Source organism: Arvicanthis niloticus, chromosome 13, assembly GCF_011762505.2.
Source record: "Arvicanthis niloticus isolate mArvNil1 chromosome 13, mArvNil1.pat.X, whole genome shotgun sequence".
Taxonomy (NCBI): Eukaryota; Metazoa; Chordata; class Mammalia; order Rodentia; family Muridae; genus Arvicanthis; species Arvicanthis niloticus.
In genome coordinates, this window is record NC_047670.1 from 44,056,050 (window position 1) to 44,200,228 (window position 144,179).

The window sequence follows — 144,179 nt, forward strand, 5'->3', positions numbered from 1 at the left end:
GGGCCATTTTGAGTTCTCCAGAGGTCCCAGTAGACATTTATTATTTTGGATAATGGGCACATTTGTAAGGCTGTCATGAAAAGTAAAGAAAGTGTAAAACGCAGAAACACAATACATCATAAATCAATCTATTAGCTATCCAATTATCTATTTACATTACAAATGTTAGGATGGATGGATCTTGCTTGTATAATTAGCCTGAGTTGCCCTAACTATGTCAAAGAATGAGTAGCTTAAAGAATAGCATGCTTTTTTCTCAAGGACCATGATCAAGTGCAGCAGATTTGGCAACTGATGAAGGGAGGATCTGAAGCTTGCAGATGCCTATCTTCTTGTTTTGTGCTTGCATGGAGCAGGGACAAGAAAAGAGGGAGAAAGAGTAGACAAATGAGCAAAGACAACCTTTCTGGTGTCTTCTTCATATGTCATCATGACCTTGTCTGACCCTAACTACCTCTGTTAATCCAAAAGATGCAAGGAGAAAGATCCCAAATGATGATGGCCGAATTAATTAAAGCAAGCAATTAATTAAAGGAAGCCTATTTTATTCGTGTGTACACAGGCTGGCTCCATGCTAAAACAGGGTTCAAGAGGTCGGCAGTGGAATGTGGAAGATAAGGTTTTTATATACCTCAGGGGTACAGGGTTTCCAAATCGGAGTTTGACAGGCAAATAGGTGGGGTTACAAAAGCAGAATATATCAAGGTAGTCATAGCAATGGGTGGTCATAATAATTTTTGAAACAAAGGTATTGTTCAAGATGGTGGGAATGATCTCCTGAAACAAAGGCACCATTGCAAGTTGATCATAACAACTTTTTGAAACAAAGACATGGTTACTGCTTCCTGGAACAGGCAGTCCAGAACCATTTGTAGTTAAGGTTACAGGTGGTTATAGGCCAATCTTTGAGACACCGAGATTTAATCATAAACAGAAAAGAATATAGTTTGTCTTTATTATAAGTTGGCTTTCAAACCCAAGATGGAGGCAGACTGGTTCAGAATAGTAGCAACTTCATGTTTAAGGAAGGCATTCTACATTTGGAAAACATTAACTATATTTAACTAGAGTGGTTACTGAAAAAGTGGGAAGTTGAGAAGTGATGAGAACTTAGAAAGGAGAGACAGTCAAAGCATCATGGGATGGCCCTGTATTTGCCAGTGAAAACATGAACATTATCTCACAAATGATGAAGATGGTGTGGAAACAAGATTGCTGATATACTACCACAGGGAGCTACCAAGATGCTCATTTTAGTGATCTTATTTGTGAGAATTCATGTTAAGAAAATGATCCTAATAGTCAGGAGAGGTATGTGTATATGAATATTGTCTATGTTATGATAATCATAGTGTCTGTATATTATTTATTATATTTAGTAGTTATTTAATATAATTATAAATGTATTTTTTACCATACCTGGAAGTAATTCAGAGAGGACTAGGCAAATTGTTGTTAAATAAGGTTTGTTAGATGTACCGATACATACTTTTATCATTTATAAAGCAATTAGACAGTAAGGAAAGGGCTGGAGTGATGGCTCAGTAGTTAAGAGTGTGTACTGGGCTGGCAGAAGATCCAAGTTTAGTTCCCAGTGCCCATGTTGAATGGCTCTCATGTAACTCCAGCTCTATGGGTTTTGTTACCCTCTTCTGGACTCCATGGGTTCCTGTACTTAGGTGTGTATACCCCCAACACACATATACAAATAATTTTTAAAAATAAGAAAGAATAATCTAAACTGTGCATGGCAGAGATAACAGAAAAATCTTTGAACAGTCAAAACGTAAAGCTATAGCTACACAGCCTTACAACTATATAAAGACAATGCCAAAGTTACATAGTAACTGTTACACAGCAGCAGAGGTCAGTAAGGATGAAAGGTATCAAAGACTATTTGTCAGGGTAATGAAATGATACGCCATCATGTATTATATTTGAAAGGCACTGGCATTTAAAACAAAAATCCACACCAATAAAAGGTGATCTAGCTACAGTCACAGCTTCACAACATAGCCTTTGTCTGCTGTTGGCCTGAATAAACACTTGGTTTTCAGTGACACAAGTAAACTGACAAAAATATTTGGGTCAGTATAGTGGAGAGAAGTGTTTGTTTCATAATGAAGCAGGGAACAGTGAGGACTGAGAGAAGCAGGGGAAGGAGGAAGTAGACTTGAGCTATTAAATGCACCAAATGCTCTAGCCAAAGGGTCCTCATTAGAGTGGGAGAGGCAGTGTAAAGGAACAACCAAAAGGGACCCTCAGTGGAGAGAGGACATCATTCACATCCCGCTCCTTCTCAGTTGCAGCAGATGCAGAAAAGCAGGAGAACCAGACGCTGATGGCAGTTTTGATGGTGTGGTGATCTGCTCTGATAGATCTTGTTTAGTAGTATGTCTGCTGACACTTCAGAAAGAGAAGAGGCAACCAAGGTTAAAGGGTGACAGTTTCCAGGCCAAAAACATGTACTCACTATTTGGTGTAATAAAGTAGCAGTCTTGAGAGTCATACTGATGCAATGTCAAACAAACAAAATTGCATCTCCATTGTGCACAGAGTTTGTGTTCTGAGCAAGTCTCTCAGTCTTGCTCTGTACCAGCAATCTCACTTCTAACTTCTGTGGTAGGTCCCTGAAGAGTTGCCTGTGTTACTGCTGCCCAGGGTCGGTCCCTTGGCCTTTCCTCCTAATATCAGCCTCAGAGAACTATTTCCCTTTAACCCCCAGACCACACTCCGGGACACAAGCCTTGTTTCAGAGTCGAGCTTCCATTCTGGTCAACACAGGTAGATTGAGAGCAAGGCTAGAGTCATGGGAGAGAATGAATGGATTATTGAGATCTATAACTTTAACTTTTTCAAAACCTATTTTTAACGATGGTTCTTAAATGCTTTAACCTCCCTTGCAGCCCACAACCCATTAGAGGCAGTGGAACAGAAAGGGCTGTGTGAGGGGATTAGACCTGTTTAGAAAAGTTCTATGGAGCAACTCCCATCTGTGTTGTCTGAAAATTGGCAGTTCAGTTCACAGGTCAGCAGACAGTGGCAGCTCGATCCACTCACAAACACTTCACGGAAATACCAGCAGTCCAGTTTGGTAGAGTCAGGATAGCAAGCATGAATCATCAATGGTGGCACTACCTAGCAGAGACAGCCAGACCTCAGCCTCACCGTGAGTCAGCAGGAGGGACCTGAAAGGACACCAGGAGATATTCTCAGCTGTGCCTCTCTCAGCAAACAGAAGATCAGCAAAGACAAGACCAACAAGCACTGCACAGCTAGCTCTATCAGCAAGCCAAGCTCAGCTTCCGTCACTGTCATCGAGTCCTTTTAATACTCTCTCCAAACATCAAACATCACATGTCCTTCATGGGTCTTGCCTCAGCGCATGCGTGTGTCTGTCTCAGCTGACATCACTCTGCCAATCAGCCCACATCCAAAGAAGCAGCAAGAAACTGCAGCACATCTCTAGGAGTTTTTTAGTGTGTTTCTCGATATGGAGTCCAGGCAAATGGAGCTCAACTACACAATGTTAAGATCAATACATGGGTGTCATTAGCAAAGAATCTTTCATCACTCGTCCTTTTACATGCTTGCTTCAGCAGAACATTCTCTCTCCTGTGTCTGCTTTAGTGAAATGTTCCTTCATGAGTCTGCCTTAGTCTTTCACCTGTGACCACCTCAGCTAAACATTCCTTCACATGTTTGCCCCAGCAAAACACCATCCAACCAACTTTCCAAAGAACCCTTAACTTTCTACTTCACAGTTCTTAAGAGCTGTGGTAGGAGTCAATGAAGGAGTGTCTGTCAATGGTCACCCAGTCAATAGATTCTGTTGCTTATTATTAGAAACACCACACTCTTATGGACACCAAATATGGGTTCCGTGTTGGATTTTTCTGGAAAAAAGTTAGATAAATGTCCCATCTATTAGATAATAGGTATACAGCTTCAAAGTGGATCACTCACTCAGTACAGCCCTGCCCTCCAGAGGAAACCAGTGATCTATAACTGGTGAGCATCATCATGCCTAAATACTCCTTTGAAATAAAGCATATTGTTTCACATGAACTTGAGTGTATAACACTGTGCTCTAAGTCTGACTCTGCTTTTACTTTGCTCTTCACTCTGCTTACCAGTCCTTGGTCCAGGGTTCATGCCATTTGCTGCTTCAAATGCTGTATTCATGGCAGTGCCTGACCCCTCTTGTCCTTACCTGTCCATCACTGATACTTTAGCAGGGGAGAGGTGGGACTCCATATGCACTGCCAATTGGAAGGCAGATTGGTAAGGCCATCCTGGAGAAGAATCAGAAAGGACACTTGATCATATTCCAGTCTTGTATTCTGTGGTGTTTGTATCATATAGTATTTAAGAAATCCAAGACCTGGAGATATGCAGCAGTATGTGGGAACTAGTTATAAAGCTCCAGGGAGCCAAAGTAAATTTGCATGAATTTCTTGAGCAAGATTATATATACTTCCATTAAAAACCTCAAATTAAGGCTAGAGAGATGACTCAAAGGTTAAGGGCACTGACTGCTCTTCCAGAGGTCCTGAGTTCAATTCCCAGCAACCACATGGTGGTCCACAACCATCTGTAATGGGATTCAATGTACTCCTCTTATGTATGTCTGAAGACAGCTATAGTGTACTCATATAAATAAAAGTAAATAAAATCTTTTTTAAAAAACACCTCAAATTATATCAACCTAAATAACTGTACTAGACTTACAGCACTATGACAAAATGAAATAAACAATTTGCAAAGAGAAAATAATTAATGTGGCTCATTATATCAGATGTTTCAGCCCATGGTTTCTTGGCCTATGTTTGGGCAAAGCAACATAGTATAGAAAAGTCATGAAATCTGGGGAAGGGGTATATCTGGAAAACACATACATTCTTCAAGGAGCCTCCAAGAATAACCTACTTCCTCTACTAAGCCTCACCTCCAGAATTTCTGCCACCACTCAATAGCTCATCAGGCTATGAATTGATCAATCGGTTAATCCACTGATGATATCAGAGCCCTAATGATCCAGTCAACCCCCTGAACACTACTGTGGTGACAATGCAGCCTTCAGTGCATGAGCTTTTAAGGGGCCGCTTTACATGCAAACCATATCAGTGCATCTGGAGAGCAGATACAATAATCATTATGCACTGCTTCCTAGACTTAACATGTCTCCTGGGCTGACTAAGGCTTAGTGCATCTCATGGGTAGAAGTGTTATGCTCCTGTCATTCACTGCTTCACAGCTCTGTGTTCAGGGACATCCCATTGGTAGCTTGAAAGAAGCCACAATGGGAATTATACTGCAGAAATCAGCAAACCCTATAAATGAGTGTTTCCTTGCTCACCGACAACTCATTGTTAAACATTTACCAGTTCACCAGACACCAGCATTTACTGCATTGCAAATGGAAAAACAAAGCTCCAGCAGCTTAGCCACCTGCCCAAGGTCAGACAATTTGAAACTAGAAGAAATTGGACTCAGTCCCGGGGCTACCACCATCTTTATGCTTTACTTCGATGAAAATGAGTTAAAATGTTAAAACTATAGAATTCTCTATTCCTTATCACCACCATTGACTGTATTTGGGTTATTTTATTTTATTTTAAAAATCTGTTGGTTGCTAGCACTCAAGTCCAGTGTGAAATCAAGAGAATGTCAGTTTTGAGAAACTTCTGATCCCTTACTAGACTTCGTTGATTCCTCATGGGTGTGCTTTGTTCTGAAAGATGGGTGCTGTTGCTAACAGGATGCATGAAGAAAATAAGTACAGCTCTTAGATAAGCCCTACTAAGTTACACAAAGTAACCACTGCACATGACAGCCAAGGTATTTTAGGTATTGTTTAATTCAGAGAGATCTCCTAATACATGCATCTACTTGCAGACTAGAAGCCCTGACTATGTCTATTTGTGTTACAACTCTGGTATTTGTTTAGAACAGTGATTTTCAACCTTCCTAATGCTGTGACCCTTTAAAACAGTTCCTCATGTTGTGGTGATCTCCAACCATAAAATTATTTCATTGCCACTTCATAATTGGAATTTTGCTACTGTTATGAATTGTAATGTAAACATTTGTGTTTTCCTATGGTCTTAGGTGACCCCTGTGAAACAGTTGTTTGACCCCTATCCTCAAAAGGGCTCATAGTCCAGAGGTTGAGACCTACTGGTTTATAAAGAAGTCACTTTGTAATTTAGACACAGTGATATTGATAAAAATTAGTTCTAATGTGACTTTGTTCAAATATTTTAGAATCAAATAATTTCTACTGTAGGAATATGAGTCAAACATAATTTTATATTCTTATCAGTTCTTAGTGTCCTAACCCACTAAAGTGATCAAATACAAGGATAGACTGAATAAAAGTAGACAGCTATGAATGTATTGGATTTCCTGGGCCAACAGTTTTTAAAAAGTGATGTCTAAAATGAGAAGATTGAAAGGGATGTAAAGGGAACCAAGCTCCTCCTGTCGTCACCTCATGGCTCATCATGATTTACCACAGCTCCATGCCTATTCCTAGGGAATTCCATTTATTTAGCTTTTTATATACTAAACCCAGTTCTGTGCATCTTCTCTATTCTCCAAAAGCAAGTAGACATTCAGGTGTTATATAGATGTTTGATGCTACTTGTAACAACTCAGCCTGGTCTACAGAGTGAGTTCCAGGACAGCCAGGGCTACACAGAGAAACCCTGTCTTGGAAAAAAAAAAGAAAAGAAAAGAAAAAAGAAGAAATCTAATATTTAAAAAATATAAATCTAAAGAAGACCGTAACTTTTTTTGTTTTTTTTTTTTTTTGTTTTTTTTTGTTTGTTTGTTTGTTTTTTGTTTTTTGAGACATGGTTTCTCTGTATAGCCCTGGCTGTCCTGGAACTCACTCTGTAGACCAGGCTGGCCTCGAACTCAGAAACCCGCCTGCTTCTGCCTCCCAAGTGCTGGGATTAAAGGTGTGTGCCACCACTGCCCGGTCAAGACCATAACTTTACCATACACTTTAGTTCCCTTGGTAATGCTAACACAGTCAGTCAGACAGGTACTGTTAACTGAATTTACAGAGGAAAAAGCTAAAACATAAAAAGGTCCTATTTCCTGGGCTCCTCAAACACAAGTGACAATAATACCTCAATTTGTTGACTCTTGCCCCTGAGTTTCGTTGTTGAAAAATTGGATCTTCCTTTCTTTGGTACAGAAAAAAAAAACAAAAAAACAAACAAACAAACAAAAAAAAAAAAACAATCATATAAAAACATCCCCTCCCCAAGCAAAGGCATCCAACACAAGGAGGGTAACTACACCTAAGAAAGCACAAGAAATCTCACAGAAAAACCGAAAGAAGAGAATCACATATACACAGTACCACCATCACCATCAAAATAAGAAGAACAAACTGGTCATTAACATCTCTCAATATCAATGGACTCAATTTACCAATAAAATGACACAGGCTAATAGATTAGATATGTAAATAGAATCCATCATTCTGTTGCATACAAGAAACATACCTCAGTGACGAAAAATATCGCATCAGAGTAAAAGGCTAGTAAAAGGTTTTCCAAGTAAATGGACCCAAGAAACAAGCTGGAGTAGCCATTCTAATATCTAATAAATAGGCTTTTAATCAAAAGTAACCAAAAGAGATGGGAAAGGACGCTTCATACTCATCAAAGAAAAAATTCACCAAGATGACATCTCAATTCTGAACATCTGTCTCCCATAGGCAAAGGCACCCACACTTGTAAAAAGCAAAACAAAACAAAAAACAAAACAAAAAAAAAACAAAAAAGAGATTTTACAAAAGCTAAAATCACACATTTAACCTCACACAATAATGGTGGAGAACTTCAACATTCCACTCTCACCAACGGACAGTTCATCAAAACAGAAACTAAACAGAGAAACAATAAAACTAACAGATGTTATGAACCAATTGTATATAGCAGATATCTACAGAACCCTTCTCCCCAAAACAAAAGAATATACCTTCTTCTCCGCACCTCACAGAATTGTCTCTAAAATCGGCCATATAATAGGGAACAAAGTAAGCCTCAATAGATACAACAAGAGTGAAATAACCACTTGCATCTCATCAGACCACCATGGATTAAAGCTGGACTCCAACTACAGAAACAACAGAAAGCCCACATACTCATGAAAACTGAACAACTCTTGATAAACACTTGGGCGGTGAAGAGATAAAGAAAGAAATTAAAGAATTTCTAGAATTCAATGAAAATGAAGACACAACATACTCAAACTTATGGGACACAATTAAAGCAATACTAAGTGGAAAATTGATAGTAATAAGTGCCTTCATGAAGAAATTGCAGAATTTTCATACTAGCAACTTAACAGAGACAGTATCCAAATTAACAAAATCAAAAATGACATAACAACAGAAACTGATAAAATTCAAAATATCATTTGGTCTTGCCTCAAAAGCCTGTACTCCACAAAACTGGAAAATCTTAACAAAATGGATAATTTTCTAGACAAATACTACTTATCATATCAGGCACCAAGATCAGGTAAACTATTTAAACCCTATAATCCCTAAGGAAATAGAAGCAGTCATTAAAAGTCTCCCCACACCCAAAAAAAAAAAAAAAAAAAAACAACACCCCTCCCCCAAAAAAACAGGACTAGATGGCTTTAGTGCAGAATTCTATCAGACTTTCAAAGAAGAGCTAATACCAATACTCCTCAAACTATTCCACAAAATAGAAACAGAAAGAAGATTGCCAAACTCATTCTGTGAATCACAATCACCCTGATACCTAAACTACGTAAAGACTCAACAAAGCAATAAAATTTCAGACCAATTTTGCAAATGAACATTGACACAAAAATCTTTAATAAAAGTCTGGCAAACTGAATCCAAGAACACATCAAAAACATCACCCACCATGATCAAATAGGCTTTATCCCCAAAATCCATTGATGTAATCCACTATATAAACAAACTGAAGGAAAAAAACCACATGATCATCTCAGATTCGGAAAAAGCCTTTGATAAAATCTAACACTCCTTGACATTAAAAGTCTTGGAACGATCAGGGATTCAATGCACCTATCTAAACAGAGAATTCTCAACAGAGGATTCTCGAATGGTCAAGAAGCACTTAAAGAAATGTTCAACATCCTTAATCATCAGGGAAATGCAAATCAAAATGATCCACCTTATACCAATCAGAATAGCTAAGATCAAAAATTTATGTGACAGCACATGTTGGCGAGGATGTGGAGAAAGAGGAATACTTCTCCATTGCTGGTGGGATTGCAAACAAACTGGTACAACTCTGAAAATCAATCTGGAGGTTCCTCAGAAAATTGGAAATAGATCTACCTGAAGACCCACCTATACTGCTCTTGGTCATGTACCCAAAATATGCCCCACCATACCACATGGGCATATGCTCCACTATTCTCATAGTAGCTTCATATGTGATATCCAGAAGCTGGAAACAACCCAGATGTCCCACAACTGAAGAATGGATACAGAAAATAGTATTCCATGTACACAATGGAATACTCTTCAGCGATTTAGAGCAAGAACATCATGAATTTTACAAAAAAATGGATAGAACTAGAAAATATTCTGAGTGAGGTAACTCAGACTTAAAAGGACATATATGGTATGTACTCACTAATAAGTGGATATTAGCCAAAAAGTACAGAATACCCAGGATACAACCCACAGATAGTAAGAAGTTTAACAAGAAGGAAGGCCCAAGTGAGAATGCTTCAGTCTTATTTAAAATGGGGAACAAAATAATCATGGGGGAGGGCAGAAGAAAGAAGGGACCTTGGTGGGAAAGGGGAGGAGGGTAGGAGACAGGATCAGATATGGGGGTTGGGGGGGGGAGACAGGAAGAAGCTCAGAGGGCCAGGAGAATAAATGGAAACATGCAGCTGTGGGAAGTGGGGAGTGGGGACGGGACAACCTCTAGAAAATCCCAGAGACCTGGAATGTGAGGGGCTCCAAGAACTTAATGGGAATGACCTTAGCAGAAATGCCCAACAGTGGGGAGACGGAACTAGAAGAGCCCACCTCCAGTAGACAGACAGGGCCCCCAGTGGAGGGATGGGGTCACCAACCTACCTGCAAATTTTTTGATCCAGAATTGATCCTGTCTAAAAGAAATGCAGAGACAAAAATGGAGCAGGGATTGAAGGAAAGGCCATCCAGTGACCAGCTCAATTTAGGATCCATCTAATGTGCGGGCAGCAAACCCTGACACTATTACTCATGCCATATAGGGCTTGCAAACAGCATAGTTGTCCACTGAGAGACTCTACCAGCAGCAGACAGACACAAATACTTACACCCAACCACTGGACTGAGGTTGGGGACCTCTATGAAAGGGTTAGAGTTAGGACTGAAGGAAACGAAGGGGATGGCATTCACATAGGAAGACCAACAGTATCAACTAACCCAAACCCCTCAGAGCTCCCAGAGACTAAGCCACCATTCAAATAGTATACATGGGCTGGTCTGTGGCCCCCAGCACATATATAGCAAAGGACTGCCTTGTCTGGCCTTAGTGGGAGAGAATGTCCTTAAGAGACTTGTAGACTTGATGTAGAGACATCAAGTAGATGTAGAGACTTGATGCCCCACAGAAGGGTGATAGCAGGGTGAGGTGGGGAGGAACACTCTCTCAGAGGCAAAGGGGATGAGAGTGGGGTGAAGAACTCTTGGTGGGGGAATGGCAAGGGGACAACATTTGGATATAAATAAAGAATTAAAAATATATAATTATTTTTTTAAAAGAAGTGACAGCTTTCTTTAACTTTGCAAATACTACCAAGACAGAAGAGGCACCAGCAAGTGTGGGCTTATCCTCCTCGGTTTGCACCTTTCATTAGATCTCACAGAGCATTTCCCATCCTTTTTTTTTTTTTTTCATAACAGTTATTAAGTTGGTTTTTCCCCCTCTAAATGAGATTGATCCAAATGATGATGTATTTCAGTTCTTAAAAAAAATTCTGTGACTATTTTCTCCAGTGTCTATAAATGTGAAAAAATAATTAGATTAAGGAATGATTCTTTACCTTCAGAAAGATCCTGCACATCAAGTATGCATGTTCATATTAAAGGCAACGTAGAGATGGGAATCAATATTCTGGGAGAAAGATAGTGGATGCTAGGTTTTAAGATTCAACTGCTTCTGCCATCTCCAGCACCACTTGAAATAGCAAAAGCTGCAACACTGAAAGCCATATGCTTAAATGTATTTTCAAGAGTGGCAATGTCAAGTAAGTTTCAGCAAGCCTTCTCTTTGTTGCTGATAACTCACATTTCAGAAGTCCTTACTCGAAATCAAGTTCCTCTGCCCTTGTATCCTGTCTTAAATCACTGAACAGGGTTCTGTGGTTCTACAATGCCGGATTTAGATTAAAAACGAAACTCAACCATATAGACAGTCTGATCCCAGCTTGTGCAACCCAAATCAGATGTTCTTCCTACTTCGACATTTCATCTGGTGAGTATGGGCAAATCATCTGAAAGTCACTTTTCTTCCTTGTGCTTGAATTGCTTAAAGTAAAATAAGACACACACACACACACACACACACACACACACACACACACACACATACACTTTTTCCCCTTCCTACTCTGGGATCGTCTAGAAAACAGCTGAGTCTAGGTAGCTGATGAACCTACACTGCTTAAGAGATCTCGGTGAAGGCTGGCAGCCTGCACACCCATCAGCGCCGGATTTCTAATCTGCTTTTCTGTACTGTGCCGAGGCGGACCTTGTGTAATTGAGAATAAATAATGATGCTCTAACCACTTTCTTATAACCCCAGTGCTCATTTGTGGAACAGTTCAAGATGCAGATTGATTACCAGATGATATGGAGAGGACTCTGAAGACCTAATACATTTTATGCCTTAGAGAGATGAGCTTTTCTCAAGAGAAAAAGCAGCACATTAAAGAGTGAAATCCTTCCCCATTCTTAGCAAACAAAGCACATATTCTTACTTGTGGATGTACTGGGAACAGTATGTGTGACCAGCAAATTCTAGATTTAGTTGAAAGCCCTTTCCTATTAATTAGCTATGTGACTTTGGGTAAGTCACTAACCTAAATGGATTTTAATTTTAGTCAAATAGAGAAGATATATAATGTTACAAATTCTTTGTGAAGTCTGAAATTCTTATCCCAATGGAAATAATCTTATTTAACTGACATAAATCTGGGCATTGAATCCAATGATGGAGGGATAGTAAGGGAAACAGGTTTCTTTACTTGCTCCAAAGGAGAATGAACAAGAAAGCTAGAGAGGAAACTAACATCTTAGAGTGTTTCTCTTCACATCTTGTTATATACTTAACTCTGTCAGCAAGATTTCTCACAATATGGTTTTGAAACACAGTAATATTATTGAAAGAATGGAGGCTTAAAGTCACATGTACCTGGAATGATCCTTAGCTGTGCCACATGTTGTGTGGGTGAGAAGATCGCTTACTCTCCCAAGACTATATCTATCTCTATAAAATGGGAATTATAAAGACTTCCTAAGGCACGTCATGAAAATGCAAATAATGGTGCTTTGGCTATAGTAGGTATTCAATAAATACATGTTCTTTTTTTCTCTCAAGTAGAGGAATTGCTACGGCTTTGAATTTTGTGTTCCTACCTTTTTTGAGGTGATTCACTAAGACCCATCAATGGAATTACCTAAAGAAAGGAAAATGTGCAGACCCAGCAGCTCTTTTGACATTGGTCTGTAATCAGTATCTGGGAACAATAATGTGCTAACAAGAGAAAATAGAGAGTAAACATTGTTTAAGAGTGATTTCGAAAAGTGTGTTATGCAATAAACAACGTGGTAACCTCTTAGTTGACTCTTACATCGTGTAGCTCTCAAATGAATAGCACTCTCTTTCCAAGCTTATAGTGAGCTATTTAAAAGAGAAACAGTGGACAAGGGAAGTGAGGTTGTCCTCACACCATCCACAGTGGATCCCCAAACAACCCAAAAGGCTTTATCTTCCACTCAAAACTTTAACTTAAGTGTTTCTAAAACTTCATAGCTGAGCTGTCATTTGTAAGTTTTTAAAAAATTAATTATTAAAGCCTTTTCCATTAGTCTTTTGTTTGGCCTTCATAAAACCATTTATTTTTGCTGCTTAACAAATAAAAAAAAAACAACAACCCACTGCTTTAGCTATAAATATATGGCTCCAGATATGGGGAGGCTATGTGTCATGCTAGACCACTCCTTAAGGGCAGCTCTGTTATGATTGCATTCTGGGAAGTGTGCTGGATCTAAGCTTCACACATAGGCAAATTCAAAACAAGCAGACAATATGAAAAGGACTTTCTTATCAGGAACTGACTCTCTTGTTCACTTAGTGAATTTCTTATTCACTTAGATCAAGGTACTGTGTCATTCACTTGGCCAAGATATCTATCCATCCATTCTCCATCCATCCATCCATCCATCCACCCACACACCCACACACCTACCCATCCACCCTTCCCTATTACTAATCACATGCTTGGCCATTGACATAGAATATCAATTAAAATGTATTCTAAACATAACACAATTAGTAGCACGGAGTTACTCTGAGACACATAGTTCAGTGAACCATGCAAGCTGGCAAGACTAGTGAGAAAGTGGGGCATTCACTGTGGGAAGATAGCAAACATGGAAACAGAGGATTACAAGCAAGATGCTTTGGAAGAATTAAATATTGAGTTTATTTCAGAGATAAAGATACCAGAAGGTGGGCTCCTGCAGTGGTCATCTAGTGTTTTTCAGATGCTGCAAGGGAGACTAAGGGAAACAGTTAGTTGATGTATTTACATTTATGTGCCCTATTTATTGGGCTTTGTCAAAAGGGTGCTTTTATAAACTGTTAAATTTAGATTTCGTGGTAGGGCTAAAGGAATCTAACTGAGGGGTTCATGAATGCATTGTGGCCACACACTCCATTGATATGATATAATCCTAGCACTGAAAACTTTAAAGAACAGATGCCATTACAAAACATTTGGAAACAATTGACCAAGTAATTGTGTGCAATACACGAGGAGTCTGAACCTATTCCTGAAAAGAACACTCAACAGACCATGTGAAAAAGTCTTGACTCATTTACCACAGGAGAGAGTCTCTGCAGGAGTAGTGGGTATAGCTGTAGAAATGCTCAAGTCTGAGTTTAAAATGTTGCAAAACTGCCAAGCAGGTAATAGCAGTATGGACCACACACTCATGTGGACTTAGTCCCCTTCCTGACTCTGGTAATTATAGGAGGCTACACCCATGGTGGATAGTCACAATACCTAACTTTTATAAAAGTATCATTAAAAACAAGAAAATTGAACTTACAATTAATTGCCTTATTTTTATTTTTGAAATAGGGTCTCAATATGGAACCTTGGCTGGTCTGAAACTCATAGAGATCCACTTGCCTCTACCACCAGAGAGCTGGGATTAGAGGCTTCTGGCCTCACTCCTAGTACAACAGTCTTATTTTCAAAATGAGGCTTCTGTTACTGAATTTGCTTCTTCTTATTTGGGAAATTTAGCCAAAGATGTGATTTATTTCTCTTTAAAGATCACCAACCAAAGAAGAAATTTACAAATATAAATAATATAACTAGAAAAAGTCTTTAAGGCCACATCAGAGGATCGACAAACAAGCAAACAAAACCTTCATGAGTTACTTGAAAATAAAACCTGTCCTGTACAGCAAACAAAACAAAACAAAAGTTTCTAAAAGCATTTTAATATATGTTAAATCTGTACCCACAACCTAAAATAGTGTGGGGACTGGATGTAACACTCACATTAAATTATACAATCAGGAACCACACCAAAAGGAACAAAGTCTGAGTCCAGTGAATTCCATCCCAGTGTTTCAAACCCCAGCTTCCTGCTACCTCATGCTTCCTCATAGAATAAAAAGGGTTTAAAAGGATCAGTTGCTATCTATAGAATGTGCCATTTTCCTGTGTGGCATATTTATAAAATTAAGGATATTATGTAATGAACATTATGCTAACCTTCAAGTAGGTTCTCGAATAATCTTCAGTCATTTGTAAGTATCTTCACTCTTATAGTTTCTGTGTCAGTAATTTCTCCAATCAACAACTCCTATTCCTAGTCCTGGGATCAAATGTTGCCAGAGCCAGCACATTTATAAAGGTAAAATTTTGTTTAATATTGGGATGCTGTCTCCCATTTGGTTTCCTTACTAACTCCCAGAATTATTAAGCTTTGTATTCTAGAAAGCTGAGCTAATTATAATTTACAAAGTATTTTCTTGATTACTTAAGACACCTATAATAAAAATTTAGTGCCCTTAAAAGTCTTTCAATTATAAGTATACACTAAACCTGGGTTTCTCTGTTAACACACACACACACACACACACACACACACAATGCTAAAGAAAATACAAATCAGGATATTTCTTATCTTGTAAATTTGGGGTGAATGTAATGACCTGCTGTCAAAATAAAGGGAGTTACATTCTTTACTACTTATAGAAAAATTGTAAGATTTGTAAAAGTAAATTTTCTTTTTCTCTATTTAGGTAGTGTCTCCACATCTCTTGAATCTATAGCTTAATGATTCTATCCTTATTTTTCCCTTTTATTGAAAATAAATCCCCAGTTCCTCCTCCCCCCTTCTGTCCCATCCTATTTAGATCCTCTCCTTCTACCTCACTAGAAAACCAACTTTTAAGAGTTAATATAACAAAATAAAATGAGACAAAGTAAAAACTACCACACTGGAGTTGAACAGGCAAACAGAAAACAGCCCAAGAAAAGGCAGGAGACTCGCAGACCTACTTGTTTGCACACTGAGGAATCCCATAACACTAAACTGGCATTCAGACTATATAGTTAGAGGACTGGTATAGACCTGTGCAAGCCCTGTGCATTCTGCTCCAGTCTCTCTGAATCCATATTAGTATTGCTCAGTTGATTTAGAGGGCCTTGTTTTCTTGGTGTCCTCCAACCCTCTGGCTCTTACACTCTTTCCACCTCTTCTGCAGGGATCCCTGAGTACTGAGGGGAGGGTTTTGATAAACATGCCATTTAGTGCTTGGGTTCCAAAGTTTCATTCTCGGAAGTCTTTGGCTGTGGGTCTGTGTTTGTTTCCATCTGCTGCAGGAGGACACTTCCCTGATGATGGTTAGTATGCGTATAGCAGATGGTTATTAGGAGTCATTTATTCCTATTTTTGTTTTTTGGGCCAATAGTATTTCGTTGTAATCTAGGTCCCCGGGCTATCGAGTCTCTGGTTCTTGGCCATCCAGCACTATCAGGTATAGTTCATGTTGTGGAGTGGGCCACAAATCAAATCAGATACTTGGTTATTCCCACAAGCTTTATGCCACCACTACCCTAGCATAATCATACAAGCAGGACACTATTGTAGATTAAAGGGTTTGTTACTTGCTTGGTGTTTTCATTTCTCTTTTGGTAGTATGCAGAGTACCTTCTTGTACCAAAGATACTAGACTTAGGGGTGAATGCTCAGTGTAAACTTTAGCTTGACTTCTCCAGGTTCAATGAATTATGTAGTGTTATCTTCAGCAATGGGGCCTTGCTGTCAAGTTTGCAGAAAACAACCTGTTGTCTTGGCAATAGCCCAGGTTGTTTAGGGAGTCCCATGGGATCCCATTAGTTAACAACTCAACTAGATATAACCCAATCCTGGTACTGGAAACTTCATTTGGTGATAAGAGATGGTTAGTTGGGACTCTGTCTCTGCCTTTATTTGGCCATTTCATTTAGATCACCTTCACATATGTACATAATTCAGGAAGCTTCTACTGTTTTGTTTCCATAACCCTCATCCAGATTCTCTTTGTCAACCTCTTCTCTCCCTCTCCCCCTTGATCCTCCCATTCCAGGTCCCCATCCATCCATAATTACCTGTTCTATTTTCTTTTCCTAATGGTCTATCTGTAGCCTGTAGTCCCTTATTCTATACCTACCCTCTGTGGTTCTATGCTGTCCTCATTTCTTTCCATTCCAAAGATCAGCTTCTAAGTCTCTGTGGGTCAAGTAACTAAGCTATTAGTACTAAAGTACTTCTGGTAGGAAGGTGTCTTCAATAAAGATAATAATTACATATGACCTTGGGCAAGTCACTTATTAAGACCTGTTTTTAGCCTTAAAACTACAGTTTTGAGAAGCTCAGGGTTTTAGCACAATCATTATAACTTCTAAACTAAGATGACTTAAACACATTTAAATACTAACCTTTTTGTTTCAAGGTCTGATCTCATTTCTTTTACCTCTGGATTTATTTTCAAGTCTGTGTTTGTGTGCATATGTGAATGATGTGGACCATCAAGATTGCAAGACACCTCTGTGGCATTGGTTCTCTCCTTCTACCTTTATGTGTGTTTGGAGGATAGGACTCATGTCCTCAGGGCTAACCAGTTTAACCCATTAAACAGCCCTGATACTTCCTGATTTTAGAGAAAAAGAAAACTTTCTTTTCTTGTTGCTGTGAAAAACTACCTGAACAAAACAACTTAAGGTCTTATTTGGCTCAAAGATAGAGAGTACAGTACATCATGGTAGGGAAGTCATGGCAGGAGCTTGAGACAGCTGTAACATCTTTAGGCCACTCTTAGTGACCCACTTCTTCCAGCATAGTTCTACTTCCTCCTAAAGATTTCATAACCTAGGTTGAGGATCTAGCAATACAATAGATGGAAATAGTCAAGGATTTATTGTATTGCTAGTTCCTCAACCTAGAATTGACCTTAATACTTGCATGTAATTATAATGGTATAAAAGCAAAAAGGAGGAGGGGGGAATGACATAGGATGTTTCGGGAGGTGGGGAAAGGCAATGACATCTGAAATGTAAATAAAATATCAAATAAAAAATTGCTAAAATCATAACCTTCCTAAACCACCAGCTAGAGACCAAGTGTAATTCCTACAAACCCCAGATATTTTAAGCTCTGCAGGCCATATATGATCTCTATTGCTCATCAAGTAAGTAGTTCTATCAGTTTTCTCAACATCCAGGTTAATGGGTCACAGAAATTGGACATATGGTTACACTGCCAGTTGTAATTTATTACTACAGCAAGATACCTTAAGCTAGCAAAGGGTACTGCAAAGAACCTAGGAAAGACCAGGTGCTACATTTAACATTTGTTCAATTAAGTATCATGAATATAATTAATCATCTCAAATGATGTGGCACATTACAGAGCCCTGTTTATCTGAGAGCTGTGACTTGATGTTCCCCAAGTTTTAAAGTTCTCTTGGACTGTGTTTAACTCTACTCATTCTCTTTGTGGGGCTGTATCTTCCATGACCTTAGCTTGGTCAATCCATTTTCCTTGCATTATACCACACCCTAGCTCTTGTGCTTAAACTCTCAGAGCCCATTGGCAAGACTCATAGCTGCAGATTATCATACTCCAGGGTCAGTACTGCAGTATACTTTTATTTTTTTAACCTCTGGAAGGAATTTCCCTTTCCTTCTTTGTAAAGGGTTGTGTATCTACTTGCCTAACATCTGGATCTGGAACTATGAAATTGCCCTGGAAGGAAAATCTGTTCATTTAGTTGGCCACACCACTATTCCTGAACACCAGCCACATAGTGCTAGTGCTTTGGTCATTATTATCATGATCTCTCATCAAGATAGAAGAGCCACAAAGCTAGCTTAGCAACTCAACGTCAGAGTTTAAAGAATAAATCTGCCCTGTTCAAGCTACTGTTTGGGGATTTGGTTGCCTAATCAATGGCTAACTGTTAACTGGGAAGAGATCAGAATGAAAACACAATACAAGGCTGGAAGAAAATGTTTATTTAATGAAAGGATGTGAAGTGTGTAGGAATCACATGTATAGAGAATTTTGAGAAGTTGCTTGAAAACTGTATATAAGAGGCCCTTTGAACAAATTGCCTGTAATAAATGTGTATGTTTCACAACCACAAATTAAAAGGCATTTAATGGTTGATTTTGAGCCAGGAGTCATTGTTTCTCCACATCTCATAAAGAAAATGAAATCACAGAAGTCTCTGATGGCTTTCCAAGGTTTTCCGAGCATTTCTCATGTTTTCAGTGACTCAACTGCAGAAGCATCAAGAGAGCACTGCTGTCTTGTGGGATTACCTAAATTTAAGTTTCAGATACACCATTTATGCACAATCGATGTCTATTTTTTCTTTACACCAAGAACATGATGGACTTAGTGAACAGCTTGTATTTTAGGTGTCTTTCAAGATATACACATGAATATCAAATAATTTTTAAGTTTCAGATACACCATTTATGCACAATCAATGTCTATTTTTTCCTTATACCAAGAACATGATGGACTTAGTGAACAGCTTGTATTTTAGGTGTCTTTCAAGATATACACATGAATACCAAATAATTTAATGGCTTCTTGTGGCAGCAAGTGGTGTTATGTGGTAAAAACAAACTTTTCTCAGTTTAATGCATTAAATTAAACAAGATCCATACAAGAAATATTTGAACATCTTCTATTCTTCAGGCACCGAGTTAATATTATATGAATACTATCTTATGTGAATCATTCCTATCAAATGATATACTTTGTAAGATCAAAGAGGTAACATGGCTTGACTTCAATATGGCCACAAAACAGCAGGCCATACTATGAACTTATAGCCTTTTTAAATAGCTTTTAATCCCAACGTTGACATTTTTATCGTCTCATTATGCTGCTTTCATAGTTTCAGATAAGAGCATGTTTATTCATATGTAGTAGACAGTTTTCTTTATTTAGCACTTTTTTATTATTATATTAAAAAAGTATGATGTAGGGCAGTGGTGGTAAATTGATCAAGAACATGCTTTTTTTTTTTTCTTTTTTAAAGAAAATTTCTTGTCACCCTTTTTTTCTGGATTATCTTTTATCAAGAAAGAGAACAGGGAGCTGGAGAGATGGCTTAGTGCTTAAGAGCACTAGGTGCTCTTCCAGAGCACTGAGATACAATTCCTTGAACTCAATGTGGCTCACAACCATCTATAACTCTAGTTAAAGGGGGTACCCTCTTTTCAGGTGTTCCTGAACATCAGACAGTAGTATGGCACAGACATACATGCAGGCAAAATACCAATACACATAGAAAGGAAGAAAAGAAAGAAGGGAGTGAGGGAGGGAAGAAGAGGAGAAGGAAAGAGAGCGCCTCAATGTTGGCCATTAGTAGATAGACATATTAACAGTAAATTAGTATTGGTGAATACTCATGGTACAGACACACTCATGGTAAAAAAGATTAACTTTACCTAGGGAGTCCAAATCAAAGACTCAAGATATAAGCTGAATTTTGAATGGAGCCTTCCCTAAGTGTTTGTAAAGAGATTGTAAAGAGACAAGTAACTCCTCTTTAAGAGCCCAAGCATTTAACCACAAACTTGCCCTGCTGAATAATATGCTTACTGACACTCATAAATACACATAAAGTAACTGAACAGTTACAGGGTGTGGGGGGAGAAAAACAATACTTTCATTTACATACTAGGAACACAAGGTCAGATATGCTTAGTTTTGTAAAGGTCACACACAGTGCAGACAAGAGATTTAATTTAGTCTACTCAAATCTTGTCTGTTGAATGATTGCTTTGTCCTAAAACTGTTACTCTCTTCTTGTTTTTGTCTTTAACTCTGTTAAACCCATTAGTACTAAAACTAAAAGCTATTTTGAATCACATTCTAGTTTACAGTCATTGAATGGTGAAGTACAGGTATACACAATTTAACATAACTAGCTAATATTTAAAGTAAGATATTTACTACAAGTGTGGTTTACAGAGTGTTCTGGAATAATTTAACTGGTAAAATAAGTAGGCCAACCTCTATAAATACTGTGCCTTTAAACAAAACTTGTTATACATGAAAATAAACACAAGGGATTAATTCATATCCCAGGACACCCAACATGACTTAAAACTTTCTCTAACATAACCAACTTTGGTCTCTCCATAGTACCTCTAACCTTCCTATCCGCTGTTCCAAAATCCCAGTATAACCTGGTCCACATTGTGGTATCTGGGTACTCTGGTAAGTTGGATGTCAGTCTTTGAGATTGCTTTGAGCTATCTAATATGCTCACAATCATATTTTATACACAACTAAACAGTACGTACATCACTGATATTCTTTGCTCAGTTTGATAAATATCTGAAAAAGTTTTTAACATTCTAAGGATCACAACTTAAACAGAAGCAATTTTAAAAACATACCTTTAAAGGATTCAGTTAGCACTTTTGGCCTGTTTAAAATACATGTTAATGTTTGAAGACAGATAATGAGGGAGACTATTGGAGACAAAATTGGTATTAACTGAGCACCTATGTTGCCAATACTGTGTGGTTTCTTCACTTAGTTCTCTTATCTAATAGTTAGTCTTCATAATAACCTGATAGCTTCACTGGTTTTTTATTGAAATAGAGAAGTTGAGCAATTTGTTCAAGGTCACCCAGATGTCAAACTACGGAACCCAGATTAGATCAGATTAGGACTGGGATTATATCAGGTCTAATTCCCAAGTGTATGTTTTTTAACATTGAAATATTTGGTCTTCAACCCTGTTTCCTGACAAAACCCTCAGAATCTCTCAGTAATGATGCTAACAAGATAACTAGTGCCCAGAGCTTCTAGATATCCTCAGGATGGGCACAGTCAACAGAATGTCTAAGGTATGATTAGAGATTTTCAGCCTATTCAGCAATTTACAAGATCACCAGTGGCCAATGATGCAGTCAATCAAGTCCTGGGTAGCACAGAGTTTGGATGCGCTCCTCATGCCTGAACATGTCAAGGCTCCTAAGGGTGGCAAAGTTGGTATTTCTCTGTCCTTTCAACACACCCTACATATATATCTTTAGTGTTGGGTCCTTCATCTGCTACAGCTTTTACAAGTTCTTTATAAAGGATGAATAAATGTGAGTAAAACTTTATCCCGAGTCTCGCAAAACCATTTGGCACATTAATCACATGAAGAGGGGTTGTGAGAATACTCACCCCTAGTTTACAACTGCTTCATCAGAAGTACAGGTCATATAAATGCTTACAATCACCATCTGATATTGGATAGTTTTGTGGTACTTAACCAAAGCTATCATTAGGTAGATATTAAAACTGAGTGATACTGGGAAAAATACATAGGTAGTATCCACTGCAGAATCTTCTGGTGAGAATTTCTTTGACTGCTGGTAGAAACTGCCACACACATATGGTAATGAAGGTTTGTATGGAAGTATCCCCTTTTCCTAGGTGGCTAATAATATTCCTTACATTGCCCTCAACATCCTGCTCAAGGAACTCTACTTTTAACATCTGTCAGTTCATTTCCTTGTGATGTAAATGAGATGAAAGAGAAAAAAGCATTCTGAGAAACCATTCATAATTCAGTTTGGGAATACAAATGAACAGGAAGCCATCATTCTTGACAACTGTTTCTACTTTAGGTATAATTACTATGATGCACAAAGGTTGTTCTTATCTCAATAAATATGTAACTGCAAAAGTATATTTTACTTTGTTTTAGTATTAGTATTCCAATACTATTTTCTATGGTCACTGTTTATTAACTTTATAATAAGGACTTCTGAGCATGTAATCATGACACTATATCAGATTTGGCCACAGAGGGGTTACTTATTAACCATGAAACATCTGATTTGGAGAAAGGTATCTGAAGATGATGGTATTTAGAACTCAAACTCTTTATCATTCATCACACTTAAACCTTTAACTGCAAATAACCCAGTATTTTGGCCAATACTGACTATGATATTAACTACAAATAGAAGATTTATAGATCTATATATTACTGAATACTCAGGAGGTAATTGTAAATCAGTGCTTATTAAATATAAATTAAGGTATCTGATACAAAAATGTTCAGATCCTCTAGTGCAGTAGTTCTTAACCTTTCTAATGCTGTGACCCTTTAATACAATTCCTTATGTTGTGGTGACCCCCAAGTATAAAATTTTCACTACTCATAGCTATAATTTTGCTACTGTTATACATCATTATGTAAATATCTGATATGCAAGATATGTGATATGTCATCTTTGTGAAAGGGTCATTCCACCCCAAAGGCTTGGAGACTCACAGGATGAGAACCTCTGGTTTATATAGGGTAAGGAAAGCTCATAATCCCCAAGTGACTGGGTTAAATAAAGGCAAATGTAGATGTTTATGAATTTTACTTTCCTAAAACAAACACTTCCCAAATTATAAGAACAATAGAAGTACCCTTACAAAAGTACTAATTCACCTTTACCCAGAGGAATCATAAGTTCTTATGATCTACATAGAGATGAAGTAACAATAGAACTTTCTCAAGCTACTTTAAAAAGCAAAGCAGACCAAATACTTTCAGACAGGAGGGACAGATGCTGAAGAGTCTCCAAGGAACCATTCTGAAGTAAGAACTCAGCAACTTTGTAGCTAGTTCTGACTGTACGTGGACAATCTCCAGATAGGTAAGCAGCCAAACAGATTCTCTAGTTAGGATGCCGATTCCCACAGAGTAACAAACAGCTTCACATATAATGTGTATTAAATTATAAAAATGCTATTCAGAATAGTTCTTCAACTTAAAATTAAGAGATATTATGGGCCACATGAAAATAAGCTAATTTATACACATAGAAAAATCTTAAGTATGAAACTGCTTTTGGATTCATCATGAATAGCAGCCTTAGGAAGAATTAAAAAGTAAAAACAAAACATTTTTCATGTTAGTGTCAGACTTTGAAATAATTATTTTTATTCAAAACAAAGTTTCAACATGAAGTTTTTAGCAATGAAAAGGTCACACAGTTGTTCTTATCATACGTTTGCATACTATTTTACTATGTAAATGCTTTCAGATTTATCAGTGAAAAAAGACCATTTTTAAAAACTAGAAATACAACTGAAAGGTTAATTGTTACATATCATAGATTATCTTACTGAAGTCTACAGGAGAAATTACCACCATAGACTTGAATGGGAAAGATAAAACAGAAAAAAAGAGAAGCAATACGTGTATCAAATGTTCAGCAAATAATCACGAGACACCAAATCTTCACAGTGAACTGCACATTATCTTAAAAGTATTGGTGGAATTCAATTTTATATTCTGTTCTCTACAATTGCAACAGAGTAAACCATGAAGAAATAAAGGTATTTTGACATTTATTCAAATTTTATAACACTTAAGATTGTTAAACATATTCATCAGAAAGAAATTTTTATGCTTTGCTTCACAGAGTATTGTAGTTGTTTATAAGGATGCAGGTATCAGCTTAGTATATACAGGATATTTCACTACATTCAAATACAAGTATAATTTTAATTTAGATACAACTATTCTTTAATGCATGGCCTGTTAAAGTGAAGCAAGCTGGTAGTCCACATTATAAAACATACACATACATACACACACACACACACAAGGAAGTATACGATGTCAAGCCATAACTATATGATCATTAAACAAGAGAATAAAGAAGAAACACCAAGGTGAAGACTACAACGTATAGTGTCATTTGGTAGTATAAACCACAAGATATGCTGAGATATGAAAGAAAAGTTCCATTAAAGTTAAAAGGCAAATTGATGGTAAATTCCTATATACACTTAATTTGATAGATACTTTATAAAGCTACTCATAGATTATATCTTTGTGATCCTTTATAATTTTTGTTAAAGCATAAGTTTTAAAACACTTGTAAGCATTTGACAAAGTTCAAAAAACCCCCAGACATTTGAGGTTTTGTTTTTATTAATTTGCTAAATGTTGAATTTTTTTAGTTACTTTTATGTTTTTACAGTCCAGGTGATAGCCACCTCCAGGTCCACCCTCCCATTCCTTCTCCCCCATCTCCAAAAGGATGTCCCCACCCCAATTCCTCTTCACCTCCCCTTCATGCTGCCCCACTTCTTAAAGCCTCAAATTTCTCCAGTTAGGCTAGTCTTCTCCCACTGAAGCCAGACTAGGTAGTCCTCTGCTGTATATGTTGGGGACCTCAGACCAGTTACTATACGATGCCTTGTTGGTGGCTTAGTGTCTGAGAGATCTCAGGGGTCTGAGTTAGTTGAGACTGCTGCTCTTCCTATGGGGTTGCCCTCCTCCTCAGCTTCTTCCAGCTTTTCCCTAATTCAACCACAGAGGTCCCTGACTTCAGTCCATTCATTGGGTGTATGTATTTGCTCTATACCCCATTTTTTGATTGGGTTGTTTGGTTTTTTGGTGGCTAGCTTCTTGAGTTCTTTCTATACTTTGGATATTAGGCCTCTATGGGATGTGGGGTTAGTGAAGATGTTTTCCCAATCTATAGGTTGCCAATTTCATTTACTATGTCCTTTGCCTTGCCGAAGCTTTTCAGTTTCATGAGTTCCATTTATTAATTCTTGATCTTAAAGCGTGAGCCCCATTAGAGTTGTTTAAGGAATTCCCCCAGACCATGTCCCAGTGCCAATGAGCTTGAGGTTCTTTCCCATTTTCTCTTCTATTAGATTCAGTGTATCTGGTTATATGTTGAGGTCCTCGATCCTCTTGGACTTGAGCTTTGTTCAAGGTGACAAATATGGATCTATTTTCATTTTTCTACATACCGACTGCCAGTCAGTCCAGCACTATTTATTGAAGATGCTTTCTTTTTTCCATTGTATAATTTTTGGCTTCTTTGTCTAAGATCAAGTGTCCATAAGTGTGTGGTTTTATTTCTGGGTCTTCAATTTATTCCACTGATCAACCTGTCTGTCTGGTACACATATAAAAGAAGCAGTTAGACCATACACCAATCAAGTGTTGGCTTCTCTACCTTTACAGTATTTAGAAACATATGGCACAACTATATGCGAAAAAGGAAATGGATAAAAAAGCTTTAAAATAGTAACAATAATGGTAACTGCCCTATGTCAAGAACACTCAACTGACATCGACTCACTCCATTAACAATCCTGTTAGGTACTATGACAATGTAATTTGGCAGACTAAGAAGTGGAGACCAAGAAAGTTAATATTCTCCTTAATTATCATAGTATTGCCAGAAGCTCAGCTTTAAGACTATTTAGCACTAAATTACAGTGATAAGATCCAAATTACTTCTCAATCAAAATATTGGTATCATTTATATTAAGAGAAATAAGTATCTATTTTAAATAGTACAGCAAGTATTTACTGAAAACCTAAATGTAAACAGCATTTATAATAAGTGGCCTTAGCTAGGCATGGTGGTATACTCCTGTAATCCCACTTAAGTCCTGTGTCAATATGTTAACTGGTGCATACTCCAAGACAGCTGACGTAAACATCCACATCCCAGCCAACTCATGTATGACAGCTGAGTGTAGGATGTTTACATGAACTGAAACTTGGATTAGAGACGGACTTGTGAAGTCTTTACTATGTTTGTACTTGTTTTTTTTACTTGAGGCTCAGACAATTTTGTAGAATCTGTTGGAAAAAAAAAAAAAACAATAGGCATGGTGATCCACATGAGGACAAAATCAACTTGAAAGTTATCTTCAGAGTAAGTATAGAAGCCACAGAAACAGCAAGCATACACCATTCTCTCTTGTGTTCTCTCTGTCTCTCACACACGCACACACATATGGCAAGAACACAGGAATTCTACAGCTTTTCCTATCTAAAGACAACTTACTGTTCTGACAGCTTTCATCTTTCTCCACCCTTCCCCTCTAAACAACTGCCTTGCATTTTTAGGAACCCATTTGATGGTCGATATGGTACCAATCCCCTACTCTTTCTTAACACTCAGGTCCTTGCACCACAGGCATGGCTTTACCATATTTCTACCTTGGGCCCATTATTTAAAATATGGTTAGGGCAGTTCAAGGATATCTGTCCCTTTCTGTGTTCCTGATTTTTTTTTTTTTTAAATCACCAAATTCCTTTACTAAACATTAAAAGTTACTCTTGGAATGCTTTCATCACTTAAGAAGTCCTTAAATTAGAAAATAAAATTGAATATAACACTGTCAGCAAACTAAAAATTACTGGCATTTCACAGGTACCCATGACCTCAGGAAGCTCCTGTTTTCCTGGAGCGGGATTCTCAAAACTAATCTACCCCTACCTCCAACTCCTTTCTTCTTTTCAAGTATGTTGCTTTTTCCTGTTTTCATTACAATTAAAGTTTGTTTATCTGATTTCCTGCTGTTTTTGTAAACACATTTAATTCTTTGGGGTAGGCCAGTCCGTTTTTGCAATCAAACCTTAGGTAGGACTTGGCATGGTGACGCATACCTATAATTTGAGCACTCTGGATTTTAGGTTTAGAGCAACAATGGAAATTTAGGAAATAAAGCAGATTCCTAAGCTCTATCCCAGACTTACTAAGGATGTAGCTCTTTTGGGGTCCTGCAGTCTGTGTTTTAGTAAGCTCACTATAATTCTGATGCACGAAGTATTTGAAAGCTGTTTTCCTAAGCACACTGGGAAGCCAAAGCACAGGAGCAATGACTGTCAAATAATCAGGGTGTGCATAATGTATTACTGATAAAAAAAAATGTTGACAGGGTCAAAACCTGTACCTTCCTGTCCACCCTCGCCAACCAGGCTAGACAAACTATCTAAGACAGCATAAGTTTAAAAAGTATGTAAGCTCAGGAAATAAAACTAAACAACTTGTTTTTCAAAAACTGAGCATGCACAATAAATATCGAAGCATTAATCCAATGAATGAAGTTGTAACAAATCCAAGTTTGAACATGCTAGTGCAACAGTGAATTTGTTCTAGAAGTTTATGGTCCTTTCTCAATTACATCAAGACTATGGTAGTGCAGAGAGGGACTTGAGACGATGGAGACAATGAGGACTCAAACAAAATCTATTTTTTTCTATGAACATTTTCTAAATAGGATTTGTAGAATGTACTCATTCAGACTTATTATACTTTTATAGTTGTCTGCTGAAAAAGTAACTCCTAAAGCATACACTGAGGAATAATATCATTTGCACAATGGCTGAGAACTACCTTTACATTTAGTATTAGTTGGACCAAAATAAACAAACGTACAAACAAGTAGTAAATGAATTTCTGAGCTTTTAAAACTATATCATTTACACATTTTTCTCCTAAAAACCTAAGTTAAAGGCCAAGAAAACAATCTGTTTTATGTTTATTGGAAAATAAAAACAACCCAGTTTTCATGGCTCAATATTCAACTGTCAGCCGTGCAGGCCAACAAGAAGTTTGTGGTGCTTTAAAGTTAAAACATATATAAGTCATCTGAAAATGATGAAAAGGGCTGTGCTTAAATACATAGACCATGACATGGTCTGTGATATTCTTTCATTAGGGCAGAATAACACAAACAAATGTTTCATGCTAATCAGGCATTAACCCTGAAATATCCAGGAATAACTTATCATTAAAAAAAAAACTTCAAATAATTTGTAAATAAGTAAACCATGTAGTTTCTATCCATCCCACTGAATTTTAATTTACACATCAAGGTTTTATGGAAAACAAGCAATGCCACCTGGCCAAACAAAATAATTCTATTACGAGAGGACATATTACACTCTGCCCTGGCACAGAGAACTTTGTGGGCTCCTAGCAATGTCTCTGTCCAAAAATGCATGCTAAGCATTAAGTTAACCTTTAAGTATAAGAGGAAAAGCCATCTAAGTCTAAAATAACTAAGTCCTTCTCCCAAATTAGTCTTGCACACTGCCTTTCTAACAAAGTTGTAGCAGCTCAGCAGTCGGTCCCTTGCTTACTCCAGCACCAATAAACAAGTAAATGAAAATACACTATTAGAATAAAATCATTATTAGAGTACTGTATATCAATATATACATACTGATTATATATATATATAATAATAATAATTATTATTATTATTATTATTATTATTATTATTATTATTATTATTATAAAATGCAGAGTTATAAAGACATAATATCCATGTCTCCAGAAAGGCTACAATCTAACCCAGAAGAAGCATGTAAGAAATCAGATGGGCAGGAAGTGTATCTTCTGTTTTAAGTCTAAACTGAACCTAACTCAGCTCAATAATAATTAAAATAATAATGTCTGTTGGTATGTACCTTTAATGCCAGGATTAAGTAGGCAGAAAGATTGTGGATCTCTAGGAGTTACAGGCCAACCAGAGCTGAATAGTGAGACTGTTTCTCAAACAAACATCTTAAGAAATAATTTTCAATAATATTGAAAACTACTAGTAATCCAAAGAAAAACATGTGAGAAAACATTTTAAAACCTAAAACAAAAACAAACCCAACCAACCAAAACCCCCAAAAAGTTATGAAATTACACTAGTTCACAATAATTACCATCTATAATAGAAAGCCTAGATTATTTAGTATTGTGGTGAGAAACAAAAATGAAAAGCATAATACAACTACTTCCAAGGCAGCTGGGAGCCAAATAATAACCTAAAACAATCAGGAAGCTTTACTTAATCTACAAAGACATACAGAACTATTAGCAAATGTTGCAAAGAGGTTTAGTGGTTTAGAATCTTCCAGACATTGAGGAGAATGTTCTGATTAAGATTAGTAACACCACAGGAGGAGGAAGCAAATGTTTACATATAAATCCCTTAAGTCCAGGGAAACCTGAAATTCCTAGGTTATAGACTACTGGGTGTTAGAAATGAATAGCCTACAGAATTTATAGGGGAGAATGTTGTTTTTCAGGACTGCTAGGAAGTTAAACTCTAGCCTATATGAAAAAGGTGTAAAGGATAAACTTGTATATTGTGTGTGTGTGTGTGTATATATATATCAAAAAAAAGTAATTAAAACTTGTTTTAAACAGATCTTCTAAGGCCCAGAAGAAGCATGTTCAGTCAGCCCCCTACGTTAGAAGCTACCAGCAGAAGCAAGCAGTAAATGAACAGTTCTCAAAATTTCTGATTCCTCCCAGGCATTTCTCAGCATCCTCAGCTCCAATTCTTAGGCCAGATTGTCCAAAAGATGCATGTGAAGAGCCAGTAGCAGCAAACATCTGACTGAAAGCTTGGCTGTGGCTTACAGCTTCCAGTCGGGGATGTTTACAGACACAGACTTTCTGACAGCAAGCTACAAAGGAACAGAGCAAATGGTCAGTCACTGCTGCTACTACCAACTTTCACAACTGCAGAGCTGAATGACAACTGTGACATCTTAGGGGGGAAAAACAAACAATAAAGTAAACAATACTAATTAATAAGGGAAGATAGTGATTTCTTTTGAATTATCTAATCAGACAAGATTCAATACAAACTTATCTATGTTATTCCACATGAGGATACATTTTTAACATATATATAAATATATAATATATATTATATATATAATATGATATGTGTATATACACTCCTTTTTTTCTTCTCCACAAATCCAGAATTCCAAAATTAATAATAAATAACAATCTAAAAAGTAGGGTGACCATACATCTCAGTTTTCCCAGACAGTGCTAAGTGACAGTATTATTAGAAGTGACATCTCTCATTAACAAAATGCCCTAATTTAGATGATAATAAATACAGTTTTGCTGGCAGTAGATCTATGCTGAGAACGATTCTAACATTTTCCTCCCTATCCTTAGCTGAACTAGATTAGGAATGTGGGCCATGGAAACGAACTAAGTGGGTAAGAAGAGGAACAATACCCGCCTTGGCTTTGCTTACAAAAACAACACCGTAACTTACAAAAACAACACCGTAACATTTTGCTTTTGTTTCTTCTATTAGTTTGCTGAAAGAGAAAAGAAAGATTAAGTGAGAATAGTAAATTTGTACTTTATAGATTAACTTTAATCTGAGACATATAAGTTAATTTAAAAAATTAAAATCTATTAAGGCAATTAAGTTTACAAAAAGTCAGTGATTTCCAAGAAATGAATATACAGTCATATACAAGCATCCATACCACATAAGAATATACACTCAACAAGCCAATACAACTCTAAAAGGTTACACACTTCGTAATACATCCTATAAAGTAAAGATTCTAACCACTGAAAGTGCCCTGTGACACTGGTGTACTGCTGTACCTAAGTACACCAAGGAGCAATGGACCATTTTTACAACTCTCTTTAAACAACTTCTCCCTCTGTTCTCAGTTCAATTTTTTTTAATCAATTAAGAAAAAATTGCCAGATAGTCTTTTCTTTAGAGTTATGAAGGGATTTTGTAGCAGTGCTAACTTTATAAAATGTTAAAAGAAGTTTGTCTGACCAAAGCTTATTATAGTAGCAGTATTTTATGGAAATAAGCAGTTATTTAGAAGACATTTTGCTGCATCTCCTGTCTATTTAGCACAACAGCAGTAGCTGCCCCAGTAGGACCTTCCAACCATAGTCTTTTGACCGGGTTTACAGGACTGTATATGAATTGTCTCCTATACAATAGGCATCAGCCAGATTCAATCAGAAAGCAACCGATTACTCCCATAATAGATTTGCCACTATTATACAAGTAGGCTCATTTTTCGTGGTTGGTTGGTATTGTAGTACACAGGATTCATAGCTGAGTATGAATGTTGATGATAAGCCTTCTCCATCAGCCTGTGTAGTACTTTGGAGCACTATGAAGGCTAGCCAGCAAAAAGTTTCCAGCCAAGCTCCAAACTGATTTCTCTAAGTCCTATGACCAAGGCATGTGGTATCTTCAGCATTTTGGCAGGTAACCAATAGCAGTGGTGACTGTGTGTATTGTTTGGGGGCCTTGGGCTTCTCTGACTAACAGAGCATTACCCTTCTTAATGTCAGAAGTAGTAAGCACATTACTTTTGGTTTACTAATACTTTACAAAAATAGAAAAATGTACAGGTGTGCATGTTCAAACAAAAATGTTTGGTGGAATACCACTGCTGTACAATTAACTGGAGGTTTTCCTAAAGCCAATGTGTCAAAATGCTCATATAGATATATACTATACCACATTTGCCACAACTTCTCTTGTACAATGTTGAAAATAATTTAGATACTTAACAGAACTAACATGTGACAATCTATAATGAAGATATTCTCAACACCATTATTAATAATGATGAGAAGTAAGGCCTTTGAGAGGTGACAGATAACAACAGGGTCTTTCCTTAATGAATAGAGTAATGCTAATACATAGGAAGTAGGTGAATTATGTGGAAAAGGATCCTTGATACAGTATCAATTCATCCCATCTCCCCACAATATGCTGCCTGCTACCTCTCTGCACATCTGTTCTTTGCTCTGCCATTAGAGGATACACTATGAACTTTTACCAGATGCTGGTCTTTTGATTCACAAATTCTCAACTTCAGAACTTTGAGAAATAATGACATTAAAGAAAGGGCCATAGGCACTGCCATTGTACTACTAGAAGAGGATAGAAGAAGAGGCTAATTTTTTTTTTTAAATCTGTTAAGGCCAGGATGGTCTTTGAATGAGGGAAAAAATCTAAGTGATCACCAATTCACTATCAGTTTCAGAAAAAAAAAAAAAAAAAAAAGATGTGACAAGTAGCTACAGGATGGAAGGAATACATAGCAGCACAACGAAAACTATCCTAAGTACATTTTAAACAAACCCCAGCAAATGAAAGCATGATGCTTGTAGACTAGGGCCACAACTGTAGATAGCTCTTTGATGTAAGGAGCTGCAAAGGGCACTCACAGAGAATCATTTCCAGCAACACATGGGGTAACTGGTAAGTCTATGGTGTCAATCAGGATATCAATGGGAAGTCTGTGTCATTTCTAGCAAGGAAAATAGTTCATGCTTCAATAATCAAAGCATACTTACTCCAGTTCAGAAACAAGCACTCTTATGCTGACAGAATTGCAGAACAATGTTCTTAGGAAAGATAGACCTGTGTTGTATGTCTCTCTTGGCTTCCTAAAATGACTACCAAAGTCACAACCAGAGACTCTCAGGGAGATCTTCTGAAAGTCTGTGCTTCAGAAAGCAGTACTCTATAGATAGTAGTTAAAAACCCACCCGAGCTTTACAATATGACAGAACGAGGCCAAACATTTAACTCTGAGATTTTGGGACAATGACGATTTTTCTGTGACTCCTTTCTCATTTGTAAATTCCCTTAAAGTACCCGTCTTACTGGGTTATTGCCAGAAATGACTAAGATAATGTAAAGCTCAATGGCAGGTAAATGGCTAGTATAAAATAAATGAAAACAAAAATCATTCTTTACTTTATTCATGTGGCTCTTACAATTCTGAATTGTTCATATTTCACTTTTTAAAGTCTTTCAAGATCTAGTTCAAATGTCAAATTATTTACGAAAACTTCACTATAATCAGCAAATTGAAAATATCACAAACATGTATCCATAAAAAAAGAGTAATAATCCTTACTTTTTTGTATACTTACTGGTTTGTATACATTAACTTACTCAATCCCCATGACAACACTGACATAGAAATTGTATCATCCTCTTTTTGTAAATAAAAACAACCTGTCCAGAACCTGCACACAGCGCCTGGTTCCAGAGTCTGCTCTTGTACCACTGCTATGCTATCTGCACTGTTAACTGAGAAGGATGATTAATTATTGCAGAGATGTTCAACAACCTGGCAGTTTCAAGTGTAGTACAAAAGGAAGTGCCTTAAACATCAAGTCCTCCTTTTGTGTACCTTATTTACCCTTTATAGAAAGTACATCCACAGTTCCACTCCTTATCCACATGAAATAATGAAATAATGGGGGTAACAGTCACATACATAATTTGAGCTCATCATATTTTAGACTACTAACTTGTGTCTAATTTTCTCAGTTAAAATTCTAAAAATTCTTGCTCTCTTTTTCCTAAGACCTAAGGGAAAGACAAAGATGAATAATAGCTTTATCCTCACATGACCCCAGAGAAGGATAATGTCAGATCATCTGCCACATTAGACTGTCAAAAATGGCTGTTATCTAATATTTTGTGCAAATGTAATATAGTTGTCAGGAGTCAACTAATATTTTCAACAATGTATGCCATATTTACAGATTTTGGTCTTATGGATATATAAATTCAGACAGTCTTTTGTAGATAAAAGATATTCTTTAAACAAAGGCAGACTCTGGGGTATGGAAATGGGTTCTAAAAAATACAAATGTGGACATTCTTTGTGTGGAAGACAGAAAGTATCTTTCCTTTTGATTCAAACTTTACAAAACAGACTTAAGAGCTAAAATAAAATACACCTGGTCTAGAGCTAATGTTTAGGTTTTATAGAAAATTCTAAGCTCTTGAAAGACACAGGCTTAGAAAGAGGCTATGGTTCCTCCCTAATTACAGCAGCACTCCTTTATCTGCTATTTTTCTCAATGATTTCTGCTGTCTTTAAGATTCTGACTAAAAATCAACAATAAACTTCATGTGCTAGTTTTTTTCAGGATCTAACATGCCATAAAGTTAAAATGCACACACTAACAAGCAAAAAGATCATTGTTTCTAGGTTACCTTTTGAAATTATTTTAAAAACTAAGAATTAGCTTAGTCTGACGGCATGGGCTTATAATCCTAGCTACCTGGGAGGATGAGGCAGGATTACAAGTTCAAGGCCAGGCTGGGCAACTTAGTAAGACCCTCTTTAAAAGAATAAAGAAGACAGAGGATATAATTTAGTGGTAGAGTCAATTCTTCCCCACTTCACCCCACCCGTGTGTGTGTGTGTGTGTGTGTGTGTGTGTGTCTGTGTGTTAGCCTTATGCATGCTATGAGCTACATCTGCTATCTTCTAACTGGATTTTTATTTAAAATAATAAATGTTGCCATTACAGTAGCTGTCCAAACAAGTATTATTGTTTAGATACAGACTAGCCCACCAGACTTGATACATGGGCTTCAAACTACAGTGTTTAGCTATGAGGTAGGACAGGGAGGCTAAACAGTACAGTTAAGTTCAAATAGCCAAGGCAATGTACTGAAGAGAGAGGGTCTAAGCCCATCCAAGTCTGTATGGGAACAGACCTTAAACTTAAAGCTACGGAACAGAAATGCTTATCATACTCAACTATGACAATCTAAGCTTGTCTTTGTTACATTATTTAATGCAGACTGCAGTCGTTTACTTGTCTGTTTTGACATTAACTGACTGACTTAATCTAGTGATTTTAGTCCAAAAATAAGTTTCAACAGTATAGGTGAGAATAGATGACCAACACTGAAAAATGCAGCAGACACAGGAAAATAGATGTGCCCAGCTTCATATTTTCCTCAAGAATCTCTTCACCTGATAGCTAGGATATTCAAAACCAAGTCTGTGTTTTTGTCAATATTTATGTAATATGTAACATTTATTTTCTTTGGATTTTAGTCTTCTATAAGAGAAAGACTAATTGTTAAGGGCCATTCTTCTCAGTGATTTCAAGATTCTATAATGAAATCATTACTAATAAATGGATGCTTGCACATCTTTACTGAAAACCTGCCTTTACATGGTTACATGGTAACTATGCTCCTATATGAAACCAAAACTATATTCTTAATTATTCAGCTAGTTGACTGGCATAAGAACTTCAAAACAAAAGCTACAAACCTGTTTCAGAAAACACAAGTCAGCTAGTTGACTGGCATAAGAACTTCAAAACAAAAGCTACAAACCTGTTTGAGAAAACACAAGTATGCAACAAGCCATAGTAAATTTAAGAAATACAAAATGTTTTTTAGTCAAGACTTGAGCTTCCTAGAGTCTTGCTGGGCTTTCTGGATCAGGGAAAATTAGTCTTTTGCTGTAATGTAGTGGTTCTCAATATTCCTAATGCTGTGACCTTTTAATGCAGTTCCTTAGCTGTGGTGAGTCCCAACCATAAAATTATTTTCATTAACTGTAATTTTGCTACTGGTACGAATCATAATATAAATAAATATCTGATATTCAGGATATCTGATGTGCGACCCCTGTGAAAGGGTTGTTCAACTCCAAAGGTGTTATGACCCACAGAACCACCAGTCTAATGCTCCCCAGATGACTAGCAATTCACCCTACAGAATTCTATGAGTTTGCTGATGTCTAACTGCTAGGTTCCCATTTCCAAAAGTCCCTGGCAATATACAGCCACATTGATTGATCATGACATTTCCATTTCCTCAGCATTAAGAATGCAATCCTGTCCTTTCATTGTAGCTCAAGTGATGTCTCTAAGAAACTTTTATCAGTATCTTTAAGCTTTTTTCAATTATTTTAGTTTGCTTCGTTTCCCTACTCTAGAAGTGAGCTTTATACACCAGTTACCACGCAGGACTCCTTCAAATACTGAGGGTTCTACTCACATCCTACCTACTCTCTGCCCTAATGACACACACTCAAGTGGGCTCCCACCCTGATCATTCTTTCCCACAGCCCCCTCTCCGATTCTAAAATTATGTAGTCTACTTCATCCCATGTTTTCTTTATCATAGGATAAAAGCTTGATGGAAGCAGGATGCTCGCCTGATGTTTCTGACTCCTATAATCTCATAATCTTGGAAAGTAATAGGCACACAGTATAAAGCATTTGTGGAGTGAAACAAAAAATAAACTAGGAACTGGATCCATATAACTATTCTAGGCTCCTTATAAAATCACATTACAATCTGCTTTACTGTGACTACATAAAATGGGTATTATTTTACTTTACAGAAGAGAAACTAGCACTCAAAAATAGTTATGTGACTTAATTGAAGAAAAAAGATGGGATAAAAGTGATACTTAAAATATAAACTTAGATGCTTTTTTTTTTTTAAACATTTTTCAGTATTTCCCTTTTAGGTAATAATAGTATGTCAATTCAGCCAAGTATCTAGGCTTTAGGTTCCAAATTACCTATGTTGTAAATTTGTAGACTATTTAAATACTATCATAATCTTACACTGAAAAAATAACAGGAAAGATGATTCAAACAAGCTTTGATTCTTAAAACAATAAACTTGTCATTTCTGTCAGACAGTCCCAATAAGCAAGGAAAAGACAGATAAAATAATATCTGGATAATTTTAAAAAGAAGTCTTTTTTTTTTAAATACATATTAAAAACAACAAGTATAATCCTCATACAGGATGAAAAGGGAATACGGAAAAGAGCTAAGAAAAATTAAGGTAGTCAAGAATAGAGGCTACACCAAGGTCATGGGTCAGAAGGCTCATTATGTTTAAGATGTTGATTCCTTTCAAACTCATCTACAGAACCGGAAGAATCCTACTCAAAATCTCAATAGACTTTTTTTATTCTCCCACTGAAACAAGAGTTTCACTTCAATCTTGTCTAGAATTTGCTATGTAGCCTAGGCTAGCCTCCAACTGTATGTTAAGCCTCCTCAGTAGTGGAAGTATAAGCATGAGTCTCCATGCCTCACTCCTCAGTAAGCCAAACAAAAACAAAACAAAAACCTGACAACTCATTCTAAAATTCATCAAATGTAAAGAATCCAGATAAAGAATCCAGACCAGCAAGAACAGTTGGAAAAAGTACTAAAGAACTAAGATTGTATGATGCCAACATTCATTATATTTACATTTAACACTAATGCTGCACAACAACCATGTAGTATAGGAATCAAAACCAACAAACATTTCAATGGGACAGAATAAAATTTGAAAACAGAACTAAATATATACTATATGTAGTATAGACAACGGATTGTTGACAAATATTTAAATACAATTCAATGTAAACAAGAATAATTTCCAACAAATGACAAGTGGTACAATAACAGTACCTTTATGCCATTTTTTTTAAATATACAAAAGTTACCCCAAAATGTATCACTGGCCAACATTCAAACCTAAAACTTGCTATCTTGTACTAGCAAGTTTTGTACTATCTTGTACTAGGGCAAAAAAAAAAAAAAATGTAGATGTAACAATAAAAGCATAATCTACCTAATCATAAATTGATAACTATATTTATGAATTCATCAAGAGACAGTATCTGCCAAGAAATAAGAGACTAGAGACATGGCTCTGTGGTTAAGAGCAAGAACTGCTCTTTCAGATCACTGGATTTCAGTTCCCAGCAAGTTCCTTGGACAGCTTGCAATCACCTGTAACTCTAGGTAATCTTATGCCCACTTCTGTGATCAATGTATATGTTCCTGTGGGTGTGTGTATGTACACAAAGTTATTATATACACACAGAAGGAGGTGGGGAGAATGAATATGAAGAAATAAAGGGCAGACTAACAAAAATATCTGTAAGTCTGAATCTAATGAACGACTAATTAGAACATATAAAGAATTTTTAAAATTTAAGTGAACACTCCAATTTAAAAAAACATAAATGATTCAAACAGATGTGTCATAAAAGATATAGAAAATAAATATGAAAAGACACTAAATATTCATGAGTTAAACTTATATTTATCAAATGAGTTAGCCATTTACACCAAAGCAAATGCTAATATAAAATACATTCATGGATGCTCACATAAACCTACTTTTGAATGTCTACAATTAGAAAACCCACAAGTCTCAGCAGGTGACTGAACACACAAACTATTACTATATCCACATTAGAATACTAAGCAATAAAGGCACAACCACTGATACATGAAGAAGTACAGCACAGATAAATCTCAAAACAGTCATGGTGCATAACGAAGTTAGTGCAAGAGAAGTGTGTGTACCTTATGCTAAGACATACAAATAAATGCAAAGTGAAAGGAAAGAAAAAATGGTTGCCTAGGAATTAGGCAAGGATTTAAATGAGAACTAGAAAACGTGGGGGTGGGATATGTTCAGCACCTTGATTCTAATGGTGGTTTCATGGGTATAAACACGTCAAAGCATATCAAATGTTACACTTTTCAATTCATGCAGCTTATTTCATAATGTTTAAATGCTAATGAACTTATTTAAAGAAAAACAGACTTGAAGATGTATGTGGTGGCTCATGTAGGTAATCTCAGCATTCAGGAAGCTAAATGAACAGACTGCTGCGAATTTGAGGTCAGCCTAGGATATAGAATGAGTTCTAAAACAGCTTGGGGTATGGAGTGAGACTCTATCTTAAAAAAAAATCAACAAATACTAGTTCAAGAAGAAAGATAAGCCAAAACAACCCGAAACAACCCAAACCTGCCAGGAGTATTAAGAAAATCAAATTACTTATCAGAGCAAAAAGAAAAACAAAAGGCCAGGTCAGTTTCTTTGGACATGTTTATTAGCAGCTGATTTACAGAACTGTTTCTCACTCTTGAGTCAGTCTTTTTAAACACAAATAGTCCTTAAATGTAGAAAGGTAAATATGAAGGAATAAAGTAGAAAAATTAAAACAAACAAACAAACAAACAAAACTAAAGCCCAAGATAGAAAGAAGACTATAAAAATGGATTTTTTTTTTAAGATCACAATTATAGATTGTATTATTTTTCTATTACTATCAAAAAACACCACAACCAAAGCATCTTTCAGAAGATAGGGCTTATTTTGGGCTTAAAGTTCCAGAGGGTTAAGAGTCCATTACCATCACAGAAGGCAAGCATGGCAGCAGGCACCAGACCTGGCAGAAAGAACAGTGAGAATGAACTGGGGACAGCAGGAGGCTTTTAAACCTTAAAGTCTGTCCCAGGTGGCACAAGTCCTTCCCCAAGGCCAGATATAACCTCTCTAACATCATTACCAACTGTGGACCAAGTGTCTGCTTGAGCATATAAGGGACATCTCATTCACACTCCATGAAAATCAAGAAAAAAAAAATTAAGACACTAATGATATGTGCAGATTTGATCATTTCCAAGAAATAAGAAAAGTGCTGAGAATTTCCAGATTAAAATAAAACACAACAACCTGCCTAACAAGGAACTAACTCTTCTTGGTATTTTATTTCCCCTGGTCTTAGGCTTCCTAGTTTCTTTCCATTTCTGACTGCTCTGTCCTTAAACACAGGAGCTCTCCATGTCCTTGTGTAGTTTTAGGCTCACTCTGACAGGGATGGTAGCCTCCCAGAGGGTTATGATTCCTTTTGATAATGTGGTGAATGTTAGAGGCCAGGACAATGTATAGCAGCATAAAATTTCATGTAATTGTTTCAAAGACATTTTAAAAACTATCCTAAAAAAAAATCAGGAATTGTAGTAATGGAACACATCTTTAATCTCAGAATACCAGTACTCAGGGAGCAGAGACCGGTAAATCTCTATTAGTTCAAGGTCAGCCTCTTCTACATAATCAAGTTCCAGGCCAGCCAAGGCTACATAGTGAGACCTTGAGACTGTCTCACCCACCCCACCAAAAGAAACAAACAAAAATCACCACCCCCCCATACACACACACAAAACCCAAACAAAAAACCTCTTCTGAACTCTAGCTCACTATTTCTTACCTACTTCTTAGGGTAAGGAAACATATTCTTTACAGAATTCCAACCTAGTTTGTCTTGGAAAGATCAAATGCAAAATAAAGTATGAACAAACACAATGTAAAATTTGGGTATCAAGAGTATAATGCATAGATTAGGACTTCATATTTTATGGACATGCTGTACAAACAGTTCAACTGAACAGATTCCTACTTTATTTAGTGAATTCTGACAATCAGGTTTATGATGGAGACTTTTAATAACCATTTGAATTAGTACACCCTGTTAAATACTTGTTCTGATGGGCTAGAGAGATGGCTCAGCAGTTAAGAGTACTTGCTGCTCTCCCAGAGGACCAGGGTTTGATTCCTAGCACCAATACTACATTTCACAACTGCCTGTAACTCTAATCCCAGGGTACTCCATGCCATCTCTGGCCTCTACAGGTACTGCATGCACAGGATGCACATATATACATGCAGGTAGGCAAAACACATGTCGCAAAAAAAAAAAAAAAAAAAAAAAAAAAAAAAAAAAAAATCTAAATGATTAAAAAGCAAACTTGCTTTTAAAAGTTGTTTTGAATGAGGGCATGGAAACATATTTAATGATTTTCAGGCTTTAAGAGGTTCTGACAGTGAGTTGTTGACTATAGACCCAGGCTTCAAAACTATTCAGTTATTCATACCTGAAACAAGTCAAGAAAAGTTCTCTAACTCAAAGACCTTTTCATAATATGCATTTCTTTTCCTTAATTCCCACTGAAGCCATCTTCCAAAACTGTCTGCCCTAAGTCTTTTTGGACCGTAAGTCTTATTTATGGTTGTCCTCCTACACCTTAAATGATTCCACTACCACACTATTCAGGCTCTATCCTACTACAGCAATAAATGACTCCAAAACCATGGTAACCTTGAACACAAATATTAATTTCTCACATAACTTTTGTCTGGTAAAGACTGGCTTTTTCGCTCTACTTCACCATTCAATGCCCAAACCTTAGATTCCATGACAAAGTGGGCAAGGGCCACTGGCAGAACCACAAGCTAGAAAACATGTGCTTGAATGTGGCCATAGACACCACAATAAGGGCAATTTGTGTTATCTACCAGTACACCAGATTTTCCAGTGCCTACCCCATTTTATGGCTGAACTAAATTTATACTGGATGAGTGATCAGTTATGAGTAGAGACTGAAACCTACAATCAAACAGACTATGGTAATGTACTCTAACTACCAAAGGGTGACCTAATAGAAAGTATTTTTTCTCTTCTGATTTATTAAGATTACAAAAGCAAACCAGCATGTGAAAAGCACCATAGACAATGTGCTGATTGTAAAGACAGTTGATGTCTTTACAATCAAACATGAGAGAGCTTGATAAAGATAAATATGGGTAGATGTTTATAATAATGATCTATAAAATATCCTATACTTTCAGGATTAACTGGCAAGTAAAATAGAGAAACATTAGATTAAGTAGCTCACATCACAAAGAGGCAACGTTTTAGTTGACCATAAGCTCAATATGATCAAAGGGAAATACTGCTGCCAAAAATGTAATGCAAATTTCAAGCTGCATTCATACAAGTACAAGAGCCAGATAATAGCTTCATTGTATTCTGTGATAAGTCATACCACATCTAAAGTAGTCAGTTCAGTTTTGGCCTCTATATTTTAAGAGGTTCAGTAACAAAAAGACTTTGTTAAGAGTTCAGAAATGTGGATAGGAGAAAGTCTGTAAACTATGTCATATCATGTCCATATGGCTTGAAAATTAGGGATATCTCCAACTTAGTTTGAAAAAAGAAGCCTCAAGTAGGACATAGTAATCATCTTCAAATACTCTTTAAGATTTACGGTATAACACATAGTTCCGGTTTGTTAAGGACAAGTAAGTGAACGTTAGAAGGGAATCAGTTGAGATGCAAGGATTACCCCTGAAGGAAGGAAGGTAGATGAACGCACAGAACTGCTACTGAAGAGTCTAAACCCAGGTTGGCGCCTATAAACCTAAGGCACTTTCCTATGTAACCAAACATTTTGAGGCACTGCAAAATTTCTCAACAGTATGGATCTTTTCCAATTAAACACAAACAAGAACAGCAGCAGCAAGAAATAAGAACTGGGCTAAAAAAAAAAAAAAGTAACCACAAAGCTGTCTAGCCTTACAAACAGGCACAGGCATGCTATAGAAATGGCATGAAAATTTAAGGATAGATAATATTAAACACAAACTCAGTGTCTTGGATTGTACAGAGGAAATGGGCTTAGTCAAATTGCATTTACATGTGTTTTTTTCCCTTAGTATGATCTAATGACTGACAGAACAGATTCAAAATGGCCACTGAGAAAAAAAATGCTGACATTAAAAAACGAATTCAAACTACAAGACAATAATAATGTAGTGACCAATTTGTATAAGCATTACAATGTTTACAATTTTTTTGTGATAAACTATTACACAGCATGCCACTGTCATTAAAAATTTATCACTTGCTGATATTTTTGTGTTTTTATACTATTCAAATTCCAGCACTTTCTAGTCTCATTCTCAGTGTGCGAATTCCTATATATGTTCTATATACTTGAATCGCTGGTAGGTCATGCACAATGCATAAAGACCTGGGGTACCTTTGCATCCCAGCCTGTTTTCAATATATTCAGCTACCACAAAAAAATGCTAAACACTGTTTTTAATTTGTATCCAAACTGTGAATATTTATCAGGATATCACAGAATGCAGTCCTGATAAATTAAAATCCTATCTGTCTCCCTCTTGCAGGTATAAATACTTAAAAAAGTTTTGTTGTTCCAAAACCCAACTTATTCATTTATAAAACAGAATGTGCTTATATTTTTTTTTCTGGAACAAATACAACTCCAAGCCAAGACAAACAAAGAAAATTTTGAAAATCTAAATATCTATCTTCTTACCCTCTATTAAGTACTAAGTTTAGGACTTAGATGGTATACATTCAGGCTTGTTTAAGAACTTGTCAGTGCAAATTCCCAAAACTGAGATGGGGAAGTGGACACAACAACATAATTGATACCTGCTGGGAAAGAGAAAATCAGTTTTTTCCCAAGGAGTACCATTGGGTATGTCAATCACATGTCAGTGATAGACTCATGCCCAGCAGTAGCTGACCAACACAAAATGGCTCCATGGTTTGGGGTTTTTTGTTTTGTGGCACTTTTATTTTGTTATTGTTTATTATTTACTTTCTTTCAGTTTGTCTGTTTTAATTTTTTTTCTTTTGCTTTGAGACTAAGAAAAAGAACATGAAGTTAGGTAGGTAGGGAGGTGGTAAGATCTGAGAGGAATTGGGGGAGAGGAAATATGATTAAAATTTATTATAAGAAAAAATTTAATTAACAAAACAATTTGTCACCAGATTCCTAGGCTCATTACTTTCCCCCCGCCTTTTCTGTGGGTTCAATGAAGAATTATATAGGTCAGGATACAGAAATCAGAACAACATGGTTTCAAATCTCCAGTGCCAATCCAACTAACAGGATTTATCTGTTGTCCACTAAAGGGGAGAAATGTGTCAGTGAAGAGCTATGCTGCAGATATGCTAAAACAAGGGTCTGTTTAAAGACAGGGTAACAATAGTACTACATCTCTTTTACACATACAACTTATTTTCAGAGAATATGTCCCAAGACTGAGTGGACAGATACCTGCATAATTTTATATACGCTATGTTATCCTCTATGAATACATACTGATGATAATGTTTAATTTACAGGATTAAGGAGAGCAGAGATTAATGATAAAAACTAGTGATTATAGCGATACTCTGTAATAAAATTTGTAGTCCCACATACTTGTACTGTACTTTTCTTACCATGTGATAGAAAATCACACAATGACTACATAACAATATGGAGTGAGAGTGCCAGGCTAAACGCACTGCATTATTGGATAGGTGATTAGACAGCCTTCACTGTAGCAGGTAGCAGATACAACACAGATATATTGGCAGGATAAAAGGATGAGTCATACCCTGCTTGGGACAGTGTAAGATTTTATCATGCTACAGAATGGCATGAAAACCTATGCACTATTTCTAAAATTTTCAATTTAATATTTTCAGACCACAGCTGATTGTGAAAAACTGACTGGGGAAAGTAAACCCTTAGATTGGGTACTTCTTGAAAATGATATCTTGTATGGAGTATTCTTTATGCCACATATTCTTCTGAGTGCTTAACATGTATTAATTCACACTTATTCTTCACAAGTAATATTCTTATCTTCATTTTACAAGTGAGAAAAAGGAAGCACAGAACAATCAAATAGTCTGCCATATCACATAGCTAATGACAGGCAGGGGGAAACTTGAATTTAGATGGATAGTTTCAGGCCCCTTTTTAACCTTTATGAGTGTGAATATACCTTGACACTTGAATTCCCTTTTGAGTCTATTAACTTTAATCACTTATGAAAAACTATTTCACAGGCAGCCAAAATGGTACAGAATTATTAAAGTGCTTTTGCAGTCAAATTTTAGGATAAGACGACTGAATCTAGCACATCTCAGAAACAACTAGTACCTAATCAAATCTATTTTTCCTCAACAATGTATCTCTAAGTTTTATTATTCTTTGTAAGTACTCCTAAGTGACATTTTTTAATATTTAGAATAATGCCTGACACTTGCTAGTTCCTTTCCACAGTATGGGATGTTTTATTCACAGGAGTATACATTAAAGCAATTCTGCTATCTCTGAAATTCTAAATACAACCACTTAGTAGATATCTGAATACTGAATGAACACCAAGTAGTATAGAAACAAAGTAAACTGGATGGTCTCTGATCTTAAGAGGTCACAGTTATAAAATAATGTATGAAGTGTTTTTTTCTGGAGATATCATCAAAGTTCTAAAGATCAAATAGTCTGGCTAACTGTGAATGGTGGCGATTTGATGTGCAAAGCAGAGGTACCTTTTTCCAGTCAGAGAGCAGAAAACAATTTATACAGGACTAGAATTCAGAGTTTACATGGAAAGGAAAGGAAATGAAAGTAAGAGATGAGAAATGAAACAGCAGCTGGATAAAAAAAAGTTATTAGCAGTGAAAACAACAATAATAAATGAAGCCACATTATAATGATATATAACAGGAGAGTGGTAAGATCGAACTTGAGAAAACAGTGGTTATCATTTCTAGAAAGGAGAATCCAACTTTCAAATAAAATCTCAAGCAAACTTCCATACTAAAAACTAATCGAAATAGGAATGCAGTCCTTAAGACTGGAGAATGTACTATAGAGTACAGGGCAAAAAACAATTTTAGAAGAGAAAAACAAGAGAGAGTAGCACAAATACCTAGGTCTTCATTTCACACCTCTCATGCAGTTTTAAATTGCCAGGTGTAAAGATTCATTCTAGTCATTTTTCATTAATAACATAAAAAGGCATATACAGAACATGAACTATATCTTTAAGATTAATGACAAAAATTTATAATATACAAGAAGAAAATAAAGGGTAGTCTCATATTTTTATTATTTTTTTTCACCTGAGTTAATTTTATAATTTAAGTGACGACAGTTTCTAAACTCGAAATTATAGAGTTCACAGTTGGGTAGACACAGTATTCTTATAGCCACAAAACTGCTACAGTGCTGGAGGACAGAGATTATCATAACTGGTGGGAAGTTGTTTTTCAAGATTAGTTAATTTTAATTTTTTAAACATGATTTTACGTCGGAAGATTTCATGTCTAAATGAATGCTTAAGCATTTACTCTTCCACCCATCAGTCACTGACATGAAAAAAACTGTTTCTCATTTTTCTTATAACCTCCATGTTCCATCAATAATATTGAAAACTGGCTGAAGATAACCTATTTCTAACAATTCACCAGTATTTGCTCTATAGTAAAGAAGGCTGTAGGCTAAAGTCCTAGAGAAAAGATTTACACTGATTCATTTAATATTTTATATCAAAATAGTTATACTCAATGGGACAATCTAATCCTAATGGGACAATGCTTTCTTCTCTCTGGACCTCCTACATGCCTAGTACTAACATTCGTGGGGAACGTAAGCAAATAGTCCAAATCTTTTTTAAAGAATCACCTACTTCTAAATAGGCTAAAATCAAACATTAAAAAGCAACATTTAACATATACTAAGAATTACAAAAAGTCAGAATTTTTTCCTCCAGATAAAACATTTATAAAACAATTATTTCAGAGTATGTGACCAATGGCTTCTATCACAGCTACTGGAAAGAGACAGAGATGCACAAAGCATAAATAAAATCCTTCAATATATCATTTGATCAACAGTCACAATATTATTATATTACACTACAATATAATCTGTAAACTGTTCCTTTTCTGTGATTATAAAGAAACTACAAAATTCTGTATAGTAGACTGGCATACAGGTTTTATTAGACATTTTATGATTAGGAAGTCTAGCAAGTATTACTCAAATATCTGAGTTTACATATCTTATACACATATGTTTAATCAGAAACAGTGTTATTAAAAGAAAAATATTTAAAAATTTTTTCATTATAATTTCATTTTAAAAAGATAACTATATTATAATAAAAAGAATTCACCTCACATGTTCCAATGAATTAGCCATTTTAGGCAGTTTAATACATTATTCTTTTCCACTTCTTTCAAATATAAAAGTCTGAGGACTAACATAATCATTAAGAACAAAATAATGTGTTCTTTTAGAGAAGTTTCTGTTTGTGAATCAAACTAAAAGCATATTTTGAAAATAGTACCATAGGACCATACAAACATCCCTCACAGGTAAAGTAAAAACAAAGTGATACCAGCTTCACATACTAATCTAAATATTCAACTAGGTTTCAGAGAAGATCTCCTTAAGCTCAAGATTTTAGGGATCCTTTGAAAAGTCCATAGATAACATTTATCTAAATATAAACTTGTATTTTCCCCTAGTTTATATAACTACAATATCCTTTCAATTTAGAGTAACCATCTTCCAAAAGGAATGGCTGGGAGAAAAAAAAAAATGACAGCTGCTCTTTTCAAATGAACTTTCTACTGTTCTTACAGATATGATCACTCGAGGAGTGGAGTTTGGAAACATATTTAATAGTGAAAGAAAACTGTTAGGAGAAAGAAAGCACAATTCCCACAATACTCATGACAACACCTCCTAACTGTTGGACTTCTGCAGGTTATAAATAAACTAAAAGTTTCCATATAGTAGCTTGGCTCCACAGGTTTAAATGAAACATTTTATGCTTAGCAAGTGTTATTCAACTTGAATTTACATGCATTGTTTTGAGCCTTTGATTACATTTTCCAGGAATCAACACTGGGAAACTGAATAATTATGTGACATTTAAAAAGTGACACTGAATTAAAAGACTCAATTGAGACTATAAATCAGTTTTAATTTCCAATTAAAGTTTCTAATTATTACTGGTATTCTCACATCCTGGCATAAACATTTTTAAAATGAGGTAATATTCTTACTTTATTTGCCTTTGTCTAAAAAAAATGCTCTCACTAATCATAAATCCAATGTAGTATTTCACCTCATGTTCTGAAGTTAATTATCCTTTAAGATAGTCCCTTGAGATTAAAAAAAGGAAAATGTTTCTTTTAATACCGCCTATTTTTCAATCTTCATTTTAGTTGATTTTTTTAAACTGATAAATTAAGAATCTGTATATATATTTAAAAAATCAATTCTATATCATACAAGCTGCTCCTTCAATCTTTATAATATTCAAATCCACTAAAAGGAATAAAGCTGAGCCTAGTATCCAAAACTTGTGTTAAAATAACTTACTTTGTGATGCACTTACAGAAATAAAATGCTAAGTGCTCTCTGGGCATGTATTTGTAGCACGTGCCTATGCTTAGTTTCCCCTTCAGTTCTCTTCTAATAAGGGTTCTTGAGATTGCAGGGTGATGAAGGTATCACATTCAGGCCAAGCATGCAGTGTAAAGAATGGATCTGCATTAGTTTTCTCCCGTGACATTTATGGCTACTTCCTCCTCTTGCTTCTTTCCCAACATAAAGTCTAAGCTGATCTGTAAGTCAAATTCTTGTCAGATTAGATTTTAAAAATTTTTACATAACCAAAGCAAAATAGTATCAGAATTAAAGTCACCATGCTATTGCACCAAACTTTTGCCATTCTAATATGAAAAGAAGGAAACAAGGAAAAAAATGCACTCCCTCAAAATTTAAGAATTACTTAGGAAAATCTAGCCTCTAATTCTGAAGAGAGCACACCCAGGGAAAATTTCAAGGTTTCAATTTTTACTGTGTGTGGACCTAGACCAAATCCATTTATTTTGACTTTGCTCATGTCTGGGTACAACTGCTTGTTCCCCTCTGCTGCAGGAACATCTCCCTGTGAGACTCTTACCACAAGGTGCTTTTGAGACAGCAGTAACTACCTAGGATGGGATTCTTGTCAAGTCTATAGGAAAACTTGACTGAATGGTGAAACAATTTGAACTAGGTTTCATTGTACTTAAATGGTACAGCATAAATCAGATGACAAATTTTCCACTCATTAATTGATGCAAGACAATAGAAGACAATGAATTGAACTTCATTCCCAGGTAATCTGTGACAATCAGATTCAAGGAAATATTCATAAGCCATAGAGATGCCAGAATTATATTACTAAATTGTCCAACAAACAAATTTCATAAGTAAAACAACATTTAGTAAGTACTATTTAAACAGACTTGAAGGTACTCTGTTCTGTAAAATTCTCATTGAACTAACAACTACTTGTTTTGTAACCTTAAACTTTAAAATATCCAATTTCTTAAAGTGGGGGACAGCTGCTTTCCTCTCCCCTACCTCACTGCAGCAATTCTTTTTCTTCCTATTTCCCCCCAAGCAAGCTCTAAAAAATGTTAGCCCCAAACCAACTGTTCCTGTGTAGTAGAAGCAACACTAGCTAATTTGAAAAATAATTAAGTGATTTTAAAGTATAAGCAGAAATGTACTTTAAAACAAAGTCAATGGATCACTTTACTTTTGGCATTGTTCACAATAAACACTCAATAAAATGACTTGAAAATGGAGACATGATTATCTCAAGTTTCTTCCCCATGGATCCTCATCACCTGGAGTAAAATGTTCAAGAACTGTTTAGTTCCATAAACACATGACTTCTGTTAAGTCAGCAAGGTCAACAAGCCTACACCAGGGGTTATGCTGAGTAAGGGCCATTGCCCATTTCTACAGTTCCCTTTATGAAAAGGCAGAGAAACCAACCAAATAAAATTATTACAGGAACTGTTTTGAGGTTGTGACAACCAATAACCCAACTACAAGATAGTATGTAGATCCCTGTCCCTAACGGCCGGTGGAAGCAAGATTAGGAGCAGGTACAAAACTGGCTGTTCAGGAACAAGATCTCCTACTAACCTTCCCTTCCTTCTCACCAAAAACCTCTGGAGTGAGTGTTCTCCATTGAGAGAACGTTGTGAAAGTGACAATCATATATTCAGAATTAAAAGGAAAAGCACTCATATATCAGAAATGCTCAGGGTGAGAACCAAACTAGGATTTACTAAGTCTTCCAACTGACATCAAATTTACAGCAGGGTGTCCTTCTGGCTGTTCCTTCACTAGAATTCACTACACCTTTCACAAACCGGGGAGTCTTTCTTGGATTAGATTTAAAACTCAAACACACCTGGCACCTGTTTAGACTGGTTCTTACTGTGGGGGGTAGAGGGATGTCTATCAACCTGAACAGCTACACTGGAAATTTCCAAACTTCCAAATAAAGGCACACCAGGTCCGAGTGGGTGCCTGGTATTCTCAAAGTTATATCGTGGAGAGTAGTTCACGTAGGCAATTCACTTTAATGTCTGATAAAGAGTCAGGATCCATGCGCACATTAGGATCCTGCTAAACTAAGAAAAGAAAAGAAAAGAAAAGAAAAGAAAAGAAAAGAAAAGAAAAGAAAACGGACGGACGAAGAAATGAAGCTCCGGATTAGCGACAGACCTGGGCTGGAACAGTCCGGAGTTACTCTGAGGGAAGTTGTGCACTGGTGGGTGGCACTGGATCAACGTGATGACTTAACCTTGCCAGCCAAAACCCAAACTCCGCTCTGACCAGCCCCAAAGCTGCCGGTGCTGGAGTCTTATCAAATACTCCGGTCTCTTCTGTTTTCTTCCCGGGAACGTGGAGCCTGACACCTGAAACTTCACACAAACGCTACCGTGTTTCGGGGCTTTTGCATTTATTTTTTTAAAGTGCAACCGGCAAGAATCGGTTGTCGGCGTGCGAAGAGTGAGAGAATAACCTATTTCCTGCACACACAGGAAAAGAACTCATGACAATTCAAGCAGTTCCCTCTCTTCCAAGTAACTTTTTGGTAACCATTCGTCCTGAAATAACCACAAGCAACAAACACTGGGCAATGGCATGGCAACGGCCAGCAGGCGTGCTTGGTCCCCACAGGCGGGCTCCGTGGGGTCTCCGACCCGGTCCGGCCCGGAGCTGCGGCCCCTCAAGCCCCGCATCCTGGCTCCGCGCGACTTTGGCGGGGAAATGCACTTCGCGGGCCCGGACGGGCGGGAGGCTCGCCGCGGGCCGGAGTTTCCGAAGTGTCCCGAGCCCTTCCCGTGGCCTCGGTGACTCCCGGCTGCGGCCGCCCGGGGGCCCACCTGCCCCAGGGCCGCGGGCCGAGCCGCTGCCGAGCCCGAGGGGCGGCGCCGCCCCCCGCCGGCCGAGCGCCTGTCAGCCGCGCCTCCCAGGCCGCGCCTCGACCCGCACGCGCCCAGCGCCCGCCGCACTCACCTGGCGGCTCTCGCCGACCGGCCGCGCGAGGAGAGGCCGCCGCCCGTCGCCAGCCCGCCCGGCAGAGTCCACCTCCCGCCCGCGCGCGCCTCGCGCCCGTCGCGTGCCCCGGAGCGGGTGGGGAGGGGGTCGCGAGCACGCGCGGGCGAGGGGCGCGGGCGGCGGCCACGGAGAAGCCGGCTCGGCCGCGTCCGTCATGGCGCGCGGCGCGGCGGTCGCTCGCTGCGTTCTCTCCGTTCGCTCGCCTTTAGTTTGACCTTTCCCTCCAGTGAGTCTGAGGAGAGCGGCCGTGCGCGCGCGCGTGTGCATGGCTCCGGGTGTGCGCGCGCGCGCGCGTGTGGGAAGGGGCCGGGTTCGTTCCCCGACGCCTGACGTCACTGCCATGGCAACGGCAGCCTCCACCCCTCTCTTCCCGCTTCCCGTACCCGCCCCCTCGGCACGTTAAGAGGCGGGGGCTCACGTGCTCACTGAACGCGCGTGCGCACGCACCGGCAGCGCGGAGCCCTGGGCGGTAACCGGGCGGCCTGGAAACTCCTTCTTCTCCTCGCCGTCCCCCGGAATTGGGCCAATATGGAGGGGAGGTGCTAGGGGCGGGCGCACTTGGTTGCTAGGTTGCGTGAAAAATATCCTGAGGTAGTGCGAAAACTCTCCCTCGGTACTGAGCATGTCTGGGGATAGGGGGCGTGTGAGTTGGGCGAGGTGAAGGAGGACATTCGGAGAGTAGCAAGGAAGAGGTTGGACCTTAGGACAGGTCAGTGCGTGTCGAACTGGGACCGCGTGATTGCCTTAGAACGGTCTGCTTCTGCCCCTCTCCCTATGTGATCATGGGCGTGCAAGTTAAACACTCTGAACTGAATGTCCCGGCAAAAAAAAGGTTATGGATACTAAGAAAATCTGTCGCAAGATGGTCATTAGTACTAAAAGAGTGAATTTGCGAAATGACTCCCCTGGTGCGTGGTAAACACTAAACAAATAGCTGCTATTATGGAGTCCATGACCTAAGAATTTTGCAAGTGGGGACAAGAGTCTCTTGCCTTTTTAAGACAGTCTCACTGTGTAGCCCTCTTTGTCTTGGAACTCACACTGTGGACCACCAGGCTAGCCTAGAACTCAGAGCTCTGTGTGCTGGGATCAAAAGTATAGGCCACCTTCCTCGGAGTGACACAGAACCCATAATAAAACATTAAATAATCACAGTCTACTACTGTCATAGGCAGCCTTCAAAGTTCAAGTGTCTTGTGGCTTCTGAAACCACCTTTTAGGGGGAGGAGAATAAAAAATTGCAGGGAACAACTCTTTCCCCTTAAAGATCTTCCCTTGGGACTATGGAATCACTTCTTAATCTTATGGCTTCTCATTCGGAATTTAAGGGCTAGATCCCTAAGTTACTTAAGGGGAGCAATTCTGTACCACCCACAAAATCAACAAAATTGTCCTTTCCACGATTCCTCAACCTATGTAAATTTACTGCAAGTTTTCTTTAAAGGTGCTTCTCAAACGTCTAGGTATATGAAGAAAGGATAATTTACTTAACCAGTATTTTCTAGTGAAGGTGGGAAAGAAGGCTGTCCCACCCTGCAGGCATCCAATGACCAGATCTGGGAAAGGTAGGCTCCTTAGATTTCAGGCCAGCTGGTTACCTCCTCATCCTCAAACGTCTGATTGAAACCCTTTGGGTTACCCTCTTAATTGCAGTCTGCCTCCCAGAGTCTCTGGGCTATCACAGGACTATTTCTATAGTTGCTGTTTCTGTCGTATAACCTCAAACCTAAAACTGGCCTTGATAGATAACATTACCCAAGCTCCTCAGATATACTCTGGAGTTTTATACTTTCTTCCCAAAGTAGTAGTATTTATGTACCCTTTTCCTCTCTTTGGACACAGTTCCTCACAGGCTTCATGTTCTGCCACCTGCAAAAGTCCGCTCAGAACATCTATGTTTTGTCCAGTGTATCACTTAATACCCACTTCTTTAAACTTAGGTCATTTGTCTTCTTCCTTGGTCTGTAAAACCATAAAGGAAGGAAGCATGTTCACTTCAATTTGGCCATATCCTGCCTCTCCCTCATACCATACACAGGACCACTCAGGCAGCCACTTACCAAATTGCTAGTGAGGCTCCCTGCCTATAAGGTTCTTAAAAGCAGAGTTGACCAGCTCTGCTGTATGAGAACTTAAGCTTCCCAGCAAGTCTTGGACTACTCTCAAAAGCAGCTGAAACTTCAGAGTTACTCCTGTGCAGTTGAATTAAGTGCTGACGATAACAAGTTACTAGGCAGAACAAGAAATGAGGAGACCAATGAAGATCAGTTGCTTTTGCGGACCTAGGCTTTTCAGATGCTGTTAAGGGTAAGACAGACAGCAGGCGAAATGCCCAGGGTCTGTCAGCGGTGTTGCTCCCTGGAAAGGGAGAACTTATGGGCAAGGAGAAATGCCCATATCAATCAGAGTTTATATATGCTGGCCTGGCACCACCTGGCCCTTCGTCTGATTTGGCACATTTATCTGAAGCCCGATGGCATTCTTGTGTCTACTTGTGACTACTATTCTGTTTCTTTGATATGCCGTTTAATCCTTTAAATAAATCTTCCCAAAATGATTTCTCTTATTGTTCACTGTGTTCTTGGAACTGCCAAGTGCCCAGCAGCATTGACTCAGAGTCATCTCTGTTTCCCCTGTATCCATTCTGTCTTTGGCATCTGCTAAAAGTATTCTTTCCTGTGGTAGATGTTAAATAGTTCATCTGAAATGGTGTCCATTGCCATGATACAAGCCATCTTCTCTTGGTGTATTTTTTGGGGGGTACTTTATTGGGTTCTATCATCTACTACTCTTCCAACCCTTATTCTACCCCAGTCCCTTCCAACCACCCAACACTAGGTAGGAGAAATATAAGGTTAGAGGGGAAAGGCAGCATAGCCCTCTTTAGACTACTTCCTGCTGAATAGGGGCATCGGGTTCCTTTGGAGCAAGTCCAAGCTCTACTGTCAGGATATCTCCAACCAGCAATCCAGCAATAACAAACAGCAGCAGGGACCAGCAGCAGCCGGGGCAGCAGTAGCCACCGCAGTCCCTCTCAGGGTTCTCACATTTGCACCCTCTCAAGGATTCCCAGAATTCCAAACACAAACTATCTGCAGTTGGCAAAACTCATGCCCCTCCTAGACCATGGGACAGTCATAGTTAGCAGCTGTGGGCAATCTGAAGCAGACCCATACTTCATACCTGGAATTAAAACAAAAACATATTCACATAACATAAACTGGGTTTTTAGAGAAATCAAAATTATCTCTATAATCTTCCTTTTTTTTTTTTTTTTTTTTGACTCATCCCAAACCTTCTGACTGGACGTTTTGTCTTGCCTTGGGACCGTTCAGTACCAATTCATGCTTATACACTAGATTCCAAAGACCACTCTGAAAGGTAAAAACATGGCGTTTCATCAGCTAGCTTGAAGCTCTTTTAGATTCCAGCCCACTCACTGGCCAGACTTCTTGTATGGCTTTTGATGCAGTTTGCCTCAGCCATGTCTCTCCCTCCTGCAAGGGTTGTTTTATTCTATGGACGCTGAAAGTGTTCAGTACATCCTATGTATCATGTTCTTTGTGCAAACAGGCCCACCTGCCTAGGATTCTCTGCTCTGGTCTCTCTACCAGGGTAACTTTCTCTGTGACTTTGAAGTTTGTAAAAAATTGCCCATGCTGTGCCCTCTGGGGTTTCTTCTTTTCCTGTTTTGTAACTACCTCATATATTTTTAGGTCTTTTATTCTGAACCAGAGTATGAGATTCTAGAGATGTTGGGCCTTGACTCACCTCATTCATGTATGTATTTCTGGCACCACCTCACCACCTGCTACATAATAGATATTCCATAATTGTTTATTGAATATATCAATGCATTGAGCCTTGTACTTCTTAGACAACCAGGAAGAGAGAATGTCAATTGAGAATTGCCCCCTTCAGATTGGCCAGTGGGAACTTTCTTGGTTAATGACTGATGGGAGAGGGCCCAGCCTACTGTGGGTTGTATAAGAAAACAAGTTGAGCAAGATACAGGGGGTGATCCTATAGGGAGTGTTTCTCTGTGCTTCCTGCTTCTGTTCCCTGAGCTTCTACCCTGACTTCCTCAGTGATAGACTTTATTTGGTGTTGTAAGACAAGACAAACCCTTTCATCCTCTAGGTTGTTAATTGAGTGGTTTATCATAGTGACAGAGGCGCACAGCAGGTCAAGCCTTATGAAGGGAAAAAAAAAACAAAAATACTGTATTTATTCAGTTCTTCACCAAGCTATGTCTAGAATTATGGGAGTAATCAGCAGGTAACGCATGAGTTAGAATTCAGTCTGTAGGACTGCCATGTATCAGGGAGGGAGCATCTGTTGGTTAGCTCAGTCTCCAACAACCTTCTGCACTAGGCAATGCTCTCTTCATTCTACAGACAGAGACATCAATCAGTTGGGGTGCAGAGGGTGACTGGGCCACAGTCATGCTTGATTGTGGGGAAAGGTAGGATTGATTCTGGAAACAGGTCTTCATGTAAGTTGCAGGGTTACTATCCTGCTCTGCTGCAGTGACAGTGGTAATCGTGACCAGGTTCCTGTTTCCTCTTTCTCTTAGACAAATCCCTGCTCTCCTGCCAGCATGAAGAGACGTTATTACTTTATAAAGGATGAACATGTGCAAGTCAAGCTAAATGGCTTCTTTTTGGAGTCATTTATCTGTAATTGGGTTAAAATTATAGTTTTAAGGCCAGGTAAGGGATGCATGCCTTTCATCCCAGCACTTGGCAGAAAGAAGTAGGCAGATCTTTTGTGAGTTTGGGGCCAACCAGGGCTATGTAACAGGACCCTGTCTTAATAAAGTTGCAATGTTTTAGAAAATAGATGTTGAGTATGAGGATGTGAAGGACCCAACTAATTAATCCCCCACCCATTGACTTTTTTTTCTTTCCTTCCTTTGCTTTTCCTATTTTCCCCCAACTTTTTTTTTTTTTTAGCAAATATTTAAACCATTTATTGCCATTAAGTTACAGATCTGAATTACATATGGAAAACACCAATAGTTGTTATCACTGGAAATATGTGTAGACATGTGACCAACTGAGGGTTATATTATAGGCATTAAAGAAAAAGTCAAGAATTTGAGTACTTAAGTGCTTGTAGTTATAAAATTTTGTTCCCTTAGATTTTTTTTATTACACAAATCCCAGTAGATAATATACATATTATTAGAGATTGCTATAGCTAAAACCATCATTCAAGATTATTAAATTAGTTGCACATTTTGAACTACTCTTGATGAAGACAAATAAAGTTTAGCATTGATAAGGCAGCAGAGAGTTGGTTTAGGACTCTCGGCTATTCAATAATGTTGGCATGGCCATTAAAGATAGCATTCTGTGTTTTCCTCTCAGCACGAGTATTCATACTGATGTGATCTGTGGTGGCAGCAGTGGCTGGAGCACTGTCCCTTTCAAGAGCTGGTCCTTGCACTGCTATGCAGATGGCCACTTACTCATCTGGTAGTTGATAAGTCGTCCTCCCTGAGTAAGCTGAGCTACGTCATTTGTTACATGGCATGCAAACAGAAGCCAGTTTCGAGGTTGTACCTTGTAGGCAAATCTCATGAACCTCAGAGAATAGCAACAGAGGGCGAAAGTCATCTGCCCACTGATAATCTCTGGAGATTTCTTCATGTCATTGATAGCAGCAATGGGGAGACCCCAGTTGGCAACTGGGCCCCAGAAGTGCGTACTCATGAGATAGTCCCGGAAGTCCTTGCTCCGGACATAGTTCGCAGCTCCAGCCATGGCCGTGTCGTTGGCAGTGAAGCCGCTACACAGACAGATGACACAAACAGGCTGAGGCCCTCTGCGCTCAGAGTAAGTTGATAAGCCTCTGACGCTGTGTCTTCACTGCATCCAGCTAGAATTCCAGGACATAGAATTTCGAGCAGGTCTTCTTAGCTTGCTTGATGAGTAGATACACCAAGGCTGTGTATTCTGCAATATACAATTCTCAAATTTTAGTATCAAGATAATTTTTTGTTTGAATTCTGGAATCTAGTCTTCTGGTGGCCTGCCTCTGTCATGTCTAATCCATATAATTCTGGGAGTTTCTATGAGGGTGTGCTCACACCATCCTCCCATTTCTGCCTCCCTGCTCTTGAATTCCCCAACACTAGGGAATCCAAACTTTCAGGCACCAAGGCCCTTTACTTCCACTGATGCCTGACAACGCCACCTTCAACTACATATACAGGTGGAGTCATGAGTTCCTCCCTTTGTGTTCTTGGGCTGGAGGTTTTAGAATGGCTACTCCAGCTTGTTTCTTAGGACCATTTGCTTGAAAAATTGTTTTCCAGCCTTTTACTCTAAGGTACTGTCTGTCTTTGTCACTGAGGTGGGTTTCCTGTATGCAGCAAAATGCTGGGTCCTGTTTACGTATCCGGTCTGTTAGCCTATGTCTTTTTATTGGGGAATTGAGTCTATTGACGTTAAGATATATTAAGAAACAGTGATTGTTGCTTCCTGTTATTTTTGTTATTAGAGGTGAAGTTATCTTTGTGTGGCTATCTTTTTTTGGATTTGTTGGAAGAGGATTACTTTCATGCTCTTTCTAGAGTATAATTTCCCTCCTTGTATTGGAGCTTTCCCACTATTATCCTTTGTAATGCTGGGTTTGTGGGAAAATATTGTATAAATTTGATTTTGTCATGGAATATCTTGGTTTCTCCATCTATGGTAATTGAAAGTTTTGCTGGGTATAGTAGCCTGGGCTGGCATTTGTGCTCTATTAGGTTCTGTATAACATCTGTCCAGGATCTTCTTGCTTTTATACTATCTGGTGAGAAGTCTGGTGTAATTCTGATGGGTCTGCCTTTATATGTTACTTGGCCTTTTTCCCTTACTGCATTTAATATTCTTTTTTTGTTTTGTGCATTTTGTGTTTTGATTATTATGTGACGTGAGGTCTTTCTTTTCTGGTCTAGTCTATTTGGCATTCTGTGTGCTTCTTGTATGTTTATGGGCATCTCATTCTTTAGGTTAGGGAAGTTTTCTTCTATAATTTTGTTGAAGATATTTATTGGCCCTTTAAGTTGGGAATCTTCACTCTCATCTATACCTATTATCCTTACGTTTGGTCTTCTCATTGTGTTCTGTATTTCCTGGATGTTTTGTATTAAGAACATTTTGCATTTTGTGTTTTATTTGACAATTGTGTCAATATTTTCAGTGGTATCTTCTGCCCCTGAGATTCTCTCTTCTATCTCTTGTATTCTGTTGGTGATGCTTGTGTCTATGACTCCTGATCTTTTTCCTAGGTTTTCTATCTCCAGGGTAGTTGCCCTTTGATATTTCTTTATTGTTTCTATTTCCATTTTTATGTCCTGGATGGTTTTGTTCAATTTCTTCACCTGTTTGGTTGTGTTCTCTTGTAATTCTTTAAGGGATTTTTGTGTTTCCTCTTTAAGGGCTTCTATCTGTTTACCTGTGTTCTCCTCAAATGCTTTGAAAGTGTTATTTATGACCTTCTTAAAGTCCTCTATCATCATCATTAGAAGTGATTTTAAATCTGAATCTTGCTTTCCTAGTGATATGGGGAATTCAGGACTTTCTAATTCGAGAGAACTAGGTTCTAATGATGCCAAGTACCCTGGGTTGCTGTTGCTTATGTTCTTGTGCTTGCCTTTCGCCATCTGTATCTCCTTAGTGCTACCTGCCCTGTCTCTGACTGGAGCCTGTTTTTCCTATTATCTTGTTTGTATCAGAACTGTGTAGGGTGGGTATTACTACTAGGGTTAGAGCTGGGGCCCAAGATCTGTTCAGTGCTCAGGCATAGACTGGAAGGAACCAGTGTTCTGGGCCAGGAGTGAATTTCTGGTTTCTAGTGGGTCCCAGTTACTCCCTATTTGGGTCAGGTGTTGATGTCTCTTTACCTAAGATACTGCCCTGTTAGAGCTCCTGGGAGGCCTGCATACTCTGGGTTTTATGATATCGGGTGCAGAGCTCCTGCCCAGGATCTGCTCAGTGCTTGGGCCCAGACGGGAAGGCATCTTTTTTCTTTTTAATCCTCATTCCCTCTCTGGAGAACATGTTGACTGACTGGCCTGGCTCTGTTAAACCTCCTTCCATGTTTATCCTTTTCCTCTTTTTAATCACAGACTATTAAAAACAATTCTCAGTTCACAATACTGCTACTTAACAGAGAGAGCTGACTTATGTCTTGATATTTTAAAGACAGCACTTGAAAAGTTGGGTCTTAAAGCTGCTGCTTATGTATTCACCTCATTAGAAAGAAAGAACATTTGGTTTTTGTCTTGAGAGGCTTTCTTGCTCCAGGATTGTTGAGAGGGCTGTGGAGTCCTCCTGAGCTGTGACAAAGTTCTAAGCACATCCTGCCTGGAGGGCACTCCCCTGTGGGAAAAATGAACCTCTCTGACAAGGCAGGAACTTGAATGGTATCATGGTGAATGAGGGGGCTGGAGTCTTGGAGAAATAAGAGCCCATATCTGCTGCATTAGCCAGTCAGTTCATTCTATTCAGTTGATGCACCCTGCGAATCAGTTCTTCAGGTCTCCTGTCCCTTTAGATGTATATAAATAAGGCAGGGTTATGCATAGCAGAGCACCAAGGCAGCTATTCGCATAGACATAAGAATAGTATCTTCAGGGCTAAACTATATTTCATCTTAATAACATCTGTAGTAAGGCCGTGTCTCTCCACTTTAGCAATTTAAATGATGACTCATTGATGATAGAAATATTTACAGAATATCCACTAATTGTAACCTTGCAAACAACAAATGGATTTTAGTACACAAACGGAAGCGAAGATATGTGCCTATTTAAGGTGCTCATTCGATTGATATCATTACCATCCATTTGTTTATTCTGTAAAACAGCAGTAGGGCATCTGCTAAATATAGACACAATCCAAAATAACAAATGTATTGAGCACCAATTACACATCTTAGAGAAACTATTTGATGCCTTTGAACACTTTCCATTTTATGACTTGTTATAATAATATGAAAGTGTTTTTGCAGATCCTCTTTATTTCAGTGGCATCTAGTAAACCCTGGGGGTGACATTTGGCTCATCTGTTTCACACAATCCAATCTGGAAGAATGCACTAGTGAATATAAAGTTTTAATGCAGTGCTATTTTTTTTCTTACCTGTATCAAAAGAGGTGTCAGGGAGGTAATTTGGCTTACCTAGGGGTGTCCTGGGAACACTGGGACAAACAATCCTTATTGGATGAGTCTAGCAACCCATCATTTAGGGAAGAGAGGAACATCAGGGTGTATCCCCAAGGATCCTTGGAGCTGTGGGGGAAGCTGTTCTCCGGCGAGAGGTTTGGACTGTTATGCAAGCAAGAAATCATTGAAAATGTGTGGACTTGTTCCTGTTGCAAGATTTCCTTGTGAATTAATGCAAAAAGCAAATAAATAACCATATTTGCACCCCAAGTATGTGAAGACAGCCATACAAGGAATGGTAAATCTTCACTTCGAAATACCTAATTAAGTAAGCTTCTGTCTCCTTATATATTGCTTCAAAGTCTCCCAAGTCTTGCTGTATGTGAATGTTACTTCTGGAATATTATGACAGTATCAGAAGCTAATACACGGTTTGCAGAGGATGAGAAAAAGAGCAAGAGCTCTGAAGAATCAATATACTATGTATGGTTAAGAGTCTCCCACATACCCAAGCATCTACAGAACAGAGCAATGGGTGACCACACCTGAGCTACTCTCAAACCACTTTTCAACTATCATTATCAGCATCAATATATTCCCCATCATTATTTCCCCATCATTATTTCTAAATTCAGATACCTAAGTGGCCTGAAGTTATGATTATGTCTGTTCATAGCAATGCTGGAAGAATAAACGACTTCCTCCAGGGAGCTGATGGGCTCCCTTTTCTGGTTGATAGACTTATCTCTCTGTAATGTCTGTCTAAGACACCATGAAGTGGGCAGTGTTACACTGGGCAAATGTGTTTGCATGGCTTTCAGGATGGTCCATAGTCACAGAGGTGACATTTCCTGATGTTTTGTGACAGAAGCAGTAAAGATGACTGGCAAGGCTAAGTGAGCTCTCCCTTCTCCCTAAGGTGGGTTGTGGGGTCCACCCAACAGAGGTCAGAGTTGTTCTCTCTGCAGAGCATTCAGACTTTGTGCTGGCCTTGTCCTTGGAGCCAAGCTAGAGATAATAGCTATAACTTACTAATGAATAGAGAGTAGTTTTGCTAAACGATGGCAACATCTATGCTTCCAGGAGAGCTGCAGAAGTTATTATTTTCCATTGTATTTGAAGTTATAACCTGTTGTGTACATGGAGGCCATTAAGTAAGGCCTTATTTACGCTAATTGAAATAATTACTCGAAATCGTTTGGTTCTGTGCCCTAATATAGCTCTAACCAGTGTCGTCAGCTGTGAATGCTGATCATTCTTTATGAGTAACTACCACGTGTGAAGTACTTATCCAAGTGCTTTATGCATGTCAGGTATTTAAGCTTCACACTGGCTTTGTGATGTAGGCTTAGGACCCCACCCTAAAGACAGAAAGCAAAAATTCAAAGCATGTAAGCAACTTCCAAAGCATCAGCAGAAGAATGAATCCTATCCATGTAACAAGTTCCCTGGTGTTCTTTGATAAACAGAACCTGAGTCTCAGGGCATGTGAGAGACAGTTCCAAATTCAAGAACATTTTAAATAAGATTTTTATTGGCGAATTATAAACATGCAAAAAATAGAGACATATCCTTATCAAGCAACTCCTACCAGGAATAATTTGGAATTAAAGGTCTTTGAAAAAATTCCTACCTTATTTTTGTGGGAAGATAGCCAAATCCATAATAAGCATCTCGCTAAATGAGGAACCCGGGACTAAATCTTATTTATAGAGACCAAAGATTATTTTTATTTTCATCTCACATCCTTATTCTCTGGTTGCATGTGCAGTTAAGACAGAAGTAGCAAAGAACAGGAAGACGGAATTTGGACTGTTCAGTGTTCATCCTGCTACACATATGCATCTCAATCAAGGGACAGGTTGATGCTGAGTCTGCAGTCTCCTCCTATGTCATCATCTGCGGCAAAACTGCAGGTACGCTCCATAGTGGGAGGGGGGCAGGTACTGGGCAGTTTATGTTTAATAAATGACTAATGTAGAATTGGTGGAACAAACAATGTACTGTAGTCTGTTCACTCTGGTTCACCAGAGCCGATCGTACATTTCTCCCCAGTTGCCCACTTTATCACATTATCGGCTGTAAATTGACCACAGTGAACACTGGTGATTGCTGTGTGTCAGGACTGATCTCCCCCAGAGAGGCAGCTATTAAATATTTACTAGCACACTGCTGGGGATATTATATTATTGTCTTCAAAATATCTTCTCATCATTGATTTGGGCAGATTCCCCATTGCTTCTCTCTGTGAGAAGGAGAAACTTCACCCATTTTTATTAGTTTGATACTGGAATAACTTTGGTCCCTGGAGCTTAAGAAGTACACCTGTTACTTGGAAGAAAAATGTATTTGCCAGCTTTTTTTTTCCTACAGCAAAATATCTAAGTTATAAGGAGAAAGACTTATTTTGTGTATAGGTCTTGGGGTCCTGATCTCAGGATCAGGTAGCTCATTGCTCCGTTCCTCTGGCAAACACAGCGCATGGAAGAGTGTGCAGAAGAATAGGTATTCAGTATATGGGTCAAAGAGCAAAAGAATGCAGAGATTGTGGTCCAACAATGTTCAATAAGGACACACTGCCAATGACCTGAGAACCTCCCATGAGGCACTGCCTCCTAAAGATCTATAGCATCTCCCAGAAGCACTTGCCTGGAAACCAGGCCCATGAGCCTTTGGAAGATACTCAGCATCCAGGTTATAGCAATGAAAAAACCAAATGGCTGCTTTCCTCTTTCCGTCTGCCACCATAGTGTGAGCTAGATCCTGTATGCTCCTTCAGTCTGAACCCCAAAATGAACAGAGTATGTTGGAAAAGGACAGCCAATCTGTAGACAATATGGATAGAAGCAAGGAATAAGCCTTAGTTGTAATAACTTGGGGCTTCTTATTGCAGCTAGATTAAACTGACTGAATCATCAGTTTGGCCTTAACTGAGGTACTGCTGTGGTTATCTAAATTGTGTGGCATGCTTTCCGGAGGTTGGGTGTGAAAAACAAAAAGTGTTATTGAAGAATTAAAATATGGAAACTTTTATTACTGAGAAGTAATCTATGTGATAAAAAATGCCACCAGTGGACACAGTACAAAGAGACAATGTACTAAATGAACTTTTGCCTCTAGGGAAGGAGGTCATAAGACAGAATGTTACTGGAATACCTGACTTTCTGTCGACTCTACATAATAAATCCTAGAAGGGACTTGGGCTTAGGAAAGTGTGGGACCATGAAGGTTGGCCTGGTTCCCGGTTGAGCTAAGCCTAGAAGCTCTGGGGACTCTGAAGGGACGGTAGGCACTTTGATTCCTGGGCACCAGGCCCCTGTCACTAGCCATAGCCCTCCATAGATTTGTGGGTATCAGTCAAATAAGGGTGATGTCCCAAACCCCTCCACAGGTAGAGGATGTGACCTGTGGTCACATAGGTTCAAGACAGATCTCCATTTTAATGAGGTACCTAAAAGGCCTGGAGGCTTAGCCAATAACCTTTCCTTCCCAGACACTCCTCCCTGCAAAAGGTATTTAATCTCAGGCCCACACTGAGAAATGGGGTATGGTTTTACTCATCCACTTTCCACCATGACAATAAATGTCTTAAAACCATGGACTGACTCTTTTCATTGGGATCCATCATGGGGAGCCATGGAGAAGGCCTTTGACTACAGAGCTGCCATCTAATCTCCCGAAGAAGGTCTCTCTGTGCTCCCAGCCACAGCCACTCTTTTCCTCCTTGGTCCTGTGCTAGATCCAGCCCTTGGGCCCCTACTCTGTTCTCAGTTCTTCTGCTGCATACAATGGTGCTTGGGTGTCCGAGAGCCGGAGAACCAGATGCCCTGGCCTCGTCGCAGGCCTGGGGATCCCCAAACCAATTCCAGCTGTCCTGCACCTCAGACTGTGCTTTCCTACCCCCAGAGTGGTGTTCTTGGGGCTGCCCTATGGCCCAACACCTGCCGGGCAACAGAAAAGGGTAAGCATGGTCAAACTTCCTGCGTCCTGCCTCCTCAAGTGGCTGAGCCCTGTGGCAGAGCAGATGTGGGACCCACAACCCTACAAGAAAGAGTATATGTTGTGGAGAGATCAAAGAAAGCACAGAGGGTCTAGGAATTTGAGAACTACAGGATGCTGATTCTGTTCCTAAACAATAAAAAAAAAAAAATATGGTAGATGCGTCTCAAGTGACAATGCTGATTAATATTCAATCTCATGGTAGAGACCAATAGAGGGCATGTCCTTATGTTCTAGTTTGCTTTCTATTGGTATGATAAGATGTAATAAGCACCATGAGCCAAAGCAAATTTGAGGAGGAAAGGGTTTATTTGGCATATGACTTACAGTCCATCATTGAGGAGGGAAGAAGCTAAGGCACCAACTGAAACAGAAACCAGAGGACAGCTGCTTACTGGCCTGCTCCAAGACTGACATTCAGGCACCTTTGTGACCTAGCCGCAGGGCTACCATCTTAAGAATGGTACCACCCACAGTAGGCTGGACCCACCTACATCATTTAACAATCAAGAAAATGCCCCACAGACATGCCCATAGGCCAGATAGACACAATCTTCACTTGAGGTCCCCTCTTCCCAAGTATGTCTAGATTTATGTCAAGTTGTCAAAAACTAGCCATCACACTTTCTGAATTAATTAAAGTGGCACCAATTGACATCTGGATAATTTGGCTTCAGGAAAAAAAAAATGTACTTCTCTTACTGAAGCAAATAAGTTCAAATTACTAGTAACCAATGCTAAAGAGTTAAAAGACAAGAATGACAGATGGCCACTGGGCCCATGGAGCCCTTTGGAATCAAATGGATAAGAATGTGAGAAAGTTATATTGTCAAAAGTGTCAATAGCTCACCCTAAAGTAGATGTAGACTAACAAAGTCTTTGGATTTCCAGGGTTTTGTAGGAACATAGGTATCCATGGCCTGGTTGTGGTCTGCTTAGGGAGCCGTAACTGCTACACTGGTCTCAGTGAGTCAGGGTTGTTCCAGTAGTCCCTTCATGGAGGATCTGGGGATCAATCTCTGGAGGTACCATGGCCTTCTTTGATGTGGCCCTTATTTAGTCTATGGTTGTCTTGCTGTTTCTCTACTACTCCCAGTAGGGTGCTGGGTACTTGTGGGAAGGGTGGGGAAAGTAGAAATACAAAGACAAGCAGTAAAGAACTGCTACATGTTCTCTGAGCTGAGGATATGAGATACTCTTATGAGCGGAATCTGAAATGTCTCCCATAACCTCCTGTGTTAGTACCCTTGGTCACTTGTGCTATTTGGGGAGGTTGTGAAACTATGGAACATGGGGTTTGGCTCACAGAAGTAGATTACAAAGAGTGGACCTTTGATGTTACCCACCTTGGGTTTTAGTATAGAACTTTTCCATTTTTTGATCTGCTGACATGTGAGAAATAACAACCGCCAGCTAATGGAGCCATCTGATGTGATGGCGTGTGCTGAAGTAAACCTCTCCTCACTTAAAAGTCACTCTCCTCTTTGAAGTTCAAAGAGTCATGATGAACTATGCATACTTAGCTTATGCCTCTTGTTGCTCCAGAAACAGAAAGAATTTGTCTCAGCTATGTAAATATTTTTACTTCAAAACAACCCTCACGATCCAGCTGTTTGAACTTCATCCTGGTTTGTAGACTTCACCTGGAATAATCCACCCCCCCTTCCCCTCCCTCACTTCCTCCCCTCCACCTCTTCCTCCTCCTCCTCCACTTTACATTTCAATATCAGCTCCACATTGGGAGAAGAGTTATGTGAGACAGGGGGACCTGCAAATATTCTTAATTGATATATCTCTCCTCTCACCTGGTTTTTGGTCAGGTGTTTGTTTGCAGTGAATGACATAAATAACTAATATGGATACTAAGGACCTCATCCACTGATACCTGACATTTGGTCACATGAAGGTATAGCCATCTAATTTTTTTTTAACAGTCTGTTAATTTATCCCATGTGTTAAAAGTTTGATATAAAGAGATCCTCAAAGTTTTCAGTTTAGGTGTGGGACTGAATTTCAGTCTCGACAAATGATTCATTCTTATCTTATGCCTCTTGTTCCTCAGGGATACAAAGAATTGTCTCAGCTATGTGAACATTTTTTACTTCAGAACAACCCTTGTGATCCAGCTATTTGAACTTCATCTTGGTTTGTAGACTTCACTTTAAATATTCTTATCCTCATTTTCTAGCTTTTTTTTTTCTTTTCCAAATCTGTTCAGAAAGTTTTTGAACTGGAGTCTTATCCTTGACATGGAATCTTGCTATAATAAACTGTGTGGCTGTAGATGGTGGTGTGCTTACATGTTCTGGTTTTCAGTCTTTTTATATAATTTGAATAATTGATTTTAAGCCAAATTCTTTTGTAAACATATATACTGTATTATTCCAAAAATTGCAATAGTCAAGAAAGCCTAGGATATCAGGATTTTTAAACTGTATGGAATGTTGCTGATTGCCCTTGACTATGAAGACATTGCTTGGCTATGTAAAGAAAGGCTATGTAGAAGGGTTTCTGACAGCTATCTTGCCTATTGCATAGAAAGAACCTGGAAGGGGAGTAAACCCCAGGAAAAGCAAAAGGGATGGGGTCCTGCTGAACTTGTGAGAGCCCTCAGATATAGTGTAAATGGAGGCAAGATGTATTAGTTATTTGTTTTGCTATGACAAAAATATCTGACAACAGCAACTTAAGAAGGGGTGTACTGGTTGGTTTTATGTGTCAACTTGATACAAGCTGGAGTTATCACAGAGAAAGGAGTCTCCCTTGGGGGAAATGCCTCCATGAGATCCAGCTGTAAGGCATTTTCTCCATTAGTGATCAAGGGGGAAGGGCCCATTGTGGGTGGTGCCATCCCTGGGCTGGTAGTCCTAGGTTCTATAAGAAAGCAATCTGAGCAAGCCAGGGGAAACAAGCCAGTAAGTAACATCCCTCCATGGCCTCTGCATCAGCTCCTGCTTCCTGACCTGCCTGAGTTCCAGTCCTGACCTCCTGTGGTGATGAACAGTAGTGTGGACGTGTGTTGCTTCTTGGTCATGATGTTTGTGCAGGAATAGAAACCTTGACTAAGACAAGGGGAGAAGGGTTTATTTTAGCTTACAGTTTAAGGATATAGTCCATCACCTGGGCAAGTCTTAGAGCAAGTGTGTGAGGAGGTTGGTTACATTGTATTTAGAGTCAGAAATCAGAAAGGAAGAAGGGAAGAGAGGGGAGAGGAGGGCAGGGGAGGGGAGAGAGAGAACAATCAATTTGGATTCACCTGGGAGCTTCCTCTTTTTTAAAATGTGGGACTAATGTGGGACTCCAGTGGTCTCCCATACTAGTCAGGATTCTCTAGTAACAGAAATCAGGAATTCTCTCTCTCTCTCTCTCTCTCTCTCTCTCTCTCTCTCTCTCTCTCTCTCTCTCTCTCTCCACACACACACACACACCTCAGTGTAATCTAGTTAATCAGATAATCCAACAATGTCTGGCTGTTTATGGAAAGTCCAAGAATCCAGTCTACAAGGCTTGATGTCTGAGCTGTATGTATGTATATATAGATTATAAGTTCTTTGGCACTAAAGAACCTTAATACACCAAGTAAAAAAATTTCTCACAGCTGTGTTCTCCATTTCTGGATTATAGTGCATTCCAGATGTAGTCAAGTTGACAACCAAAGGAAGCCATCACACTTTAGATAAACCTATCTCATACAGAAGCCCAGAGATTGTGTTATAGATTACTTTAAATCCAGTCAAGCTAACACTGAAGATGAACAAGGTTAAGACAGTCGGATGTCAGCCCTGATGCCTCTGCTGATATTGTTGAAGACAGCTGTGCCTGAAGTCCCTGTGCTCTTTGTCCTCATTTATCGTCACCTGTGAAGAAACTTCCTCTTCCTCTCTTGGCTTGCTTTTATTTGTTTTATCTAGGATTCACTTATCTGTAACTAAGAACATTTTTTGAATAAACTGCCTATCAGGGTTATTGTTAGGGGAAATTGAAATGTGCACATGAAATTTTTCTTGGTACATTGTAAGCGTTCCATAACGGTGGGAGTAGCTCTCATAACTGATACAGGCCAGGGAAGTGAACAAGAAGTCCAGGGCAGTGTGGAGGAGAACAGGATGGATGCTGGAGCCACATAAATGTGAGCTTGAATGCTAGTATTGTCCCAGGAATGAGGCTGGGCCAAGTGCCCAGTAATCACTTCTCTGTTCCCTCCTTTATAAAGCAGGGACACTACAACCATGCGGCGATTAAAAGAAATAAGTGATAAGGTATGTACCTTCTCCATTGTCACCTTTTGCTTCTGTCCTTCTGATGTACCACTACTATCCCCACTGTATGCTTGTGTCCTCTGACACTGCCCCTGCTTCTGGTGTAGAACAACTTGTTGAAGGAGAGTGGGAAGGTTGGTACACAAGGCACTTTTCCTGTGATGTCTTTATAAGTCAGGAGGCTGTTGTAAATGGCGGTTTATTTTAGATTCCAAGTGCTTTCAAATGAATGCTTTATGATTATCCCACTGTTTTATTATTTTGATAGAAGTCCAACAAGGGAGAAAATGGTTTGCTTTGGAAGAAGACAGAATCACACCACAAATAGTAGGGCTACTTTGGTTACCCGAGATTAGGGTTGGGAAGACTCTTCTAGGGTTGGGAAGACTCCAGAATTAGACATGCCCTGAGAACCATATCCCCTCTAATTTGTAGACTTTCCATTGAAATCTCCTATAGCTCCAAAGGGGTCATTTGTTTTTATTGATACAGTAAATCTTGGTACAAGGATGTACAGGCCAGGATGTGGCACACTTGTGAAGAGTTCCTTGTTTTGCCTGAGCAAGAAACACAAAGCATCAAGACCACTGAACTCAGAGGGGCTTCTATCATAGGATGGAGCAGGCTGGGGACAACAGAACTAGGAAGGAGCTGATGCATCTGGTCACATTTCTGATCATCTCTGTGTGATCATGTGGCCCCCACGACTCTTTTATTTCCTAAAAAATCAGTTTTTTTTTTGGAAAGTATTTTCTAACAGGAGTGGGGTAGTGTGCTGGATAGTTTTATGTCAGCTTGACACAAGCTAGAGTTATCTGAGAGGTGGGAACCTCAACTGAGAATTTGCCTCTATAAATCTGACTGTAGCAAACATTACCTGGAGCTCAGGGAGTCTTGAAGTGTTGGAGGAAGGATTGGGGGACCCAGAGGGGATAGGGACTTCACAAGAAGACCAACAAAGTCAACAATCTAATCAATGGGGCTCCCAGACTGAACCACTAGTCAAAGAGCATACATGGGCTGGACTTAGGCCCTCTGCACATATATAGCAGATGTCTTCATGCAACTCCCCCAACAACTAGAGTAGGGGGCTGTCTTTGACTCTGCCCATGGGATCCCATTTCTCTAACTGGGCTGCCTTGTCTGACTTTAGTGGGAGAGGATGTGCCTAATCCTGCAGTGACTTGATGTGCCAGGGTGGGTTGGTACCCTGGAGGCTGGTCCCCCTTCTCAATGGAGAAGGGGATGGGATGATAGGGGAAGGACTGTGTGAGGGAGGAACTAAGAAGTTGGGGGCTGCAATCAATAAAGTGAATAAATTAGTTAATGAAAAAAGAATTGTATCATATATATTGTGGTTTGAAAAAAACTATATTTCTGTAGATGAGTGTGCTGGGTAGTTTTCTGTCAACTTGACATAGGCTAGAGTCATCTGAGATGAGAAAACCTCAATTTAAAAATGTATCCATTAGATTGGGATGTAGGGAAGCCTATAGGGCTTAATTATTAGTGTTGATGGGAGAGGGTTCAGCCCATTACAGGTAGTGTCATCTCTATGCTGGTGGTCTTGCGTTCTATAAGAAAACATGTTGAACAAGCCACAGGGAACACGCGTCTGCATCAGTTCCTGTGTCTAGGTTCCAGCCCTGTTTCAGTTCCTGTCCTGACTTCTTTTAATGATGGATCATCATTTGGAAGTGTAAGCCAAATAAAACCTACCTTCTTAACCCCACCCCTACCCTGCCCCTGCAAAAGAGCTGGCTCTAGGGCACTTTCTTAATTAGGGATTGGTTGGGGGAGGACCCAGCCTATTGTGGGTGGTGCCATTCCTGGGCTGGTGTTCCTAGATTCACTAAGAAAGGAGAGTGAGAAAGCTCTAACCAGCACCCTCCATGGTTTCTGCATCAACTGCCACCAGGTTCCTGTGCTACTTGAGTTCCTGCCCTTATGGGATTTAATGAGGAATGTTGTATGGAACTGTGAGTGAAATGAATCCTTCCCAATTTGCTTTTGGTCATGCTGCTTTGTCACAGCACCAGTGATCCTAACTAAGACAGGCAGCATCAGAGAAGGGTTTGGTAGAGCACTGGAGGGTCACTGAACCCTCCGGAATCAGATCCTGCTCCTACCTTTAGCTAGGTGTGTGACTCTGGGAGTCTCACTCAGCTTCTAATTGCTACTCATTGTGTATCTGAGCTCAGAGTGGCCACCATGTGGTGCCTGGCACTCAGTAAGCCCCTGTAGCATCCAACTCATGACATCTAAAATCCTAATCTGCAGACTGGTCTGAGCTGCATTCCCAGTTCTCTTCTTTTCTGTCCTTGACTCTGTTTCTCTTTATCACACCAAGTTGCTTCCCCTCTTTGTCATTTCCCAAGCTTCTCTTCTCCCATTTCTTTAGCTAGCTATGATTAAGAATGGTCCATAGCTTTATTTTGCTCTGCTTTAAAATATGTGATTTTACATTTCTTCTTTTTAATTTAAGAAGTCAAAGAGTAGGACATCTTATATTTCCTTCAATAAAGAAAGGACAGTTTGATTTGCTTTTTTATAGGCTCCCATTAAATTTCATCCGCTTGGCTCTCATCCAGTGTTCCACACTGTCAAAAATCATTTTAAATCCTGGCATGTCAGTTAGTGGCTCTACTTTCTTCCCTGGCTTCATTACATCTGCCTTCTAAGCCTTCACCAAGTCCTTGACAAAGCCTGCCATTTGGGACTACTTTTTCTGTTATCACAAGGCTGAGTGTGTGGATGTGCTGGAAAACTGAATCGGTAGTGTGAGTGTTAGCCACGGCTTTTGAAAACAGCTTCCCAAACTCCTGCCCTAATATTCCCACCCAGGAGGTGGAAAGTGGAGGCATCCATGCTCCTAAGAGCACCTAAGAGATGCCGGAGTCATGGGTGCCATAAGAACTAATGGCTCAGGCAAGTCAGCACCTCACTTTTTTTTTTTCCTCTAAAATTGAAGAAAGGCCACTGGAGGGTATGCCAGCATTTCAGAACTTCTGTCTCCTTTCTTCTACACATAGCAGGGCTTTCTGCTCATGGATGCTTGACTTCCAGCCACCACAACCAAACTCCAGCCAGTAAGAAAAAGATGGAGGGAAGGAATGTCTTTTCTGATTTTTCAGAACTTTGTCTCAGAAGTTGTGTTTGACACTTTGATTGACTTTTATGTTCTTGCTTCAAATAGTCTCGCAAATCACACTAACTGCAAAGGAATTTAGGGATTCTGTCTTTATTTTGGGTGTCATGTTCCCAGCTAGAAGTCCAGACAAAGAAACTACATTTCTGACATTACTTAACATCAGTGTTATTATCATTGATGGGGTTTCAAACTTTCCAGCTGGGAGTTTGTTATCTAATCCCCACTATGAGTTAGACAGTTCGTATAAAACTCTGAACTTCAAATATCATCTTGTCTATGGTAGCCATTATTTCTTTTCATTTCATAGTTCAGGAAATGTAGTCCTTGAGTATTTTTAGTGGTTTTCTTGAGACACTATAGAAACGAGATCCCTAAATCAAGAGTCAAATTCAGCCCTGGAAAGCCCAATCTCCTCCTGGTATATTTTTCCGCTTTGTAGCAATTGCACATATAATTGTAGATGAATGTTCTTCATTCAGTATGTACTATGCATAACCACAAAGGTCTTTGTCAGAGACATAGATGATTATTTTACTCCAATGTCTGTGGGTCTGCTGGAGACACCTTTTTGCAAGAGGATTTGGCTATGTCCCACGATCCCCACATCGTCTTTGGGATCATAGGCTCACTAAGGTGCAGCTTTCCCAGACGCATGGCAGAAGACGCATATTTCCCCAATGCTTTGATAGGTCCACTGCCACTTCTTTACTAAAGGAAGTCACAGGCTAAGACCTTCAAAGTCACACAGTACATTGTTCCAAGGACAGAGCCATCTTGAATGTATTCTGGTCTAACCCGGATGTTTGAGCTGATGCAGTGAATTTGAAATCACCAGAAGAGCTGAGAATTAGGAATCCCGAGTTCTACTTTCAGCTCAGGCATGAAGGCCATGTGGGACTTTGTACAAATAGCAAGTCTTTCAGGGCCTTGGGATTGTTCTAGGCATCTCTTAAGATCTATTGACGCTTTTCTCTGAGAAACTGGACTGTGGTGTATAAAACAAATCTGAAGCTGGAGGGATGGCTCAGTGGGTAAAGTGCCTACTGTGCAAATGTGAGGACCTGAATTCATCTCCCCCAGCATCACATAACTATGAGGCAGGTGATACCAACCACTGACCTTCACATGCATAGGAAATATACCCCCTGTGATGTGCACATGCATGCTTCTCCCTCCTCGCAATTTTTAAAAAGTTTCTGTAACAAATAAGGGTTTCTTAAACTTCTCTGATCCTAGATTAGATTTGTTTAGAGCAGCTATGTATATGCAAACATGGACGTGCATACTACACTCTCCTTCTGGACCTTTGGGTCAAGATTCATGACTGTTGATGATCACAGTGAAGCATAAAAGTGCTGGTCTTCCTGGTCAGTGGATGGGTTTGGAAGAAAACTGGAGTCACTGAAAGGTGACTTGATGCCATGACCTTCTGCTCACCCAGGGTGAATGCAGGCAGTTCCTCTACTTATGGTGATTTATAATAATGCTTCTGAGTGTGCAGGTAAACATGCCATGGATGATTTTGCAGAACTAATGAAGTCTGTTTAATCTCTCAGTTCTCAGCAGATTCTGTCCTAAGAAGTTGAGTGAGACTGTCAGACTATTTTATGAGTTATAGAGGGAGGGTTAATGTCATGGAAATCATCTAGAGGCCTCCCAGACTAATCTTTTAAATCCCCTGGATCCTTTTGGCTGAATTCTGTACCTTTGGATTAGATGACTGTAGACCATGGAGATGGGCTGTAGCAGCATGGGGGTGGTTCAGCAATAGCTGCTGAAGTCTGCTGAGCTTTGCCACATGTCTGGGACTCCATCTTTGGCTTCGCAGCCATTAATTAACTCAGTATGGCAAGAACACACTTTTGACTGCCATAGACACCCTGTCAAGTCCTTGCCTCATAGTTTATGAGCGAATTCTGCTGCCTGTAAAAGGTGGGACTGAAGAAACAACATTTCTGAACTCCTGGACTCTTGGTTTCTTTGTGTCCAGTGGGATCTGCAGAGCTTGCTCTGCTTCTTGCACTCATCTGAAAAACTTAGTTTTTTAGTTTAATCCTTTGTACACATATAGAAAGTGAAGACAGAGTTGTAGGAGCCAAAGAAGAGAACCAGATCCCTTTGTCATCCAACTTATCTTGCTTGAGAGTTTCCCTGACCTATCCCACTCCCACCACAGTAGGCCTTGGTCCTTCCCTTGAATAAACCAGGTTTGTTCCCATTGCAGGGCCTTTGCCTTTGCCATTTCCTCTCTTACATTTTCACATTCTTCAAAAAGTGGCTGGCCTTTCTGACTGTGTAGGTCTCCTGAAGAGACAGTTTTCCTCCACAGGCCTTTCATGTCTCCCATTGACGGTTGTCCCTTTCTAGGGTTGCTTTTAGTGCATGGTCTTGTTCTAGTTTTGCATATCATTTTGTGTGTTATCACCTTCTGAAATGACTTATTTGTTGACGGGTCCATTGTCTCTCCCTGTCATTTCTTTTTGAGAAGACTTGCTTTCTGCTATATTGTCAATATGAAGAACAGGGTTTATATTGTAGTGAATATATTTTTTTGAGCGAATGAACTAGATTGGATAAATTTAATTTTGTTTTAACTCTCATTATCAGATGCTTTATGGATGTGCTGAAATTCATTGAATCAACTTTTTAGAAGTCGACGCTCAATTTGCTGTTTTTATTTTCTGCTCTTACTTTTCTAATGTTCCCGATGCAGCACGAAACTGAACTGTGTATACTGCTTTAATTCTGTGCGTGGAGTAACTCTTAGCAATGCATATGCTGGATCAAAGAACATCCATGTTTTCCCATTCTGATATGGATTCTCAAATTTCCCTAGAAATAGCTCCATGAGCCTGTGCCACCAACAGCTTGCCTTTGTCCCCAGTTTTCTTGGCCAAGAGCACGCTACTGTTGAAAAGCTATTGCTGGTTTCCAACCCATCTTTAAGTGCTCTACCTATCACCTCATTACCAAAGACGTGTGTCCATGTGGTACATACACATGTGCTATGCTCTACTTCTCTGAGCTCTAACGGCTTTTTGTGGTTCTTTCAGTCTCTGTCTAGGCTGCATTCTCTAGTCTTCTGTGGTAAAACAAGTGACTCTTAAAGCATAGGGCCTTATCTGTGAAGTTGTGGTTATTCTTCAGACAGTTTTACCCCTTTTCCCCATCCTGAGAAGAAACTACCATGTCTACTCTCTGATTTTGGTGTGATTAATTTTTAACAACTGTAATTTGACCAGAAGCTTAAACTATGCTAGTGAGTCAGGCTTGTCATCCAGCCTGTCTGTTGCCCTAAGATTAACTACCTTATCCCCTTTACCAAAATCATTGTTCAACCTGTGACATATAGAACATATGTGAACCCAGGTTGTCTTTGGAACTGAACCTAGGTTTGGGCCCACATCAGCTGAACACCAGCTCTCATGTGACCATGTAAGATTTTTGTCAGAGTCTAGTGAGATTTTTCATCTAATTTATTACACAGCAAAAAACCCAGTTGCTACAAAGGCCAAGATGGAAGTGGAACCTCATTTCAGACTAATAACTCAGTCTAGTGTCAATCACGTCAGATTCCAAATGCCAGACACCTTGTAAGGCAGCTATATAAGAGGAATATTTGAATCCAAATATGTCTACACTATGTAGGTTTCATTGTTGAATGTCAAGTACCAAGCATGTCAAATCAAACATCCCCTCAGGTTGAGAGAGCCATGATATATTTGAACCCCAGCACATTCATTTTTGTGTAAGCTGGCTGGGTTGAGTCTTGAAGAATATGGCTTGGGGTGGGGGTGGTGAGCGAGTCCTATATGAACATAAGAAAGCTGCCGTGCTCCTAGAACATCAAGGGCAGAGTAGAAGGAGGGGCAGCTGTGCTAAACATGGGGCAGAACACACTAGGTGTCAAGTGTGGGAAGAGGACAAGGCTTGAGTAAGGGAAGAGCCTAAGGAAGCTGTTTTGAAATGTGAGCCAAGAGAACTCTGGATATCAGTTGGGTCCCAGCCTTAGACTATAAATTATTGACATTTAGAGGTCAAGCACATGGCAAAGACAGTTAGAGCCTAAGGCTAGCTAGAAAAGACTGGCCAGCTGTTTCATCCTTCATGTCATTGTTTCCATTGAGAACGTCACTGTCAATTAAGCTCTGCTTAGTGACGTTCCAGGCCACATTTTGATTCATTAAATATGTTGTCTTTACAGAAAGCAGATATTGATGGTACCACTCTACACCAATGTGGCCTCATGGTTACATAATTTCCAGAACACACTACTAAATGACGATTTCTGTGAGTGGCTCTTTCAACTTCATTTAATCAATTATGCTAACATTCTCTGGATCATTTCGAAAATATTTTGGGTCGTTAAAAGGCCATATAGATTGGAGTTTGAATTCTAGGTATACCAATGACTGATGATGTGATCATAAAGAAACAACTTTGCTTTCACAAGACTCAATTTCTTTTTTTTTTTCATTTTTAAGTTAAAAAAAAAAGGAATTGTACTACTTTACCCCTTCCCTGTCCTCCTCAAATCCCCCCAAAACTCCCCATTCCCTCTCAATGGCCTCTAATGACTGGTAAAAGAGAGAGTTAGTGTTTCTCAGAGATGAGCCTCCTAGTTGCTTATCAAATACAAAGTGGTTGGCCCTGAAATCATACACACATAGGCCACAGCAAGTGGACTTGTATTATAAATACAATATAAACATTAAATATACACATATTTATATGTGTATGCATTTCTATATCTGAGATTCAACTTCATCTGAAAAACACTGAAACAAAACGACCAGGTAAGGTTATATAAAGATAAACTTAGTGCACAGAGAGCAGTAGCTTTGTCCCTGCCCCAGATATGACCCAGCATATACTACGTAGCCTGTCATTCAGCTCAGCATATTTTGGGCAATAATAGACCACTGTTGGGTGGGTGCAACTTGAGGCACAGCGAGAGGGACAGGATCTTGTCACCAAATCTGAGAACTCAGGGACAAAGCACCCAAGACTGACTAAGCACAGTGAAAAGTTCAGACGGGAAAACAAGCCCTGCCTGTATGCCAGTTCTTACAATGTCTCTGCGGTGACTGATCCAAGGGTGGGCACTGGGTGCAACTAGGTCACTGGGTAATTTTCCAGAATATTTCTCACATTCTAGACGGCAAGCAGACTCTAGAGACTGTCAATATTGATAAGTCCTTTGCTAAAAATTATGATGTTTGCCTTATAGGTACTTTCTCCATACTCTCCAACACAGAAGAGATTATTGCTCCCTCTCCAAGCTGTGTTCCTTGTTGGGATGGAATTGCATTCCTTGTTCAAGCATGGAGTGTATCAGATTGGGTTACTATTGCACTGGGTTAGTATAGTGTGCACTGAAGGGTATAGATGGGGTTTCCACTCCCTCTTTCCACTTCCATTTTACTACAGGAGTTGGTTGGGCAAACTGACCCCCAACTGACTGTCTGAGATAGTACCCTCTGCTTTACTATGCTCTCTAGATTTCTCTGTCAGTCTGATACAAGTTTCTGCAGTGGTGGGACCTGCACATCTGCAGTGTCCACAGTAGTAGCCACCAGCATGTGGGTATTATAAACATGACGTATAGTTGGTATGCCTAAAGATTGGAGGTTTTAGTTAAATGTAGGGCAATTAATTTAACTGAGTGAATGTCAGGTCAGATGCAAATATTTGCATGCAGCTCCAGAAGGTACAGCAGCAGGCAGCCCATCTGCATTCAGTAGAAAGAGATAGCAGAAACCTTTATGCCTACATTTTTTTATTTTCATGTAGGGCATTTGTGTCTAATATAATGCTAGTCCCATTTTTAGAGTTACTATCTCTTTTTAAAAGCATTTAGTTATTTTATGTGTATGAGTACAGTGTAGCTATCTTCAGACATACTTAGAAGAATGCATGGGATCCCATTACAGATGGTTGTGAGCCACCATGAAGTTGCTGGGAATTGAACTCAGGACTTCTGGAAGAGCTATCTCTCCAGCCCTAGAGTTACTATCTTAATTTTTTACTTGTGTGAGTGTTTTGCCTGTATGTATGAATGTGTTTGTGTGTATGTGTATATGTGTGTGTGTGTGTATGTATGTATGTATGTATGTATACCATTGTGTGCCTACTGCACATGAAGATTAGAAGAGAGCACTGGATCTCTTAGAACTGGAGATGCAGGTGGTTGTGAGCTGCCAGGTGGTTACTGGATACTGAGCCCAGGTTCTCTGTGAAAGTAGAAAATGCTCTTAAACATGGAGCCATTATCCCAGCTTCCAGCCCCATAGTCTTGCTTCTGAAACATGGAGAGACTCTTTTGTTTTTGTTTTTTGGTAGAGGCAGCATTTAGCTTTGGGTCTCACCTCTTTGCTTTAATTGATCTTAACTGGAGAATACTGAATTTAGGTGCTAGCTTCCAGCCCAGGTAACAACAAGAAGGTGTTTTGTTGTCTTGATGACCATTGTTTCTTGCCAGTAGGTCTTTTAGGATCTGCACAGTGGGGTTGGGGTGGTTGGTGGGATAAGATTTAGGCATTTCCCCCGAGCCTCAGGAAAGCTACACTTGTCCTCTCAATGGATGCCCTGTGGCTTAGATGCTGTCCCTGCATCTCAAGTGTGGCTTTATTAAATGTCATGGGACAAGGCAGTCTGAGCTACCCAGCTATTTTAGGGTGCTCCTCCCTCCCTCCCTCCCTCCTCGTTGTGTCCCTGCCTTCCTCCTTCCCTCCCTCCCTTCCTTTATCCCTAATTTTTCTTGTTCCTTGTGCTAGGGGTGGACATCAAGTTTTCACACATGCTAAGCAGGTGATGTTATAGCATGATGATGATATATATCTATATATATATCATGTTATAGCCCTTGGTTTTCTTTCTTATACTTTCCTTAGCATTTTTCTTACCTTCTGTATTTATTTAATGTGATTAAGGTTTGGGTGCTTCTTTACACATGAGCTCCTTTACAGCATTAATCTTGTTTTCTCATATTAACCCCTTTACTGTTGGTGCTTTGGAGCTCTGCGGATGAACCCAACAGAGGACCGCTTTCCATATGCTTGGAATGAAACAGACCCAAGAGCCATTGCTGGCTTTGCTGCTAATGAGCCAAGGTTTGTAGATTGTTGGATACTCCAAGTCTCTACATTGACTTGTGGATAAATGAGATCCAGCTACCTAATACTGGTGCTGTGTGAGTCAAATCCCATCAGACAGGTGCAATATCAGAGAGATGCCTGGATGTGGCAGGCACTTAACAAGTGAAGCTATGGCTTTAATTGTGACATTTATCACAGCCCTTTCATTAGAAGTAGAAATTAATCTATTTGTCTTCTGTCATTTGACTATTCATTATTTGACATAACTTTACCCACTCTCATCTCATCTCTCTCTTTTTTTTTTTTTTTTTTTTTCCTTGAAATCCCCTAAATCTTCTGTATAGAGTTTGGGGCACAGAGGTGATTAAATAAACATTCACAAGGCTGATGCATGCCACCATTCTTGTATTGGGTGGAGATTGAAGAAGCAATTGAGTCAGTCAAGCCACAAAGGACAAGGTGAAACAAGGTAAACATCACCTAGTGATGGTATGTTTCCTCAGAAAAATATGGGGGTGGACTTATCTGTATACTGTATCCCTTACAAGGAATTTTTACAAACACACTTGAATGCTTTACATTCCCTAAAGGAGCCATTCAAACATGCGCAAACACTTGACTGGATCTTCTAAAGGCACCATTTATTTAATCTGAGAGACAGGAGAATGAGGTCCTGAGTTTGGATGCAGGGCTACTGAGGATTACATTCTGTTATCCGTGAAATGCAACACTTCCTTTGATGGATGGTTCATTATTTTATACAAGAAGTGAATTGATTTTCATGACAGGTATTGTGTCATTTTCCAAGTTTGTTGCACCATGCCTTCATGGGGTAAGCTGTTGGATGTTATGCTAGTAAGGTATGTTGGAGTTGGCTATATATGTTCATCTTTAATTTTCAAGTTGTAAGCGGGGCTTTCTCACCCTAATTTCATATTTGGTTCTCCTAAGGTATTTTCTGACACTGCTGGTGCTCAACCTGCATCTGCAGGCATTTTAAGTTACCTAGTCTAGGGAGAGTTGGAGCCTGCAGTGGTCAGCTGTGCACATTGGTGTGTTAGCATGTTATGGTCAGTTGAATATAATGGTTATTGATCATGTGGCATGTGATTGTGCAAGTGGCATGTGATGGTTAGCTATGTGCTATGGTCTGTTGCATATAAGTCTGTGTCATTTGAGGATTGGCTCCATCTGGTGGTCATCTGCATATGATGCTCAGCTGCATACAAAGGTTAGAAGAACCATGTGATATCAGCATGTGGTAGCGATTGTCATATGATGGTCAATTACATGTAAGGATCAGCCACATGTGACATTTACAGATATGCACTGGCCAATGGCATGTGATAATCAGCATATGACATAGTTCCATGGGTAGTCACATGTATGCAATGGTCGACATCATTTGAAGATCGGAGATGTGAGATGGTCAGCAGGCATGTGATGACACTGCCCCAGGAATTCCACTCATAGTCAGACATTGCCACCTGCTAGTAAGGAAGAGAATCTGCAGATGCCAATCTGATGCTGATTCATTGCTCCAGTTAGTGAGTGACCTGGAGTGAGCTAGCTACTTCTTCCTTGCATTTTGGCTTTCTCATCTAAAACTAAGTTAAAACAGTAGGTTAGAATATTAGGTTAGAATATTAGAGTAGCAGTTTTAGTCTTTTGAGTCAAGGAACCAATCAAGGAAACTGGCCTTCCAGGAACATAAGCCTATGTGTATTATATAAAGTCTTGATGTTGCTTTAAGGGAGTCACAGCATTGGAGTCGGTTAGGGTTCTGCTCACAGTGGAGCAGAGTAGAAAGCACCATGGCTCTTACACATCCAGGAGCTCGGGGAGTCTAGAGGAATCTGTGCATATCGCTCTGCCCAGAGATATCAGCACAGGCTGACCTTTACCAACGAGTAACCCAAATAGAAAGGAATGACTTTTTTTCATAGTTCTGGTAAAAGTCTGGTCCAGCACTCAGCCTCACAGCAGAGTGGATGCTCAGCTGAACACATGCCTCTCACTATAACATAGGATGGTGTGATGGGTAGGCCTCATTTGAACCCCATTGAGAGAGATTGCAAGGGTAAGATTTTTAAAAAGAGGAAAAAAAAAAGAGGTTAGTGTATTATTACTATAAGATGAACCCAATGAATTCTGGGAAAACAAAGACTACAGGCATTGTTGGATCGGTGACATTTGACTCTCAAATGTCCCTCTCATATCTATGTATTAAAGGGATACCTTTCCAGATTAGTACTGTTGGGAGATGGTGGAACTTTCAGAAGTTAAGCCTAGTGAGATGGTGTTAGGTCTTTGGAAGAATAGTTTTGAAGGGGATGGTGGGACCTCTCCCATTTTCCTCGTGGTTTCTTGGCCACGAGGTGAACAGTGCTGGAATACACTCCTTCCATTGCTTTTAGGTAGCCTCACAAAAGACGGAAAATCAGTGGGTCCACCCGAGCATGGACTAGAGCTTCACAATCCCGGAGCCAGAATAAACCTAAGTTTATTGTCGGAGGTGTTTGTTATATTTACAGAAAGCAGTATACTAACATATCTGTCTTACTTTAAAGGCTAGGCATCTATGAAACTGCAAGAAGTGCAGGCTCTTAAGGCCCAATGTCTTTATCAATACTAATCAATACTAAAAGTGTATCATATGTGACAAGCATAACATCCCATAGATGCTATTATAAAAATGTTTTTTCTATATACTATTTTTGTAGTTACTATGTAAGAGTAGGTATAGATTTTCTCATGTGTGTTTAATTTTATGTTCCACTTGCTTCTAGTGTGCTGGCTGTATACTGAATTTGTCAGTCCCATTTGTTCTGGTGGCAGTAATGAACCGTAAAGATATTGGTAAAGTTGTTAAGGACCCACAGAAGAAGCATCAGGCTGAGATTCAAGCATAGGCTTCCTATTCCACAAACAGTACTGTTTCCATGAACAGACCTCCCATGTCCAGCCATAGACTTTCTGTGATTTGAGATACTTGCTCCACGGAGGACTCTTTAGCTGTGAGAGTTCCCTCCTTGATCACTGCAGTGGAGATGCTTTCTTAGTCAGTGACCTTGTACTTTCTCTTCCCATTTGAAACAGGGTCATTTTTGTCTGTTCGAAGTTGATCTTTTTATTTTAAAAAAGAGTACATCCCACAAATTCTGCCTGGCTCTTGACTCTATGCTTATCTATTTCATGTTGCCTCCCATTATCTTAGATATAACCCTTACTCTGGAAGACCTTATCTGAAATATGAGTATGACAGTCATGGCCATGTTCAGGAAGTCCCTAGGGATTAACCTGAGGACTATTGAATTTGGTGCTCTGCAGTATATTGTGTTTTGAAATGCTAAGACCAGGATAAATGACCTCTCTCTCTCTTTTTTAAGAGAGTGCAATTTCAAAAGCAGTGGGACAGACTGGCCAAAACTGGTCACGAGTTTTGCCTGAACTTGCTAGGAAGTTATCTATTTAGTCTAGGACCTCTAATGGTAGTGTAGTCCATTGCTTAGAGCAATAGAAACCGCCTAACTTCTAAAGGTGTTTGGAAGATGTCTTTGTAGGGCCGGCAAACCATGTTTTCTGACTATACAAAGGAAAGGAATAGAATCAGTAACTTATACAAATGGACCCTCTAACTTTATTCCATTATAATACATGGTAAAGTAGATTGGCATATAGGAGAGCACCAACTTCTCTCAACAGGTTGCCTGGGCTTGGCCCCAATTAGAATGCCCCCTTTCATATTATTATGGGTGGATTTAAGCAGCCATTGACCATAATCCTAATGTCGATTAGTCTATCTTGCTCATATTTTGATTGAGAAATCAGAAACTTATATTGGTTGAAAGACCAATCAGTTGAAAGGTTGTTAAGGCTTCCCATCTTCTGACCTCTCTGACTCTAAGTCTTCCGGGCTCTTTCCATTCAAATTTCACCTTAGCAAGATGATGCCTGGTCCTAGACCAGAATGCATCCAGGTAAAGACTTCCTTAAGAAACAGAGATTCAGTCTTGAAATGTGTTTGGCAGCTCAAGTTTTACTAATTGTCAGTTTGATTAGTGCTTAGTGGCTGGTGGCTGCAAATCATTTCCTGCCTAGCCAAACAAAGAACATTATAAAGAACAAATAATGTTACTCTGTTAAAAAATGCCTTTGAAAATTTCCCCAAAGAAAGGAAACTATTATTATCCCAGACAAATAAATAGGAAGATGGGAATAGAAAGACTGGGCAAAGTCTCCAAAATAATCAGCCGAAATTAGAAGTCAGCCTTGCTAATGGCCACCCAAGGGCAAGAACTCTGCTGGTGGTTGGCTTTGCCAACTACAGGAAGGGCCAAGTTAAACAGGACATAATTAGAGATATGTTTCCCATGCTTTCTCCTGACCTCTGACCTCTGACCTCTGACCAGAAAGGTCTTGCCAAGTTTCTTAGCAGCTGTCTAAACCTTCTGGCTTCTTTTGGTAAGAAAGCTGAAGTACAAAGCATTGGCATGTATGAACCTCCTGATGCCTCCTAGCCTAGCTGCACTTCGCCGCTAGAACCTCAAGTGTCCCCTGTGAAGTTGGAGTTGAGAACCACATGGACAAAGTATTAACCATTGAGCCAAACCTCCAGCTCCTCAACCTCAGTTTGTATGGGGGAAAATGGCCTTAAGATCAAGTACTTATCAGGTCTTGCTGTGGCTACAGAACAAATTCTAAGCTAGCACTTTCTTTTGCCTTTTGACTGCAGGAAGGAGGGAAGCAGACTTTGGTAAGTACCTTGTGTCCTAGAATGATGGCAATTCTTCCACAAAAGTAGGATTCCCAGTGACTAACAGACAAGAACAGTGGAGATAACTCTGTAATTGGTTGAGAATACAAAGAGGCAGACGGATGATGTTTTCTTCCTTATGAATTTGGACTAAACCCAGTCAGGAGCCCAGGGTATCATGACTGAATAAACAACAGCTTTTCGAGATTGCCTTATCTGAGGTCCTATAAGCTAAGGATGGTGGTTTTCCAAGACTTGACTGTACCACTGGGAACCTATGAACAAGTGGGCATTGATTGGTCCTTCATTGGTCAGGACGGGTGTTGCTCAGACTATTTGTTATCATAGTGAGGGTCTCTAACGTCTTTGTGGGGTTGGTATTCTAATTTCTGTGTTGGAGGGGAGGCAAATCACGACCCAGAGAGGTCACTGAACTGATTTTGGACTCACCAGTGTCAGATTCCAGACTCAGGATTATTTTCAAATAATCCTCCTTGGCTTTGGTTGGAGTGAGCACCAAAACCTTTCCAGGCCTTTGGTTGATAAATGTGAAACAACTGGAGAAGTATGCTAAGTCTGTACAAGATAACAATGCCAGAACTGACAGGGCTACAAAAGACCAGGAGGCTTAGGGATCCCAAAGATTTGGGAGTTTCCAAAATGGCTTGATACTTTTCTCAAAACAGATATACAAAAGACATCTTGTAAACCCAGGAGAGAGAACTCATCTTTCTCTCATTTACTATACTTTCCTACTGCATGAGAATTTAGGAAGGGGAAAAGTCATACCTGCCCATTTCCCACTAGAGTATGAATTTCTGCATTAGTTCAAGTTATATAAGAGAGTCTCTCTCTCTCTCTCTCTCTCTCTCTCTCTCTCTCTCTCTCATAGGAATTGGTAAGTATAAAATATGGTCAAGTCAGAAGGTTTGAGAGAGGAATAGTTGATGCTGTAGCTTGAAGGCAGTTGAAGGTAGATCAATTTCCTTCGGTTCTTAGTCTGTTTCTCTTAAGGCATCTGGAGACTTGAGGATTTGGGTAATTTCCTCTATATGCCTCCAAGATCTTTCTATTTAAGCCCTATCTGTGCCTTTCCCTCCCTGAACTTTATATGTGTCAGTTACAGTTCTCTGAGGTTTATGTATCTCATAGGCAACATTTCAAGATTCTTAAGTCAAGGGAGAGGATGAGTGTGGAGCAAGCACAGGTGTGGTTGGCCCAGGACAGAAGGGAACAATGTGATGAATGATATCCCCTGGCTACGTGGACATGCTCATAGTTGGAATACTACGAGAGTAACCTCTCACGCCACTGTCCTGGGAATTCTTGCATGAAACACATTGTGTGTATATATCTCAAGAACTGGAAGGGCTTCATGTTCCTCCAAATCACTTCAGACTGGATTGCCACAACTTGCACAGCTTTGGATTTGACCTGACTAGGCCAATAAAGAAATGAAGAAAAGACAGACACAAACACACATTCAGAAAAACTGGGATTGGGCGGGAGGTGCACTGTGATGGAGATACATGAGCAGGCCTGTAATCTCAGCACATTTATTACACACTGCTGCACGAGGGGGCTGGTTTATCGTACGCAGCTGACGGAGGAGGAGGGAGCTGGGAAGTTAGCTAATCTCTGCAGGGTACCAGTTTCAGGTTTGCAGGGAGGAGGAAGCTGTGGTTTCTAGTTTGTGCACACACCGATTTTAGCTGAAAGTCAGTCATTTGTAACATATTGGAGCCAGAGGAAAGCTTTGCCATTCTCATGGGTCTGAGTCATTGGCTTCTATGACACGACTGTGACTATGTCAAAATTACAGGTTGACTCAGAACTTCATGTGCTTCCCATACTGTGCCATTATCTTTCATGAGAATGGCCAGAGTGGAGTCTTGCTACCACCAGTCTGTGACCTTTGGAAGTATATTCTTGCTTGGGTTTCTATGACTAGACAATGTTGCACATTGTTTTTTCAAGAACTCTTTTGGTTGAACATGACATAAATGGAATTTTCAATACTCAAGCACAGGGGAAAACAGTTCCAGGATGAGGTGTCATCGCTCATGTACTATTTTAAGTTCTTTGGGTACATGAGGTTATCTGATATAGTCTGAGGTCTCAGAGAAATCACATTCTTCCCAAAGGGGAATGAAATAGCCAAGAATGGAAATACATGTGATTTTTTTAAAAAAAATTGAAACAGTCTTGGATTTGGAACTAGAAAGGCCTTGGTTGGTCATTTATTATTTTAATAAATAATGCAAAGTCTCAGTCTTCATATTGGAGACTTTGATCGTTCCTTCTCTTCATGTTTGTTTTGTAAATTAGCATATCATATATAAAGTGTCTGTCATATCTCCTGGCATATAGTTTGACTTTAATAATGACAGTGCTGGTGTTATTATAATTTCCAATAGATGGGTCTCAAGTTGCTGAGCTCCCTGTGGTCTGGTGTGTCCCAGCAATTTCAGAAAGTTGCTGAAATTTCTCTGGGTGTATGGCACTACACATGACAGAACTGTAAGTGTAGTGGGGAGGCAGAAGTAAGTACCATGTGTTGAGGGCACAGAGCAAGCTGCCATTAATAGACTGGAGGCTTCCCAGTGGTTAGAGGGTTACAGTAACATCTAGCCTTTCTAATCATCCTGTACTCAGTTCTGAAATGTTGCCCACCTGACCATGCTGAACTCAACGCCATTTGCTTTGGATGGAACTCCTTTGTACTTTGCCTACCTACACACAAGCTTGGACAATGAAGCCAGTGAACTCCCTCCATCATCTGCCAAATGCTGAGTTAAGAGGTTGCATACTTGATACTTCTGTAGCACAAGCCTGAGGCATGTGTCCTAAATGTGGGTCAGCTAGACCCAAAGCGTTGATGGAAGACAATAGCCCACGACCAAGGAATTGTCAAAGCCCAGGACCCTTCAATTTGAGATTTCTTACACACCCCAACTTCTTAATTAGATACAGAGTATTGTAAACTGAAAGGGGGACTTAGGTACCAGAATCCATATGATAACATGCCAGAAAGAATCCAGTATTCAGCCAAACTTCATATCTCATTTTAATTTTCAGTAGAAGTAGGAATAGAACTCAGGTCTTTGAACATTCAAAGAATGTCCTCTACCAGTGAACCAAACCCCAATCCACACATTTCACTTTCACTGTGGGACACTCTGCAGAATTTCCTCAACAGCTGTTTGTGACTGTGTTTGAACACCTCTTGTGTAAGTAAGGATCTCATTACCTCTCGTAACAATTTCTCTGTCAACGGCTTCAGAAGTTTGCAAGTTTATCTCTATATACCATTGAATAGTAATACTTGTGTTTTTCTGTACTGATTTTTGTTTTATTTTAGCATATGGCATAGTTACAAGATAGATAACATTATGAAGTGGAAAGTTAAGGCTTCTTTAGAGTCAGTTGTGTTGGGTGGTGTTTTGCTAGGGCAAACAGGTGAAGAAGTGTTTTCCTGAAGTGGACACAGGTGAAAGACTAAGGCAGACTTGTGAAGGAACATTTCACTAAAGCAGACCTAAGAGAGAGGATGTTCTGCTAAAGCAAACACACAAAAGGACATGTGAGAAAGGATTTTTTTGCCAACAACATTGCATGTATTGGTCTGCCGTACATTGTGGAGTTGAGCTGCATTTGTCAGGACTCTGGCTGATTGGATGTACACGCTGAGGGAAGGCACATGGAGGACACATGATGTTAAAAGGGAATATATAGGACTCGACAGAGTGACAGAGACAGAGCTTGGCTTGCTGGTACAGCTAGCTATGTAACGTTTGTGAGTCTCAGATCTTCATTGATCTTCACTTTCCTAAGAGAGGCAGAACTGAGAACTTTTCTTGATCACCCTCTGGGTCCCTCCTGCTGACCAGAGCCAAGGCTGAGGCCTGACTATCTTTGTTAGGTCATGTCACTGCTGTTGCTAGCCAGACTCTACTGAACTGGACTGCTGATGTATCTATAAAATGTTGGTGAGAAGATTGAGCTGTTGCTGTCGGTTAACCTGTGAACTGAACTGCTGATTTCCAGACAACACAGATGGGAGTTGCTCCAAGGAACCTTTCTAAACATGTCTACTTCTCCTGTATCTTTTCTTTTCCACTACCTCTGGTGGGTGGTGAGCTACGAGGAAGATTAAAGTATTTAAGAACCATCATTAAAAATAAGATTTAAAATAAGTAAAGTTACAACATTATCCTAATTGTGCTTAACAGGAAGGGGATATGCATAGCTAAACATCACATTGAAGGGAGCTGAGAGAAGAAGATGAAGGGAGACTTTGAGAATGGAGCTAGAATGAATGATGTCCAAAACAGACGAAAACCACAGCTGAAAGGAAGGCACTCCTGGGTAAGACAGCAAATGAAAAGCTGTGTCTGTGCAACCTACAACGGCAAAGACTGAGTAAAACCAGAATTATTCCTAGCAACCCTAATAGCCACAAACACATGGAACGATATATTACAAGCCCTGAAGATAAACTGCTGACCAAGATTGCCAAGTCCAGCAAAGTATCTTTTAAAATTGATGGGGAAATAAGGATATTTCAAGACAAGCATGAACCAAGACTGTTTATAGCCACACTGGCATTAAAAACGTTGCTTAAAGCACTGTGCACCAAGGCAGAAGATAGTGTCACAAAACTGCAGGAAAATGTAGTTTCATTAGAGGAAGAAATGGACGAAGGGGACCTAGAAAGGAATAAATCTGATCTACTACAGGAAAGCAACACACTTATTAATAAGAGGTGGAGGGAAGAGGAACAGTCAGTAATCTAAACAACCAGAAAAACCACCCCCACCAAAAAAAAACCCCCAAACCCCAATCAAAAAACAAATAACATATAACAAAAACCAAAACCAGCCGCAGCAACAATAACAATAACAACAACACCACCAACACAACAAAACAACCCTGGTCACTCTTTCTAGAGCAGTGGTATCAATCTTCCTATAATACATTTCCTCGTGTTGTGGTGACCCTCAACCATAAAATTATTTCATTGCTACTTCATAACTATGTTTTTACTGTTATGAATTGTAATGTAAATTTCTGTGTTATCTTATGGTTTTAGGTGACCTTTATGAAAAGGTAGCTTGACCCCAAAGGGGTCACACACAACCCACATGTTGAGAAACTCTGCTCTAGAACAAGTATAAGCAAAGGTGCCCTCTCTTCCTACTTTCTTTCAGTGTAGTGTCTGGAGTCTTAGTCAGAGCAGGAAGAGGAGGAAGAAAGGAAAGGGAGAAAGGGGTCACAGTGTCCCATGACTCTGTGCTTAAAAGTCATTATGAAAGGTCACCAGAATAGTCATAGGTCTAGTAAATGCTTTCAGCAAAGTAACAGTACATAATAAATCCAGAAACAAACAGGTTTTTTTTGTATACTTGCTAAGAAACTAAGAAAAACTTCCATTCACAACAGCTTCATGAAAACCAAGAAATAAACATAGTCAAGAAGATAGTGACCTAGGCAGTGAGAAGGTTAAGACACGGAAGAAAGAAATTAAAGCTAGGAGAAGATGGAAAGATTTCCTATGCTCACAGGTCAACAGAATCAATATTGAAAAGATTTACCATCATGCCACTCACAAGTTTGGATAGTTGCTCCCTTGGTTAGAATGAAGAATTCTTTTTATTTTTAAATCTCTTTTGATTAATTTTAGATTTAAATCTATTTGGGCAGATACATGTTTCCTGATCCTGTTGGACTGGAGTATTTTGTGTATCCTGTTACTCTAAGCTTGTACCCATCTTTAAATCTAAGATATGTTTCTTGTAGATGACATACAGGTGGATTTTGTTTCTTGGTCCATTCATTCAGCCTGGGTCTTTGGAGAATCGAGGCTATTGATACTTAAAGTTACCATCAAAACATGAGTGTTGATTGACAGCATTATCCACTGATAGTTAGTGGTGGTTTTTAAAGTCTTTTTTTTTTTTTTTTTTTTTTTTTTTTTTTTGAGACAGGGTTTCTCTGTGTAGCCCTGGCTGTCCTGGAACTCACTCTGTAGACCAGGCTGGCCTCGAACTCAGAAATCCACTTGCCTCTGCCTCCCCCAGTGCTGGGATTAAAGGCGTGCACCACCACTGCCTGGTAGTATTTGAATTCTTAGTGGTACTCTGTGTTTTCATAATTTCTTCATATATTTGTACAGATGTTTACCTTTATTAATTTTTCTCTTCAGCTTGAAATGTTGCTTTCTGCATTTTCTTTAAGTTCATCTATTGGATGTAAGTTTTTTTTTACGCTGTTTATATCATGGAAAGTTTTTCCTTCTTCTGTTTAACTCTTGCAGGTAGTTTTGCTGAGAGTATTAGTCTAGGATGGCTGTCATAGTCTGTTAGGACCTGGAACTCACTGCTCTGGTTCTTTTAGCTTTCAGAGGTTTCATTGAGAAATAAGCTGACATTTGATGTTTTTTTTCTTGATATGTGACTTGTATTTTTTTCTCCTGCAGCTTGTAATAGTCTTTCTTTGTTCTCCATACTTAGTGTTTTAACCATGATATGCCATGGGGATTTCTTTTCTGGTCTTTTCTCTTTGGTGTCCTGTCTGCTTTTTGTATATACATGGATATGTCTTTCTGTAGTTTCTGAAAGTTTTCTTCTATGATCTTTATGAAGATCTGATCTGTGCCATTGGCCTTGAATTCTTTTCCCTCATCTGTTCCAATAATTCAAAGACTTGGTCTTTTCATGGTGTCCCACATTTCTTGTGTGTTCTTTTCCTGTGCTCTCATTTTTCCACACCTTTGCTTATTTTCATTTAGATCCTCTAGTTTATCTTCAAGTCCCAATACTCTGTTCGCTGTTTGGTTCATTCTAATATTAGTCTTTTCTTTGAATTTTCTAGTTGTGTTACTGGGTTTTTAAATTCCATCTTCATTTCAGCTTTGGCTTTTCAATGCTTCTATTTCCTTATTAAATTCTATTCTCAAATCTTGAATAGTCTTCTTCATTTCTATCAGCCTTGTGTTAATTTTTTTCTTGCATCACCTAGGTATTTATTATCTTCAAGTTCATTCTCTTTAACTTCATTGAACTGTTTCTTTGAATTCTTTGATGAAGTTTGTGATTGTTCTTTTAAAGTCTGAGTCCTGGGTTTCACCTAGATAATTCTCCTTGGCAGACATGTCTTTAGAACTGGTTGATTTGGGTGAAAGCATGCTGCCTTGTTTTTTTCCATATATATATTTTTGTACTTTGATGATGAGAACTTGGCATATAGACTTCTTTTGTTGGTTTTGTATAGACAGAGCAGGCTGGGGCAGAAGAGAAGATGTACAGTTTGGGCTGGACCTTGAGGTTGGATATGAGTAAGTTGTAGTGAAGTCAGGTGTATACAGGGCATGGGCCTGGTGTGCAGGATGTGCATCCTGGTCTAAGCTTAGAATTTAAGGGTAAATCTGGGGTTTAGAGCAGGTGTAGCAAGGGGATGAATAGACAGAATCATCAGGCTAGACATAAGGGAAGGGCATGCAGGCTCTCTCTGGTTGAAGAGATTGGATGTGTCTTGTGAGGGTCTTGTAGGTTGGGGTCAGGCATAGGTGGCTGTATCAGGCCCAAGCACTGAATGTGGGATCTCAGGATAGATATGAGGGTTTGGGAGGATATGGGAAGGGAAGAATTAGGTGGACTCATTCATCTAGCCCCCAGAGAATATTTGTTACATGTAGATATATTAAAACATGTATTAAAAGAATGATCATTACCCATACTGTCATTAGTGTAAATTTTCTATCAGAGTCCTGGTGTTCTGAAGCATGCCTTCCAGTATCCCTACTGTTAGTACTATAAATCTTCTGTCAGAATCCTACTGCTCCTTGAGCATGCCCTTCTTGCTTATGCATCTTTTAAACGATATTGGTGTACCTTTTGTTTAGTAAGACTTAGAAACATTATTCAGTCACCTGGGTTCAACTCTAGACTCTACCACTGGCCATCTATTTAGTATCTCCTATAAAAAATCAGGTCCATAATGGCATCCACCTCAGAGCATCATTGTAGGGACTGAGTGATGGGAGGCACATAAAGTGTTGGACATTGTAGTTGGCAAGAAGTAAAGAAAAAGTCTCAATGGCTTCTGCCATCACAAAGAATGGAACGCACATAATTAAGAATCTTGGCAACTGAGAAACACAGCATATGCTTCTATATCTATTGTGTTATCACAAAAACAAACTTTGCTGTTGGTTAGCATTCAGAATTAAGTGACAGTTGCTTGCACTCAGTCTGAACAGGATAAAAACAGGCCACAGCACAAAGCCTTCCATTGTCAAATGAGCCAGCCAGTCAGCGTTAGAGCTCTAGCTCCTCTTCCCTCCTCTCCCCTGCTTTCTCCACCTCACAGGAATGTCTCACCTCTGTCCCCTGAGCCCTTGAAGATGTTGGTATGAGAGGTGCTGCATTATAAGTGCTGATGAAGCTTCATCTAGCTCAGAATAGCATGAGCTCTTCAAATGCGGGGCCACATCTGACTCCCCCAATGCTGACCTTAAGAAGATTTATACAGGGGCCTGGAGAGATGGCTCAGTGGTTAAGAGCACTGACTGTTCTTCCAGAGGTCCTGAGTTTAATTCCCAGCAACCATGTGGTGGCTCACAACCAACTGTAATGAGATCCGATGCCCTCTTCTGGTGTGTCTGAAGACAGTGATAGTGTACTTACATAAAATAAATAAATAAATAAATCTTAAAGGTTTATACAATCAGTAGAGGATTAAATCAATGTTGTCATGATGACTTGGTAGACAGAAAAGTACCTTAAAATCTTGGAAATAAATTTACCTCCTGGGAATTTAACTAAAGCCCAGATGTAATGTTCCACCTGCAAAAGATTAAGCCACACAACATTCCAACATGGAATAGAGAGGTGGCCAGGAAGTCCCACCCCTAGTTGATGCTGTCATCATTACAAGGGAGAAGGCAATCAAGTAAATCCTAGAAGCATGTGTTATTAAAAAAAATTAATGGCAATGTATTTCTGCAAGCTTTCTATTTTTAATTTTTAAAAAACAAACCTGCATATGGCTCATTCCATCATGCATTATATTGTCAATATTTCTGAATGAGAAAACTCCCTCCCCATTTAGACTGAACCAGGCCTAGCTAACTCACAGATAGGAGGAACCAGCACTGGCAAATGGTCTAAGGAAGATTTGGAAATTAACACCCTATGTGGTAGAATTTCTTCCTTGTTATGGGTAAAACTTTTGGTAGAATATAAATAGATAAAGTCATCACCAGCCAAGACACTTGCTTCACCCTCCTGCATAAAAGGGGATGACAGATCTCCAGGACAGTTGAGAGGAGATACCATGTGTCCATGACCTGCTCAAGTGGGACCTGATGGTACATAATATGTAACCATCATTACGTCTTGAATAATCTCTATCTTCTTTGCCAAGGCTGGATCTGACTCCCCCAGGCTCATTATAATGCAAAGGGACAGGGCTAGAATCCAAAACTCCAGGATCCAAGCACAGGTCCTTTCCGCTATCTCTCAGCCTCTTGCCTCCCCACAGTGTCTTCCTCAGTGCCCTAAATGTACTGGATGACTTTCAAGTGCTTCCTGAATGAGACTGGGGCTGTGCTCCTCAGAACTGTGAATGCTATTTCCCATCTTCCAGTTCTTTTGGTGGCTGACTGCGGGAAGCACTTGGCTCTCATCATCTGCCAATTGGGGATTTCACCTCTGGAAGTCATTTGATCACTTAAGCGCTAAGCTCTCTCAAGAGGTGGCCTGCAAGCGCCTTGCAGCTTTGATCCAAATTTTCCATCCAAATAACCACATAAGTGGAGAGGCTCCTGGTTCCAGCTAAGCCACAAATTGCTGCTCTCTTTGCTAAAGGAAAGAAAGCAAGCGTGTCCGCCACTGCGGCTGGGCTACCTGAGCCGATCAAGTGCTGGAACACACTGATTGCTTTGGGAAGCAGGGTCTTTCTTGAATTCTTTCCATTTTTCTGTGGACCTTAAGGAGACTGAGGTTTATTGCTTATTATAAGCCTCATGGGAGGGCATGCTGGCCTTATATCATCTTCTCATTCATGGCAGATTAAGTGTTTTCACTGTCCCAGAAACACTAATGATGTATGTATTCTGTTCCAGCTCCATCGGGATACAAGGCATTCTCTGCATAGATAGGTCATCATATCTGGCTCAGAGTCTGACCTGAGCCTGCTAGACCATTCTTTCCCAGACTCATTCACAGAGTGAGTCTTGTGCCAGTTACTTGATGCTTCCCTGAATTGTCTTCAACAGCCTTTGCAACAAAGGCAGCGTTCTTCCCGTCACACAGGCAGAGAAACCCAGAGCAGAGCCAGAACCAGAGCCAGGGAGCAAGTGGGCTCTGGAGGACCTGAGTTCGGACCTAGCTCTTAGCCCTGTACTATTGCTTGCTTTTCTCAACCTGCAGAGTCCCAGCTTGTGAACACCAGAGGGCTTGGGGTGTAGTGGGAGGATACCTTGTAGAGCTGTTGGCTCCACTGGATACATTCAGCATCTGTTAAGTTCAGGGGACCCTATGAGTGACAGAAGCTCAGGAAGCTCTTTCTCAGCTGGCAGTTTGGAGGGTTATTGTAAATAGCCTCCTTCCCCGAGAAAATGCCCCTTTGCAATGTGCCCACTGGCCCCCGTGTGTTCATGACTCACGTATCTGGAGATGTTCACTTGACCCCACCATGGCAGGTCTAATTGATGAGACGGAAGAATAACCAGATGGGCAGGGCTCTCTGCAGAAGTCCTCCAGAACCCAGTGGATGGGGCAGCTGCCCATGCAGATGTGGTCCTGCATCCTTCTAGGTACTCCCCTTCTCATGCCTCCCATTTCCAAGGTTGCAGGAGATTGCTGAAAAACTGCTCACCTAGGTTTAGTCTTGGTTTTATTTTGGATGGCAGAGAGTCACTGATTTGGGTAGTTCTTTCTCTTCCTTCTTTCTCTCATACTAATCTGTTCTTGGGTTGGGCTTTCTTCCTGTTGCCTTTGAGAAGACCCTCAGGAGTGACTGGTTTGGGTCTTCCTCATTATTACTCTTGGCTCAGGGAGTCTTTGATGGATAGGAGCAATTTTCTTTGAAAATTGGATGCAATATTGGCAGTTCTACAGGACATACATTACATTCCTTCGGGAGGGAGCTGTTCTATGGGACCTCAAAATCGAGTGGTTCTATTCAGGAGGGTGTGAGGGAAGCAGAAATAACCAGAAAGAGATTTATTTAAATATTTTTGCATAGCTGCTCTTCCTAGTGTATAGGTTTGGCCCATTTCTGTAAAGTAGTTCTGTTTGGAAAGCAGGGGACTGTGAACACATGTTAGAGGTAAGGAAGTCAAAGGAGAGGAAACAGAGGCATGTCCAACCGGGAGTCACAGGTCTCTGATTCTAAATACCCCTTCATTCTTCCTGATGTCACAAAGACATACTGTGGGAGGTGCTGGGCACTGAGTATCAGTGAGACATAATGCTCTCCCAGAGCTGATAATTTATCATGATCCTGCTCATTATTATCATCATCATCAGCATCATGTATACGTGTGATGTGTGTGTTTAAGACATGTGTGGACCTCAGGGACAATTTCACTCCTCTTTGGTTCTCTTCTTGCATATGGGTTCTGAGCATCAAACTTGGGTTCTCAGGCTTGCACAGCAAGGTACCCACTGAAATTCTTGCTGGTCTTACATATCCATACTTTAATACATTAAGTAACTCAAGTTCACCCAGCAGTTCGTGACGTAGCTTTTGTGATTTCTATGATTCCTTCCTGGAGATAAGGAAACTGAGACATGAGGCAATTAAGGAAGTTGTTGAAGATCATCCTTAAGACATGCAGGCCCTGTCTATGAAGACTGAAACTCACCAGTTGCTGAGTACTTTCGTTGGGGCAGGGAGAGGAGGGGCCTTGTCCTTGCCCTGGTCTATACTAAAGGAATCCTGTGTCTTTTTAAAAAAACATTGTGATGTTTTAAGAACCGATGCTGGCTGCTTCTTTCTCCTTCTCCTTCTCCTTCTCCTTCTCCTTCTCCTTCTCCTTCTCCTTCTCCTTCTCCTTCTCCTTCTCCTTCTCCTTCTCCTTCTCCTCCTCCTCCTCCTCCTCCTCCTCCTCCTCCTCCTCCTCCTCCTCCTCCTCCTCCTCCTCCTCCTTCTCCTCTTCCTCCTTCTTCTTCTTTTTGCATGTTACAGTTTTCTGGGTTTTATTTTGGTTCCCCTCCCTTTTTGGAAAAACAACGGAAATCCCATTATCCGCAACCTTGCTCAAGTCCGGCAACCGGGAGGAAGTGGGGTAAAAGGGGGGTGCTATGGGTGTGAAACCAACCGAGTTTATTTTATCTAAGTGCTGTAGAGGGCTTCGTGTGCCTGTTGGACCATTAGTTCTTTTAACTGTATATGCAATAACAAGGTTTTAAAAGGAATAATAAAGAGGAGATGCGACAAAAACAAAAACAAAAACAAAAACAAAAACAAAAACAAAAAAACCATGCAGGCCCTAGAATTCAGTTATAGGACAGCTAGTGTCTGTTGCCCTAACTTGTGTTTCTTGGTGCCTTTTGCTTTGCTTATGCCTATACATATGAGGGACTCCAAGTGTTACCATCCATCCATCTATCCAAGAGTTCTTTTGTTTGGAGAGATATGGGTCCATGTTTTACCCTGCCAGTGGGCATGGCCATTGGGGAGATGAAACTTGGGGAGCTTGACCATGCTTACCCCATGCTGCTATGTTTGGTTGCTGGGCTTCAGCGAAGTGCTGAAACACTGCTCCTGGAGTGGCAAAATGCAGTCCAAGGTGCTGGGGGTCCTGAAGTTGGGGTTCCCTGATACCCGGGGACCCAGTCACCACTGGGTGCCACACAGAGGAGTCGGGAACGAAGGATTGGGGGTCCACTGGCAATGAGGTCAGGACCATTGGGGGCCCACAGGCTGAGAACGGTGTATAACTTGTGGCTGGAAGAAATGAGAGCTCTGGAGTAGCTCAAGGATAATTGTCCTTAGCTTGGCAGTGGTTGTCTGGAAGCATAGACAGGCCTTCTATAGGAGGCTTAGGCTGTGGCTCTGTAGGTGAAGGTCTTCTCCACGAATCTCCATGTGGTTCTTGATGAAAGAGACAGTCCTTGGTTCCAAACTGTTTATTGGTTGTTCATCATGGTAAAGGATGCATAGCAACTTCTCAGGATGGACCAGAGATTAAATCCCCTTTTCAGGGAGGAATGTTCAGAAAGGGAAGCTTATTGGTTAAATTCTCAGGCCTCTAGGTACTACATTAAAATAGAGAACTATTTTGGGCTACATGACCAATGTGGGGCATGTAGCATATGTTCCAGGCCAGGAATCTGGCAGGGACGAGGTTGCCGCCTACCATCTCAGGTAGATGCCTTCGTGCTGGGGACTCACATTGACTCCACCTTACCAAGTTTCCTGGCATGGTCCATTGCCCCACAGAGAGAAATCCTAGATGGGTTTAGGAGCTCAGTGTTTTCTTAGTGTTTGACAGCAGTGGGTCGTACCAGTCAGCAGATGAAAGCAGCTAGAAACGGCACACTCTAATAAATATAGTAGTCCCATTCAGGCCTTGGGGATTAGGAATCTGGACAGCTGCTGGGGTTCTCAACAATTCTCAGGTTGAGGTGCTAGGCCTCTGAAGACTTAATATCTCCTAGGAGATCTTCTGGCATCCAGGGCCTGTTTGAAAAGCTGTTCAACTATTCCTCTAAGTTATTAGTAGCTGCTGACTAGAGGTCACATCTGAGATACTTGTCTCTATCAAAGCAGTATTTTGGAGCTAGGACATCCAGAGAGCCATTCAGGAGCTAGGTGCTATGCACAGTCAGTATCACCCTGATGGACTATTCCCCTGGAACAGGTGGATGAGATCCACATGTAGGGTCAGTTGGACATGGTCCATGTCATAAGAATACCTCCATGTCTCAGGGGCAGGAGAATATTCAGGCACGTGTGTGTGTGTGTGTGTGTGTGTGTGTAGCTTTTGAAGGCAACCACTTCTTCAGCTGTCAACTAGAAGTGTCAAGGCCTTGCCTCAGCTGTCTTTTCAGCAGGAAACCGGAAGCATTAGTGTTTTACACTATGAGAGGCTATCCCAGCATTTAGGAACTGGATAACAGTCATGGCCACAAGCCGAGCTGATCAGGAGTCTATACTCAGGCACTGATACTAGACGCCAGTCATTGAGACCCTATTGGCTGTCAACCAGTGGCAGGTACTTTTGAATTTAGAAGCCTTGGGCTCAGGAATGCATACTGGAGTGTTTGGCAGCTCAGCTTCAGGAATCAAAAGCAGGCCCAATCACAAGGGTGGTGCCTGGTTGTACTGGATCCACACTGAATATGCATTGAAGTCTCACATTGTCATGACCCTGGGCCTTTGAACATGTGAACCACACTATAAGTCTGCATGTGTCTGTAGGTCCAAATCATGGCCTGAGGATGGTGCTACTGTCCAAGACAGGAAAGGCAGGTGCTTAGCTAGTGATCAGGCTTCCCTCCCACTGCTGTGCTGTCTGAATGTCATTGTTGCCCATTGCTGTTCGTCTTTCTCATTCAATCTTTGCTACTGAAATTAGACAAAGTAAAGCCACTCAAGAGATGTCTTTATTGGCTCTGATGTTGCAACATCAGAAAAGGTAACAGAGGAAAGTGTCCCCTAGTCAGCTCAGCAAGTGAGCTATGCAGTAAGTAGCTTGTTTACGTAGCCCAAGAAGAGGTGTTTGCACCGGCCACCCATTTGTAAGTCACAGCCCTGCCTTGCCATCAGTCACCATCATTAAGTCTTGTGTTTTCCACCAATCAAAGCCTTCCTACTAGTCATTCTAATTCCTCCAGGGAAGGAACTCAAATAAATGCTATGCAGAGCGTTAAAACTGGCCAAAGTGGAAATGGTTCACCCAGGCTTGTGATTGCCAGATGTCTGGTACAAACTGCTTTAAACAGCCCTGGCAGGGGCTGTGCCTTGAGGAGCCAGGGCGGGTCAGCTCTAATCTTTTCCACAGATATCTGTAGACATCTGCATAGTGTTCAGGATGACTGCTGCTGTCATAGGGGTGATCCAGTTGGCAGTTAGGCTGACAGGCTTTTCCGCTTAGGGCAGCTCAAGGGGGTCTAATAGATGCAAGGAAATGAGATTACACTATTCCCAGCATCGTGTCTGCATATTTGAGAGCAAATGTCAGAGGGAATACTTCCAATATAAACTCAAAAACCTTATCATCAACACTACGCATGATTCTTAATAGATTCCAACAGTCTTTAAAATGTGCTTTATAGCTGCCCAGTGCTCAGGGCAAGGGAGAGAGTGCTTCAAGTGGTGTGCTTTCTGGGTCTTAAGTTCACCATTCCGGTTGGTCAGCCCCGGACTTTGTCTCTGCCTCGCTCCTTGGGACTTGTGCCAAATTCTTGGCAGCTCACCTCATCAAGGCAGGAAGGCCTGGAGTGGGTAGGGTGCAGGCTGGGAAGGGAAACATCATTTCAGGGGAAGTTGTGTTTTCATCCCAGATGCATCTGTTCAACAGACCTGTGCCACCCTGGCCACTAGAACTTCTTCAGTGAACAATATCGTGGTGCCCCTCTTCTCAATGCTGTCACCTAGCTGCCTAGCAACAAAGGCACAAGCTGACACACCCAAACTCAAACAAATGCTGCAGAGAGTATGATAACGATAACGTGGGATGCGACTGGGAATGGCGGGTATCTCTTTGGGGTTGGATACCCAGTAAAGCCTTTCAGACTTTGATATTGAGATCCGAGCATGGAATTGGAGCCAGCCACAGGATGGTGGGAAGAAGAATTTTAGAGAGAGGAACCTATTTGTGCTGAGCCATGGGCTAGGGGTAGGAAAGGTGTGATTCAAGATAGAGACTGTGGTTGGAACATGTTGTATGGGATGGTGAGACAGGAGGCTGGAATGATCTGGGAGAGCCTTCGAGGCCATGATGAGAAGGTGGAGTTTATTTCAGGTGCCTTAGGAGGTGGCTGGAAGTGACTGGGAACATGTTTTTGTGACACAACCTCTCTGTGGTATGAAGCATCCTAGAAGGTACAGATCTCAAGGGCCAAGGTATGAAGCCTGGCAGTTGGAGCCCTGGCTGCAGGGCAGAATAGCCAGCTCTACCACTCTTTACTCTAGTTCTCCCTGCAAACAGGTTCAGTCACTGGAAATACACCAAATATTCAGCACTTTGATAGCTACTGAGTGTGCTAAACAGTCTTATATAAATCCTTGGCTTCAAAGAGTTCCCAGGCTCTGTCCATGAATGGACAAGGAAACCATTAGGCCAGTTCTGGCCAGCAGAAATATGAATGTTCGATTCCCAATGGGGAAAAAGACACAGGCAAATCCAGACTTTGTAAAGATGTACCGGAGACTAGCTACAGGATATGAGTAATTGCTTATTGGGAAATCTTAATTAAAATAGCACAAATAAGTACAATGCAATGCAATCAATATTAATGAACAATTAAAATGTGTTTGCTCAGAGACAGTGACAGGAAAGAAGAACATTGTGGGGGGGGGAAGGAAGTGTGGCAAAGAAGATGGACTGATCTTTGGCATCATTTCCAGGACCCTTCTAGGAATACAGGGGAAAGGAGAGAGAACGCTCAGGTGAGTCTTAACACCCTCCTGTCATCCTTTGTCCCAGTGTTGATAGCTTCGCCTTTAGTGAAGACCTCTGAGTACAGAGCCCTTCATCTAATCCTCAGAAATGAGAAATGTCCTTAAAAGACCTTACTGAAGACCTGCCTGGCAAAAGAACAAGATAAGACTAAACAAACAAAATACTTTTCTCTTAAATGCCAACATGTGTTAAACTGCCCTCTAGTGGCGCCGAATGTCACAGTCTCATGTCCCAACCACAAGTTCCCTTATTTGCTGCTGCTCTGGATATGGAGTTGTCCCCTTCGCACCTCTTTCCTGGTTGATACATCTGAAAGTTGTCAGGTAATGGAGTAGAAGGCTGGCAGTTGGAGAGAAAGATGCTACACATGTATCATGTAACATGAACCATGCTCCGTTCCATGTATCTATTTCTCTTCCATGATGTTCCACATGCTTCCACTCACAGATATGTTTTTTTTTTTTTTCTTGTCTGTACCAGCCTAAGGAAATCTGTACTAGCCTAAGGAAAACCCGTGTTCTCACTCCCTAGCACCTACCTTGCATTTGCACTATCTGTGAGGGTGTGTCTGTCCACCCAGGTATCTGTGAGCATCAGGAAGGCAGAGCTGAGTTACCCCTCCATGTTTAAGAGCGGAAAGGAAGGGATTCAGAAAAGGTGTCCCACCATCTGTACCTTCAAGAGATTCGTGTGGCACTACTCTCAGGGCAGGAGTGGGAAATCATGTCTGGCTGCTGCTGCTGCCCTACCACCCCCTGAGTTCCTAGTATACTTCACCGCTTTCTGTGTCTCATTTGATTTGTCAAGGGAGAAAATAGTTCTTACGGTGTGGTGGACTGAGTAGGAGTTAGCTAAGTTACTATGTATAATGCATGTTTCAGAGGGGTCTAAAATGTGAATCCTCCTGTTTCCTTTGTGAGCAGGACTTTTGGGATTATGATAAAATATCTGCCTCATAAGCTTGTGATTGTGATTAATTATGACAACCTGGATATAGGCTTAATGTAGTGTGTATTAAATTATGATAAAAGTACTTGCCATGAACAATGCTATTGCTATTGATGTTGATATTAATTTTATCAGCTCATTTACTCCTCTCGCAGAGACACTGGCATAAATACTGCTTTTATCTACAACAGAAGGGAGAAGGTAGGACTCACAGAGGTCCAGCGCTTACTCAACTAATGAGGCAACACTTCCTACAGAGCTGTCATGCTGTTTTCTGGTGGATATGTCTGAAAGATATGAGCATGAGGTCAGAGCTGCTTGGCAAGTGTTTGGGGTGCCAGTATGTAAACAAAGTTAGGCCTGGGGGTGATGGTGAGAGATGAATTTATCAAACTAACGTGTCAGCTATTTGGAGTTGTTAGTTGTGATAGATAGGAGAGAGGATGAAGTGGAGGACCAATAGAGGAGACAGTCAGTTAATCAAGTAGAAAACTACAATCTGGAGAGGAAAAATGCTAAATTTTATATATATTTTTAAAATCTGAGTCAGTTTCCACACATAAAACCAATTCTTTTAATTTATGCAAATGATTCCCTCTGACTTTATTAGCAAAAATTCACAAACATTTTTTCTGTTTAATATGCATTTTTTTTCAAAATGAAAAACTATCACTCACTAGTCATTCCATATCCCCACTTTTTGGCAAATCAGACACTCAATAATCTTTTAATGGGGCCCTTAGGAGGAAAGGATAAATCTCTACTCAGGATTCTAGTAGTTAGGCCCCTTACAAGGGAGTTTGGAAACAGAAAGCAAACAGATGCATGCCAGTCTTCAAAGAATCTGTAAGTAGAGTAGGGAAATCAGGAAAAGAACTTCAGAGGATGAGGGTTGCTATGGCAACGGAGGTCAAAGTGCTATGGGAGCATGAGGGAACAGAGTAGGCAAAATTGAAATCATGCCTTTTTATTATTCTCCATTTGACATTTTTTTAGACTTTACAGAAAAGTTGCAAAACTAATTCAGGGAATTCTGGCCTCTTTGCATGGCTTCAGTGACTGAACCCTGACTGGAGTGATGGGGGATTGAAGAGATGACAGACACACAGGCACTCAGCTACACAGACACATAGATGCAGAGAGGCTAGTCTGGACTCTCTGATGGAGAAGCTGCAGTACCCTAGAGGCACAGTGTGCTTATTATACACAGTTGAACAGGGAGGCAAGTTTATTGCCAAGAGGCAGGGTTGACAGTATATACTGAACAGAAGCAGGTTTAGCTGATCTCAGTAGGAGCATTCTCCATAGGAGAGAAGTCTTAGGGAGTTGGGAAGGCAATATCAGACATTTTCTGTACCCACTGTCAATATCTGCATATAGACCACAGGAAGCCTCATCTGAGCCTCAGCTAGGAAAGGCTTTGCCATTCTCGTGGATCTGAAGAACTGGGATCTGTGCTTGTGTTTATGCCAACAATACATATCCATCTGGGCTTCAGTCCCTCCACACAGGGGATTACTGATCACCTTCTGTGATGGCTCACTGGATTGCTGTCTCACATTGCCTCATTCTTTTCCTCTCTCCCACATGGCATGCTGACCCAGTTGAGAATGAATTACAGAAGCAGTGCTCCCTTCTTCCTAATTACTTCATTATGTGTTTCCTAAAATCAAAGGCATTCTTTTACATATACCACAGCATAAAAATCGAAACTGGAGAATTGACATTGAGATGGAACCACTATTGTCTTCCCCAGATTTCCACAAAAGCAGTCTCTGTAGCAGGCTAGAACCTCAGATCACACCCCGCGTTTACCACCACACTGCCAGCCTTCATTAATCTGGGACACCTCCCAAAGCTAGCTAGCTTGCTTGCTTGCTTTCTTTCTTTCTTTCTTTCTTTCTTTCTTTCTTTCTTTCTTTCTTTCTTTCTTTCTTTCTTCCTTTCTTTCTCTCTTTCTTTCTCTCTTTCTCTCTCTCTCTCTCTTTTTTTTTTTTTAAAGCCAAGGACAGTTTTGAAAATGGAAGGCAATTATTTTGTAGATTTTCATCAGTTTGCCTGACATTTCCTTGTGGGTTCAGGGTTCTTCTTGACAGAAAGACCACCGAAGTGATATTTTTTTCTTCACTGAACATTGTGTAGGGAGGCACAGAGTGATCATTTTCCATGTAATCGGGATGGTAACGTTAATCAGAGGAGTATAGCATTTTCTGTCAAGACCATCCACTCCAAAGTTACCACTATGGTGAAATAATTCAAATCTTACGTAATAAACATACTACTTGCCAATTTGCCCCACTAATTTTAGCCTTTATCGATGAGTCTCACTTATAGATTTTGACTCTTGAAAGCAAATATTTCAGGTTATTTACTGAGTTTTCTTTACTTGAAATTAACTTTCAGAGAAGGAAATTTCTGTGGCTATTTCCTGATGCTAAGAAAATCTGCATCTTCTTGGTCTATTGGGATATTAAGATGTGGAGAGTGGGAGTTCGTAGGCAGTGGGTTAATCATCACAAGGTCAGGAAAAGGCTTGTGTTTATGGTAAACATGGAAGACAGTTAAATGAAGGAATACAATTCTGCACACATTCAAATGCACATAGCAAACACTCATTATCCCCAGGTCACAGGCCAATGACTCCCAGAATCATTAAAAAAGAATTATTGGAACAAATATTTCTTTGTAAACAGGTCTAAAGACAAAGGTAACTGAAAGCTCACCTGCAGAAAAAGTGCAAATTGTACATATGTATACAAATATGTAAATTGTACAAGACAAGGGAAAACATTATTTCATTTCCACATATACATGTAATGCCAATTCTTACAATTTTCCTCTTCATATTTACCTTCCACATCTATGACATGCTCCACTTTACATCCATGTACTGAACTTAGAACTCATATTTGGCATAGAAATGTTATGTTTGTTAACTTTCGTCTTTATCTTTTTCTAAATAAATGATATGATTAATGCAGCTCTTTAGACTTTCCAAAGAATTAGGTTAACTATGTTTTTAATATCCCCAAGAGCACTATTTGTGGTTTCTAGATGAACAGCTTTGGTTGTAGCCAACTATTAATGCATAAGGACTCAGGAAAATTCACAATCAGAGATGATACATCTTGTATGCAAATTGAGTGGTTGAATGAATGAAGCAAAGAGTGGAAGTTGATTTTGTTAACATTTTCAAAGGACCCCAATATCATCATCATGGGAGTTCCTTGTATCTGTTCACCAGTCTTGGAAAGCAGTCATGGCATGGTGTGTGACTGATAGGTGTGTATCCTAGTGGCACCTTCAGTGAAAGAAGAAGGTGAAGGGATGAATGATTGGGCCTCTTCAGCTTGCAGAGACAGATAGCCAGCATGTAGAGGACCGTTTCTTCTCACTGTCAAATCCAAGGCTGGTCTAGTCCCAGCACTGCTAGACAAAGGGTGCAGGTGAAATCTTTCTTCCCATAATTTTTCTTGGCTTTGTTCTACAGGGTGACCCTTCCAAGTACATGGTGTGCTTGATTCCTGGGCTTCAGTAACAAATGGCTGTAAACTGAGTGGCTTAAAAAGATGCCACTTAGCTCACAGTTTTAGAGGCAAGAAATCCTAAATCAAGGCAATTTCAGCCCATATGCCCTTGGAAGAGTCTCAATTTCTTCCAAGCTCCCCCACTGTAATATTGGGATTTTCTTGGTTTATACATCTTTTTGTCTTACAAACCCCTTTGTCTTCTCTGTGCACCCTCTTTTGTTCTCAAAAATGACACTAGGCATTATTGCATTTAGGACCTGTCATAGTTGAATTTTTATATGCTAGATTGTATAAAGGTATGAGAGAGATTCCTATTTTAAGTTAATTTAAAATTCCATGTTATCCACTATCCTACATAATACTGTTTTCCTTTTTTCCCCTATGAGGGAAGCTGATTTCTTGAGTGATTTTTTTCTCAACTTGATGATGCTTTTTATTTTTTTTAGACTCAGCTCAGATATAACCACCTCTACACCACCCACACTTAAAACTAAGGAAAATAATTTTAAAAATCTTAGTGTCATAATTATATAACTACATCATTTTTTTATTACAAGTTGTCTCAATGTCCCCTTTGCTGATTTCTTTCAACAGTGAGCTTTCTTCTGTAATAGCTATCATGCGTTCATTTGACTACCTACCTCCATTGCCTAGCTCAGTGTCGGGCACTTAGTAATTGTACTCAATGTTTGCTAAGTTCAATTTATTTCATATAATGTAAAGTGTGATATAACCATATACAAGAATGGCAGAGATTAAATGGATCTCTCCTCTGGTCTCTGGCTCCCATGCCCTTTGACAAACATGATCTTACATTTCTTGCTGATAGAACATGTGTGCAAATGGGGCTTTGTTTGCTCTCTGACCTTTCTGGACGTTGTTAAGATTTCAGAGTGTTTTCCCTCTGAATCACTAGGTGCAAAGTAGGCAAGCAGAAGAAGCCACACTCTCAGTGGAAAGCCCCAGGTGCTTTGAGCTCAAAGAGCTTGTCCTTTCCCTCCCGACTGCTCCTTGTCTTTAATTGGATTCAGAGGTAACAAGCTTTGAAGATTGAAAGCACACTTATTTCTCTACTTTTCTATTCCCCTTCTCCAGTGAGCCTCTGAGGCTCATGTATTTCTGTTCAGAAATGCCTCCCGACCCTTTCTTCTCTGTCATCCAGACCAGACCTTGGGGATATCTTCTAATGGGTTTCTGCCTGTGATGGTCATTTTGATCAGATTGAGATGAGGTTAGTAGAGCACACCACTGGGTGTGCCTGCCTGTGAGGGTGTTCCCCAAGAGGATGAACTAAGAGGGAAAGATCCTCTCTGAATGCAAACAAAAGCATCTCTTAAGCTGAGAACCTAGCAAAAATAAAACTAGGAAAAAGAAAGAGAGATCCAGTTAGTATGTAGTCAGTCTTTCTGCATCCTGGCTTCTGTGTTGTGAGCCGCTTTCCTCTGCTACGCCCAGCCTGACACAGTGGGTGGAAAGTCCTGGAACTTTGAACCAGGACGAATGATGTCCTACTAAAGTTCTGTAGATGTTTTCTTTGAGTTGAAACATTCACCGTTGGAAGAAGGAGGGAGCTCAGAAGATTCCAGAAGCTGGTGAGACTTGGAAGGCTCAGGAAACAGAACTCACGTGGTTCAGAAAGTTGGAAGAGTCCTGAGGACCATCCTTAAAGTTATAAGCAGTAAATGATAGTTTGGGAAAGGAGATTCCCCAGCTTGCTGAGTGGTCTGTAACTTGTTCAGGGGTGTGGCTTTTCTGAGTCACCCTGCTGGGGTGGCCTTCCCAGGGATTCCACTGCTTTTGAGTAACTTATGTTCTTATACATAACCCCTCACCCATGACCCTATAACCAATGCCAAGTAGTTTATTTGCTAAAGTCATGTTTTTGGTCTGTGGTTGGTGTCCTCTATAAAGTAAATTGACATTTGATGACTTCCCCCAGGAAAAGTCCCTCCACCTTTTTTTCCTCAGTTACTTAGTCGGTGATGAAAAACTGACTACCAGGAAATTAGTGTTGAGAAGATGACGGGGCCTGATGCTGTTCTGCAGACTTTGGAACTGGTTTTTGAGAAGGAATTCAGAAAAGCTTTGGGGTGCAGATCAGAGGAGCACTAGGATGCTGTAAGCAGACACTGATGGTAATTCTGGGTTAATATCAAGGGACAAGAATGCCAGTATGAATGAGGACAGTAACTATTGTGCTCATGCGGTTTCTGATGGAATAGGACTCTATTAGGCATTAGAGTAGATCTATTTCTAATATACCATGGCAAGGAACTTGTGGATGTACTATCAAGGCCATAAGAGTCCGTGGAAATTTGGATAAACGTGGGTGGAAGACTGATCTGGTGGAGGAGATTTCAAGGCAGCAGAACATTTAGGCTACAGCATAGATATGGCTGCCTGCTTTTAGCCAGGTTTACAATGAGAAACAGGAGGAGTAAGAAAAGCAGAAAGATTAAAAAAAATCAGTGTGTTCTGAAAAGGCTATGTAGAGTTAATACTAGTGAAATCATGGCTTCAGCAGAGACTGCAAAACATCACGGCAAAGAAGCCATGTATTTCATATCAGGACAATGAGAAAGCAACCTCGAAGGTATCTAAGTAATTGATGAGACCTCATGTATTACAGAGCCTGAATAGAGAGTCTGAAGGGGGAAACTCTTTTGACTTTGCCTTGCTCATTCAGGGCTGTGGAGGTTGTTACCTCTGATTTATTTCATCATGTTCAGTGGCTGGGCAACACAGAAGCCTTTGCAGTTATGGTACCAGTAGATTTAGTTCCTGCTCAAACCCTGGTGTCATCCACATGATGCTTAGTTTGTAGTCACGTATAATTTAAGAGTCCTAAGATCATAAAGGTCTCCACTAGGTTTCAAAGGAAGGTCTGGGTGGGTAGGCAACATAGGGTAGGGTCAGGAACCTATAAGCAGCACTCAAGAGAAGTGTGTGAAGCTGTGAGAGTGATATGAAAATGCAATGAAGATTTCAGAAATTTAGTGATGTTAAGAACAAAACATGTTTTCAAAAGAGCTTCAGACATTGAGCAGTCATCCCAAGAGAAGTCGTGAGACCTATGACTGGCCAGGTTGTAACTCTGGAAATGCTCAAATTCTTGAGAGTTTATATTATGCTATCATACGCCTTTAATAACAGGCATGAACCTATAGGATTCCGCATTCGCCCTCCTGGGTTTCGGTCTTGCTTTGGTACTGTCTATCCTTCCCATGCTCTATTCCTCTTGTTTAGAACGAGAATTAGTCCCCCGTGCCACTGTATGTCAGTAGTGTTAACTTAATAAAAGAAATTGTAGGACTTAAAAGCTAAGAGCTTGCTTTGTGTCTCAGAGCAGACTTTAAACCCGAACTTTTGAACAGCGTTGGGACTATTAAGGCTTTGGGGACTCGTGGAAAAAGGGTAATTGCATTTTGCTTTATTAGATGGACATGAGCCTTTAAGAGTCATAGCAGAAAAGTTACGATTGTAGTTGATGTGCCTGGGTATCAAGTTGACAAGAAGTGGACTGGTTAAGCTTGTCAGCTTGCTTAGCTTGTCAAGTGCTTAAGAAACTAGTAAAGCACAGCCCCGTGTATGTCAAAGTGCTTTCAAAGGTGTTAAATAAATAGAGACAACTTTTCCTGAATGTGGGTCAAACATTTCCTAGGCTGGGATCCTGGGTGGAAGAGAAATGGGGAAAGGAAAGAACCAAGACAGGTGACACACAGTGGTTTTTTGTGTTGCTAAGATGTGACCTGTTCTGGTCTACTGTACCCTTCTGGCCATGATGGACTGAAACTTTGGAGTGTGTGAACCACACCAACCTTTCTTCTTTTGTTATTTTCCTAGTGATTCTGCAACAGTAGCTAAAGGGCAACACACGGTTCAATCTCTCTCAAGCCTTCTTTACTCTTGCCTGGTAGGAATCTGAGGTAGAATCATATTCATAGATTCCCCAGTATCTTCCCCCAGGCCCCTATTCCAGGCCTCCTTCCAGTCCCAGAGATGCCCCCCACTGACTTCCATTCTCATTCCCAGACCTTTCCCATGACTCCCTCCACACCTGGTTGCCATCCTTGTTCTTCTCCTCACCCCTCCCATCCAGTTCCCTCTCTCCATCCACCTCTGATGATGATTTAGTTTCGGATTCTGAGTGAGGTTAGCACATACTCTCTTGGGATCTTATTACCCAGTTTCTTTGGGTCTATGATTGTAGTATGGTTATGCTGCACTTTATGGCTGGTGTCCATTTATAAGTGAGTATATACCATATGTGTCTTTCTGGATCTGGGCTACCTCACTGGGGATGATATTCTCAAGTTCTCTCCATTTGACTTCAAAGTTCATAATGTTTCTGTTTTAATAGCTGAATATTATTACATTATGTAGATGTAACTTATTTTCTTTATCTATTTTTTCAGTTGAGGGAAATCTATGTTGTTTCCTGATGATTACTTTTTAGGGAGTTTATTCTTAAAAAAGATGTAGAAATATGACTTCTTCCCAGAAGTCATAGTTACCTCCCATTGTTCCTCAATTAGATTTAAGGTGTTAGCAGAATCCTTGCACCACAAATTGATCGTCTCTCAGTCTACTTGTTGTGTTTTGTGTGTAGTTTGTCTCTTGATATTTATGCATTGCAAACTTGGTCCCTAGTATCGCACTGCTGAGATGTGCTGAGACTTTAAGAGGCAGGGCAGGCACTAATCTAGTCATGTGAGATCTGGCCCACCAGGAGTCTAGCATTAATCCTGTATGGAATGATGACTCAGTCAGCTCTTACCAGGTACCACCTTCTAAAACTTCCATCACCTTTAAGTTCTGTTACATGGAGAAGTGAGTGTCAGTCAAACTCTGGGGAACGATTAACCACGTTCTAACCATAGTTCAGCCTAGCCTACCTACCTTTGGCAGGGATTACTCCCTAAGGAAAATGTAAGAATTTATGGCCACTCTCTTCCAAAGACTTGCTTATATTTTTTTGTGAATACATACCGCTCCTTGACCTTTTGTACACAGGAAGGATACTTGTTGATATTACCAAGTGACCAAATAGTCCCATTATATTCTTCCTCCAATGAAGAGGGACAATTTGCAGAAGGGAGAAGCCTAGTTTCAAGCTATATTTGACTTCACCTAGACCAGCATTTTAAAAGCTAGCCTCTACTTTTACAGGCCAGCAGGACTTCTCATACTTCAAACTCTCTGGACATCATTTTAAACTACAGATTTTGATTGAGGAGATCTGGGAGAGGCCTCAGCCATGCTTGTCTAATAAGCTCCTGGTGAGGATGAGGATGTTGCGGCCTGTTCTTGAACCACACTTTGGAAGCAGGTTCTGGATATTCAAAAAGAAATCTGGCCAGGTCTGAGTTTCTAGTTCTGGCTACCTTAAATAATTTATTCATCCTAATCATGTGCTGACTGGGATGTTAGTACCTGATGATTGCTGTGGTTTACCTTAGTTCTAACAACCACCATGTGCAAAACTTAATCATCATTGCTCCAACATGGCAGAGGAGAAACCCCACAGTCAGAGAGACAGAACGATTCTTTTAGGAATGATGCCAGCAGGCGTGCCCATTAGCCTGGGGCTTGAACAGCTGTGTCATTCAGACACTATGGAAGGGGTACTGGTTATGCCTCTGGGTTTCTTGTCAACTTGTAGAGCAGCTTTGAGTACACTGTGGGTGCTTCATAATCCCCTACTTTCATTGAGGAGATGGCTGTATCTTTATGTCAATTCTACAGGTTTTGTTTGTTTGTTTGTTTAGGTAGAAGATTATAATTTTCTTAAAAGCACAGACTCCAGCTGATCTGGAAAGAAGGACCTCACAATTGAGAGGCTTACTTGAGAGCACAGTTTGGGCACAGTAGGAAAACTTAAATTGCATGCAGCACTGCTGGAAAGTATAAATATGTTGTTTTTAATGTGTCATACCTCTCTGTTTCTGTATTTCTCTGTCTTTATTTCTGTCTCTGCCTCCACCTGTCTCTGTCTCTCTATCTCTCCGTCTCCCTCTCTTTCTCACACAGGAAGTGGAGAAAGGCTTGTTGTGAACTCCTAAGAATCCCCATCACTGTGGCTCTTTTTTCTTGAACTCCATCAGATTCTTCTCCAAATATTTATCTCAATCTCTTGCAACATTCTGCTCATCTATCCTTCTGGCTGAAACTCGGCAGGGCTACTGAGACATCTGTGGAACTGTTAAGTTTGGGAAATGGGGGTCTTTTCTCTATTTCCCTCCTTTGTTTTCATTCTGAGACAATGAAGAATGAAGGTGTCATTTCTGAGTTTGCCACTAGGTTGCGCTATTGTTCTGTTCTCTTGTCCCTTGTTGCCTCCATCTGCTCTGTGAAAATGTATTATTCAAAGGGGGTGGTAGCTACCAATAGTTAGACTGCTGTATATAATGCTGCAGAAAGATAGTGAGTAGTGAACAGGATGCAGGAAAACCTTACTTGCACCCCTACTCACCTATACCTGTGCATACGTGGGTCTCTTCAGAATGAAGCTCCACCTTGCCTACTTCCCAGGATGCACAGATTCCTCGTGAAAACCTACAGTCTGCTCCCAACTGTTTCAAAAGGATTCATCTTTTTAGCTCTGTACATCAATGTAAGCTGATCCCTCTAGGGAGATCTGCACCTATTTCCAGGCTCAGTTGAATTGCCTAAGAGTCTTCCTGAAGGATGCACAGGAAGTTTGAGGTGTGGGGGCAACAGTGGGCGGCAGAACTGCTGCTGCCTGGCTGAGCTTGATAGAAGATGAAAATAGCCTCTAAGTCTGCTCCCAGCTTCCTCCTTGCCCAAGACAAAGCTTTCCTTGGGCTTGTTGCCCCAAGATTACCTCTAGGAGGCAGCAAGCATACAGGAAAACATACAGGAGAAACGAAGAAGAGAAAAGGATTCTAGCTGGTACAGCTTAAGTCTAGAACATTCAGGTGGCTCTGTGGCCTTATACATGGCTTGCTTCCTGACCAAAGGACTCCACTTTCTTCTGTAATAGGGAAGGTAATAGCTACTCTATTGGGGTGTCTGAGGGATCATCACATAATGTGGTATGTGTACCAAGTACAGGGCATCAAGGTGGCTAGGGAAACAGCATCTTAGTTTGCTTTGTAGTCGTAGGTAAATTTTATAACCTCTTTGGATCAGAAACCAGCTTGTTAAAGAAACAAGGCTGGGGGTTTGGGCTTTGTTAAATCATGAGGATTTGAGTTCAGTTCTTAGAACCTACACACACACACACACACACACACACACACACACACACACACACACACTCCAAATATGGTGGCATGTTCTTGTAGTCCCAGCTTTGGGCAGACAGATAACTTGGGGCTTGATGGCTACCCAAGATAGCCTGGCCTAATCAGCCCTAAATGATTTAGAGACCTTGTCACAAACAACAAGGTGCATAGCTTGAGGAATAGTACTCAAGGCTAACTTTGAGTATGCCCACATATATGTATACATATTCATATACACCACACACACACACACACACACACACACACACACACACACACACACACGAAAATCCAGCTAAGACTGGAGAAGATGCTTGTCTGAATCTGTTTCATCTGCTATACCCAAATATGTGGGTAACTAGCAAATGATAGAGACTTTTCCCTAACTCCTCTGGAGTCTGGAAGTCTGAAATCAACCAGAAGGCAAGTTCCATGTCTAGAGGGGCTCACCTTAACCCTGTGGATTGTCAACAGTCCCTCTTGCTGCATTAGTACCTGGTGGAAGGAAAGAACAGCTCTCTACACTGCTCCTTTAAGGTCACTCATCATGTTTAAAAGGGCTGTGCTCCCGCGGATGAATCACCTCCTCAAAGCCTCACCTTCTGCTCCTATGGCATTGGCAATTAGGTCTCAACATGCAAGTTTGGGAGATATAAAACCACCCAGATCACAGCCGTGATTAAGGTCTTTCCCCTTCTGCACCTTGACCATGCCTGTGCTCTCCACCACCTTCACAGGCTTGACCTGGAAAATAATCAGAAAAACTAAAGACTTTGGAGGGAAATACATGAATGGGCAATTAGAATGACCTAGATTATTTGTGCAGCACAGTTCACCCTTCACTAGGGAACAAGAATGCCCATTATATCTTCCTCTCCCGGTCTGCTCCTAAGTTGTGCTGCAGACCACAGATAGTCCTTCCACAGACCCACAAGGCAAATCCAAGTCCTGTCAGCTCCACGTTTGCTCATTGATTCTCAATGGGCAACAATTATATTGTTCATCTATTTATTTTTGAGTTATTTTCCTCTGCTCTTACTGCCCCCGGAGTGGTTTACAGATAACACTTTCTATTACTGTACATGCTTGCCTCTCCATAAAGCAGGGATCTGTAATGGAACTGTCCATGGTACCTGCCACATGGTAATGATTCCAGAGGAGATTTTTAGATGAATGCATGGGGAAAGAGAGTAGATGGGACAAGGAAGGAATAAATGAAAGAATGAATGAGACATCTGTAATCATAAAGTCTCAAGCCCCACGGCAGCGCTGTGCATGGGGACAAACCATGGAAGTGTGTCACGCACTGGGCTGCCTCCTCCACCATGGCAGACCAAAATAATCATTTTTATTCTGTCCAGGCAATTGCTGCCAAGGTCATACCTTTGCGATCTCACACTCAGTCTTTTTTTTTTTTTTTTTTTTTGATATTATGTGTGTTCAAGTATAGACTTCATGTTCTCTTTTATTTTCCTTGAAGGTGAAACTTTTGCTTTTTCTCATCTATAAAGATGTTTTTAAAACCCCATCTTGAGACTTTAAAGATTTCTCTCCCAACAGCTAGATATAGATATATAAAATCCGCCCACCTTACAAATGAAAATGATTGATACACATCAAAAAAGTTATCTGCATTGGATAATAAAACTCAGCTCAAGTCTCTCTTTAAAAACCTCACTCCATGAATTTAACTGAAAAGGCAGGTTTCTTAGAAATTCAGCAGTAAGGAATTTAAGTGCTTGGAAAGTTGGTAGTGTGAAGGGAAAAACCCACATTTTAAAATATTTATTTATTTCATTTTATGCGCATGTATGTGTGCCTGGCTGTATGTCTGTCTGTGTACCAGGTGCATGCAGGAGCCTGCAGAAATCAGAAATGTCAAATCTCTCGGGAGCTGGAGTTACAGATGATTGTGAGTCACTTGGTGTGGGTGAACCGACATTCTCTTCAATGCAGTAAGTGTTCTTAACCAGTGAACCATCTTTCTGGCTCCAAATTCAAATTGTTGTTAATGGTCTTGGCACTTTATATAAAATGTACCCTTTAATTTTTCCATGAGGCAAAGCAATTAACATTAGTCTTAATATAGGGTGGGGGCATCTGAAATTCTGTTATGTTAAGCAAGTACATGCATGTACATTGGTGATATTGATCCCAGCAACATTTCTACAAATGCAGGCCTGTAGGACTGCAGCTTCAGGCAACATTTGTGTGTCCTGTGGTCATACGATTACTCCTTGCACAAGGCTGAGTCCTAGAGTGTCTTCTTCAGAGGACAGGAGTTAGAATCCTAGCTTTTCCACTTATTATCTCTTGAGGCTTTGGACAAATAATTGTCTTGGTTTCCTTGCTTGCAGAACAGGCATTCTAATGCTGCCTCCTTTGTAGGATTGCTTTGAAGATGAAGTGACATCATTACTATTAATCTTTAGAAGCATACCTGAGCAATAGCATGTGCTCAGGGAAGGTTAACTCAGTTGCTGGGTGTTGTGGGGGATTCGAACTGTTGTGGCTTCCCACCTTTGCTAGGGAGTAAGGTCTTTCTAGCCTAACTCTAGTCTTAAAGTCACCTTGCTATGAATTTAAAAAGCAGCTTCCCCCATCCAAGTCACTTTGTTTCAGACTTCCAGAAACAGCTTAATAAATATTCAAATGTCTGATGACTCCGAACAGCCCTCCCAGGGTGTTCCAGTGTGAAAATGCCTTGCTGAGACCCTGGATCTGTTTTGAACAAGAGAACATTTTCCCTTACCTAAGGGGACAGAAGGGGCTGGACATCTTTGATAAATGACCTCCCTAGGCCCGAGGATAGGATGAAAGCCCAGACCTTTTCAGGCAGGGCTGGGGAGCAGAGGCTCACACTTTATAGGGGCAAGGACTTGGGAAAGGAGAATTGGAGTTCTTGAGTCCCTAGAAGGAAAGGATTGGGGTAATACCAAAGCAAAGAGTCCTTGAGATGAGAAATGGCAGGAATGGGCTGGCCAATCCTCCATCTATCACATTGCAGGCGACAGCTGACATTTCTATGGAAAATTTCTCAGCATGCAGAAGGAATGTGTGGTTCTGTAAAACCCAGCCTTCTAATGGGCTACATAGTATTTGACAGGGAGGACTTTTAGCTGCCATCATGGTAGTTAGAGAACAAGAGATCATGTCCCATGTTTCATATCACACATACTCTAGTGTCTCAGGATCATGGCCTTAGAAGTTCAGTAAGAGTTGAAATTTTTCCCTACCACTTTCTTGACCTTAGACAGTTTCTTCACAATCACATGTAGATGGTAACATGCTTACCCAAAACATTGTGAAGGTTAAATGCATTAGAGTTGGGGACAAGATCTGACATGTAGTGAGTACTCAACAAACACTGAGTGTTTATATCACTATAGAGTCTCCTCCATTCTTTATTTCAGAATAGGCTCAGCATGACGCTTACTTGATGAGGTGAGATGTGCTCAATTTGATTTTAAAACAGCAGTGTGACTGAGTGTCTTAGTCACTGTTCTGTTGCTGTGAAGAGGATACCATAGCCAAGACAACTCTTATAACATAAAACCATTAATTGGGAGCTTGCTTACATTTTCAGAGGCTTAGTGCATCATAATCATGGTGGGGAGCATGGTGCTGGAACAACAACTGAGATTCACAGGTAGAAAAAGAGATAAAGACAGAGAAACAGAGACTAAAAGACAGACAGACAGACAGACATGCAGGCAGGCAAACACATACACACAGATTCACACAGAGAGGGCAAGATATGGGGCCTGGCATGTATGGACTTTTGAAACCTCAAAGCCCACTCCCAGTGGCTTTGACAAAGCCATCCCTACTCCAACAAGGTCACATCTCCCAATCCTTGTAATCCTTTCAAACAGTTCCACTCCCTGGTGACTAGGCAGTCAAGTATGTGAACCTATGGGGCCATTCTTATTCAAACCATCACAATTTCATTTCTTGAACTGAGGTGATAGAGAGCAGCCCAGCACTTCTGCCTGTATAGTTCTCCTCGTTATTGTTGATGTGCATTGCATATCAACAGGCTCAATGCTCGGTCTTTGCCCTGATTATGATACTGCCATGGAGTACCTAATACTCAGACTTCTCACTTACTCTATTCTGTTAACCATTGGTTTACATACAATCCCTTCAGCATCCATCTCTATATTTCCTGCTACCTTGGAATGTGGTTCCATAGAGTATTCCCACATTACAGGGATTCTGGCTAATCATCATGGGAAGGAGGGAGATGTGAAATCATAGCGTTGGGCAAATTAACTCTGTAAAGTGATGTCAGCCATGTTCTTAGCTTGGATTCTTGCTTCTGTTTCTGGGATGTTCAGAGATTCTGCTAAATTGCTTCGTTTCTGTCCTCTTTCCTTAACTGCCGTGCTTTGTGTAGACACAAAAGAGCATGGGCAAGCTAGCTTAGGGCTTTGTTGTGTGGGTCACCCTTGGGCAGTGCAAATGTCAGTGAGAGAGGCAAGGGAGAAAGACAGAGAACCAGAAGCAGTAGGTGCATCCTTGAGAGACTGCTGCATCACAAGGGAACACACCTGGTCACTTGTCGAGTGTTCTTAGTGTACCACCATGGGACCATCTTATGGGTAACAAGGGGCAAAATACTCCTGGGGGCTTCTTGTTTCCTGCCACATTAGTTCATTTGTTCCTGGAAAATTGACTCTTCTGTCCTATCTGATGTAGGGGCAGAGCAAGAAATAAGGTCTTACAACATACAGCATAGTTCCACTTCAGTCTAGGAGTGGCCAGGGAACCAGAGCTTCAGCCTGGTCAGATTCAGTTTCAGTAATGGAGTGGCTTGATCTTTGCTTGAACAGGGTGTTGAGAAGCCTGTTGAGGTCAGCTGTTAGAATAGAGGTGGTGGTTAGTGCTCTGGTTTGAGGCCAAATTGGGTCCTGGGTGGAAGTGGGTGGATCTGGGAGGAAGACTTCCTTCTCACTAGTAACAACAGCTTGAGCTAGTTCCATGGTATGCTTCCTTCCTAACAACCTATTTTTAAAAACTTGCTGAGCAGGGAAGTAGAATGATGGGTGAAATACTTACCTTGTTATCTCTGGTCCTAGAACCAGACTCACATCTCTGCTCCCATTATGTTTTGCTAGTCGGTGGCCTTAACCCAACATCCAGAGATGCTGATAAATGCAGAGGACTCCAGCAGTTTTATTTGCTTTTTATCTGCACAGCATCCTTCTTCCCCATTCCCTTCTCCTGATCCTCTAGGGTTGGCTAAAATTTACATAGCTGCTTCCCTTAACTCACAGGTCCAGCTCTTATGCTGCTGTGCTTTATGAACCAACCTTGTATCAGTCTTCCTTTATCTGTATCCAGATCATGAGGGCATCAATTGATCCATGCTCTTTTCTACTAGATGCTGCCAAGAATGGGACTCATTTAGTCAGAGGCTTTGCTGGAGTATCCCTACTGGCCTAGCCAAAATGACACTAAGTTTGCAAACTGCATTTCAATGTCACAGTTACATAGTGGCTTTGAGCTCCACCTGCTTTGACCTTTATGGGATCTTATAGCACCTGCTCATCAGAGGTGCCAGGATAACACCTACACCATGATCATATGTAGACACTTTATCTGCACAGCATCCTGTAACTGCATTTTTTCTCTTATTAAACTTTATTTTATGTTTTATTTAGTTTGCAAGGATCTTTTGTTTAGTTTTCTCTAATGCCACAGATGCTGTCAACCCATGTTATTATCCTGAAGACCTATTTATGGAGGGCTCACATTACTTCCCTGGAGTGGAGTGGGATCATTTGGAATGGCAATATACCCATTAGAGCTTTCTCTGCTTTTATAGTCTCCTCCTCTTCTTCTTCATCTTTTTTATTGGATATTTTATTTGCATTTCAGATGTTATTCCATTTCTCCATTTCTCCCCACCTCAGAAACTTCCTATCTTATTTCCCTTCCTCCTGCTTCTATGAAGGTGTGCCCCTCTATTCTCTCCTTCATGTCTGTCTTTTTAGGGTCACTACCACCCCAACTATAGGAGCTGCCCAAGCAAGGTGCCAGGAAGGCAACTCTGATTTCAACCCTTCAGCTGAAAGTAATCTGAGAATTTCCAGTGAGTGACTCAATTTCTTTTCCCATTGGAGTTGGAAAGACCTCACAACACGATGTGATGTCTTATTGTAGAGCTCATCCTGTTTACTATGCGGGCACAAATAGCCCCTTTGCATTTTAAGATTCAAAGATTGTGAGAGATGATTGACAGGAGATCTCCTTCCTCATTTGCTCTGCCAGCCTCATGCTTTGTCTTCCTCTCTGCCATTCATGTGACATCTGAGGGGTGACCATTATTTTCAGGTGCTCATGTGCCTTCACATCACAGTCAGCATTTACCAATTCCCCAGGCTGTTAAAAGTCCTGGCAAACATCCTTTTCATACCACCACCATATTCTAGGATCCAGATGCACCACAGAGTCAATTGATTGCATCCTCTCACTCTTGAGTGTCAGGCTGTGCTTCTTCTATACAATGAACAGAGATAGGAAAGTGTGCCTTGAAATCTTTAGATATATCTTGGATTTTTACCTTATGGTATTTTCCACAGTGAGATTACACATAAAGCCTGTGGTGGACATGGTCTCCTGTGGCTTCCTGTCCTTTCTCCCACAGACAGTTGAGGAATGGAGCCTCATTTTATAGGTGGATAATCAAGTGCAGAGTGTTTAATCATCCCTTGCTCTCACACAGGTGACAGACAGTTCCTTCCTGCAAATCCCTTTCTGCTGAACAGAGGCTTTCTCACTCATGCCAGATGACGTCATCTGTAGGCCCAGCTGTCCACAGAAATTCAAAGCTGTGAGTGTTGGAAGTCACGATTTCCTAGTCCTTCTTTGAGCTTCTAAAGCAACAACAAAAAATTACATACCTTGTTCTTCCTGTCCACAGTTCTAAAGGCTTAGTGAGTTCAGATGGCTTTAGAATTCTGCTCTGATGGAGGTTTGATGCACACAGGATAAGCACCGAATCATATTGGTTGGATGGTTTCCTTCTTTAAAGCATTTTTATATCTGAAAACATATCTGATCTCCGCTGCACCCTGTTGAGGTTTCAGAGTCAGGCTTGATGCTCCTGGGGATAATTAAATGGTTTCAGAGAAAGTCAAGGTCACAGAGGGATTTCAGGGTAGATCTCGATCTTGACGCCCCTGGCTTTCCAAGCCAAGGTCTAGCTGATTTCATTAGGCAGCATCTCACTTTAGAAAACAGAAGTGCCAGAGAATCAGAGTAAATTATTGCTGAAAAGTCTATGGAGCTTTGGAGTGGGAATGGGCTGGGTGTGGGTATAGCTAGTGTGAGGAGAATAGAGGGGTGAGCTGAGGATGGGTTGTGAAAAGTTTGATCTTCTCTAAGTCTCAGATGTCTCTTCTGCAGGAGAACAAGTCACTGACTTCCTCCCACTGTTACTGTCTTCTAGTGAGTCTTAGAATCTTTATATGTTCTTATCAGAGAGTGTTTTGTATAGCAAATAGCCAACTAAAGGAGTAATGTTGAATGAAGACTTGTTAATGCAAATGGAAAGCCCAAACTGAAGCCCTTAGAACTGTGGATTACACAGACAGGACAAACTTCCAGTTGTTCAGTCTAGACCCAGCAAAAGAGAAGGATTCCCACCAGTGGGGCAGAACCAGGGCTAAAGTCAAGCGTTCATCTTCCAGCCTAGTGTTAGTGTATAATTTCACTGAGATTCATGGTGGATATATTGTGTGTGTCTGTGTGTGTGTTCGAATGTGTGCATGCATGCATGACTGTACATGTGTGTAGAGCAGGCAGAAGCCTACATGACCTGCGATTTCTTGTTCTTACTAGGGTGATGGTGACACATGAGTACTTTACATACCTCAGTCCAACTTTTATCCTGAAGGACTCCATGTATGGTGAAGAAGAAGAAGGAGGAGAAGGAGGAGGAAGAAGAGGAAGAGGAGGAAGAGGAGGAGGAGGAGGAGGAGGATGAGGACGAGGAGGTGGAGGAGGAGGAGGAGGAGGAAGAGGACAAAGAGAAGCGAAGGAGGAAGAGGAGGATGGGGAGGAAGAAGAGGAAGAAGAAGAGGAGGAAGAAACAGTCCTTTTTTCATTCACATCCTTCCAGTCTCACAGGTGGGAGCACTGTCATTATAGAGGTGAGAAAATTGGGGAAAATTTTGGATAGATTTTTACTGAAGACAATTTTAGGTTCCCCAATTCTCAGGTTTCACATGGGTAATGGCTGTATATGTGTGTACCTGTCATTTTGCAGGTGTAACAAACATTGCCAAAATATGGTTGAATAAGACAAGAAACATTATTTTTGTGAGTCTAAGGGTTAATTGTATGGTATTCTGTTCTGATCCAGCATGGCTGGAATGGGAATGGCCTAGAATGTCATCACTCACTTGACCAGGACTTTCATTGTGACAGTGATAGTCAAGACTTCTTTGTGGCAGGAGAGATTTTTTCTAACCCTTGGTTTGTTCACATATACAGATGGTTTCTTGTGATCAGTACAGAACAAGACTCAGTGTACATGGACTTTCCAAGTCTCAGCCATGTCACAGAGCTGTCACAAAAAGGCATAGCCTGTCAGTTAAAGCCACATGGTAATATCTGGATTAAGGAGCCAAGAAGAGGAAAATGAATAGAATCCATGGCTAATGTGCTTTCTACTTAGCCTAGATAGAGGGGCAGGACAGTTGGAAGGACCATGGGAAGTGGAATAAGTAGGCTGTTACCCAGCTGAGCAGCACTTGAGGGCACAGACCTGGGCTATGTGCTTGATCTTTTAGCAGAGAGCTAAACCTTGCCTGATTCTCTGTTTCTACCCGGACACCAGAGGGAACCACAGATTGCCATGTCCTTTAGGAGATCACAGGGATGTGGAAAGCCTAATGGGCTGAGAAAGGTCACTTTGGGAAAGTCCAAGAGACCCTTGGGAAATAATCCAGGGTAATCTGGAAGCTTTGGGGACAGTAGAGATGTGAGGAAGTCATTGTGCTGTGAAGATCAGGCTAGCAGGCTGACTCACTTGGGGACCCAGAGAAAACAAATCCAATAATAGCCCCTGCTTGACTGGAACATCTCTGACTATGGCTGGTGAGTGCTGCAATGTTGAAACACTTCAGCACGAAAAGATATGGACTCTCTCTCCTGGCCATCTTTATCCTCTAGGATTAGAGTTCTCTTGCTGTTGTGTATTTTCCAAACATGCTTATCCGTCAGGAGAGATAAATTGTAGCAAGTTAACTCCCTGGTCTCCATGGCTGAACATGGTAAAAGTTTTTCTCCCTTGGCTCTTTTGCAGATGTTCTTAGAAAGCAGGTATCTTTTTATGGTGTTTGTTCAGGAACTCTGGTTCCCTCTGTCTCTTCTGTATTGTAGTTCTACCTTACTTTGGGCCCAGCATCTCACAGTGAAAGAACATTTGCTTAGCGAGTGGGGCAATAGGCCTCATATACAGGTTGTGGATATTCTAACAGAATACCTGAAATAATATAGTTTAAAAGAGGAAACTTATTCTGTTTCCTAGTTTGGGAGGTTTTTTTTCCATTGGCAGTTGACGCTGTTGCCTCTGGGTGCATGGTAGAAGAAGCACGTGGTGGAGGACATTGCTCACTTCATGGCAGCCAGAAAGCAAAAGGAGAGAGGAAGAGGGCCGATCACTCTTTGGGAATCAATCTCTTCATAACATAACTTCTCATTAGGTCTAATTCTCAAAGGGGCCTATCAGGAGTGCCATTGGCAAGTGACTAAACCTTTAAAAACTTGCTCTTTTGAGGGGATTCAATATGTAATCTGGTAGTGTTGTAGTAATTATTTCAAAAGCAGCTGCCAGTTAATCTGACTGTCTAGACGGTGGGCATCTCTGTTTAGCTCAGCCGCCATGTTCAGTGGCCGGAGGCCTTGTGGGCGCCACAGCTAGAAATGGCCTGCCAAAAACACCAGCCCTGCCACCCATGAGATGCCAGCATAGAAGGTGGCTCTGCCAATCTTCCACACTGTCTAAGCAAGGCTGGGCATTGCCCAGACCATCCCGCCAACCACGCGGGCCCAGTAGAAAAATGAGGCTCTAATACTTTGATTATCTAAAGGCTTTATATATTTAATAATGATCAATAACAAGATGTCCATACAATCAGAAGTGTGACCCAATACCCAACCTAGATATACCAACTACCTTTGACTGGCGGAGACATGTGAACATCCGCCTTCATGTTCACCTGTCTCTCTCTTTCTCTCTCTCTCTCACCTCCTTTCCCTTAGCTCCTCCTCTTCCTTTTCCTCTTCCTCCCTTACTCCTCCTCTTCTTCCCTTACTCCTCCCACCTTAGCTCCTCCTTACACAGTAGCATCATGGCAGACATCTTTTGGGCCAGGTTTGGCTATATCTCCATCATGGGGATCCACAGACTAATTTGAGCCATGTCTCTTATATTGCAAGGGAATCAGGACAGGTAGTCTGTATGTCAGTGAATACAGTGATGTGGGTTTGGGGATGTGTGTCATGGTAGTGTGAACACCTCTGTGTTGGTTCGTTTTATGTGTCTGCTTGGCTGGATTTAGGAGCATGGGAAAATTGGTGCAGATGATTTCTGGGTATATCCACAACATGTGCAGAGATCAACCTTGAAATGAGTGGGCACCCTCCAATTGTGTAGGGTTCGCAAGAGAATACAATCAAAGGGAAGGCAGATTGCTTGCTTTCGTGCTACTCCCTGCACGTCTCTCCCTTCTGGAGTGTTCTTTTTCTCTCAGGTTCAACTTCAGTCTTCAGACCCAGTAAGCTTGGAACTCTGGGGCTTAATGCCATGACTCCCAGGATCCTTAGATCCTTGATCTCAGATTGAGTTATAGTTTTGACTTACCTGGTTCTGAGGTTTTTGTATTTGGACTATGCTACTAGCTTCCTACAGTTTCCATTTTGCAGAGGACTCCTAGCCTCTGTAATGTGTGAGCCAGTTTCCCTAAATGAATTTCCTCTCATCAAATGGCCAGTGTCTATAGATGAAGACAAACTCAGCTCACACAGCAAGTTCCCTAAAGGGCTGGACTGTTATTTCCCATAGCTGTATGACCTGGTACACTGTTTTGGTCAGGATGGTGCTGGCTACATATGGAAGAAGGGGCATTTACCTCTTGGGCTTTGCCTTGACTTTAGGTTCTGTCCTCCTTCATCAGACATGGTGACTAATCATAGCTTTCTGCCTTTGCCAGCCTCACCTCTCTCTGCGTTCTAGGAACTGTGGCTTTTGCTCTTCCTGGCTTCCTGACTCTGAGAGATATCTCCTAAGAGAAAGCAGGTTACCCAGACAATCAGAAGACATTTCTGGTGCCCTTCGTTCTCCATGAACACATCTTGGGTCTTCAGGTTCATAGAGCTATCATTGACATGTTCAGAAACCTCCTCAGCAAGAAGAGTCTGTTCTGTTCTCAGACTTCCTTGTGTCCAATTGCAATCCATGTCCAACCCATCTCTGTCAGATCATAATCTCACAGACTGTAAACAGGGATCAATCTGACCCATAAAACTGATGGGGCCTGATGCCCTGGAGCCAGTGGGCTGTGTCAGGGTGTGGTCTCTCTCTGTGACAGTCCCTATCAGTCTCACACCCAGAAGAGCAGCTCCAAGGATCAGACAAAGCCTCCCCACCTGCTGCCTGCTGCCTGCTGCGGTTTCCCTGTGGAGAGAAAGAAGCTGGTTCAAAGGGCTGGCCTAGTTTTCAACAGTGAGAATCCCTGTGGGAGGAGGGAATGTGCCATGTGGATGGAGCACAGGGACCCATCAGAAGTGTTGTGGAGACAGTGATGCAATGCATTTCTCATAAAGAACTTGTATCCTCTGCAAAAAGAAATTGGGAGTAGTAAGAAAAAGATCAGCTAGTATTGGAATACATAGTTTCTACTATTTGAGTGTGCACCAGTGTACATGTATTTGTGTATAGAAAACAGCAAGCATTTGGTGTGTGTGTGTGTGTGTGTGTGTGTGTGTGTGTGTGTGTGTGTTTTGAACTTGTCTTTGACTCTGGATACACAAGAATTTACCTGCTATGGTGGCATGGTAATGCTGTTGTTATAATTGAAGACTTTAAACCTCGGAAAGTTTATTTAACTCTATTAAGATCACACAGCCCTAAGTGGCATAGTGTGAGGTTAGAACCCAAGACCTTTCTGATTTCAGAACCAGTATCTCAGGTGAGTTTATGCTTTCCAGGTTCCCAATTTTTCTGTCATGGTAAGAGTCATGGCTGTTCTACTGTAGACTTGATCATTTGAGGGACTTGTAAACACTGTGCCTCCGTTAAGGCTTGCTATTATCTTCTAAGGTTTTCTTTTATTTTTATGAGAAAACAATCTCATAAGTCTCAAGTAATTTGTCTCATGTCTGGGTCAGGAAGTTGTAGCATCAAGAATGGAATTGGCTATCTTACCCCAAATCTAGTACTTAATTGTTAAACATGTGACTAGCACCCTTTATCTGTAAGGCTTGGGAGTGCTTAAAAAAAGAGAGAGAGAGACGAGTAATTGTCCTTACATTTTGGATGGTTGAAAGGAAAATTTAAAAAATATAGCATATAAAATTTATGCAGAATTAAAATGTTACTGCTCATGAATAAAACACACAGGCACCTCTATGGCTTCCTCATTGTCCATGGGGCTTTCATAGCACAGCAGTGATATTGAGAGTCTTTGTAGTAAGTCGCCGTGGCCTGCAAAACCTAAGACATCTTTTAGATAAAGCCTGCTGCCCTCTGCAGTGAGGTGTTTCACTGGAGAAGGCAGAAGGCAGACGGCCTTGGACAGGAGGCAGGTGTGCAATGCTTATGAGTCTTGAGAGAGCTGGCAGGCCCTGGACAATACCATCTTTCCCTTTTGGTGGTACATGGTGGCTTCCTAGAGTAGGGGCATTCCCCAGAGAGGCTGCGTAGAGGGTCCAAGTATGTTAGTTTTGGAAGCACCAGCAGGTGGACTTTGCAGAAACAGATGTCTGGGCAAGTGTACGCTGGATCAAATGGGGCTGGCACTTGCACATGGTGCATTGTTAGGGACTAAGGGTAAAACCCATTGGGGATGGTGGAGTACCAGACTGGAATAAATGAACAATGAGTGGGTATACTGGGGTAGCGGTGTGACAGGGTTAGGGAGCAGATATTACATTCTACACCTAGAAAGAAAAAGTGGAAACTGGAGATGAACTCATGTGCACTGTGTCTAGAACATTCTAGCCAGTCCCAGAAGACACTGCACTTGGCCATGCTGGCAGATACTCTGAGTTCAGCATCCCCCAGCTCTGAAGCAGTAGAAGTAGACCATCAACCCTTTAGGGCCTGGATATCTGTGTCAGATTCTATTCTCAGGCAGTTTAATAGGTACATTGGTGTGGTATTGCTTCTTTTTTTTCTTTGCTTTGTAAGAATAATGAGCCACACACATTTTCCTCTTATTTGGGAACCCTTAGGAAGGAGATCAATTTTTTAAAAAGAGATTTGCAAACCTCATTGTGAAAAGGAAAAGGGGCCTGGGTTTGAAGGAAGGAGAAACTTCTGGGACAGACGTTGTGGAGGAGATACCGGCCAGACTCATCTTCCTTGACCTATGCATATGGGAGAGGTGAATCTTGTTGTTATTCCTTGGAAGAGCTTGATGAGAATGGCGGGAAGGGAGGGAGGAGGATGGCACTCCTGAGTTTCAATGTATTGATGTTGTTAAAGTTTTCATTGTCCAGTATGTGGATACTATGTGTCATCTTCATTTGTGTTGATGCTGGTGTCTTTACTCAACATTTCTTCTATGGCCAGTCAAGGCCTGTGAGAGTTCCCCCTTTCTCTTGATGCTGACCTCCTAAGACATGGCACTTAGGGTAATGTCTACAGTTGCTAGTAAGAGAGTAGGGGGATGTCATGCTCACATTTAATGGCTGGTGGAGGGTGATGGGACCTTCTCAGAGGAAACTGGAGACTGTGTGGAGTAAACATTTTTCCTTTACCCATCTCCTTACCTACTCCATAACTGTTCACCGGGTTTCTGCTGCTTAACACAGTGGGAGGAGTAGGGAGTGGTACTGATCGTGAGCATAAGTTGTCGGATGAAGAGTGTTAAGAACCCCGTGGAGGCACTTCATCATGAGACTTGAGAGGAACAATTGGACATTTGCATCTGGTAGTGGTTCTGCCTGAAGCACTATGGTTAGATCTGAGTCTTGAGTGAGGGGTTTAGTATAGATGTACAGAGGTGAGAAGAACATGGCCTCAGTGTGGAGTTATCAAATGCACAACAGAGCCTTTGGATATGTGAGGAAGAGGACAACTGGAAGGCACCTGGCTGTCAACCCCATGTGTTATTCCCCTGCTAGAGGGATCTGAAAAGTGGGGGTTATAATAGAGGCCCCCATGGCCACTGTGCCTAATGGTATGGCAGGTCTTAAAACATTAAAAATTAGATTCCTCATCACCCGGCAATCTCTATATATACACAAAGGGAACAGAACCTGCATTTCGAGACATCTACACTCCTGTGCTCACTGCAGTCATTGACACTAGCCAAAAAGTAGGTGAGCAGGGTGTGGTGCTGCATGTACGAAATTCCAGTACCTGGGGAGCTGAGACAGGGGGACTGCAAATTTGAGGCTGGGCTATATGGCAGGTTTTAGGACAGTAAGATCTAACATAACCCCTTAAAGCACCCAAGGAAATGGAGACAGGAGGAAAGGAAGGGAGAGAAGGACAGAGGGAAGAAGAGATGGAGAGAAAAACCTATTCCAACCAATTTATCTACCAGCAGTTGTATGGGTGAGGAAAATGGACTTGCTCAGTGGAATACTATGCATCTACAAAACAGTAAAGTGCCATTTAGTCTAACAAAACAAATGGGGCCAGAAGACACTGTGTCAGGTGAGGTAAGTAACACACAGATAAACAAATAGCCCGTGATCTCATTCACCTGTGAACTCTGAAACATCTGGTCTCATGGAAGTTGAGAGTAAGACAGTGGTTGTCAGAGGCCAAAAAAGGAAGACAGAAGGTATGGGGAAAGGTTACCTCGTGGATACTGAGTTGCAGTTAGCGAGGACAAAAAGGTCTGTTATACTACTGTACTGCAGAGTGACTGTAGATCATGGCGATATGCTGAAAATTTCAAAGACTGGAAGGAAGAACACTGAAAATTTTCATCTCAGAAAAGTAATGACCCAACTACAGCAATGGATAGATTTGTCCTCCTTTTATCATTATTATGTAATGTGAACTATCACGTGGATATATATGTATATATACACATATATATATGTATATATATATATATATATATATATATACACACACACACAATTTTTGTGTGTCAATTAAAAATCTAAAAATAAGAGACAGAACACTAAACTCTAATGTGCACATATGGTCTTCTCAGACATTCTTCTTAGTGCTTTCAAAGAATCACTTACATTTTCCCTATAGTATTGGCCCCAATTTAGGAAGTTGGGCAAGCAAAGGGACAGTCTAAGGGGACAGGACACAGACAAGAAGGGATGGCTTCTGGAATCAGATGTGGGCTGTCACTCTGAACTGTCCTCTTAGCATTAAGTAGAGGGGAATGGAGCCCTGTGGAGAAAGAGGCCCAATGACTGCCTTTTGGAGGGTTTGGATCAATTTACATATGGTAAGTGGATTCCCAGAGATGAAAAGCACGAGTCACTGGGGTCAGATCTCTGTTGTGTCCCAAAGGTAAGGGTCTTTCAACATATCATTGCAACTCCCAAGGGCTATGAGGGATACAAGGAAGACTGGGGCCTCACAGACCTTTCAGACCTGTGCTCCACAGAGCAGCTGTCTCTCTTCTGCCCCTAACATTGGCTGCCTGTTTCTGCCCGTGATTATTGAAGGCATTTGTGTGAAAATAGGGTTTTCCCCTGTCTTCCAGGTTCAGTTTCCTGCTGCTGTTTCCCACCTGAAGCTGTAATTCTCCATTTGTGGCTCAATAACCAATTCCTAGGTGGCTAATTACAAGCCATATGCTCCTGGGGCTGGCATGCTGGAGAGGCATACGGGCATGCTCCCACGCTCGCCGCTGTTCTCATTTCTTTTTGGACCTGGAGCTCCAAGCCTGTCCTCTGATGGCTCCTTATGGCTCTAGAAGACTGCTTTCTCTCTTAGCCACTGTGTTGTTGTGCAGGTGACCCTGGCTGGGCTTAACTGGGCATACACTAGTGATCCTGCCAGCATCTCAGCATCAAACCAGTTGGCAAAAATCAATGAAAGCAGATGATGTCTACACTGCTTATGTCTCAGCCAGGTGGGTGATGGAGTGGAACAAGCTTTGGCCTGGGATTCTGTAAGTTGAGCTACAATTTTTATTGAGGAAATTGTTACGAGGTTTTTGGAGACCTCCCTACCTCTCTGATTCTTCACGTTCCTATTCACATGCACAGACATTGGTGATGTCCATAGTTTGTAGTTTGGTTCCTAGGTGTCTGCAATGCTAATGGTGGCTATTAAAACAGATTGGAGCCACTTCCAGATGTAAAGTCCTATGAAGAACTGAGTCTCTGATCTACGACAGAGTTATAATGGCACAGAGCATACAAGCTATGCTCTTGTTGAAACACAAGTTCACTAGAATCCAGGGTTTGACTTAAATGTTCCAAAAAAGTCAGATTTGATCACTGTTTAAGTTGAGAATCCAGAGACATGGAAGGCACAAAGGAATCTCATATTCTTTTAAAACAATTTCTATTTAATTTGTTCTTTGATAGTATCATACTTGTACATACTGTGCTCTGATTATCATCACTCAACCTTCTCTGAACTCCTGGCATCTTTTTGCACATACATCCTACCTACAAGTCCACTTTCTCCTTTTGTGTCTTTGTGCTTTGTTTTTATGAATCCTCAGGTCTGTGATGATGTGGCAATGCATCTGAGACTACCATGGGGGCCTAGTGAGCTCCTCAGTGCATTCTCAGCAGAAGGCAGCATCTCTCTCTCCTCTGGAATATATCCAGCCAGTAGGGGAACTAGCATAGGATGGTTTTGTTGGGGAAGACAATTGCTTTAAGGTCACACAGGGGAAAGACAAATGTGGAGGTCCAGATGCATGGGTAGTCGGTCTGAGTGAAACAGGTCTGGATGAGCCTTACCTCTGGGGAAAGGATCACACTCCTGTTCTTCCTGCAACTTGACATACAATCTGAAGAATGAAGAAGAAGAGGAAGATGTGGAACAGGAGGGGGATAAGGAAAAGAAGTAAGACAAGAAGGAAGGAGAGAGAGGCAAGGGAGGAGGAGGGGAGAGATGGAAGAGGGGTGCATAGGTTAGAGGAGTAGTATGGAATTATGTGGTAATAACTTGGTCTCTCTGCAGAGACTTCTGGCACTTCCAGGATGACCTATGACAGGAACTTATAAAATCGTGCCTGATGGTCTGTTATTAGGTTAAGTGGGGTCCAGTGTCTGCCCTGCCACAGGGCTAGGGGAGCTGGGGGAGGCGGGACAAGGGAAGTTTGACTGCACTTACCCCATGCTGGCTCCAGGTGGGAGTCCGGCTATGTGAAGCTGTGTGACACTACTTCAGGGGTGGGGTAACTCAGTCTGATGTGTGTGTGGAGGGAAGGCTGGAACTGACTTGAGGTCCCCGGGCCCACAGGGCAGCTAGGACCTTTGCTTCTTAGGCTCTTGGGCAACCAGGCTCCGCTGGGAGCTGCAGAAGAGCTGAGAATGGAGTGGGGGCCCACTGGCTGGATCCGCCAGCCGTTGGCCAAAGAAGAGAAGGGGAGAGTGTTCCAGCTGGGTCCCATGGGGCAAGAGTTAGCTTGGTTGGTGGGTAGCTGGCTTGGCTTGGTGGTCCTGTCTGGGAGCACAGAGAGGTGGGAGATTAGATGGTGGCTCTGTAGGCGAAGGTCTTCTCTATGGCTCCCCATGGTGGATCCTGATGAAAAGAGGCAATCCATGGTTTTAAGGCTTTTATTGTCATGGTGGAGAGTGGATGAATAAAAACAGTACACCGTTTTCTCAGGGCGAGCCTCAGGTTAAATGCATTTTTTAGGGAAGAGTGTCTGGGAAGGAAAGCTTAATTGGCTAAGCCCTTTTGGCCTTATTAATATGGAGATCCATCTTGAGGCTAGTGACCTGTGCCACATCCTCTACCTGTGGAGGGGTTGAGGGAGTTGGCCTTACATGACTGAAGGACACAATCTATGGGGGCCTCATGTCAGGAGTCTGGAGTCCGGGGGCATGGTGAAACGCCTGCTATCTCCTCAGGGTCTCCGGGGTTTCCATCCTGTGCTTGACCAGAAACCAGGCTGCCTTTCACAGTCCTACAGTCTGTTGATTATGATGTCTTTCTAAATCATGAAAATACTGTTGTCAATCCTACTTTGATGATATCAGCCTTGAGGAGGGAAGAGAGATTAAGAAAATTTACTCTCGGGTCTGGGCCTGAGCACTGAACAGATCCCTGGTGGCAGCTCTGTCCCCAATCTCTAAGAACCCAGAGGAAGCAGGGCTCCCAGGTGATCTAACCCTGGCAGTATTTAAGGTAAGCAGACAGCAATGCCTGCCCCAAACAGGGAGTAACTGAAACCCACTAGGACCCAGGAAGTCACTCCTGGCCAGGAACAGTGAGCAGATTTTGGGCCCCAGCTCTTACCCCAGTAATAACACCCACCCCACACAGTTCTGATAAAACCAAGATAATAGGAAAGACAGGCTCCAGGCAGAGACAGGGCAGGTAGCACTAAGGATATCCAGATGACAAAAGGCAAGACAAAAACAAGCATCAGCAACCCAGGGTACTTGGCATCAGTAGAACCTAGTTCTCCCACACTAGAAAGTCCTGAATTCCCCATAGTACTAGAAAGCAAGATTCAGATTTAAAATCACTTCTAATGATGATGATAGAGGACTTTAAGAAGGTCATAAATAACACTTTCAAAGAATTTGAGGAGAACACAGGTAAACAGATAGAAGCCCTTAAAGAGGAAACACAAAAATCCCTTAAAGAATTACAAGAGAACACAACCAAACAGGTGAAGGAATTGAACAAAACCATCCAGGACATAAAAATGGAAGTAGAAACAATCAAGAAATCACAAAGGGAGACTACCCTGGAGATAGAAAACCTAGGAAAAAAATCAGGAGTCATAGACACAAGCATCACCAACAGAATAAAAGAGATAGAAGAGAGAATCTCAGGTGCAGAAGATACCATAGAAAATATTGACACAACTGTCAAAAAAACTGCAAAATGCAAAAAGTTCTTAACACAAAACATCCAGGAAATCCAGGACACAATGAGGAGACCAAAAAAGGATAATAGGTATAGATGAGAGTAAAGATTCCCAACTTAAAGGGCCAATAAATATCTTCAACAAAATTATAGAAGAAAATTTCCCTATTCTAAAGAACGAGACTCCCATAAACATACAAGAAGCCTATAGAATGCCAAATAGACTAGACCAGAAAAGAAAGACCTCCCGTCACATAATAATCAAAACACCAAGTGCACAAAACAAAGAAAGAATATTAAATGCAGTAAGGGAGAAAGGCCAAGTAACATATAAAGGCAGACCTATCAGAATTACACCAGACTTCTCACCAGATACTATAAAAGCTAGAAGATGCTAGACAGATGTTATACAGACCCTAAGAGAACACAAATGCCAGCCCAGGCTACTATACCCAGCAAAACTCTCAATTACAATAGATGGAGAAACCAAGCTATTCCACGACAAAACCAAATTTACACAATATCTTTCCACAAACCCAGCATTACAAAGGATAATAGCAGGAAAGCTTCAATACAAGGAGGAAAATTATACCCTAGAAAGAGCAAGAAAGTAATCCTCTTACAACAAATCCAAAAGAAGATAGCCACACAAATATAATTTTACCTCTAATAACAAAAATAGCAAGAAGCAACAATCACTGTTCCTTAACATCTCTTAACATCAATGGACTCAATCCCCCAATTAAAACACATAGGCTAAGGGACTGGATACATAAACAGGGTCCAGCATTTTGCTGCATACAGGAAACCCGCCTCAGTGACAAAGACAGACTCTACCTTAGAGTAAAAGGCTGGAAAACAATTTTTCAAGCAAAAGGCCCTAAGAAACAAGCTGGAGTAGCCATTCTAAAATCTCCAGCCCAAGAACACAAAGGGAGGAACTCATGGCTCCACCTGTATAGGTAGTTGAGGGTGGCCTTGCCAGGCATCAGTGGAAGTAGACAGCCTTGATACCTGAAAGTTCGGATTCCCTAGTGTTGGGGAATTTCAAGAGCAGGGAGGTGGGAATGAGACAACGGTGGGAGCACACCCTCATAGTAATTGGAGGAGGGGGGAGGGGGTAATGGGTTAGGCATCAGTGGAAGTAGAGGGCCTTGGTGCCTGAAAGTTTGGATTCCTAGTGTTGGAAAATTTGAGAGCAGGGAGGTGAAAATGGGAGGATGGTGGGAGCACATCCTCACAGAAACTCCCAGAATTATATGGATTAGACATGACAGAGGAGGGCCACCATAAGACTAGATTCCAGAATTCAAACAAAAAATTATCTTGATACTAAAATTTGTTTTGAGAATTGTATATTGCAGAATACACAGCCTTGGTGTATCTATTCATCAAGTGAGCTGAGCAGACCCGCTCGAACCTCTGATGTCCTGGAATTGCAGCTGGATGTAGTGAAGACATAGATGTCAGAGGCTTATCAATTTACTCTTCCCCCTGCCCCTCTTCTAATATCTCAAAGCCCATAATCAGCTTGAAGAAGTTAATGAAGAGTCGGTGACCCTATTCCCTGGGCTTGGGGACTGAGGTGGTTAATATTGGGCTGTCTTTCTAGGGAAAAGTAGTGGTTTTGTTGGAACAGGAAGGATTAGCTAGGATTTATTGCATAGCCATAACCTATTCATAGAAATATATATAATTGCTATTAAGATGAAGTTATAATTTCTTAAATGGTACAAAATTTACTTTGATTTCAAATTTAAGGTTTTCATTGGTATGAGCTTCTTATTGATATGAAGTGAGATTAATATTGTTACTCTCATAGGCATTGTGCCTATATAACACATTTAGGAATACAAGGCTTAGACCCAGTCCTTCTTTAACTTTTTTAACTGATTTGAGATGGTTAGCCTGTGAGTTAAGAGCCTATAGCAAATTCATGGCTCTAAGTTTATTGCTAGGGTGTTTTCTATATTTTATTTAGCTGAGAGAAGTTAACAAACCATAGTCCAGATTGCCTTACATGGATAGTTGGTTTTCAAAACGTCAGAAGTTCACAGAATTAACATTACAAACATTTCTGTATTAATGTCTATTTTGATTAAAGACCTGTCTGCTCCTGACAGCTTCCTGTCTTGGATTTTAAGAAGAAATTGAGCATCTTTGGAGTTACTCCAGTTGTGGTGAGACAGCCACTAGGCAAGAATTGCTTCTTTTCATCTACAGACAAATCACTGTCCAGAAAAGGACACACTTGTGGAATAGTCGACTGATTATATCTGCCAAGACAGAGTAATCAGCCCTTAATAATTCTGCATCACTTGGTCTGTCAGATGGTCCTGGGCCAGAAGGCTGAAGATCAGATGCTCCAAAGTTTTGTAGTATAGGGACTGTCCAGGTGCTCAGTGGTCTCTATAATTTGGCTAAGTTTTAGAAGCTATGCTTTGTGCTTCCCATAGTTTTAGTTAACTCAGCCATTCTGGATTTCTGATGGAGTTGAAGACTTATAGCCTCATAGCCAATCCCGGCTATTTACTTTGAGGGAAAAGATTTGAGTGGATGGTTTTCAGCTGACATTCATTCTAAAGCCAAGGGAAAAAAAAAAAAAAGCCAGGTTCAGAATTAAGTCTTTTAGTTAGGAGGGATGACAGAGGTTCTGTTTAGTGAACAAAATGATAGACTGGGTATTAGGTCTATCTTGTACCTTACTGACACAAATTGCTATAGTTATGTTCTAATTGTATTTTAAGAGAAAAGTTTTATTTTAACAGGAAGGGTGATATGTAGGAGAAGCTAAGGTGGGAGGAGTAAGGAGAGGAAGATAAGGAGTAAGGAGAGAGGAGGAGAGGAGGAGCTAGATGACAAGAGAGGGGGCAGGGAGGTGGATGTTTGCATGTCCCTGCCAGTCAAAGATAGTTGATATATCTAGGTTGGGTATTGGGTTACACTTCTGATTGATATTGAGCATCACCAAACTTATGAAGCCTTTGATTAGCATTAAAAAATAGTATAAAAGCAAAAAGGAGAAGTGGGGGTGGGATAGGGGTTTTCTAGGGAGGGGCAATGGGGAAAGGGGATGGCATCTGAAATGTAAATATTCAATAAAGATTTTCACATTAAAAAAAGAAAATTTACTCTCAACCCTATGTTACTGGTTTTAGACAAACACTTTTTAATGGATTGACAAATCTCCTGGGGTGTAACTACTCAGCTAGTGGGTAGGGATGGGGCCGTCTGTTCTCCTTGGGTTTCTGTAGTACAGTTTAGAGATCACTGAATTGGGAAAAGTTTGAGTCAGGGTAGTCAGAAAATGACAAAGGGCCACAGTACCCACTAACTCTTCTGTAGTTGTGCTTATCTAGAGATTTGCTCAACAATCATGGGTGCTTTGATGAGAAAGAAGGGGAAAGTAAATTAACACACATAGTTTTGTGTGTGTTTGTGTGTGTGTGTGTGTGTGTGTGTGTGTGTACAGTCACAGTACAACCCCGAGTTAGGTTCCTCAGGTGTCATCCAGTTTTTCTATGTTTGACACAGGGTCGCTTATTAACCTGAAACTCTCCAGGTGGGCTTGGCTGGCTATCCAGCAATCCCCAGGATCTGTCTGTCCTATCTTCTCAGTACTGGGATCACAAGTGTTCCCAGTGGTGGATGCCACCAAACAACTTTTTTTTTAAACATGGGGTCTGGTGTCAAACACAAGTTTTCCAGCTTTTAAGCCAAGCACTTTACTAACTAGGTTATTTCCCTAGCCCTAAAGGTATTTTAATATCTAAAAAGCATTTGTGTTTCTGTAGTCTAGGTAAAAGAAATTACATAAAGATGGCTACCCATCAAGGCAGGCTCATGTACAATCCGTAAGGCTGCAAGCTAAACCACAGAGACACCTGGATAAATTTGCAAATATGGGTGCTGGGGGGACACCAACCTTTTCTGTATCCCAGCTACTTAGTGCTGCTCTCTCTTGGTGACTGTCTTGGGGACCTCTCATCTTTTCTCTCTCTGAGGCTCCCAATTCTGAGCCAGTTAGTTTTATGGGATTTCATGAGGCCCGATGGGATGATGGATGAGAGTATCTCTTACAACAGTAGGCATGTGCGTACGCTTCCAGTGACAGTCAGTGATAATGCTAGCAAGACCAGTATCTGTTGTGGTAATTTCCTCACTGTGTGAATAGGTGGCTAATGGCAGAGAGTACCATGCCTTCTGCTTCTCACTAATTTATATCCTGCATGCTCATTTTGTCTCCGCAGTTGACACATGTCATTTGCAGCTGTTCACTATCCTCGCAGTGGCTGTGGTATATCTTAATTCTTTTTCACATCATGACTCCTGCTTTCTCAATTCAGGAAATTTGCATTAGCTGGCTTTCTTTCAGCTAAGATAAGAGAAGGGAAACAGAGTCCCTCCCTTCAGCCAGGTGGACCTACTAGAAGCTCAGAATCAGAAATGAACAATGCAGGACTGGAAGAGATGGCTCAGCTGTTAAGGGCGAGGCTCACAATAAAAAATATAAGAAATGAACATTGCCAGGTTGGGATCAGGACAAAAATTCTTTCATTTTAAATACACTTTGCTTAAGTTATATTCATCATTGTCATTATTTATTACTGTGTATGATCCTCATGTGTGCATGTGCCAAGTCAATCTTGTGAAAGTCAGAGGACAACTTTCAGGATTCAGTTATTTCCTTCCATACTTCTGTTGGAGATGGAACTCAGGTCATCAGCCATGCACAGCAAGCATCTTTCTCCACTGAGATATTTCCCTGTCTCCACGAAGGTTCTTATTCTAAATTTGGTAGGCCCCTCGGTTCTAATATCCACAGCCGCTGCTTAGTGATGGTTGTGGTGCTTCTTTTGGAAAACCCCCATTAGTCTGGACTTGATAGACTCAGCTAGTTCTTTGCTCTTTTCAAATATGTTCTGAACTGTCGAACCATTTTTAATATGCTCCCCTCAGGTATAGATTAGGCGGAATGAATTAAGTTGTTTGCAATTAAGATCCCTTCCTGGTTCGGGGAGTGAAACTGGAATGGGTTCTAAATGTCATCTTTGCTTTGAAGTGGCTTAACTGAAATAGACATGCATCAGGAGGGAAAATTCATCTATTGCCAGTTGGAAAGAAGATAGCATCACTCTGGTTCGCAAAGTCACACAACTTATCCCTTGTCTGCTGGCTCTGAAAACAATGACCTCTGACCATGAAGGCTACAGAGTTTTAGGGGACTACAAAGGAGAATCTCCAAAAAGAAAATCAGAAGAGATAGCGCAGCAGTTTAGAGCACTTGCTGGTCTTACAGAGGTCTTGGCTTCATTTCCTAGCACCTACACATTGGCTTACAAACATCTGTACATCAAGTTTCAGGGCAACCATAAAGGCAACTTTATGATCATCAGGCATATATGGAGTATACATACATACATGTAGGTAAAAATAAATAAAATTAGCTTCCCTATTTTGTCTAAGACTCTGTTGCGGCTGTCATTTTTGTTGCCTTAATCTTTAATCCCAGAAGACCTACTGAAGTGTGCATCTTCCATTTGTTATTTCATTACTTAGAAAGGTAAACTTAATAAAATATTTTATTTTTACAAACCTTGATTACTTCATATAAAATATGTAAACATATCAAAACCAATGGAAGACATACATGTTATCGAAGAGGAAGAGGCAGAATCATTCAGAGAGAGTGAGGGAGAGACAGACGGAGACAGAGACATACAGAGAGGGTGTGCATGTGAACATGCAAGTGACAGACATGGAAAGAGGTCCAACTTGTGAGATGACCCATGTGAACTGGCTTCTATGTCTCCAGTAGCCTGCTTACTAATGTGCATGCTCCATGGAGTTCTTTCTCATATTGAACCTGGGCTTGCTGTGTGACCTATAGGGTATGATGGAGGTAGCAGTGTACCATTCCCTGGAGTAGATCTAAAATACATTCTGATTTCCCACCATGACCCATGTTTCTATATCAAAAGTCCTTGGAAGGACCTGGTGCTATTACAACAGTAGTAGCATGATTCTAGGAGATGCTACTGCTGTGTTTTGACCCGTGGGGAAACAATAAATGATTCTTGTTGTCTTAAGCCATTATATACCAGGTTACCCACTACTTAAGATAGTTCTCCTGCTGAGCTTCATCTTGGCAAAGAAGCTGGGTTTCACATATGTATGTGAAGGGAGAATGTTCAGAAATCACCTGTCTTTTTAAGACTCACTAGTGTTATTGTTCTGCTTCATGGCCCCAGTCATTTCCATTTAGTAGAAATTCCTCCTGGGCTCTGGCGGATAATTGGACATTATTTCTGGATTCTCGTATTGCCGCACCTTTAATTCTCTTGAGTCTATTTTTTTGTAAGTAACTTCATTGGAAGGTGGATGAAGATGAATCAGGTGCTCTTATCTCGCTGTCCACTTAACCAGGAAATGTAGAATCTATAGCTACCACTGGGGTTTTGATTATACATTTTGTCAGTACACATATTTCAGATCATTGCTTCAAAATATATGCTTGCTCTGTCACTTTATTTATTATTTACAAGTGCCACTTAGGACTTTATTGTGTGATATAAAACAGGTATAAAACACAAAGTTAGAAAATACGACAGAAAAGTAAATGGAAAAAGTTCTAACATTTTCGTTTTCTGTCCTAATAGCTATTTTGTTATGGCCAGCAAATATGCTTTCTCTCCCTTTTTGGAGGCCACTGGTCATAGGTCAACACTTTATGTTTCTGTACTAGCTGTGGATTCTTTATGGACACAGATTATGCCATATTTACTTCCTCTAAAATCAGTCCATTAAGGATGTATTCATTTATGTGCATATGTGTATTTGTGCATGTGTGTGTACATACATGTTTGTGTACTTGCATGTCTGTGCATGTGCATGTATGTGTGTGCACATCAGAAAACAGTCAAGGGTTTTGTTCCTCAAGAGCTGTTCATCTTCTTTCTTTCTTTCTTTCTTTCTTTCTTTCTTTCTTTCTTTCTTTCTTTCCTTTTTTTTTTTTGAGATAATATCTGATGAGTCTTGCTAATTCAGCTGGGCTGCTGACCAGTTTCTCAGCTCTGGGCTTATAACTGTGCATCTCCATACTTTGACTTTTCTTTTATGGGTACTTAGATAAAACTCAGGTTTTAGTGCATATGCAGCAAGCAACTTCCCAGTGGAACTATCTCCCTCTCCCACTTATGTGAAAAGACGGGACGAGAGAAAATGTGGTGTAATGGAAGAATTTATGCTTCAACATGGCACTATGTGTAAGAAAGGAAAACCTTGATAAGCCATGAGGAAGAACGAAGCTTAACTTTGGTCCTTTGTTCACAAAGGGTAAGGTCTGAGTTTGTATTGTTCCTAAGTAATAAATAAAGTGACAGACAATTATGTATTGTTCATTTTTAACATCTCTAAATTACCTGCTTCCCCAAAAGGATCCTGAGGCAAGCACACTGTCAGAGAGAAGTTTCTGGATTTGTTTATTTTTAAGTCATACTGTGTTCCCCTGCTTAATCCGGAGACATACCACACCACACTCTTGCACATTCATCTTGACCTTTTTCTGCAACCTGGCTTTGGGCCTTGGCTGTGTGGCAAAGAGCCAACCCAGTGAAGTCCTTTTTTGCAGGTACACATGTATGAGAGGATTGCCTTGGCCACTAACTAGCTTGCTTCACCAAGACTGGAGCTGCCTGGATATCTGTCTTCTTCCATTTCCTGGGGCTGAAGAGCTGTGGCAGACATGATTATAACCAGCTTGTCAGGTCTATTTGTTCAGCTGGGCATCTCTCTTGCCTGTCAGACGACTTGGCTTTTCATCCCCACTTAAGCTTTTGAGCTATGTAGTGAGTTAGAGCTAATGTTTCTGTTTCCTTGCAGAGCTCTACTGGCTTCCCTGGTCTGAGGCTGCACAAGTGACTGGGAACATGGAAGGCAGTGGATGGGAGAAGGAAAGCTTTGTCCTATGTGTGTGTGCATATGTGTACACACATATGTATTCAGATGTTATGGGGAAACAATCAGGTTGGATTTAGAAAGTTTTAGTGTGATTACTAATCTTTAGATTAATTGTTACTGGATCTTGGACAAGACAGCCCAGTAACTTAGTAGAAGGAAATTTTTAAATGAAGACACAGAAATTCAGAAAAGAATGTCATAGTAGACATGATTTTGGCTGTTCTAAACATGGAAAGCCTAGGGGTGGGTAAGTCTATGTCCCCGAATATTAGTGGCTTACACAACTCACAGCTGCTCCATCATGGGCACTGGATTATTTGTCTCTCTTAGGAACTCAGGTGATGGAGAAGCTGTCTTTTGCCAGTGGCTGTGGCAGAGGGAAAGAAGAAAATCAACAAGGACCCTCATGCTGCCAACAATGTTACTGTTGTTCAGAGTGCTATGGCTACTTCGGGTATTTCATCTAAAGACTTCAGCCAAAGAATATGGCTGTTTGCTTCAGTGACAAAAAAGTAGAATACATGATCCAGAAAGAGAGAGAGAGAGAGAGAGAGAGAGAGAGAGAGAGAGAGAGAGAGAGAATATTACAGTACTCTTGTGAGCAGCAGTCTATGGTCTGTTCCAGCTTGGGTGGTGTGTTTTACTTTTTTGCAGTCAATCTTACTAAGATTGAAGTCAGAAACCTACTATGGTTAGCAAAGTCATGACCATCCAAAGATGTGTACATCGTAGTCCCTAGAACCTGTGAATGCACAACCTTCAATGTTGATGCATACCTTATGCATGTATATTTGGATTCAAAGCTAACATTTTTAACATTGATTGATTGATTGATTGATTGATTGATCAGTGTGTAGATGTGGGGCACAGTAAACATGTGGAGATCAGAGAATAACTTGTAAGGGTCTCTTTTCTTCTTTCTCTGTGTGGGTTCTAGGGATCTCACCCAGGGCATCAGGCTTGGTAGCAGACACTCTTACCCACTGATCCATATTGTCAAACCATGGCTGAGGATAGCAAATTAGCTAGATTGCTTGGATTATTTGGGTAGACCTAGCTTCTTGGGTCCTTATAAGGAAAGGCAGACTAAAAGATGTGAGAAAGAAAGCACATTAGGATGGTGAGAAGGGGTTTCAGGGTGAGGGATGGAGGTAACCTCTAGAATCTGGACAGCATAGATAAATTCTTCTTTACTCATCACAGAACAGCACAGGCCTGTGAATACCTATTAGCTTAGCAAGACTTCTGTCCTGAAGACTGTAAAATAGTAAGTTTTTTTTTCATTGAAGCTACAAAGTTTGTGACTGTGTACGAGCAAGTAAAAGAAATAAATGTAGTTTCATTCTGAGCTTTCTCTAAAGCACTAGTTCTCAATCTGTGGGTCATGACATTTTGGGGGATCACATATTAGATATCCTGAACATCAGATATTTACATTACAATGTATAACAGCAGCAAAATTACAGTTATGGAGTAACAACAAAATAATTTTATGCTTGGGGGTTCACTGTAACATGAAGAACTGTATTAAAGGGCCAGAGCACTAGGAGGGTTGAGAACCACTGCTCTAAAGGTAGGCTGTAGCTCAAGATGGAGAATTTGTTTATCAGAGGTAATAACTATAAATGTGGATTTCAAATGGGGTGTGGAAGGAGGGGATAGAGGCTAAATGCACTCATCCTAGTGGTGGTGATGGAGAGACAACTTCCAGGAAAGCAGGGTGCAGATCTGAGCCATGATGTGTATGGTGTGATGTGTGGCATCCGTGCCCTGCAGCATAAGCAAAGGTTCTCCATCAGAGTGATTAAGTGCTATTTAATATATATATATATATATATATATATATATATATATATATATATATCCTTCAAGCTTGGTTCTATGGTCTTCTCTGATATTCACTCTTCCAAGTTTCCTTAAGGAAAAAATGGATTGGGTACTGTGGTTTGCAACAGGGAACCTTGCTTTGCAACAAAACACTCTCAAACTCATTTGCTTAAAGGAACCCCTTATTCATTTGCAGGGGTTTGTAGATTTACCATCACCTCCAGTCTCACCCAATGGCTGGTTGGAGGCTAGAACTTCTGGATGGCTGGATGGAATGAATCATTGAGAGGTCTGGCTGGAGATTAGCAGGATTGGCAGGTTGGTTTCAGTTCTCCTGCATGCAAGTCTCTGCCTCTTTTCTAGAGCTGACCTACAACATGGTGACTGGAGGGACCTCCAATGGAAATGTAGTCAAATGATTAGGCTAAATTAAGGGTTGGTTCTAAAGCTAAGGCAGTGACAACAATCTTGTTATGACCTGTGAGTAGGAAAGGACTCCACAAGGCTATCATGCTGGGAGAATGTTTTACTGAGTGATTATTAAGGCATCAATGACTATGGAACGTGCTCACAAGGTTATGCACAAGGTCCTCTAGGAGATAGAAGAGAGAGTGGCTGACTCTGTCCACGGAATCAGGATCAGATCAAAGAGGATATGATATTTGGGAAACAGGGATGGCTTGTCTTTGCACAGAGTGTGAATGATTTTGTAGCTATTTTCATAGGGAACCATTTTTAGCTAACTTGGCACTGGAAGTATGTAGTAAGACATTAGTGGAGCCAGGAGAAGGCAGAGAAGACACAGTAGAGGCAGGATGCAGCCACGACTTTGAAAGCTGCCTAGGCTTCTGACACCTCAAAAGTCAGTTTCAAGTAGAGCAATTATATAACTGGAGCTCTGGGGACTGAGTGGAGTGGGGGAGTAAGATAACTCATGTTTCCTTCTTTGTTTACATTCAGTCATCTTCCTCTTTTCACTACATCAGAGACACATTTGGATTATTTACTCAATAACAATATAAACAACCCACGTGTGGCATATGCTGTTGTGAATGGAAGAATTCCACCACCATTGTGATTTCTGATTCAGAGCATGATGTAAAGCATCCATCAGAACCATTGCTGCCTGCCCTCATTTCACCAGCCACCCAGCCTCTTCTGCTTTGGAGCAATTTGAATCTTAGCAACGTAAAATAAACCAACCAACAGAAATATAGATTTCCCTCACCTTGCCCTGTTCATTAGCCTTCTGGATGACTAGACATGCTGCTTGGGCTCAGCTGGGTAGCCCTGGTTCAGGGTCTGGGTCTGGCTGAGTCTGGATCCTGTTTATAGGTTGAGCTGAGGGCTGGATCCTGGGATGAAGGACCAGCAGTCTCCTTCGGGACTCAGTCAAAGCCTAGTGGCAGAGGCCACCATTGCAGTCTCTCTCCTGCCTACATCCCCTAGAATGCTAGTACATGGTCAAGTTAAAGCAGTCCTATGGTGTGAAGAATTGGACCTAACTCAATCTGTGATTAAGGGAAGGGAACTTAGACTGGGCAATGTTAAGCTTAATTCCATGTATTTTGTAAGATTAAAATGTAAATCCTTTGAGTCAAGGCTACATCCTATTGGTACCCTGCAGCAAGACACCTCACAAGAGTCTCCAGTGATATTTGTGTTTTATTCTCTGGCTTATTTCACTTAGGATGTAATACCCCACTTTATTCATCTTGTCACAGATGTCAAATCTCCTTTTGATAACTAGGTAATACTCCACTATTCATATGTGCCACATTTCATGTCTTAATTGATCTTTTGATGGATGTTTAGATTGTTTACTTTGGGTGCTGAGAATAATGCTGGAGTGGACATGGGGGACATGTAGCTATCTCTTGGGACTCCTGCTTTCAAAGTCTTTAAATACTTAACAAGAAAAAGAGTTGCTAGTAATTGCAAAAAAGGAAAACAAAACTGTTTTTATTTAAATCAAGAATATGTGAGCACACTTTTGGTGGTGCTAGAGGTATGTACCTGTAGTCTTCTTTGTTTATGTGTATGGCAGACAGGAAGAGGTGGTCACCTCTCTGATTCCCTGTATACATGAAAGGATAGGTTGGTGGGTAAGGCCCAGTTAGCTGATTGGGTAGCAGTGTAAGGGGCTGAATCAGGGAGGGTGCTGAGAGTCTGTGGGTGAAAATTTCCAAATGGAGGAACTAGAAATGAGTGCAGGTCCCTAGCACAGGGGAGCAGCCAAGCATGGTGCCATCAGTGTTTCAAGAAAGTGTTCAGGGGGACTCAGTGTGTAGACTGAAGGAGTCAAGATACTGGTCCTGAGTGTGAATATCTGCAAGGGTATTTCATTCACTGATGAGTGTGAATATCTGCAAGGGTATTCAATTCATTCATGAGTGTGAACATCTGCAAGTGTGTTTCACCGAGTGATTCTTAATTAGGATCTATGAAGTGGGTCTTTTTTGGCTCAATGTAATCTGAAATGTTTCATTGTATCCAACCATTTATAATACCTTGTATCAGCTGTAGGAAAATCAAGAAGCAGAGGAGACTCATGAGTTAGAATCTGGATTTTCATTTTTCCCCTTACAAGCAGAGAATTGAGATTCACTGGCTCTGTGCTCTGATGGGAGCTGAGTGACCTTTACTTCCTTTTGTTGGAGCAGAGACTTTCAGTGTGTGCCACTGTTCCCAAGGGTCCATGTGAGCCACTGTCCCCAAGTATCTGTGTGCTACTATCACTGAGGGTCTCCGTGTTTGGCAGACTTGCCTGGCTTCTAACCTATCTTACCTGCCTAGATGCATCAGGAGCATGAGTTTGGAGACCTTTGCCTTCTGTGGAATTTCAGGTTTAAGCATTAGGTGCCTCTCAGGTTGCTATGAAGATTTATTACAGTATAATTAAAAAATTAAAATTGCATATATTTAAAGAATACAATGTAAATATTTGATGCACCCTCACATTAGATAATGAGTATCACCATCTAATTAATTTATACTACCTTTGTCATACATAGTTACTGTTGTAAGGTGTTCACCAGAGAAGACAACTTATTCAGACAAGGGACCAAGCTGATACAAAGTCTTTATTAGCTGACCTGCAACTACACTGGGTGCTGGGGACCCCAGCCTTTCTCAGGGTGGGATTTTAAGCATAAAACCCACATCCTTGGTTGACACAACTCAGATAGGAAGAACAGTTAGCCAGAAGCAGAACTGTAGACGCCAAAAGGCAAGGTTAGTACATTTAGGGAGTTTCTGAGAACTCTGGACTTTGATGGATTAGGTCTTGGTTCTCACTTTGGCAGATGTTGCT

General features: G+C 40.6%; 1 protein-coding gene, 1 long non-coding RNA gene and 1 pseudogene across 3 annotated transcripts; 1 reads left to right on the forward strand and 2 right to left on the reverse strand.

Annotated features, from left to right (window-relative positions):
- Window positions 1–528: 528 nt before the first annotated feature.
- On the reverse strand, window positions 529–51,388 carry LOC143434095 (uncharacterized). Its single transcript, XM_076911437.1, has 3 exons — window positions 51,031–51,388; window positions 4,214–4,295; window positions 529–3,188 (listed from the first exon to the last, which is right to left on the reverse strand). Exons 1-2 carry the CDS (start codon window positions 51,337–51,339, stop codon window positions 4,221–4,223), a joined length of 384 nt encoding a protein of 127 aa, XP_076767552.1. The 5' UTR covers window positions 51,340–51,388; the 3' UTR covers window positions 529–3,188; window positions 4,214–4,220.
- A 226-nt stretch (window positions 51,389–51,614) lies between these two features.
- Window positions 51,615–119,826, forward strand: LOC143434096 (uncharacterized). Of its 2 annotated transcripts, XR_013103321.1 has the most exons (5): window positions 51,615–51,781; window positions 62,004–62,148; window positions 100,079–100,120; window positions 118,589–118,696; window positions 119,707–119,826. It is a non-coding gene; the product is annotated as an uncharacterized LOC143434096 (long non-coding RNA). The 2 variants fall into 2 exon arrangements; XR_013103320.1 differs by lacking the exon at window positions 100,079–100,120 and having other exon boundaries at window positions 51,620–51,781.
- On the reverse strand, window positions 56,235–56,860 carry LOC117719042 (mitochondrial pyruvate carrier 1 pseudogene; annotated as a pseudogene).
- Window positions 119,827–144,179: the final 24,353 nt, after the last annotated feature.

Excerpts from the sequence above, each read along its gene's own strand:
- LOC143434095 (XM_076911437.1), bottom strand. The coding sequence starts at position 51,339 with ATGCACACGCGCGCGCGCACGGCCGCTCTCCTCAGACTCACTGGAGGG. Across the intron at positions 4,296-51,030 it reads CGGTCGGCGAGAGCCGCCAG|GATGGCCTTACCAATCTGCC; the intron begins GTGAGTGCGGCG and ends ATTCTTCTCCAG.